We start from the raw sequence: 144,179 nt of genomic DNA on the forward strand, positions 1-144,179 counted from the left end.
ATTAAATTGTGTTCTGCTCGTGTACAGACTAAACAAACAACATAAAATGTGTTAAGCTTTGAGTTTTAGAGGTGCTGGCAGATGGATTTTGTTCCTCAGATAGAGCTAGGGTATCTGTTCCAGTTTCTGAGTGTGTTCCCGAAAACACACATTGATTGGAAAAAACTCAAGCTAATACAGAAACCAAAAGTTGACAACACATTTAACACAGAAAATACAGCACAGATATAGAAACACAGATTCATTAGACATTAAAGATGACCACGTTTCTGTGGGATTAAGAAAGTGAGATACCAATGAAGGATTTTGTATGTTTCATCCTACCATTGGATCAATCTTACTAAGTATCCTTCCACAGTTAGTAACAGTCTAGTATTCAAATTGTAATATCAGTAATCTCATCGTAATCTTTAGCATATATAATGAAAAGGCTAACACAGCATGTGCAATGTTAACTACATGTCTAGACAGCATTTTATTCCTTTGTCCTAGATGTCTCTGATTTGAACAGTTAAGCCTCTGTTTTATTTTTTCTATCTGATCAAACAGGCCATGTTATTTCTCACATTCTACCCGTTTTTATGCTTCATATTTCTTTTCTGTGCAAGTTGCTTCAAAATACAATACCTTATTGTTCGCCCGCAAGTTCTGCTAAAACACACGTGACCTACATTCACTGGCGTGCCTGAACGTTTCTCCATGAGCCACAAACCATGGCAACAGTTGCCTGACCTAGCAGTGTATTTCATTTTGCCGAATCCGTGTTGTCTAATTGGTGAACAGCTTCTTTTTTTTTACCTTTGCTGGTGTTTTTTCTATTTGCATGATTTTCTTTAGCTGAAGAGCATTACAAAGCTTTTGTAATACAGACATTCTTCACAATTAAAAATTGGTTTGGTATTTGTGGAATCAAGTCCTTTTATTTTTTAACTAAAGGGTGATGCTATGTGTTTGATCACAGAAGGGAAAAAAGGACAATTGTACTCAGTAGTTACAACAGGTTTTACTGTTACTTATTACAAATATTTCAAATATTTACACTTAGAAAATAATCATTTTCTGATGTATCCCACCTTGCCCCACATCTGTACAGCTGAACCCCATAATAAACCTAGAAACCTGAGACATTAAAATCAAATAATTACAGCAGAAACAGATTGAGAAAGCTTGCTACACAGTAGCAGTAATGATCAGTAGAAAACATATTGGACCCAATACTTCTTTTTAGTCAACCAATATCTGACTGTACCAGATTTACCACAAAATATACTAAATATATTATACGTCAAACCTGCAAAATATTGGCCAACTATGGCTGATCCTGTAGGCAACATAAAATGTTTAACATTTACGATGTGATGTCGACTGCTCATCAGAGGACACTGTGGAGTCGCAAATGATGTCAAACTGTGCCCACTCTTCTGTGGACTCCTCCTTCAAATCCTTTCACACGCTAAAAAAAACAACATCTTGCACTTACACGTGAACATAAAAGTACCCACTCATATTTCCATTCCTGTGTGCTTTTCACTGCAGCGTCCTTTTCAGCAGTCGATCATAAAGAGCCGCTAAACAGAACATTTGTGATGAACCATTTCTGTCCAGTGCATTTCTGCAGAGCCAGTTGGTAGCCAAACTCATTGTCAGTGCTCGCCACAAGCTCTAGGCATCTCTTTGATTTCCTGTTCTGAATGGATCCTCCCTGAAAAGATAAAAGCAGGATGGTTAAAATTGAGCTGTGCAGCAGGAACACAATTTGTGTGCTCAATAGAACTTTAAATAAACACTGCTGTGAACACGCGCAGATGTGAGCTGCTGAAAAGCTCTGAGCGTTTTGGCTGATTTTTACACTACCCTGTTGATAGCATCACCATGGCTTGAAGGTAAAAAACAAAACAAGGTAATTGCCAGTGAAGTCATTAGCAATCTCCCTAGCAAGGCTAAGGTTTTGAGAATATAATAAGTGAGAACAATCATAGAGAAAAATATGAAACATAAAACACACCAGAAAAAAACCATCTGGTTTTGTGGAGGAAGAGAGGCTGAAACAAAGGCATTAGGGACTGTAGAACTGCATCATTAGTTTCACAGCTATTGCGTTATTTTAAAAATAAATTATTAAATGTTTTAAGATGAGAGTTATGCCTGAAGGAAGAACAAATCCTTTAGCGCAAAAAGAAAGTTATGTCCAACAGCAGTTTCCCCATTCTGTTAAAAAGAGAGCGCATAAAAGCCCTCCCAAAAATTCTAGCACATCCTAAAGAAACGAGACAGGATTTTCTCATTACAGCGTCATGGTCGAGCAAGGGCAAGTGACTGAAGAGGAGGTCTTCAACAGTCAATACTGCGTGGAGACAGCTGTGAAGAGAGAGCTCTTTCCAAAGCTATAAGAGGAAAGCAGAGGGATGTGGGAGGAAAAGACCAAAGGATTGGACTGGTTGTACAGACCGTGAAATGAATTATTCTGTCTGTATTTACACAGTCGTTTGGTCCGTCTGTGAGGTCCAGGAGTCACTTTTTTTTATTGATAACAGATTGGTTATAACTACTGAAAGTGGACATTTATGGACCACCATTTACTGAGATCCTGAAACAGCCCATAAAAGCACTGAAGCTTATTTTTCCAGGTAAAAATAACAGATTATTACATTCCATGCAAAGGCAAGGCAGGTTTATTTATAGAGCACCATTCATACATAAAGCAATTCAAAGTGCTTTACAGAGTTAAAAGCAAAGCATTAATAACATTATGAGCTTTAAAAGACATGACATTGAGCAGATATAAGACACAATATAAGAAAAGTACAGAATAGAGTTCTGTCTCTTTTGGCAGGGAGAGGAAGCTTCTGTTTTATCAGTCCAGTTGTTTCTCAAACCAGAGGAAACTGTAGTCCTTTAGCCAAACACAATTAAAAGATAAAAATAGAATAAAGAATACAAACATGTGGGAAGTGATTCAAAGGCCTGGAACAAGGTCAAGTTTTAAACCTCAAGCCCCTCAACTCACCCAAGTTATCCTGCTGCTGCTTGTTAAAAAAAAGCCCCCGGGAGTCAGGATGATGAATGTATATGTGAACTTGTGGCATGTGGGATGCTATGTTAAATATTGGATTTACTATGCTATATACAGAACAATAGGTGTTTGTTCCTGGGAAATAAAAAGGAATCACCCACACACACTGACATAAAGGAACAATCAAAACAAAGTCATGCAGTCCCTCCTACTGATGTGCACTTGTTTTCTAATCATAGATATCAGCACCTGCCAACAAATGACTCATCTTTACATGCAAGCTCACATTTTAGATCTTCAACACATAAAGGAATAGCTAAGTCATTTTCAAGAGCATAGCAGGTTAATGCAACTTTCAAAACAATGAACAGTAATGCATGTTATCTCTTAAATGAACATATTGTGATACCTCTCGGCTCTGCTGATAGGTTCATCTTTGCTTGACAATTTGCATATGTGCATATTTCAGTCATGATATGCTCCAGTCCATCTGATATGTCCCTGTTCAACTTACTGAATTAACTAAAATGACCTCTCAAAGTTCAGTTTGAGGATACCTGACATGGACACACTGGCAGCAGCCATCCACAAGTGTCAGGAATATTGTTCTTGTTATAGAAAACATTTTGATTTTAATACATATTTGGCTGAACAAGAAGCAGAGTTTTTAATTACTGCTGCACTGACAGCAAAGCATACAATAATATGAGGCCTTTTGAGCCCAAATCAAAGCATGCAGTTAATCCAATTCAGCCGCTGTTATGGGCTGTTTTAAGGTTACTGCCTGTTCTGTTTAAAGACTCTGTGCAGCACGGAGCCGCTAATGAATAAAGACAATCATTAAGTTTCAATGAGTGTTCGTCACTAAATGATCTGCAAGATTGAGTGAAAATCCAGTCAAATAGTAAATTAAACCACTTGCATGATTAAAAAGCAGCCTCCACAGTTGTTATTTTCTCCTACCTCAAACCTCTCCTACAAACTACTCAGACTAAAGAATAGAAAACGTGTGTTCTTGAGCCTTGTGTTTCCTGACCATGTGTGGGGTGTGTGTCATTAGTTGTTACCTGAGAAAAGAGCCAGTGGAGCTTCATGCGTTTGGCTGCAGCATAGCTGCACTCAATGAGGCGCGGTCTGCTGTTCACATCCACCAGGCACTTGTTGTCGTCGTCGTCGACGGTGGGACTGAGGAGCCCAATGTGGAGCTGCTGAGTACTTGTGTAGTACACATTCTACAAGAAAGAACATCCAACTTCAAACAAACTGTGAAGTGCTTCGCTGTATCTTAAGACATGCGGGGAATGACATTTAATAACAACTATTCTAGAGCTTGTATTTAACCAAGTAAGTAATAAACTGTGCAGGAAATAGGCTTGCTCTTTGTTGTTTGGATATGATAAAATCTCTATATAAGTGTTATTCACATACATTAAACATGAGTAAAGCTATCCTGTTAAAATGAGAATGAGGAAAGACAAAAAAAATATATTAAAAGACAGTACTGATAATTAAATCAGGAATTGGGAGACAATGAGACTAATTGTGCCCTGGCTGATGAAATCCTGCCTAGATTGTGTTTCTTTTGCAGGCAGTTGTTTTTTTACATTAACCTCACAAAATCCCCAAATCATTTACAGCAGAGGCATGTTTTGTTTTTCAGAAAGGAAAGGCTTAGTGGTATAAACACAAGTTGGAAGAGAGAGAGCAAAAAAGACAATCTATTGAACACATTTACAGACAGACAAATGAAGCAGAAGTCAAAGTCTTCTGCTGTTAGTTTTGTGTAGTAAACATAGAAAATAAATACAAAGGAATGAATGCTCATATTGGATTACTCATTGGTGTAACTTACTAATGTGTAAGTACATTTATATCAGTGCTGCCCTTCAGTGCAGCTTTAAGGTTTATGTGCTCTACTTAAGTAAACTTGATTTGATTTGCTCTTTCAACACGCCTACATTTTGAATAGTTGAACCAATGACTGACTGATTGATGACAATCAATCATCAACTAGTGGCTCCCAAACTGTATGACCCGAGACGACTTGAAGAAAAAACTTTGTGCCTGAGCTTCAACTTGAGCAGCAGAAATTGTTTAAAAACGTGCGACAAGCAAGTTGCTTCAAACAAAATGGTTAAGACATCAGTGGTGAATGGGGGAGTTAAGATTCACATCAGAGTAAACATGTTTTGGAGCAGAACATCTAACATGTCTAATTCTGCACCACTATTTGCACTCCAAGATCATTTCTTCTTTCTAAATAAATCATCTTGGCCATGTTTGCGACTTCTGCAGCTTGTTCGCTTTTTACTCTTATCCAAAAAAGGCCTCCTGCCGCCTTCACAACAGAAATTAAACAGTGACTAGTGTGATTTTAAAAAATCTGTGCTGCTCACTTTTTGGAGCAGCTCAGACTGCCAGACGTTATGTAGCTCTGGTTTCTATTGTTACTGAGCTTAAGTCGGAATGTTTTATCATCGCTTGTGCTGAAATGCTGAATTGTACGGTAACTGACAACATGCTCTTGTAAAGTCAGACCTGTGCTGGATTGTAAACTTTGTATTTCTGACTCCTTTCATGCATGTGCACTGATGTAGCATTTATCACAACACCTGCAATACAAAGGATATCTCTGCCAAAGCAAAACAGTGAAACATATAGCTGGCACCTGCAAAACCTTGTTTTGACAGAAAACAGCAAACATTCAAACCCTTCTATTTCCATGTATTATTATAGAGGGAATAATTCCTCTCCATGACGTAACATGCAAACACTAAAATAGAGCAAACTGGATTTGTCTTGCAGATATCCCTAATCTCATTAGAAATGCTGGAGCTGCTCCAATCTGTTGTTTGATATGCCAGGATTAACAGAGAGCTATAGTGAATTACAGATTTATAATAAGAATGCTTTAGAGTTATTTAGGTCCCAGAAAGGGCTCTAGAAGTTTATCGTATGGGTTTTTAAAAAAGAAAAGGCGTTACAAGATTATACAGCTTTCTCCTGAATCAGTTTTAATTTGCGCTGTGGTGCAAATGTCAATAGAGGCGTAATAAGTGTGAAATGTCCAATAGATTCATTCAAATTGAGAGGGATAATGTGAGATCAAGTCTCACTCCATAAGACAAGTTTTCAGCTGCCACAGCAAGGTTAAACAATCTCTGAAAGCAGTCTGTTTAGACATAATGGGACGGAGAGATCGATAGGAGCTGAAAGAGCCAGGAGAAAGTAAGTGATAATCAGACTATGCTAACATTTGAAGACACTTGAAGGCCCAGTTACTGGGGCTGAAATATATCCTGGACAAGCAGTCCAAAGACATCACTTGAAGAGACTGAGTGAAAACATGTGACAGTAAAATAGAGGGGTATCACAGTGGATCTGAAATGGTTTTGCTCTTTAATCTTTTAATGTTCATGGAAAATAAGAAAGTAAACATTTAGAAGAAATCCGGAGACAGAGACAAATGTTCAGGCACAATATAACTTGTTGTTTTGTCAGTAACATGGCATTTTATTCTTGATGCCTAAGGAAAGGGCATGAAAAATAGGAGATGCGTTTTATATGTATTTAACAACATTGAGGTCTGTTTCTGTAAAGTGCAAAAAAGGAAACCTGATCCCGTTTTATGAGGAAAAGCTTGTGAGTTTGATCCAATGCGAAGGCAAAGGAAGGGGAGATTATTTTTCTTCCAGATGGAGCAGGTTTTATTGAGTCAGAAGAACCCAAGATGGAGATAAAATAGAGAGGTGATGTATTAAATCTGGCTTTATGCTACATGCTGCATGAAACAGTCTTGCAGAGAAAAAAGAAGAGAGAGAGAGAGAGAGAGAGAGAGAGAGAGACAGACAGACAGAGAGAGCGAGATGGTGCTGGTACCTGAGGTGTCATCCCATGACAGAGGTACAGGATGGGCACATTGTCGTTGTCAGGCCCCTGGTCCAGACACAGCTCGATCTTCAGAGAGTTTTTCAGCTGACATTAAGAGACACACACAATTAAAAAAAGAGCGTTGTACACATGACATTTTGAACCTCACTAAGTATTTATTCTATGCTACTCAGTGTGAATTTCAATTTCACAACAATATACATTACAATTAATCCCTTAATGTACAAACAAAGCAAATACATGAAAGGAAACAGAGGGAGGACTACACTCAAAGGATTTTCAGTCATCTTGCTTTGAAAATAAGACCAAAAGCATGGACTGCCAAAAGCCATAAACTGTAAATTGAGAATGTTGCTGCCTGGGTTTTAAGATGACTGCAATTAAAGGTCGTATATCTCCTGTTTATTACAACCACAATGATTCCCTGTGTGTTTTGGAATTGATTATGAAGTATTTTGTTAGTTTTGTTCGTTGCCTTATATTTTACATACTCATATAGTTATGATCCGCTACGAAAGGTAACATCCTCCAACACCGCTCCAATCAGAGGGAAGCTGATTTAATAAGCAATAACCTTTGTGTTGGAAAATTGATATTCAACCATTTCCTTGTTTGTAGGTAAAGAATAAAGATTTCAAACAATGGTTGTTATGATTTCTATGTTGTATATAAGGTCCTTTCTGTACATTATATTTCCAATGATGGTAATTCTTAAGATTCATTTTTCTGTTTTATACGTTTATGTAATAAGACAACTGAAAACAGCCATCCTGATTGGAGAAGGAAATTTGAAAGTGTTATGTGAGGGTAAGACACCTTTCTGTACTGGAAAGGTTTTGCTCCCTTCTTTTAAATAAATGTAGAAGTACATTATTTCTCTCTCAGGGGAAAGAAACTATTATCCAAGCATTAAGCACTGCTTGCTGCAGTGCTCACTGTGATTATATAAAAATGTATCTACAATTTTGTATGAGAGGACAGGCTATATGTTGGAAGGAAAATAAGCCATCTTCCATCATCATCACCTTGCCTCTGTTATTCTCAATAAACAGAATGTAAATATTAAATATACACAGAAAATACAGAAGACACTCGGCCTGAGCGGATTGAATCATCCAAGAACCTGAATCATACTTTACAACCGTCCATGATCCATTCATCTTTATAAAAATGTAAATAAGAAGCGTTAGGCTTGATGAACATTACTCAGACTGTGAAGCCGAGCCATAGGGTTATTCATGTGCATCATGACAAAGGTCTGCCTGATTGCAAGACACAAATCTGTACCGAAGGCAGCTGTGGAGATGCTGGTTTGTGTGGGGGGAGAATTAAGTTAAGATGTGAGATCAGGAGAACACAGCGAGAGATGATTCAGCTTCCCATTGGCTCAGGAGAAGTCGACTCATATCTGATAATCAGAAAATCCACAGGAACAACATGGTCCAGTGCCCTGTCTCAGGACCAAATTATTTCTACTGAAAGAAACACGAGACAACAGGGACCCACTGTGGGAAATAAACATGAGCTTAAAGTCAGAGTTAAACAGTATTAAGTGTCTTTAATGTGACATATCTATCTTGATTGTAGTGCTCTAACAAAGGTTTAGCCCTTTAAACACCGAGATTCACAGATGAAGCTACCCTCATTGACAAAGAGAAGGTGAGAATAAAATATAAAAAACACATTCTTCTGCAATGTAAACTCAATTTATCAGCCATTCTGGTGGCATCTATTGACTCCTCCAACCACTGACTCGCCCATCAAATGCATGTCGCAAACATAGAATAATGAGGTCGACTACCTTGCAGAAGTGAATGTAATGAGGCCGGCCTATTTCCTCGTGACATCCTTTCCCCATTCGTCAATTTGTACAAGAAAAAAAATTCAGCATCCAGACAACATAGAAAGCCGTGCCATTACACTGTGGTCTGTGTGTCAATGTGTGTTAGGGTGCAGCACAGTGACGTGAGGTGGGAGGACCATGGAAAGGAAGCTGTTTGAGAACAACAAGAACACTGCCAGCATGTGCAGTTTTTTCTTTTTGGCTTCTCTAACTGTAACAAAATGTTGCTGCAAAACTGTGGCAGGTTTAAATTGCATCCATATTTAAAGTCAATGAATGTATAACATCATCTATGTATCGAAATGTATTAAGATTGTGACAACCCCTGCTGTGTCAGTGCTCCTCCTGTAGCCTTGTATCTCTCTCCACTCAGGTTGCCTTCAGGTAGTAAAGGGCAGAGCCGGTAAATTGATGTCATGCACCTGGGTAAGGCTGGGCCTCAGTATTTAAGCTGGCTTCTCAGTCTTTCAGTCTCTCTCTCTTTCTCTCTCTAGTCAACACTAAATTTGGTCTGTGGTCTTTGTTTTGCCTTCATAGCACCACACACATTCACCATTGCATTCACCACTTATCTACAGCCTGCACATTCTTTTATGAGGATGTTTTTGCCTTATTTTTCCATGAACTATCGCTTAAATAACTTTAACACTGTGTGCTCTCCCTGTTTGTCCAACTCACTGAGCCCGGGTTTTGACAAGATGATTAATGAAACCCTGGAGAGGGCTGGTCTAGCTGCAGCATGTTGCAACTTGTTTTTTAACATATTTGTGTCTTTTGTTTTTTTTTAGCATTTTCACTTTAAAGTATCTAACTGCTTAAAGGCTTTTTACTCCAGAGGAGAGCCTTATTTTTTCCACCTTTCTTCAACAAAATAAATATGTTTAGTGCCTTCTGAGAAGAGAAAGAAAGAGCTCGAGTCTCTACAGCAAACCCTCCTCTTTGTGAACTGTTTGTGCTCTTGACAGCAGCCATCCGCATCCCAACACAGGGGATTACAATTATTTGCTAAGCCTTGTTGTCTTGACTTGTTTTTGGCTTTTTTTTTCTTTCCGGCGCTGAAATGAAACTGAGATGAAGATGGAGGATGAGGCTTACCACTCCGTAGGCGATGGTGTCGCTGTACATCCTCATCTCAGGGTAGATGTTGACCAGATACCATCGGAAAGTTTTACACCGCAGCCTCTTCCTCAGAGCCTTCCTCTCGCTGATATCGCCGATATCAATCCCAGAGTCCTGGGTCCAAGCAAACAGACACACACACAAAACCACACACACACACACACACACACACACACACACGCACACACACACACACACAGAGGAACACAGCGACAAACACAAAGCATAAAATTGATTAACCGTGGCTTGTGGAGAGGCAGATCAGATAATGGGCCATTGAGGAGCAGTGTGAAGCCATTTGTTGTGTATTTGAAAAGCTTCTACTGGGTTTGATTTTTGTCCAGTTCTGCCTTGGAAATCACTGTGCAGCTCCAGCTGCCACATCACACACACACATATGCACATGCACATGCATGCGCACACACGCACACAGATGTACTGTCCCTATTTGGGATGTTTTTTCAGGTTTTTATTTTTTACAAAACTTCCATTTTAATCTTGATTGAGAGACATGAGTACATGTACTACAGAGATACAATGCATTGTTTGTATTAAACCACAGCCCTCCAACATATTTATATAGAATTGTACAAGTAACCAATCATTAAAGCACCAAGTAAGGCAAGATTTGATGACTACAATAGAAAAATAGATTACATCTACAATAACCCCAATATTACTCATTTACCTGAGGGACTGTAATGGAATGCTTTCTGATGTGTTCAGAGGTTTAGTTACCTGACTCTTACTTGTCATGAACATCATCTCACTAGAAACGTGTACATTTTTATGTGTTACATGTTACAATTTCATGTGTTCATAGACCTGTAAAAGAGAATGTTTCCTGAGTGGATCTAATAAAAAGAAACTACAGAAATAACATTTTTTAGACCCTTAAAAGTAACAAAAGAACAGGTATACATGAAGATTAAAGATGTTTGTTGTAATGTTGTTGTATGTGGGGTTTTTCATTCAATTCTCTCTGTTCAACCATCATATGACCCCTCAGATTTATTTTGTGACCATTTGCAGGGTTAGAGCCATACATTGGAAACCACTGAACAAACAACCTTTACTGTAATTTACTGTAAAACATCTACAACAGTAACAGTGGCCTACAATGTGTCAGTAACAGTCTAATAACGTCTAGACAGTACCAGTTACAGGGATATTTTATTCATAATAAGACTTTGACTTGCTGATTATACTGTGCCTTTAAGTACTGCAGTATCTTTACGTTATGTTCATGTGATTTTTTTCTCATTGCATGTCATCATCTGGCTCATGTTGTCCTCAAACATCATTGACGCCTCTCTTTAATAACGCAAAAGCTCTGGAGGGTCGAAAAGTTGACAGGGCTCTCTGGTGCGCAAAAACATCAAAAAGTGAACTCAGATGGGTGCAGACATAAACAACAGTACTCGGTTTGTTTTACATCTTCAGATTAACACATATATATATATTTTGTTTTGTGGATAATTCATTGGGCTAAAGCTGCGGCTAAATTTCATGCTTCTTGAGTCCAGACTCTGTTAAATGCCTCATTATTGACTGAATGAATTGCCCGCAGATGTTCATCTATTCATAACGTGGATTTACATATTCAAACTGATTATGCAGGAGGAGAAAAAAAGCTTCAGTGAACAAACATTTGACTTCGCCTTTGAGGGGTGCTAGATTTAACATGAGACGACATAGTGCAATTATTTACTTTAATTTACTGAATCCCAAATGAAGATCAAATAAAAACATTTAATCCAAAGTAAAAACACTGGTTCAACTATTAAAATACAAGACAGCCGGCAGCATATACAGTTTGCATCATTTGGATTCACTGTGAATCTGCAAAGAGATATTTTGTGCTTTAACAGTTGTGGACACTGTGGATGTCTTCATTCAGTCTTTTAAATCATGGAGATATTTAAAAGACTAAATAGTTAGTATTTCTACATAATTAATACAACATTGAAATAATTGAATTATGTACCTTTTTTGTCTATGTTGTTTTTATATAAGTTATCGTTTGTTCCCAATATTTCAGCTGTAATACAGCTTGTTTCTTTTAAATGGTCCCTCTTTTCTGTTATTTCTTAACTGCTAACTTATGTTAATACTATTTGGATGATTCATATTTAGTATGTATTTATTCTGTTGCATGTATTTAATTCAGTCTATTATGTATGTGACGAGAAATCATTTCAACTGAGCTTTGTGGTGTGTCAGGAGCTGATTCAACCAAACATCTGCGATGAGACGAGCACAGTTGATAACAGATCACACTCAACGTTGTCACATTTAGATTAGGTGGATGCACAATGGAGCTGCCTGTTTGTCCTGTGTGTTTATCATGATGCTTTCTATATTCATGTTTGTGTGATTGTGCATGATTCTTTTCCACACCTGACTTGAGACGTCAGTATGAATGTTCCCCGGGGATTATAACATAAAGGTTGCAACGACAAATCCTCCAAACAGGAAACCCTTTGAAAAAGCTTCTTGATGACGTGTCTGCATTAGGGATGGGACAAATAATCAAGATTATAATATTCTGTGTTGTGCTATTACTGATACAGTGACACCTGTACTGTGTTATTCTGACTTGTGATACTAATGCAGAGGTGTTTTCTTCTCTTTTATCTTTATATGATGTCTCAACAGTATCTGTCAGTGCAGGCTGGAGCCAGCTTCTTAGCTGACATGTGACATTTGACGAATGAAACACCTTATTATATGTACTGATTTTTAAAGTATTCACAGTTTCATCTCAACGATACAACACATAGGAAGGAAGGAGCTTATGATCCGGCTCTGCATTACGGAAAACAGGCAAGCCTTTTCAGGGGTGTACGTCTTTTATCTTCTTCCGTTAAACAGCTTTAGGTTTTGACTAATTGACAAAGAAAAGGATTAGAACTGTTCATTGGGAATAAACCCATCTGGTAGAAGGTCAAATGCTAAAATCATGTATTTAAGATAATAATGTCAAATAAGCCCAAGAGAGGTCGATTTTCCTCAAAGTAATTACATTTAAATGAACACAAGAGTGACTGTTCTGCAAAGGCTAAGCCAATCCTAGATTTCTACCAGATTTTCATTTATTTCTTTGTTATTTTCTTTTTGATTATTTTCTGTTTTGTTTCATATTCCAACATGGCACAGAGAGTGAGTAATCTCTAATAAACAAACAATTACATCCTAGTATTGTTTACGACTTGAATGTATTGTGATGTCAGTGCAAAACATAGAATTTTGTATGAGCACTTTGTCTGGACATCCTTTGATTATTTAAAGCTGAAATGTGCTGTTTTTATCTATTGAATGTTTAATCTTTCATCTGAACAACAACTTAACAATTGTAGGTACCAATAAAGACACCTGAAATCTTATTATGATCGTTAATCACTGAAATATCTACTCTGCATGCTGAGATTCATCAACATGCCAAGTTCATTAAAGTATGATCTCAAAGTTTTGTTTATCAGAAAATATTGTAATGACATGATCATTCACCTCCATTGGAATATTCCAGGCCATGTACACGTGGCTCTTAAACTCATCCATCCAAACTTCTGCCACTCTGAGGGCGTTTCTCCTCACGTGAGTCGTCAGGTCCTCCGTGTAGGGTTTGTGAGCGCGCTCTATGTGGGCAATACGAGCACAAGGCAGGACCTCGACACTGCCGCCACACTGCCACACCTGCATTCCAACATTACAAACACAAAGAAAGGAGAAACATTTATACGTTATAGTACGAGCAGTGACTCTTCTTCATCTTATGAGTTGAAGTATTTCAGTTGTGGTCAAACCACAGGTCTAGAATCTCCTTATTTCTGTAAAAAACTGAAACCATTTCTGAAGTGGAAAGCGAAAAGTTTCAGAAAAGCCAAAGTCCCTGTGCGGCTAAGGTTCTACAAAAAGTATAAATGTGTAAATTTGTTCAGTCTTTTTTGTTCCTTCTTAAGTGCAGGTACCTCTGTTCTCATTATGCTGTTTCTCAGGTTAGAGAGAAGTTCAGAGGATTTCCTCACAGAAATGGGCAGTGACTGTTTCATTCTGGGCGGCTTGAAGCAGGACTGGGGCTACAGGCAGGGACTATTCATTACCTCTGCAGCCAACTGTGTCCTCAACTGTGAGGAGGGAGTCCCCGTGGTGGAAAACATTAATGTCCCAGTACACAGGAGGAGAAGCCCGATGAGTAAGAGCCAGTGGCACTAACTCCTCTCTGACATAATGAAGACCTCTGGGAGGCTCCAGACCCTGGTGAGGGGATCTGCGCAAACCGTGGGACCTCCATCCAGGAAATAGTGACAGGTAATGATAACGATAATAATGAGTTATTTAAAAAAAAAAAGTACAGTGAGTGTCATTTTACACTCCCTGCTAACCCACTTTATCACATAATTAGCCTGATGCAAATTTTTCTCCATACATTTATAATCAACATGCAGTCAAGGATTATAATTGTGATTATGCTAATTTATGTAAACCCACTTGATTTATTTTTCTGTTTACATTGCTTCCTGTATTATTTAACAGACTTAATTGACCCTATCAGTCAAATAAGGCAATCTGTTAAAAAATGTTCTTAATATCATTAAACACCAAAAGATGTGCATCGTTGAGTAATGAGTACTTTAAAAACATTGATGAGAGTTAAAGCTTTGAGGAAAATGTATAATACAAGGAATTAGGAAGTAAAATGGGAATGCAGAGTTTTGTCTGAATTATATGGTATAAATGCAAATCACAGAATCATAGAAATCAATGAAGATGGGTCATCAAAGGAGACATCACGCTAAGATTATGTGAAGATGCTCAGAAATCACATAAAGCTCAACATTAGTCCAGGACACAATGAGTTTCAGCATGAAAAAAAGCTGAAATCGTCCAACAGCACTGTCATTTGAGAACCAAATCACAGTGCCATGCCAATGTTAGTGCGGTTTTTCTTCTGCAGCAGCACACCCTGAACCTGTTTGAAGTCCCAAAAATAACTGTATACAACTTGTAATAAGTTGAGCATTTCGTACAAAATCATCATGATGTATCATTTTTATCCAACAAAAATAACCAAAACAGAAACTGGATGGTTGTTGAAGCCGCAGTGGTTTTCTGGCATCAAATTTAAACTTTCATGATATTCTTATTCATGTGCATTTATAAAAGATTTAGAGTGAGGTTGGCTTTAATGACTTTGGAGAGGAGAGAGAGAGAGTGGGGAATTACATGCAGGCAAGGAGCCACAGGTCGTACTTGAACCACGCCTGAGGACTACACCCTCCGCACATGGTGCGTATAAACAAACCACTAGGCACTGGTGCTCCATTCATGTGCATTTTAACAGAAAATATGTTGTTGAAGACACAACCAAACCCACCGTCCAATCAACAGTCCAGTCTTTGGACCAAGAAAACCAGTTAGTGCAAATGCTTTATGTTTTTGTACAATTGAGGTTATTTTTAAACAAAACGAACAAAAATATTGATGGCTCAAGCTTCTGTTCTTTTAATAATGTTTACTTTTGGTTTAAAAAGATTTTCATCTAACACATCTGATAAATGTAAATATAATTTATTTTAGTCAGTCTACAAAATTTTCCATTTCTTGAGGGGTGCTGCAAGCTTAGATAAAAAAATCAACAGATTCTCGGGCGCTGATTGCCTAGCAGTTCTGTCGCGCGCCCCACGTACAGAGGCTGTAGTTCTCTTCACAGCGGCCATGGGTTCCAATCCGACCTTGGCCCTTTGCTGCATGTCATCCCCGATTCTCTTCTCCCAACATTTCCTGTGTCTCTCTTCAGCTGCCCTATCCATTGAAAACAAATAGGCAAAAAAAAAAAAAAATCTAAAGATTTAATGAAATCTACAACAAAAATAATCAATTGCGTATTCACAAAACATCCAAAAACATGACTTGACTGAAAAAGCACAGGAGAACATCAAGAGATTTAAGCAAAGACTTTCATAAACTGTTTTAATTACAGCTCATAGGATCCCTCCCATTCTTCAGTGTCAGCTCTTCTTTAAGATAATGAAAATAATGCCTCTGCATTCAGCCCCTATGACGCCCACTGTAGGAAACCACTAATTATCTGCTGCTTTTTTTCCCAAATTAATCACAAGAAATGGGTCATTACTGTCAAGACAGAGGTCTGACTCCTCAATTAATCTGAGAACCTTCATTGTATTGTATTCAAAACACGACCTTTAAATACATTTGAGTGTTTCTAATGGCTCACTCCTCCTTGAATGATCAAACCCACCATGTAATTTGTATAGTGACTCATGAAATCTGTTTCGTCACACTGGAAATTTGCATTTACACAGATATGGTGGTGTGATCCTTTTCTCCAGCTCTGTGCTGTCAAAAAGCTGTTAAATATAAATAGCAATCAGATTTTAAAACCTTCTGTCACTTGGTCACTGTCATACAAAAATAATAGGTGTTATACTTTGGCCACACTGCCTCAAAACAAATCAAAGCAGCCACTAACTTTAGTCGATTTTTGAGTCCACTTTTTATTAAAAGTCAGGACCTCACTCCAGAAAGTCTCCCTGATTCAGCAGCGAGGGAACAATCTCAGTCAGGACGACACAACCACTCCCTTCAAACTTAAAACTCATCCCCTGCAGAAATATCTCACGTCCCACGCTCCCCCACTCGCCTCTCACTGCCACATCCGCCTGCAAATATGCTGCTGTCTGAATCTGAGCCTCCTCCCATCTCACTCTTTCTTTCTATAATTTTTTTTTTTTTATAGAACTTTTTTGGCAGAGAAGTCGTGTCATAATATAAAATTGTTTTCTCAGATCTATTATCAGGGCACCATCAGACAGAGTCTAAGCTAATTTTATTGCTGCCCTCATCATAATTAGCTTTGGATAAGAGCAAGAGCTAAATATCTTTAATGTAAATGTAATGTGAGTAGAAGTGCTTCATTCCTTTTTCTATGCACACTGGTGCCAGTTACACAAGCAGAGTGTCTCGTGGATTAAGTGGATTTTGATGGCAGTACTCACAAGGTTATTTCACCAAGGCTTTGAGGATTTAAAGCATTAACATGATAACAGTTTTGCGTTGCGTCAACATATCAAGTCAAAATACAGAAAATACAGTTTTTAAGCTTAATGATTGGATTGTCAGTGTGCTCTATAATCTTATGAACTTTTTGCAACCTCCAGTTTGTGTATGACGTGCTGCCTTCAAGTACAACAACCTATATCTATTTAATAGTGTTAAGCAGCAGTCACACCCTGCAGGCATGGAAACATTGTCTGTCACATGTTTGTGCTTTTCTTGTTCACAAAGAGCAGCAGCTTCCTGTTGTCACTCCCAAGATTCACAACCAAAATAGGATCAGGACATTTCTGAAATGTCTCAAACATCTCACATGTCTTAAACATTTCTCTGCTGCTCTTTTATGAACTCAGTCTCTTCTTTGCTGGATGCAAAACTTTTCTGGTACGCTATTTTTAAGTTCTTTATTTCCAAGAGAGGCAGTGAATTTACACATATTCAAATGTCATTATGATCAAAGATAGAAAAAAAGATGGAAGCAGCCCAAGATTAGCCTTTTAAATAAGCATACGCGTGAAGTATTAAGACACTCAATGTAGCATTAGTAGGCATTACAAAAAGACATGTGAAGACATACAGGTGGTAGCAACACTTGCCTTTACTTAGTCCATTGGTTTGAACCAATAAAGACTAAGGCTGACAGTCAGCTAAAGAAGCAACTTTTGTTCACTTCTGTTTTAAAAGGCTCAGTACTTAAAACTATTCACGATCCAAGTGGCAACTCTGTCCCCTTTATCGTTGTAAACTGCATGCTGTATATTGCATAGCATCAGTTACTAAAGGGATGGAACTCGACAAAAAAGCTATTCCTTCCACCTCATTCATATATAGCCTAAATAATAAGATACACTTTTTTCCTGTTGAATATTTTTGTCTATTATTTAACTGTTACAATGCAAAAGTCTATTGTATAAAGTTACATTGCGCCCCACCTCTATATTTACAAATGTTGTTACAACATAGTTATAACCTGTTATGCTATTATTATGATTTTATCACGCTATTTCAGTAGGTCTGTAAGTCATGCGTTTAAAATACAAATGAACTCCTGAAGTGTTGATGTTGTTATTGATAATGAACTAAAGTGGGAACAAGAGAGGGAAAGAGAGAGAGAGGGAGAGAGAGAGAGATAGAGAGAGAGAGAGAGGGAGAGAGAGAGAGATAGAGAGAGAGAGAGATAGAGAGAGAGAGAGAGACACAGAGAGAGAGAGAGAGAGAGAGAGAGAGAGAGACACAGAGACAGAGAGAGAGAGAGAGAGAGCGAGAGAGAGAGAGAGAGACACACACAGAGAGAGAGAGAGAGAGAGAGAGAGAGAGAGAGAGAGAGAGAGAGAGAGGGAGAGAGAGAGAGATAGACACAGAGAGAGAGAGAGAGAGAGAGGGAGAGAGAGAGAGACACAGAGAGAGAGAGAGAGAGAGAGAGAGGGAGGGAGAGAGAGAGAGATATAGAGAGAGAGAGAGAGAGAGAGAGAGAGAGAGAGGGAGAGAGAGAGAGATAGAGAGAGAGAGAGAGAGAGGGAGAGAGAGAGAGAGAGCGAGAGAGAGAGAGAGAGAGCGAGAGAGAGAGAGCGAGAGAGAGAGAGCGAGAGAGAGAGACAGATGAAATGTTCCATTTATGGAGCTGAGCAGACGGAGATCTGAAAAACCGTGAGTTCATGCATCAGTCATGCCATGAGTCATCACTGCAGGCTGGAGGTAGAGATATGATGGGGTAGGATGTATTTTCATGATAAACATCATGAATCTTAATAAAGGCTGACAAACATTTGAATAGCACTAGATGTGAGGGTATGACAAAAGCACAGCTTCTGTCTTCATGCAGGATACACCAGGAAATAAAGCTTTTCTAACACTGCTCTCCTCTCGGTCAGCACTTTTCTGGATGAGACAATGTTAAATAAACGAGATGTGAGGTATACAGAGTATACTTTCGGCTGAGCTCTAAGCAAGGCAAAAATTCTGATGAAATGTGTTTTGCAAACTGGAATCTAAAAAAGATTATGCATATGACAAAAATATCCGTTGTTCTTTAAACTTAGAATAGCTGACGTTACAAACATCCTGACAGTTTGTGATGTGATGTGCGGTGACACTTTGTCATTTAAAGCTGTCAAACTTATTAAAGAGATGCATCGGCAAAGGAAGCACCCATCTTTTATAACCTCCTGTCAAGATGAGATGCACCTCAGGAACTTTTAGACCGTATATTCCTCTGATTTATTATGCTGCTTTTGGAATTTCCTGTTTTTCGTGTCAGGGCATCTGAAGCAATCTTCTTTCATCTCTGTGCACTGTGCACCTCACCTCTCCCATCCTCCAGAAAACATAACTGGCTTTAAAAGACACCCTAATATTTCCACCACTGCATCCATTTCACATTTCCTCACTGTTTTGTGATAATAAAGCCCTTCACATCAAAGCACAGACTTTCTTTTAAGGTAAATCTGAGCGCCCTCTTTTGCTGCCCAGGGCACAGAGTCAGTGCAGACAATTGGCTTAGAGTGTCTACTATGTGAATCAACTCTGACAGTTTTCAGTCTGAAAAGTGGAGTATGTCTCCTTTCCTCTCTTACAGACTGTCCTGAAAACCAACATACATCTCCATCACTGTTCCTCTCAACTAAACCATGGATTCCTTTCAGGATTGACCACCCAACCCTCTTCTTTGAAACAAACTGTTAACTGTCTGCAGTAAAACAGACACCAGAATCATATGTTCAATCTAATAAATGAAGACTTTGATGAGAAAAATAATAGGAGGTGTTCAGGATTTATTAGCGTTCCTCTCGCTAAGTATGATCATTAATTATTCCTCAGGGATAAACAGTCATTCAACTGCAAAATAAGTTTTAAAATCCAATCACTCCCTCATTATTTTAACATCCTGCGCCTGTTCTGCGGTGGTGCCACCACTCCCTAGATAGCTCATGGTGCCGAAGCACAGTGACCCTATCAGTACAGCCCTGTCATGGTTAAATTGCTTTTATAGAGAAGTAACGCACCATAGACCTGTGTTTAAAAGCCTTAAAGACAACACAGTCTACAGTAGAGAGTAAAACTACTCAGCAACAATCTGACCGTCACTTGGCTCTGAATGCTGCCTTTGAACATAAATGGCTAATGAAGAATAAATGCATATAAATGAAATTTGAAGGAGACATTGCTGCAGCAATCCATGCAGACAGCATGTGACGAGTCGTGTCGTTGCATTATTAATGTACCTCTTTACCACCACATCCTGTCTAATGAAGAACATGGGTTTTTTTCTTTTTCTAGAAGGCAAGAGATGCTGAGGAGTTATTATCCAGGGACTGTTAATGTCTAACCCGCCTCATTCTGCTGGCTTCTTCGTCTTATTTTTCACATCATATCTATCGAAATCTGTTTCTGTAAGAGTTTTTAAATCACTGGCTACAACAGATGTGTCTAATTAAAGTCTTCCTTCTTGAGCATTTTTTGGCCTTGCTATATATTTGAGAGGATGAATATGCAAATCAAGGCGTTTTCAACTTTATATCACAGCACACTTGATTTAACAGGACAAAATGCACCCATGAATAATAGCTCAGGGAAAAAAGTGTTATATCACATTGCAATGTGCATTTTCTACCAGATCTGTCAAATCTGATCCGTCATCTCCATGTTAGAGCTTTTGTATTCACCCTGTGCTCGTGAATCTCTAATCTGGAGGGTATCTTAAAAAACTCTGCAACCACAACTCATCCTCTCTGCTGCAGCCTCCCAAAGTCCTCCGCTCCTACTGTGTATTACTGTCTTTGGATCAGGGCAACAAGAATGCACAGGAAGGAAGTCTTACTTTCCCGGATGAGGTTTGTTGTTGCTCCAGACGCCTCTAAGATTTCTTTAGCATTTTATACCCCAGTGGCAGTACGAACAGTTGAGCTCCCAACATCAGTCTCTGCTTGTTCAAAAATCAACCGCATCAAGAACTATGTTAAAACAAAAAAATGTGTTTTTGCCTTTTTAAGAACCAAAATAATGTCTTACATTTGTATGATGACATTATTTGTTAGTCATACTTTATAAATATATTTATCTGTGAAATAATGCTGCTGTTCAGAAGATATTCTGTTATTCTTTGGAGATTTCAGTAAGGTTAAAACAGCATTTAATACAATTAACTATGTAGATTTTATCTTTCATAAATCTGTGCTACATTTATTACGGCCCATATCACCTCTGTCAGACAGAAGTCATTCTCACTGATTGTCCTGTTGGTTTGAGATTATGTGGTGGGCTCCCATACGTTTTCAGCAGTACAGGGGTCATCAAACTCAATCAGAGCTGGACTAACAGGTACACACTGAATCATTATAGCAAAAAATACAAGATTCATCTAGTATATATTACAAAGAACTGTATGTATCATTGAAGTGATGGAGAAAGACAAATTAGCAATGACAAAACTGACTCATTAAAAACACATTTAAATGCAACTTTATGTTCAGTGCTCTCATGACAAGACATAAATAAAACAATGCCTGAGACTGTCAGCCATTTATTCATTGTTCCTGTAAAAGCAGAATCAATATGCTTTGTTTTGGCTTCATGTGCTTTCCAAAAAAAAAGGTAATTAAAAATAAGATACAGAATTTAAGACTTACAGCTAAAATTAAGTTGACATGTTCTATAAAGATTATAATATTAAATGTTGCATATTAAGCAAGTGGCAACCACTGAGGCTGAACTTTTCTTTGTTACCAAAAGTCCCAAACACTCCTGAATATCCTGGAAGGAAACTAGTGACCTGCTAAAAGCGAGTCCATTCCTACTCAGCCTTATATTTAAAGCTGAAATAAACATGTTAACAGCCTGATGCAGAAACTGTTTAGAGCTACAGCTCATTTCCCCAGTTCACAACAACTGTACAGGGATAGTATTTTTAAACTATCAATTAAAAATGATAATATTGCTCACATTTAAGCATTAATTAATTAAGGGCATTGCTGCTTTGACTGACAGATGGGGGTCGTTAGCTGTCTGCTAGCTGGGCTGATTCAGGGCAATGAACTTAGACTCTTGGTGATTCATTGTAAATGATGAATCAGAGATGGTAAACATCATTACATATACTTTCAATCTTATAAACGACATGCAGTTTATTCTCGTGTGCTGTGCTCTACATGTATGTGTTGTCTGTACTCTTCCCTTGTACTCTATGTGCTTTGCATTCCTTTTAATGTGATTCTTGTCTTTCAGCATTTAGAAAGGCGCTATAAAGATAAAATGTATTTCTTGCTTGCTTTAAACTTGCTTTTTAAAATGGACATAAAGATATGACAACACATTGTTTACTGAATATAAATTACCGCCTGCATTTTTGGCTGAACTCTAATGTGGTAATAGTTATTATGACAGTAATTTTGTTTTATTGACACTACCATAAATACTGTGCACAAAACCAGCCATAATTGTTTTTCATCAATGATCCTCATTTCTCAACACAACCTTCCTGGCACAGCCGAAGAGTGATGATGTCTGCTTTGTTCTCTCTGTGATACATGGCTGCAGGCTGGTTTCACTGGCATTGCACCCAGTATTCACAGGTGTTTTGGGAAATCATTTGTATTATTATTCAGTTTCAGAGCTGCATTCAATTTGCCACCGTCCAGTCAGACTTGAAGGATCACACCACAGAAAAAACAATATTTCAGGTCTGCTGCACATCTATAAAGCAACCCAAAAAACCAAATCAACACATTGTTACACCAAGCCTAAACAGTCAGCCAGTTTTGTGAGACAGATGTGAAAGGCCACAGCTTAGTAGCTCTAACTCTGTGTTTAGTGGACAAGGACTCACACTTTCAAGGTTTACCTCTCAATAATTTATTGCAAGACATAACAGATAGTAAGACCATAACTCACTTTGGATTAAAGCACAAGTCTAAAAGAGGAGAAGTAAAGTCAGTAAGAATGTTAGTCCTCCAGTTTGTAAAAGAACTTCCTGCTCAAACACTCGCCTAAAGACAAATCAACCAGCTGGTTTATGTGTGGAGGCTGCCAGCGTTACAGCAATGACAGACACAAACAAGGCCCAATAACTGACAATGATACAAGGATATTTGGGTCCATCATGGTTTACGAAACATGAGAATGCAAATGTTTTTGCGTCTCAGGTGACTAGTTTGAATCCTATTATGGCAAATGAGGGGACACTGTCTATTTTGTATGACCGCCACTGGCTATTTTTTCAGGAGTAATTAAACCCTGCCAGCACTTTCTGTTTACTTCCAACTAGTGCAATGACCAGCACACAAAGGCACTGATTTTAAAGATTACCTTCCACCCAAAATGCAGATTAGACAGTGGGCCATTTTTGGGATTCAACATTCACATTTTTCTTTTTTAAAACACACTTTGTGTTAAATTCTGTGAAAGGGCTTTACAAACAATGTCTGACTGATTGATTAATATTTAGTCCATGAAATATATAGAGAAACTAAACTGTGAATATTAGAAATACACCATATACTGCTTGGAAGACATATTTTAAAAGCTGCTTTAAATAATTGTATGATTGTTTTATTTAGTTTTTTTTTACCTATTTACTTTCAACTGTTTGCTCTATGTATGATATTTGTTTCACATACACATTTGAAATGCACCTGCAATAACTGCATTGCTTACTGAAACTGCCACTTGTATCTATGTTTTCCATTGCTGCATTTTAAGCATGGTAAAATGCATGAAACGTAAGTGCTATATAAGAAAAGATAATGTTAGACTCAAGATAAAAGTCTCTCCTTCAACACAAATTATTTTAAAGGAAATGGAATGCATTGTGTGCACAGACACATTCCTGCAGTTGCAGACACAGACACATAAAATACATATTTCATGTGTGTCATTATGCAGGATTAGGATGATAATCCTCATGCATCACCACACTATAGAATATAATAATATAGTTTGCAGCCACCTCCCAGTGACAGAATGTGACTGTGAAAGCAGCGGTTCATTTCTCCCTCACTCTGCACAGGACATCCCTTTCAAGCCTCAGCCAAAGCCTGGAGCTGCTGGCCTGGTTTGAGTGTGTCTCTGAGGATCCGTCAGTAGCCTGTCTGTGTGCTGGCAGGTGGTCCAGAGGCATGACCAATATGCTGCAGCCAGGCGGACAGACAGACAGACAGACAGACAGACAGACAGAAAGGCAGACAGACAGACAGAAAGGCAGGCAGACAGTCCCTACTTTGGCTCTATGGGACTGCTAATCTGGGGCCGAGCCAAGGTCCTGCAGTCCTGTATCTCTAGGCTCACTATGTCAACCTCTGTTTCAAAAGCTTTACTGAACTCCAGACTACATTAACCTCCAGGCAAGGGCGAGCACAGTCAGTCTTACACAAGCAACCGAGTAAACAAAATTGAGTGTAATGCTGGAGTCCAAACTAAGACACAGAGCAATGAACCTCAAAAGATTTATCAAACTGTTTATTTACAGAGAGAGGACCCAAGTTATGATAAGATCAGCAATGTGTCCAGCTATAAAGCAATCAGCAGGGCTATTATCAGACCCAGAGATTTTAAATGCATGCCACTTCTGCAGGAAAACGACTCACTCGACTGATCTCCTGTCAACATTAGCAAGGACAATTTTTTTCCTATTTGATGCCTTTTTGTAAGATTCTTTCACTACTCTCCAGCAGAGAAATCTTGTAAGAATAAGAGAGAAGAAGCTCTCACCTGCTTCTTCTTTGGTTTTGAACATGTTGATAGCTACATTAGGGACTTTGTACAGTAAATGTGTGCTATCATTAGCCTTCCCTATAGATGCTTTGTTCTTTCTCACACCCATCTGTTTGTAGTCGCTGCTGAACTGAATAAACGACAACCAATTTTCATCCAAGTGAGAGCTGGAGATGGTCTGAAAATTACTCCAGGTACAGCACAGTGAGAGGAACACAATACAGCTACAAACACTGTCGACATCTCTTAACACACCACTGCCAACAATAACAATGATTTTGAGTGCTGCAGCTCCCACATGTGCTTCAGAGAGATCCCAAGGAGTTTGAGGTGATCATTCAGTCTTAGGAATTAATCAGAGTATAAATATTTTGGCTTTGCCTTTACAAGTTGCTCTGGGTAGACTTGCTCCTGAATAATTACTCCACTGTGTTGACTTGTCCCTATCAAAGTGTGCAATCATCATCCTTACATAAGGTATAACATTTAAAGGATCAGGTTTTTAAATTCAACATTTTTACTGTAAACAAAACACACTAAGACACAAACCCCTACAATTAGAGTACAGTATTTGTGCTTCATGCCTGGAATAATATTATTTAATGCCGTAGATAACAAAAGAACAGCTGCAGTGCTAAATTAAGAACTGCAGCCAAACAGAGTTGAAAATTACATTTTTGAATGAACTGTGCCCACCTCTAGGGGCCCCGGTGCCTAGTGGTTAGTTTGCACGCCAAATGTTCAGAGGCTACAGTCCTCAAAGTGAGCAGCTTGGATTCAAATCCGACCTGTGGCTCCTTTGCCACGTGTCATTCCCCACTCTCTATCGCCCTGATTCCGACTCTATCTACTGTCCTATCTCTATAATAAAAGCCTAAACAGGCCTAAAAATAAATCTTAAAGCTGGTTCATGATGCATTTCCACTGCTTGGTACATACAGTTTTGCAGCGCTTAAACTCAGTTAAATATCAGTGCATTTTCAGAATCAAAGAGTTGTGGAGGGGGACTGAAAGACCTTGCATCACTACCCAATCACCTCCAACACCAAGCTCTCCCTCAGTTTGACAAAGCAAAACACAGACCCTTTACAGAAATAAAAAAACACACACTGGCCTGATATTCTGCATTCACCATAGCTCTCTCATCATTTAAGTAACTGCCCCTCCATCTCTTCATAATTATTTTTTACTTCAGCCAAGTGAGACTTTTCAACGAGTTTAGTATTTCATATAAAAACAAGACAATGAAGCCTTCTGTGACCTTGCTCTCAACAGCCATTAAGTGTCATTATCACAGTTAATTTTCCACACATTACCTGCATGAACAATGGCCCATGTCCCCAGGGGTGAAGATGTTATTACTCACCCTAATGCCCAGCTCTACATTTTCTCCGCCGTACACCTCCATCCCCTCATCCAGCAGACCAATCTCCTCGAAGTACAGCCTGTCCACCACGAAGCAGCCAATCAGGGCAGGGCTCCTGAGGGATTAGAGATGATGAAGATCAGTTTTGTTCCTCTGCACAGGTTATTTGTTAGTGTGGCACTGTTGCTATAGTAACAGCGGGGAAAAGACAAAAGACCTTGCACAAAGTATATTTGTCCATTAATGCTGCATGAATTCCCCTTTTAGCAGGGATGATATTTGTTTTACTTAATTTCACACATCAAATAATACTATAATGTTCTTTGATTCAGGTCTTAATGACACAGTAGTGTTCATTTACTGGATTGGTGCACTCTTGTTACTCTTGTGCCACCAGGTTTTGGGCGGGTTGAGGTAGCGACACCACAGCTCCCAGTCGAAGCCGTGGGCGGACAGTGGATACTCCTCAATCTCAAACGTGTCGTACTTGATGTTATCAAAGGATGGGGAGATTATTCGGGTTCTATCTTCTTTAATTCTCTGAAGAATGGGTTCAGCCCTTCACACATGGAAAAAAAAAGTGCTTTTATTGCGAGTATTCGTTTTCGACAAGCTCTTTCCATTGCCTTATTGATCAATGAGTCAAGTATGGGTCAATCATTTGAAAAAATAAAACAAAATGAGTTTAATCAAATGTATTACTATGACAAAGCCCTATTCAGTATAAGTGTTTTTTCCCCATAGGAGTATTCAGACATGAGATATTTTTACTATTTCCACCCCCTAGTCCTTGAACAATGACATGCTACTTAACATGCATCTTACATATGTCTTTGCAATGCAAAATTGATGACACACCGATGAAACATTTTACATTCTGCTGTAAGGATAAGAGTGGCTCAAATATAAATGCCAGCATACATACCCTTGCATGGCCTGACTAAAGACACTTCAATTTATGTCTTTAAGGCAGATGGCCTGTGATATCGATGGGTGGCTCTACCTAATGGTAGTGACCAAAAGAATAAGAATGCGTATACAAGGGACTGAAATGAGTTTCCTCTTGAGGGTGGCTGGGCTCAGCCTTAAAGATAGGGAGAGGAGCTTGGACATTCGGTGGGGAACTCAGAGTGGAGCAGCTATTACTTTGCATTGAAAGGAACCAGTTGAGGTGATTCGGGCATCTGATTAGGTTGCCTCCTGGATGTGTCTCTTTGGAGGTTTTCTGGGCACATCCAACTGAGAGGGGACCGCAGGGTAGACCCTGAGGGATTATATATCTTGTCCTGTCTGGGAATGCCTTTGAATTCCCCAGGAGGAGCGATAAAACATTGCTGGGTTGACTTACTGCGATTACTGCCACCGCGACCTGACCTTGCATAAGCACAAGAAAATGGATGGATGAAAAAATGGCTGTCTACCCTTATTCACATGGCTATTGACAATGTCTGGATTTAGATGGAGCTGAAAGAGCTGGCTTGTTTAACCCTCCCTCTATGGAGCCATTCCTGGCAGCTTATCTGGACACGTCTCCAGCCGATCCCGTCTGTCAGAGAGCAGAGTGTCCGTATTTTACTGCTGCCTCTCATAATTTTAATAGAGACACAAACTGCATTTCTGTTTGATCTTATAGGGCCGGATGGCGCCTATGATCGCTGGCTCTGGCTGTTAAACATACAAGCTTTTAAGCGCTGGACTGTCTCTCACTGGTTGTGAGATGGCCCAGCATACTCGTGTATGCTTTTCTCCTAGTGGAGATGATACTGCCTGTTTTGAAGAGGGTATGCCAACAGGGCATGTCCCTGATTCTGGTGGCCCTTAAGTGACCCAATCAGTCTGCTGGCAGTGAGCTTCCTCTTCACGAAATGCACTTCCATTTCAGAGATCAATTGTGGAAATTTGTACATTCCTTCAGGAATTGCTTGATAAGGGCAGCTATATCTGGCTGTCACGTTGGCTTTGATGGGATGACGCCATGTGCACACCCTCTGGCCATGTGTTTTTAAGGAGTTCACCGTCTGATGACTGTGGTCCCCTAATAGGATTTAGCTTTAGTGCTTGATGCTCTCTGTGGTTCCCCATTTGATCCTATTGAGTCTTTAGATATTACATTTTCCACATGCTTCTTGCTTTGACCTTCACAAAATGAGTTGGCAACCTTCATGCTTTATCTGTGCATCCTTCTTGCACCCAATTCACTTCAGATGGCTCCAAGTTTACATTACCCTGTTATGTTCATAGTTCCATGGCTTTTGAGCTCCCTTTGCATCTGAAGAGCAGAGGAGGTAACATGTGCGTGTGCCACATAGACCGCATTCAGAGTGCATGTCTACTGGACCAGCCTATCCAGCCAATGGCAAAGCTCTGTCTAAACAATGGCTTTCTCACTGGATGTGGAGGCTATTTCCACAATCAAGTGAAGTCCATGCAGGACCTCTTTGTTTAAAGGGGTATCTTTAAGTGGCATCTGATGTGCAGCAAGTTGGTCATCACCACCATTTTCTTTCGGTTTTAACGTCTAGATGTGACAGCTCCTTCAGTGGCGCATTCTGTTCTTTCTACTGGGTCTATGATGCACTAGAGTGCTGGAAGTTTTGACTCTGGTTCGGTTTGCTTGTATATATGTCCAATATGTGTTGTACTGAGTGAATCGACTGAAAGGGAACAAAATGTTATGACTATAACTTCTGTTCCCTGGAGGAGAGGAAAGAGGTACAACACTTGTTTGCCTTACAGCACAGCATGTGCTGAGTGAAGAGTGGCTTTCTAACTGAGGCTGAGACTACTTTGACGGATGTGTTTATTTGCAGGCGAAACCACACATATGTCATAACAGACCATCTGCTTATAGGCATGAATAGAGGTGTCTTCAATCAGACCCCGCGGGGGCATGGTATCCCATACTATATATGTTGTACCTTGTTCCTCTCCTTCAGGGAACAGAGGTTATAGTCATAACATTTCAATTTTCACAAATCAAATTGGAAAACCAGAAGAGCTGCATGGAAATTTACGGCATGCACTGTTGCAATTCCATAAGGTCATGGTGTTTTCAATATGTTTACTTGATCGAAATACAATAAAGGGCTCTACAAAAAAAGGATATAGTAAAGTTTCACAATATTTGTTTTCACTATACTATATCCATTTTCTCGCCCGATACTTTCAATGGATTAAAAATGTCCTGTTATTTCCCTTTAAATTCCTTGAATCCTCAAAGACCTCAGTGCCTGTAGATGTTGATTTAAAAGTATTGCTGTTGGGCTAATAGGCTGGCAACTAGAACCTAAAGCTGCCACGAGCAAGAGAGAGTAATCTCAATAATTTATGAAAATGAGTTAAGATTTTGTTATGCCGATATTCAAAGCTAAGCTTACTGGTCACAGTTTGTTATTTAATCCATAGATATGAGAATGGTGGCAGTCTTCTTATCGTACTTTTGACGGCATTAGTAAGAGAATTCCATAAATACCTCATAATTTTATAAATGGTTCATGATTTTATAAATGGTTCATGATTACATCAATAAGCAGGTAAATATTATTTATCTCAAGGATTTAAAACCATGTAAGCTCAGTGAGGATATAAGTTTGGATGTTTTTCAGTTCCTCATGACAGATTTGGGACGGAGCGCAGAGTTTCCGGGGGAGTTTGAGCACCCTGACAGTGATGGTTATGATCTTGTGAAGCATAGTCTCTGTGTTTTTGACAAAAAACACAGAGACTATGCTTCGATTACAAAACAAACAAACACATTGAAAAAAGTAATCATTTTTTACAAACATACTTTAATATGACTAAAGAACCATTCTCTTTGTGTAGAGCTGAGCTGACCTCACGCTCTACTTGTTGTGAGTGACTCACCAGCCAATATTGAATTCGACGTGGGCATCAAACAGGGCAACGACTGGGGCTGTAGCAGCCCTCCACCCGCTCACTCTGGACCGGATAAGCCCCTCCTGCTTGGAATGCCGCACCATCTTGATAAATCCTGGACTTCTGCTGTTAGTCTCAGACACGAAATCCTGCAGCTTCTCCTTAAGCTCATCTACAAATACAAACATTTTTTTGACCAATTTTTAATACATTTTTGCAGATCTCGTGTGAGACAGGTGAGAGAAGTGATACTTGTGAGAAAAATTCCACCCACAACACAAGACGCTGTCATATCCTCCTCCAGTCATGTCCTCCTACAGTCTGCAGAATTTCAATGGTAAGAGTCCAGACGCACTCATGCTTCACTGCTTTGATCACTGGACCAAACAGACAGCAGCTTGAGTTGCACAGCAGACCTCCATGTGGCTTTACCAGTTGTAAGGAGGTATTGCAATATTGAGGACTGTGCCAGCAATGCTTTCAAAACACTGCGGAAGGAGATGGAGGAAGTCCATCCGTTTTATTGTCTGGCTTCAAAGTTTACCTGCATTATTACCTGAGCTAAATCCTTCACTGTGAGTCACACAGCCTGCTGATAAATGAGTCAGAGGTACTTTTATAAGAAATAACCACAGTTTCCTTGACAAGTCATTAGTGGTAATAATATTCAAATGTTTAATTTCTCCAAATTATAATCAATTTTAGCCAAGATTCAACAATAGAAATTTCAAGAAGAGTGAGAAAAACTTGGGCTGATTAAAAGTTCTTTAAAGGACAATTGTTGGAGTCTTCTGATTAATGTCAGCAAATTTGTGAGTGTACATCACCACAGTAATAACCCAACTCTATACTGTTAAATCAAGTGAATAAAGCTGGACAAAGTTCAAAAGTTACATGTTCTGAGCATTTGTAAATAAAATAATCTTTGGCTGTTTGCACTATTTCACTTTTAGACAATGTGACCTTTTGATTTAATGAAAATAAGACACAGATTCAAGCAAATTTTTGGGTGCTTCAGAAGTAGGCTCCACTGTGTGATTTTCTAAACCTGCACAACTCGACAAGAGTTCCCTTAAAAAATGTTATATATCTGATTGTGAAGTTTATAGAGGCTTTGAAACAACACCCTTGACCTTCTTCTGATCAAAGACATCAAATATTTTCAAAGCAGCACATCGTCTTCTAACAAGTCACGATTCTGCAAAGACCCACCATATATCCAATTGCCCCAGAGTTGACTTATTTGAATAAAAACTGTTATTCATAAATATTTTGTATCTGCCTTATTTTCATATGGGCTGCTTTGCTTAATAATTGTTCTAAAGCTTGATCCAAAAGGCTGACAGGCTGATAATTGTTGGTATCTTTTAGTTAAAAACGCCTCACAGAATATCACTCTTCGACAGCCAGCCTTAAAAATAAAATGCAAAACCATAGAGGAATTAATTTACTTAATTTCTTAATTTCTCAGCAATCTTTTCTAAAGGTTGGAAGAGTAGTGGTCACGAGTTAAAAAAATATTGAAAATCTACCAAAAAAATTAACCTATGGCTTCTCATGTTTGTTGAAAGTTTTAGTTTGAGTATTAGTCATGGCCATACTTGCTCAATCCTGACACATTTTTTGTGAAATGGCTAAATCCCTTCAAAAGAAGACACCTCATCGACGATATGTGAGACTAGCACTGGGGTTGTTTTTATCGTTTCGATTATCCACAAGAGGTTTTAAAAAAATCATAGAAGGGGAGGTGTGCTGTTTGAAAACGGTGCAGGGGTATACACATAGGACTCTTAACACATTGATGATAAGGTAAGTAAGATAGTTTCCCATTGAGAAGAGCCAGCAGTGGCTGGTTCTCTATCCTTCCTGCATAATTGCAATCAGCCGACATCCCAGGTATAAATCTGCCCATGATTAGCTTTCAATACCGTAAAGCACAGAGACTAGGGAAATGTAGGGCTAAGAGACCCTCACTTTTATTAATTGATGTCTTTGCATTATGTGTAAAAATGTCTTCCCTATGGACTCTTAATTCTGGCTAAAGAAAAAGCTCCTGCAGTTACTCATAAGAGCAGCTGCTGGTTTCTCCAGATTACAATACCATTTTTAATCCATCAATAATGAAGTCATTGAGATGAGTCTGTGAATTGAAAATAAGAATGATGATGTACAATGCCTCATAACAAATCCTATTAAAGCATAGTTCATTTCAGCAGGAATGGCTGATGGCCAGCAGTCATCGCTCTTTAACGACTGATATCCTGCTGAAGCTCTGCTGGAAAGCAATGGGCTTTGGAATGTAGTTGGACTGAAACAACAAGTTAACAGGTTTCTAACATCACAGAGCAGCCAAGAATTAAATCCTGTTAAATATTCAAAATGTAACAAGAAAGCAGGTTTTTCTCAGAGGATGAAAAGCTAAAGGAGAGGCGTAAAATGGTGAATACACTATGAAGTTCCTCATCACACTTTAATCCTTAGTGTGACACAATAAAGCATTTAAAACATTTAAAATAAATATTTCTGTCCATATATGAATCCTGTTTTTCTGATCCACAAAAGACACTTTTTCATTTGTATTCGAACACGGCTTAAAAGTCCTCTTTTTCTGTCTTTTTATAGTATGAATACTTTTTGTTCCTGTCATTCATGTTAAAACTAACCACCATTTTTATCACCACACAAGCGTTATAACTTGCACAGCAGATGGCCAATCAGCATGAGACCAGGCTTCACAAGTGTTATGTAGCCTGCACTGCGCTATTTGGCAATTACACACTGATCTTAGACATTTCTGCAGTTGTGAACATAATGATCCACTGATTCTAACTCTTCCTCCACATCTTCATCAGTATTGTATCTAAATCCAGGGGCCAGAGTTTGGATATGAGACCATCAGTTTGTTTAAAACATTCTGAACAAATGTTACTAAAGTTCCAGCACAAATATGCACTGCTTGTATTTTATAGTTGGCAGTGAAAACTGTACACTCAACTATGTTGGTTTTTATGTGAGAATCATCCTAACTTTTGAGTACCCTCCAGCTTTCAACTGGCCCTTCTGCCACTGCTTGCTGGATGTCTACCTGCTTTCAAACAGTAGCTGGAACTTCTCTGGCCCCCTGAGCTGCTGTCTGGATCGTCAATACTCACAGAGATTCACAAACGTGTAGGGTGAGTAGAATCAGAGCGAGTTACAAAAATTGTTTTTGTGCATTGTCTGAATCCTGCACAATTCATCTCAATTACTGCAGAAACGTATTATTTAAAATGAAGGATCTTTTATGATTAGCAGATAAATAATGTGCAATCATTTGAGTAAACACTCATTTACTATAATGTTAATCATTGTATGAAAAAAAAATGGATTCTTCTACTCAAGTCTCAATAACTACTGTTACTTAGTATTCATTGTTTAGTAATCTGAATAACTCCAATTTTCAAGAAGGAAAACATAAAATAACTAGTGATTTTAGTTATCTGAATCTCTTTGATGGGCATCTGAAAGAGTGCCTTGGTTTCACAGACTCGATGAATCATATATATATATCACATATATATCTTATAGTTAGGGCTGGTGCTGGTGTAGACCAGCTCTTAGTTATTCTGCTATAGGCTTAGACTACCGGGGGAACTGGCACCTTGAGCTCCTCTCTCTCTCTCTCTCTCTCTCTTTCTCTCTCTCTCTCTCTCTCTCTCTCTGTGCATATACAGTACATCATATTACTGCATGTATCTATCTGTAAATCTCAATCAATAACCACCTACTTTCCTGGGAGCTCTTGAGCTCTCTTAGGCTCCTCAAGATCGTTGATTGACGGCCTGCCAGACCACCACCCCCCCCCCACCGGATTGTTGATGGACGGCCTGCCAGAACAACCCCCTCCCCACCGGATTGTTGATGGACGGCTTGCCTCCCCCCACCCCATTGCTCCCTATCCCTCTTCCTGCATCTTATCCCATCTCTCCCCCTATCCCTTTCCAAGCCCGGCGCAGTTTAGGCCTGTGAAGGCTGTTTCGTCATGATCCGGGGATCCGGCTGAAGATTTCTTCCTTTTAATAAGGCAGTTTTTTCTTACCACTGTAACTTTTGCTGCTTTGCTAAAGTGCTCATGATGGATAGGCCTTTGTAGGCTTTGTAATATAGCAATAAGTAAGGTCTTTTACCTGATTTTTGTAACATAACAATAAGTAAGGTCTTTTACCTGCTTTTTGTAACATAACAATAAGTAAGGTCTTTTTACCTGCTCTTTTGTAATGTTAACAGACAAAGAGTAAGGTATTTTACCTGCTTTTTGTAAAGTGTCTCGAGATAACACTTGTTATGAGTTGACACTATACAAATAAAAATTGATTGATTGATTGATTGATTGAATCAGACTGAAAAAAGTTCCTTAGAGCTAGTGATCTAGCAAGGGCACCATGGGAGACAGGGAGAGGTGTGAATAAATGACTTTATTGCGCTTGAATGTTGCTGCCTATCAAAAAATCCTTCAGTCCCACTTATGCACAAGACTCCTACTTGGTATCATTTAAGGTAAAGTATGGAATCATGTGTCCTCCAACAGCCTGTCTAATAAGTGCAAACCCCTCACAAAACCTCACTTTAACACAGAGAGCGTTTTCTCGGGCCACAACTTGGGACATTATCCAATTAAGGAGAAATCAGCTAGGTCAATTTGCCCTTCTCTCCCTTGATGGCTACACATTCTTCTGCATGCTAATGCCTCTCAGAGGGGATCTGTGACAGTGCTGGATGACTAATGTAAAGCCATGGGTGCCTGGGAGTTTCGCTGCGGACGATGACCCCTTCAACAATCTCAGCAGAATCACGGGTCAACAGGCTAACGACTTTTAGCACAGATAAGATTCACAGTCATGGTGATAATGATAACACCAGACCTATCAGACACAGTGTGACAGAGTGCTCAGGCAAAGCAGGGTGAAATGCCATCAGCAAAATGTCAATGCGTGACTTGGGTCCCAGACGGAGCCAAAGGCAACTGCTCCCTCGTTCTCAATTATGTGATATATGTGAAATATGAATTCATGAGGCCTGATGTTATAATCCAATGGTGCGCTAGGAGGAGTTGGAGAAACTTTTGGGTTTTCATCTTCTCATTTACTAATAGAAAACTTCTGATATATATTCAATCTTCTGATCAATAACAGCCTGAGAGAGAATGATTCTTTCTCAGTGTGTTTAAATAAGTTACACAGACGGTAGTCGATATTCTTTTCCAGCAGGCTACTAGCCATGCTACATGTTTTGCATTATTGACTTTGGTACACATATATTCTTCCCAATGTCAGTATTTCCCCTGTTGATTGCCCTTAATGGCTTCTCAGTCCTTGGTAAAGGGAGCCTAACCCATTTAAGTTTATATTACCTATAAATGACCTTGGCACAGTATTGTTGCCTTTTTATAGCCTGCTTCCTCCTCTTAACTGTATTTAAGTCTCACACAGAAAATAATAGGTCCACTTTTAACAAGTGACTTGAGGTCAATTTCTTATGCTTTGCATGGCAGATTAAAGCCACCTACTGTAGAAGTGATCGCACACATGAGTCATCTTTGTAATAACGAGCAAACAGAGCTCTGCAGCTACATCGTCAGCATAAACTTGATATCTTTTCAACCTGACTCTGTTTACACAACATCCATTGCATTCAGATGCAAGAATTAGGCTTGCAAATGCAGACAAGATATGTACAAACACTTCATCACCTTGCTGGGTTACTATCTGCCCCTGGGCACATTTCCTGGTGTTGCAGCTAATGAGTGTTATTCATCAATCGGTTAAATCCAGTGAACACGGCCCCTAATTAAAAAACCTGAAAGCAGTCTGGAGGCTATCGGAGCAGCAGTAAATATGGGAGCTGCCAAAGCCACCAAAAGCTAGTCACTTCCCCCATAGTTACCGTTTCTATACCTGGCAAGCACTCCTTTCTCTAGGTGTTTTCAAACATGGTCATTTTCAAGGATCATGAGAAAAGGCAGAAGTAACACCCCCTAACTCTTACTGTATTCACAATCTTGAAAGGGGACATTTTTTAAGTAAGCTGTGTCAGGACACATAATAACAGTTGCAAGAGTGATGGGGAACCAACAGACCTTCCAAACTGTAGCAAATACCTAAAAAGACAAACATAAAATCAACTTTGAGTTGCATACCATTACTTGAAATTGATCGTGGAACCTTGATTTCAAATTTTATCAGCACTCTGCTGCCGTGTCTTGGTTACAGAACCCTGCTTGTAAAACAGGATGGTAGGAGCGGGTGAAGTGTGGAGACTGAAGGGGAGAGGGGAGCTGAGGGATAAAGGAGGTGTTTCTGAAGAGAGCATTGTTTTGATCTGCAGGTCACATGGCAACTCTTTAAGTTTTGCAAATGCAGAGTAATTCGCTACTGCTTCCCCAAACACATCACTTTAGAATAGAAAGAAAAATAAGGCTTGATAGATTGATTGATGCTACAGGACGATTATTGATACAAAGAACTGTCAGACATAGTCTGAAATGTGTCTTGCATCACAGCGATGCAACATATAAATCAAATTTAAGATACAAACATTTGACAAAATATTCGAACAACAAAGGAGTATTCAGAGGATTTCCACACGCTTTGATCTTGGATTCAGCTCCATATTCAATTTTAGGATTGGCTGGTGTACTAAAGACTGTTTCAGTCTGACTTTATTAAAACCTGGGATTCTGTATCTCAGGTTTGATAGTAAAAGTTCAAATTCACTGTTCAGAGAGTGATTAGGGTCAGAGAGAATGCTGTTAGCCAGCCTTAACACGTGTAGCTTGCTGTATTATATAAGACAATGCTGCTTACTGTTATTGCTGTTGTCGTCCACCAGGATTATCTCTTTCAGAAGGTGGGAGGGTGTTCTGCTGATGGCCGAGTTGATGGACCTCAGGATGACGGACAAGGCTTCATTCACAAAAATGAACACGATGCTTACTTGAGGGAGGTTTAAATGATAGGTGATGTTTCTGCACCTGTGGAGGAAAAATTAAGCCTTTGTGAGGCAATGTTCATCTGCATCTTGCCAAAAGGACGTTTGACAATGATTCCTTAAAAGCAGGATTATGTCTGATTTCACGCCAACTGTTTTTTAAATACTATATATGGACCTTATTTTCATGAAATAAAGATATATATATATATATATATATATATAAATACATTAGCATCAGAAAATGGACGATGACTTAACTGTAATAGTGTTAAACCTGCTATGCACTTATAACAGGGATCAATTTAAAAGGAATAAACTATTGGTTTATTTTTCCATCAGTCAGGCTCCGCTTTTTTCCTTTAGAAATATTTTTTTCTGGAAGCGTCGGTTGTACAAGTGGTTTGCTCTGCTCTCCATGTACAGAGGCTGCAGTCCTCAAAGCATGTGTCTGGGGTTTGATTCCAGCCTCCTGGTATAAAAAAAGGTATAAAAGCCCCCCCCTGCCAAAAAACAAAAAAAATATACTGTCGTCTGGCACACACTTTGACATTTTAATTGTGATAAGAAGTCCAGCTTCTTCTCCTGAGAGTAATTTTAAATCAGTTTCTTTGGCGATGCAGAGAGATCAAATTGTAAAAAATATGGCTAAAAGAAGCAGGTGATATCACATTTATTTTTTATGATGTTTTCTTTGAAATGAAAATCGACTTAATACTGTGTTCTTTGAGTAATGACTGGACAATTATTTCTCTAATTGAAAAATATGGATTGTCAAACATTACCCATAATAACCCTTTTGAAAAATCCATGACCATACGAAGAGTACGTTTTTTTCAGGATTGTGTTATTTTCACCTTTTTTCCTGCTGTTAGCACATAATGATGTTCATTGGGGCTGAAAACCTGATTTGTTAACTGAATGCCATGGTTCGAGCACTTCTTTTGGCAATGTGTGTAAAACTTGTGTGATTAATGTAGGCTGTCCCTCCAGAACAGTTTTGGATGAGTGTACAGTATTAATGGTATTGGAGGTTCAGAAGAGATATTAGTGCAGTGGACAAAATGCCCTGAAGATCTTAGAGCTGTGTCAATTTTCAAACCAGAATGTGTGCTCCTGTAACCTTGGCAATGTGAATATGAGAGTGATGCTGAACAAGCGAATCCCAGCTAACCAGTGTTTAAGCTGGGATGTGAAGGACCTTTACATATATGAACGTTGGTTCCATTAAAGCCCTTGCTTAATCAATTCATTAAAAGCTGATTAAGCCTATCAACGGCATGTAAATCTCCATATGTTTCACATACCGGAGTTTTAATGCATCTCAGACCCTGTAATGATGTGTTTAATGTCAACCAGCAGTGATTGGTTTGCCTGAGCTTAACAGGGGATAAACTGTAGAGATGATGCTGGCTAGTATGGCATGACACATTGTGTAAAATTCTTAACGTCCAAGAAAAGAGCATAAAATTTAAACTCAGCATTCAAAGGGAGATTATAATAAAAAAACAACAACAGATAACCACTGTTTTAGCTTCTCCTTTGTTTGAGGAGAGAGGTCATGCGTTTTAGGCTTTAAAAGTGTTACTCTAATGACTATTGTGGCCAGGAGGGGGAGACAAAAGTTCCACACTGCCGGTTGAAAGATTGTCCCGTATTGAGTTTGGACGCTTTCCGTCTTTGACTTGCATTCAGTCAATATATACAAAAACAAGGCTGTTTTTAAAGATGACTTTTGTTCACACCTGTATTTGATAGTGATAGTGGAGAAAAACAGGAAGTCTGGGGAAAAAAAGACAAGACGAAAAACCAGTGGCAGCAGAATCTCATGAAGGTGCTTACTACTGTACTCAGAACATTTGTGCCCATGAGGTAAGAGCCATTTAAGTGCTAATTTTTTAAATGCATGTGTTGATTATTATTTTGCCTGTCCATGTGGTTTTGTATTTCCAAAGTAAGAGCCCTTAATCAAGCCTAAACAAACAAGAGTTTTCCTTTGCCTACGTATATGATTGTCTCAGCAGCAGGTAATTGTTCTGCATGCTTTAGGCAGACATTTTCCACAGTTGCATTCAGTTTAATGCAATCAAACATTCAAACCATGATTGGTAACAACAATGAGAATTTTCTGCAGGGAAAGTGCTTCATGAGTCCCTTGAAAAATACTCAAACGAGATTGGTCCTTTGCAAAGAGTTTGTTTGAAAGGGCTGAGCCAAATGAGAGCAGGCTAAAGATTTAATTATTAGCCAGTTCAATGTTTTACAGAAATAAACCCAGCAGTTATTTAGAAATGTTGTGTTTTTTTCATTTCAGTAAAGACAAATATAGAGTAATAATAGTAAACTCTTCCTTTTATTTTCTGTCAGATGGTAACGTGAAACAAGCATTTTGAACACAGCACATTTGGTGTATAATACTGGACATTTTATCATGTCACACTTTATGTGACAAATTTTGGGAAAGACTAAAAGCTTATTATCAGCAATTTAGTATTGCTGCTAGCTAGCAATAGCATTAAGCTCAAAGCATTGCCTCTAAAATCTTAAGACTTTTTTCATGAATGTGATCCAGTACCTTGATAGTTAAGGTTTTATTTTTTAACTTTTTAAAGGCAAAATTGCTACTGTAATATATCAGAGTGTATTAATAGCATTAGCTGTGATAAAAAGTATAAACCACAATTCCTACTTTTATATACGACCATCAACACCATCACCACCAAACAGCTGCTTTTGACACTGTTATATCGTACACCACCTATTATTGTGGCAGGTTGATATCCAAGAGATGGGAGAGGGAAGACAAATCTGTTAGCAGACAGTCAAAGTGCCACTTTTGCAGCACAAAATTGCATTGGGCACACTTTCTCAATCTGTAATTTTCATGTGTCAGAAAACAGAGAAATAAATAAATAACTCAGAAATGACTTACTAAGGGCATTATCAACAGCTTTCATCTGGTGCAGGCCAACAGATAAAAAGGACTATGTTTGAGCACCGTTCTACCTGCATTCTTACCCATCAGGCCTAAGGTCTGGGATCGGCCTGTCCAGAGGGAGACGATCACTGAGGTAGCCGTTGTATCCGTAGTACTGGAACATCTTCAGTGCCACTCGCCGGTTGTCTGGACTGAGCTCCTGACCCCAGTGAGCGAACAGAGATGAGTCGGAGAAGGATGAGTCTCCCTGACTGTCCTCTCCCCTCCCTGGAGTCTCTAGGAGGCACAGGAAGACAAATGGCATGAATATTTGTCTAGCAAGTGACATTGTGCATAAGGTGACATTTCAGGAGTGTGGGAAAAAAAATCACCCTGCTCATATAATCACTGTGATAAATGCTGTTGTTCTCTATGTTAGGAGGTGAAGGGTGGCCTTTTAGTTGAAGAGAATGATTGGCTGTCCTTCAGCAGAAAAAAAAGTATGAGGTCATATGCATAAAGAGGAGCTGCTGGTGTCCTTGAACAAAAGATTGGATTCCAGACGCTCCAGTGCTGTTCTGTAGCCGACATTGCTCTTTGACCTATTCAGAGAGGAGAAAATGAAACTAATGTCTCTGAAGCATCACCAGCATAACACACACATCCCTAATAATGAATGAAGTTGTACTGTGGGATCTTTTTTTTTGGCAGAAGTTGTGGGTATTCATGCAGTACAGAGTATTGTAGAAGGGCCACTTTTGTGTTTAAAGACAGGAAACTGAAGGGAGTGCAGTCGTGATTCATTTCATAGCTGAGCAGCACTGACAGCACTGAAAACTCACACTTACACACTGACAAACTGTTTATTACTGCTTGTGATGCTTGTTGATCAACTCAGTTCATGTCCAGACTCCATAAAAAAGACGTGACATCTGCTAAATTGTCTGTCCTGCCTTCGAGATGTTTTAATGTACTTTAGAAGCAAACTTCTGAGTGTACTTAAGAGTCAGGGAGCTTTACTCACAGGCATTGAGTTTAAATGCCAAACACCATTGCATACAGGGGAGATAGGGAATGAAGTGATATCAGCACGAAGAAAATGTAATAAAAGTTTCTGTCCCGGACTTGCATGAGTTAAGTCTGTAAGTCAGAAATCTCAGCAAATCCGTCTCCTTTTGCTCTATTTTCATGCTTCAAAATTAAAGAAATGTTAAAAGTGAAATAGCATTCTCAGGTTGTTATTAATAACAAGCATTTCATTATTCCTGTTGGGACATGTTGCAAGGATTTACTGGAGTGCAAAAGTAATGTTGCAGAGTGTTATTGAACAGCATAGAGATATTTATGATCTGTGAAAAAAACGGGTGTGAGAGCGAGAGTGTGGTGGTGAAACTGTGAAGTTGAGAAAAATCTTTTATGCGATCCGAAAATAAATACAAAGACTGGAGGCAGTGTGATAGTTTGCAAAAGTATAATATCAAGTAAGAAGCGTACATTTATGACTAGAAAAAGGGAGGTTTCTTTGAAAAAAATGATGTACTTCATGATCATTTATCTAATTGAAATGGACAGAGTAAAATTGACTTCATGTCAGGGATAATAATTTCATATTGTAAATTAAAATGTCTTAATCAACAGGAAATGAAATGTCATGAAAGTGGCTGCCGCTATCATCGGTTATAGAAATTATTTCATTAAAAGAGAAAGCATCAGTCCCCAGCAGCACACTGAGGTTATACAGCAATAACAATGGGACAGATTTCATTATAGAGCTTCACTATTTCAGGTTACTGCTGACAGACAAGGTTATCGGGAATAATTCACAACCTACCAGATATGAAAAAGAGTTTATTTATTTTCAGAGTAAAATAATCTGCAAGAGACAGAGATAAAAAGGATTTCTTCGTTAAATGAATCTAGTTCGTCATAGCAATGTTTGCTGCTGTTTTTATGGATGTTGTTTTTAGAATAAATAAATAGTGTTATAGATCAATAAGAAAACACAAACCCTTTTAAAATCTAAGACACAGAATTAGAAAGCAAAAATAATCAACATTTAGTTTAAACTACAGAAGCCTCAGAGACCCAAAAAAGGAGAAAATAGGCTGAGTCCTCAGTGACACTGCAAGCAAAAGACAAGGTTAAGTGTGTGCGTGTGTGCAGTATGCATGTGTTTAAAGCAGATTGGGGGAAGGTTAATATTCATGAGCAGATTGCTTTTATGTACAAGTGACAAACAATCAGCCAACCTAGAACTAGGACAACAATATGGGAGGAGGTGTGAAAGGATTACATTATGAAGAAAAATAAAATTTGCTTCTGAAGAGAATGAAGCTTAAGGTCTGTGGAAGGTGAAGAAAATAATTGTAGTGATACCTACAGAGTTAATATTCTGTTAAATTCTGAGTTCTACTTATAAAGAGGACATGTTATGTTTACCAAAACACTCTGACCTTTACAGCCTCCAAAACTCTCCATGTAGACTTTTGGTGGTACAAACTTTCACTTCTGCCTAATTTTTACACAAAATCTTTGACTAAAAAAGACAAACCTGTACACTCTGACCAAACTAAATGCAAATGCAGTTGTTGACTAGCTGAGAACTGCAGCCACATTTATCAATATAACCCTCAGAAAATTGTAGGGACCAAAAACAGAATCAATATTGGCTCTACATTATGACTCAATATGACTCGTAAACAAAAGGTAAGACACAACAAGAGCAATCGTTTTGAAGCCTTGATGTTAGCAATTTTGCTGCTGCCATCTTGTTTTTGAAATCAAATGTGATTGTGCAAAGCTGGATGCATGCGGCTACTATACCTCTTAAAACCACACTTTTAGATTGGGAAACAATGCAACCATAATATGAAACCATGCGCTGAAATGTTAACAATATACAACAAGCCCACTAAACCAGTAGACTCAAGCCGGAAAAAATGATAGAGAGGAAAAGGTATTAAAAAAATTCACTATTTTTTGCCCATCTTAGACTCCCGTGTCCCAACGTTGTTTTCCTTGGGATACAAACAGAAGGCAAGAAGTCAGAAACTTAATATTAAAAACCATTTCATCAAAAGTCGAACCAACTCATTGAAACTATGAGAATGAACCAAACCAGGCCTTGCTCAGCTTGCTTAAACCGCAGTTAAAAGTTTTGCACAACTATCAAAGGGTAAGGCCCTCATCCAGATGATGCCTCACATTTCAGTGCCCATACCGTTTTTTTTGTAAGATCTGGATGCTTCATGGTTTAGACATAACCTTGCTCTATTGTGTATTTGACTGTAAATAGGACCATGATTAACAAAACTATGCTAACACTATATTGACTAAAAACTGAAAGTATAGCAACTGAAACCATAAAGTCATCAGTAAAAGGGTTCCAGGTGAAATAAGTCTGGTAACAAAATGGGTTAATTTATTGTATAGCTTGTCATAATGGGACTTCTTTAAGCAGTTGAGGTGCACCCTGTCGACCACTATGATTAAAGCTCTTCCTTATTGGTTGAACTTTTGGGGACCAGAGTCCCCACCCCCTTTTCCATTCAGTCTTTGCCCTGAATGGATCCTAAACATATTTTCTGGTTATAACAACAGTCTGATAAGATCAAAAATCTCAGAAAGCCATGATGATGATATGTCAGTGTTGTACTCAAAAAGTGTTTATGCTACATACTGAGTATCATTTTTTCTCTCTAATTTCTACACTTAGTTAAGATAAGAGGTAGGAGAGGAATTTTAGAGGGGTTTGTGTGAATGTTTCAAGCTTATCAAGAGTGTTTGACAAAACACTCTTTGGTTCTTTCTACTGATAATGTTACTATGTCACAATTTAATTTTACAGACACTTTTGTCCAAAGCAACGTACCTCCGAGGAATGTTATTATTATTATTTAACTTCATTTAAGCTGGAGCCTTTTATATTCAGTCTACCATATGTGGTAGGATACAGAATTGTACCCACAGTCTTTTACTCCAAGACATGGATACATTATTCGTTAAAATTGCTCAATGAAATATTAACAAATCAAAAAGTCAGCTTACACTGAAGTTCAGAGAACAGTGCACAGCTCGAGCCTGAGGCAGAGAAAAGTTCAAATTTCACATTTAACACAGAGTTGTTGAAGTTTTACTGCTGTGAAGCTGAGGAAAAGTGTCTCGGCTCCTGAAAAGAGAACAATGTGATAAGACTTAGAGGAAGGCTAAAAATTCTTCAGGACTTCAATCCTGGCAGGCATCCCTGAAGCTCCGTTCATTTGTCTGCTTGTGGTGGAGATTAATTAACCCTACAGAGACCGTTTCCTCAGTGGTGGATCTGTGAGGCAGTACGGAGGAAGGTTGGTAATGTTTGGACCTTGGCAACATTGTCTTCTTTGTGTGCTGTTGCAGTGGGACACACACACTAGATGACTGACAAGCATGGCAGTACAAATAAATCACATAACTTGATTTTTTTTTTATTGAGCAGGTCATGTGACTGACTTTAACCTTGTGTTTTGAGAGCGGTTTCTTCTTGAGCACACAATCTGACGTCTCACCTTGGTGCTAACTCAAGTAAAGCAGAGCCAAATACCTGAGGCAATAACTAGAGTGTACCTACAGTATGTGTGTGTGAACAGTGTAGACAGGTGAAGTATTCCCAAAGCTTCCCAGCAGCACTCCAGGCATGTGTGGAGTGCAGCTCTAAGAGTGATTGAGCTTACATGAGCAAAGACACTGAGTTCTAGTTTTCACAGTCACATAAGGGAGCCAGGAGAAAAAATATATATACATATAATATGATCATACAACATTAAAAAACAAATTAGATTGTAAGCCATTAAACTTCGCCACCAAAAAGAAGTCATTGAAGGAACACAAGCAGGTCCTATACTGTCTCTCTTTTACAGGCACAGCAGCACATGTTGAATTATTTAATGTGATCCCATAAAAGATAGTTCACAGAGATAAAACTGTCCCACAGATTTTTATCAAATTATTTTTTTTCACCGCCTCCTGCCTGTGTAGCGGATGAATTATTTTAAATTTTGAATGCAAATCATTATCATTTTTGACACCTCAGAGATAAATCTCTTCCATGTGACGCCATCCTGCAGAGTTCAGATGCATGCTTCTGATAAAACAGCTCTTGGCTGGCCTTTTTTTATCCGCCTCTCCGTACTCCATTATACACTGGGACAGAAGTGGGAAGCATTTGGCTGTTGTAACAATTTTAATGGAAATCAATAGAAGTGTAAAATCTCAGCTGAAAGATCTGAAGTGCGGGTTACAGTCAAGTGGACAACCTGAGCCACTTTTCACTAAGAGTGGAGGTAACATCCTCTCTTACACTTCAATGCAAACCTCAGGTCTCACTACATTCAAGATATGTGTTTAATCATTTATCTGATCAATATCAAGCCTCGATCTCTGCCTGTACTTACACTTTAAACAATTATTTTGTGTCAGTATAATGGGGAAATACTTGTTTTGTCTTATTTTAGGGTCTGCAACTTATTTGTTTTAAATGCAAAATAATGGAATTTCAAACATGTGATTAAAGAAATGCAGTCAATCACGATTTAACTACTGAAATTTTGTGATTAATTGCGTTTAGATATTGGATAACTTTAGATCTCCAAGTCTTCATGTAACCCTTTTTTGGTACCTTAAGCTCAACTCAAGTGGACTGGTATGGTCGCTTTTTTTTTTTATACATGTCTGTGCAATGTAATGTAGAATAAATTGATAGCCTGAGTTTAGTCTGATCTGAAAAAAGCTGAAAATGTGTGAAAAAGCATTGCACCCTAAGTAGTTCCAATTGATGGGTTTTCTTCAAATACCAATCAGGTTCTGTGACTGGTTCCTTAGTTACATACCCAATCACAGAACCTGATGGGTATTTTTATATATTATATAGTATAGTATATTCCTAATCTGTGTTTTTGAGACTGGTAAAATACAATATTAACTTAATTAAAATACAACATTTTCAAAGAACTCTGTTTCAATTTTGTAATACTCAGGCACTGTTGATGGCTCATTTAGCCCCTGATATTTCATTTATTGAAGAATATTGAAAATATCCCAGGACACATAATTAGAAAACATTTTAATAAATATTTAGCCTGGAAGAATTAAATCTGACCTGACTTTCAGATTAATTATTTAAAGTTGATTTTCATAGACTGATTCCCATACAGGAACATGAATAATAAAGGACAGAAAGATGTGAGAGGTAATGATTAAAAGTCCTTAAGTTGACAAGCAATATTTTATTTTTGAAGTTATTCTGTTACATAAGAACGTAGAACAAGAACGTAGGTATCTGGACAATTTTAAGAGTTGATGTTTACAGATGCATAAAGTCTGAGTAGCTTTATTTTGAGCTTGCATGATTACATACTCTTGAGAAAGCCAAATCCACTTCACTTCTGTGTTGTGCTTCAATAATTTAGACAGCACTTGATTCCAGACTGCTCTCACAGAGATAAAGGGCAACACATTCCTCATTATTATGCTGAGAGAACGAGAGACTTTAGGACGCTACTTTAGAAGTCCTTAACTACAATGTAAAAAGTAAGAAGTGAATATTGTTTTAGTCCGATCCCTGTTCAACCTTTATACCAGCCAGCCGTTTAAAAAACAGTCTTTAGCTCTTTGTCTGTTTCACAGATTTCCCACTCTGCAAATACCCTCCAATTACAGCAGACAGCAATTTAGCCTCAGTCTTTGTGTCATTTTACATCCAAAATAATGAGAGCGGAGCATGAAGCCACAATATCAAACGATGTGGTGCAGTCAAAAATATTCATTGTATATACATCCTGACACCATCTGCGTAGGAGGAGAAGACCTTGACGTAGACTTGAGACTGTTTAAAGACAACAAAAATAACAGGCTTCATCATCAACATGAAACTTTCAAGACAAAGGTGTCTTGAAAGGTGTTGCTACAACTTGATATCAAAGAAGCCGCCGGCGAAAAGAGATCAAGGATTTTTTAAACTTTTCACATTCAAAGCAGTTTTGACAATAGTGCAGAAAATCCCCTGCAAGCTGCCACTGTCACATTTAGCAGTTTTCAAACGCGTTTCCTTCCAGATTATCTCAAGACGTTACATCTTTACAGCTGCTTCAGATGTCGATCCAGGAGCTGATTTTTCCACCCTGTCACTTTGGAGATACCCTTTCATTAGATTACTTGCTCACCCCTTAAATACATACACATTTTAAGACTTCCAGTATTATATTATCCTCAAGTAATGCAGATTTGTGTTAAAAAAAAACAAGGCTTAGTCCTTTGTAATATGTGGTCCAAGTGCTACAAAGTCCATTGAGCATTCACATAAAGTGCACAAAAAAAATAATGACTTAAGTTGAGTTAATTGCAGTCAACATATAGTGCATGTTTACAATAGCTAAAAAAAAAGAAATGTTTTCATTTTGTTAGAATAATTTCAGCCATAATGACAAGCCATGCACACACATCGTGACTGGTATACAACACATGGCCAAACAGTTCACTGATGACCATTAGACATGACCTTTTATTTAGGTCAAGATGCTCTAAAGCAGGGGTGTCCAAACTTTTCAGCTCACTACCCCTAAAATAAGGGTGCAAGAGACTAGGGACCCACACTGTCCCTGGAAGGTTAGAGCAGCAAACACCAACAGTGCTGCTGTCATGTGCAAACTTACATCGGGAGATTTTACCCCTACAAATGAATTCCACTATTCACTTAATAATGTGGTTTTAATTGAAAATGAACTACTTTTTGTATATATTTATACAATAACGGGTAAAATATGGAAGGCTTCTCCTACCCCCCTCTTGGTGCCTTGCAACACACTGGAAGACCGTCTGCCGCTTTGCCACCATCACTGAAAAACATCCATGCAAGCTGGAGCACCTTAAACTACTGAAACAATAAATGACTCAAAACCATCTTCTGGAACCTAAAAACACAGAAGATCTGATTTGACGCATTTGACCTCTGAACCCAAAGTAAGTTGAGGTTTTAACTGGGAAAGAGGCATAAATAATAATATGTCACCTAATCAATTTAAATATATAAAACAGATTGGGAATTTGATTTAAGAAAAACTTCAAAGGATGTTAACCATAATTGCATGCCTGCATGTATTCTATTGGTCATCACAGCACCTAACTGGAAATTTTCTATTGGGTGTTTTTTAGTTTCTGGACCTCTCTGAGTTAGCATTCGTCTCATTCAGTGAAGGCTCAGTCTGTGTTGGGAACAGATTTTTATAATCCTACAAATTTTAGCAGTGAGATGATTGCTGTTTTTTTATCCAACACCTACAGCTATTCACAGTTACATGGCTCCTCCTCACCATGCCGGAATCTTTTTACAGAACTAGATTAGAGAAGATCTCAGCATTTTTAACAGCATTCACAGCTTGACACAGATGGCTTGAGAACACTCTTCTTATTGTGTAGCTTCTCGTGTCGAAAGAAGCTTTCTCGATTATTTTATTCATACTTGCCATGTTAGCAGGTGAGTGCAGAAAATGCTGTTCCTATTTACAGCAACATAAGGTCAGCCCGGCTTTCATCTCTTTATGATTGAACCCCATCTGTTTCTGGCATTTCCATTTTAGTTGGAGGTTGTAGGAAATATTGCAGGCATTTTCATGGAGGCTTTTAAGTGACACAATCACATGACTGTTTTGTCAAACTTGCACTTTCTGTCTCTGAAGGTCTCAAATTAATTTTAAAATTGTAAATGATTACAGCCTGGATCCAAATCAGATCACAGGTCCCCAAATACGCTTTGAGTCTGAGATCTTCAGGAAACAACCTTGAGGATTGTTCACGGTATACAATAAAGACTTACAAGAACTGGCCTTGCTTTTTTCAAACAAAGACGTTTATATAACAGCTTGTTAAAAGTCTAGACTGAAATATTCCTATGAAACAAACAAAATCAATTTATTGTAGATTTGCTGTGAGCACATACGGATGCAAATATTGCTCAAATCAAATGTGTGTGAATAAAAAAAGAATGAAGGAGGCTTCCCTTCAGTCAGTCAACCAACACCTCAGTAATGAATTGATACTACCATTGGTTTAATGACAGTTACTAAATGTGGGGAGGTTTTTATTAAGTTCAGCAGTTGATTTTTGTTTGGGGAATTTTAACGGCGAAAAGACCATCAGAAGGTAAAAGGTAGAGAAAACAACACACAACGTTTGAATAAGGATGCAAAAGGTTTTTCACACATTTTGGTTTTGACAAGATACCAGTCAATTCGCTAAGATTTATCACCTGACGCTGCATTTCTTTTGATCTATACAGAGAAGTTTAGCATCTTTTAGCTCATTGTTTTGGTCTCTAGGCTGCAGATTCCCTCTTCTGTCTCACTACTTCTTTTCAGTCTCTGCAAGCAGATCATTACCTCATACACAACCTGCTTAAAACATATATAAAGTTAGCGACTAGCTGGTTTTGAAGGGTTTAATGAAGGAACAAAATAAAGAATCTTGAACATTGCTAATTGGTTTTGATCAAATAATTGTTTGAAGTACATGCTGATATTGCTCTGTATCTGTGTATTTATTTCAAAACAATTATATTTCGTTTTAAATAGAATAATGCAGAAAAATATTCACTATCATAAGAAAACAGCAGAAAAGACAAATAAGTAAAAGTAGCATAAGAAGCTTTGTTGTGTGTATGCTGGTATGTGTATCTTACATACTTTGCACATGAAATACGTGTGTATGTAATTGCAGAAGGAATAAATAGAGGATGGAGGCAAGAAAAGGGAGAATGGGAAAGTAGGGGGGAGATGAGGAGGGCTACTGATCTAGAGTATTGGCATCAAATTGGTTCGCAAAATATTTCAGAAATGGGTGCCAAGTTTTTTAAAATCTTTTCAATGATTCCTAAACCGTGCATCAGATTTTTCCTAGTTTAAGTACTGATATAACCTTGTCAATCAAGCACAAGTTAGATGGAGGAGCAGGCTAAGGTTAAGAATGCAACTGTTGAATATCCCACTGTTGCTATAGGAACAATCCCAAAAAGTTACAATCACAGGGTCTGGATCAACCTTCCTTATGGGATTGTATTGAAAATGTGTGCTCACATGTTTTTTCATGAAAACTGAACAAGATGATAGCATGCCCTGGCTCCAATAGACAAATAAATCAATGACAGCTGGTTGAAAAAAATGTTTTAATCAAAGGACAATAACCTGTGAGTCAGCTGTGTTATGTTGTTTTTAGTAATATAATTATTCAAAATTTGAAACCTAAAACTCTAACTCTTTAAAACCTTTGTATAAAGACAGATCTTACACTCACAGAACACAGCTCCTACCTACTGACAGTATAGCACAGAGTTTAAACTATCTTAGTCTCCCTGTCTCTGAGGAAGTCCCTCATTTCCTGACAGTAAATACACCTAATAACCAATTAGTGTGTTTACTGAGTGCAGCACTGTATAGGTGCTGTATGGGGGGGTGTTCTCTCATTAGGACACATCAGTAGCTGGCACGTCACTGACATTTCCTCTTTAAAGAGCAGAGTGGTGTGAGGCTTTGTCATTTCCTTTGTTTTTTCCCAAGAGGGGCTACACAAGTAGCAGAATTTAGGAGGAGGGTCATGTTTACTTGCAGCGGCCTTTGTCATCTCCACGTCTTTTGTTCATTTCTCCTCATTAAAGCGCTGAAATCACCCATGCCCTTCACAAGGGTACAAAGACTTTCTCTGTGCTTTTCATCATTTAGCAGCAGAATTCTCCTCTAGAAATTCAATGCCATTAAGGCCAACACATTTGGAGCAACTAGCTGCAATTCTCTTCTCCTTCTTTTGAACTGCAGCTGATATTACGAGACATTTGATTTTAAGCTCAGGACAGTTTTGTGCTAGAGCCACATTTATTATGCTCACTGTTCAACTTGAAAAGCAGTATTTTTTATCCCATCAAATTCCGTCATCTGAGCTGCCTTTATATAACCTCCTATCTGTTCTGGCTTTCTCAGCACTCAGATTGTAGGAAAAAAAAAAGCATCTATGCTATATCTCTTCACTTTTTATCTTGCAATTTTTATCTCTTCCCTGCACTTAACATCATTTGTCCCTTACAGTGGGGGATGTTTTCTTTATAAACTGGAGTCTGGTGTGTTGCCTCGTCTCAGAAAACCACTCATCAGTGTATGATATAAATCAAAAATATTTCACATCCACAAGAGAGCAGAAAAATAAACTGATGTGGCTTCAGGCTTTGAAAAACCCAGGGTAACGAATACAATCAATCTATCATGTATGGTATCTATCTTCCAGGCCAATACCTGCCATTTTTTGAGAAAGATGTTCTATCCTTGGCATGTCTTAAACCAACACCTATCATTTTCAATCAAGCTCATTTCATGCTTTTGGATCTAAATTTCACAGTGTTAATAAAAACAACAGGACTATCACATCCTAGCAAGTTATAGTAAGATTAAGAAACAATCTGAGACAATTTGATCTGGTCCATGTAGGGATCCCAGCTGAGAATTTTAATTATTAAAAAGAAAAAAACACCACAGGAAAAAAATTACTTTCTGAAAAATGCAGGAGCAGAAAACTGAGAACAAAGGTCTTAACTTATTTCAACATTTGCCATGAACTAAATTCAACAAAGTTGTTTAAACCATGAGTGCAGCTCGTCACAAATCCTCCACCTATAGGCCTAGTTTTTCTCATTTTATTTACCATTTTATTGAACAATCCACACAATTGATTACTTGACGTGATGTTTATTTGATAGGTAGTCTGAGGTCCACTCAAATAAACTGTCTTCTGAAAATGTCTCCCAAATTAGTTATGAGCAGGGGGAAAGTGCTTTTAAATTCTTGCAGGTATTACTACGGTGCCACAACCTTCATTGCTTCATATTGTTCACCTCTTCTTGACAACCATCCTATATGGCTAAAACCACATTTTATGTTTTTATTTGTTTGTCTGAAACTAAAGCGAGGAAAAAATCTTGTGTATTTTATTTGAATTTGACTAAGGAAGTGGATCATATTTCAATTCAGTAGGAAACAGTTACCCCTCTTCCTCCATGAAGAGCTGAGACATATATCATTTTTAAGACAGTCTTGGCCTCTAATCCATTTGATTAAAACAAGTATTTTTTAAAGAGCAGAAAGTCAAGTTCTGTCAGTGATTGGAATAGTTTTATGATTCAGTTCACCGTTGGTACTACAGAAGGGCAAGAGGTATTCAATTCAATATAGGGTCTGCTGAGAATCTCTTTAATATTTAAATTTTCAACGCCTTAGCAGTGTAAATAATTCCAGCATAGTTCAGCAGAAATGTTAACTTACAATAACTCTACGCCATACAGAGATCTTTTTAATGAATAGGAAAAGAGCCAAAGATGAGAGAGTGTTTCTGATGTTTAATATTTTACAGACGAGTAGTAAAAGAATCTTAAAAACGCTGTCGGGTTTGTTTTTTTATACCCTCTGCAATAGGAACAGAAATCTCTGATTTATATTAATGAAGCCTACATGAGTTTGGATAGCAGACATAGACATCCAGTATTTTGTTTTATCTCTGGTTTTGATCATGGCCTCTGTTGTTAGCTGGTATGGGGCAGATATCAATTATTCAGGTGGAGAGCTCCTTGATTTTCGGTCAGGGAGTTATGAAGGAAATAAGGCACAGGTCACTTTACAAGCAGAATGATTGTGAGAGGCTCTATTCAAACAGCTGCTTCTCCCCTGGGGTCTGTGCGGAGAATCTTGTTGTGACTTTGCCCACATAGAAAACTGACAAAGAGAATATACAAGAAGCTGTGAGGCGCCAGTGGCCTAGAGGTTAGCCTGCGCACCCCATGTACAGAGGCTATAGTCCTCAAAGTGGGCGGCCCGGTAACAAATCCAACCTGTGGCTCCTTTCCCACAGGTCATTCCCCACTCAAGTCATTTCAATTCACTTCAAATGAGCTTTACTGGCATGACAGATCAACAATCCATGTTGCCAAAGCAGCACAGAAAAGGGTCTCTATCTCTTTCTCTTCCTGATTTCTGGTTCTATCCACTCTTCTGTTTCTCTAATTAAGGCATAACCATCCCCAAAATAAATCTTAACAAACAAACAAAGAACCTGTGACAGCAGCAAGGCAAACTGCAACCTTGTTAAGTAAGCTCATAAAAATAATAAAACTGAGAATATCATCACATCCAACTGACACCATTTCCACTGATGAGAGTTGCCTTGATCGAGTCCAAAAATGTTGATACAGCGTTAATGTGCAAATAACTCCCAGAGAACCAATTTTTTTTCAGAGTAACCCCTCTTGATGCATAATTTATTAAAACATCAAATCCCCAATCTGATAAATATTAAAAAACTAAAAAAAAATGATTAAAAGCATATCTTTATTTGTGTTTGATTGTTGCCATACTCTGTAAATGAGCAGGACTTACTCCAGGATGTGCTTACTTGAATATTTAACCCCGAGGTGTGGACTTGAGTCACTTATATGCAGGCGGTTCCAGAGGGGATCAGGGGTGACCTTGACTACTATACCATTTTAAAAAATGAAGGCGAGCAAATATATAATTTCTCGATTTCCTGATCTGACAAAAGGATGAGTTCAAAAAAGACAAAACACCCACCCCCCATCGAAAAAATGTAAAAAGACAAAATACCCCCCACCCCGTCGAAAAAAAAAAAGAAAAGACAAAACACACTGTCGAAAAAATTGAAAAAGACCAAAGAAAACCCTTGTTGAAAAAAAACGAAAAAGACGAAACACCCCCTTCTGTTGAAAAAATTGAAAAAGTGTCATCTTCTGGCGACACCCTGCAATGAAATACATGGCGTGTTTACAGTGAAAACTAGGCACACCCCAAGGAAGAGTGGGGCTCTCTCTTTGCCTGGGAACTGCCTGGTAACTGGCTGAGAGCCAGTTGCCTGCTGACTGGCTACCGGCTTGGAGGGGAAATTCCTCATGGCTATGACTGTATATGCTCGCTAGGTTAAATCAGTGAGGGTGGAAACTATGAAGCATTAGCTTGCTGAAGTTAAGGGGAGAGTTAAGGGAAACCAAATTCTTTGCACTTTGTATGGCTGCCTTCCATCTGGATTCGGGTGACCATATTTCCAAACCTCAAAATGGGGACACTTTAATTTTACTGTAAACCCACAAGCATTATTCCACAGATTGGTGACCTGCACTGATCACACAAGGTGGAAGGCAAAGGATTCCTCCTGAGCAGCTATCTTAAGTTGGTTGTCACTGGCGTTTGTCACATGAAAGTAGAAGGAAACATTGCTTCTTCCAGCCTTGTCCACCATTTGGCTTGTTTTAATAAGGCTTTGTATGTCAGCATTTCCACTGAAGGTGACTGAAAATGGACACCTGCAGTGTGTGCAAAATGCAGCATGTTCATTGAATGAAGCTGTTACTCTTCTGGAGCTCTTTAGAAAACACTGACTCCCTTCAGTATACAGCTAGCCTATCTGTTGTTATGCAGCATGATAAGTTAGGCTAGCTAAGCAACAGCCATTTCGCTAAGATTGGTTGAAACATGCACTAACATATTATTTTTTAATTCGACACTGGTGCATAAGTATTGTTTTTTCTTTTGGTTAAAACAGAAACAGCCTAGACACAACATTGACTGAAATATTTACAAATCAGTGTTGCAAGCATGGTGTACTGTTTTAGTTGCTTAAAAACAGGACAGTGACTGTTCAAAACCGGGGCATATTATTGTTATATGGATATCTATATCGGGGGCAGTCCCCTCGCGGGATTAATAAAGTATAAATTAGTATTATTATCTGTGGGGACTCAGGACACAGAGCTTAAAAACAGGACAGTCTAGATTTGACCTGGATGTATGGTCACTCTAACCTTGATAATCATATCAGATAAAAGGCATTTCAGAATTTTAGTTTGTTTTCCACTGAAACATGGCCATTCAAAATCCAGGCAGCAGCTCCCATCAAAACATAATTGGGAAAGCATATTGGCTGTTTACCAACGTCTAAGATATTAAGCTGTTCATCCAATCAATTCAGGAGGCCCAATTCATGTCACTGGGGGAGTTCATGTTAAATTGAAGGCAATCTTTTGGAAAGAATTGTAAATTTGGGATAAATCTGATCACTTTAGCAACTTATAATAACACAAAGATTTAAAGCAAACACAGTACATGTTTACACAATGATCAATATTCTGCTGGTTAAAATAACTACATGCAAACTTTAACCATATAGTTCTTCCCCTTGCTTACACATTTGTTCTGTTCTATTCTAAAATACAATTATAATGTATTGCGAGCAACAAATCACATGTACTAACCAAACCCTGATGACACAGAAAACCTGCTGTTTGCAATTTTTTAAGTGAAGTAAGAAGAGTGGACATATATGAATCACTAATAAGTTGGGGTAGAATTAAATCTCTTGATGAATGAGAAGTGTTAGTTAATCATGTGTTTCCAAAGCAGCAGAGCTATTAAGGCTGGTTAGTGACCAGAAAGTGAAGTGAGAAAAAGTCAGACGTGGTAAGCAGGAAAGGTCTTGTGGGTTAGAATAGACTCAGACAAATGACGGTCCAGCTCTTAGGGGTGATAACAGACTATCTATTCTCATAATCTTCAAGTTTAGTAATGGCCTGGACAACGATATCAATCAAGATTTCTCTGTTTTTGTTCAGAAGAGAAAAAATGACCTGAGGGTCACACTGCATGACTGCCTTTGGAGGACAGATAACATCATTAAAAATGCTTAAAAAGATGTTGTCAAACTCTGGGATTGCAAAATTCAACCAAACAAATACCACAAAATATGGCTTCTACTCAATAGTTTTTGTTCTGCTCTAGTTGCACTGGACTGAATCTGTCACATTTTCCTGAGATCCTGCCTGAGTTTGCTTGTCACACTGCTGATAAATTACATGTGTCAACTTTGATTATAGAGAGAAACATTATCTAAGTCAAAACATCCAAATGAGGCCAATGTAGTCAGCTTTTCACTCCAACCAAACACTGCATCAACTTGAGCTGTCTTACGTAATTATGGACCTGTTTCAACAGGCATAAAGACACTGTAAATACACTGATGTTTAACTTCTTTGAGATCTTTGTTGGCCATTTTCAACATCTTAAATAAATACATTTGCATTAAGAAAAGGTCTGTTTCAGTGGTCATTTTGTAAAAAAAAAAAAAAAAGTAAAATGTCAGGCAGCAACCTTTTTGTTTGACAAAGACAAGAGGTTGATGAACTAAAAATAAGTCTTGGATAATACAAAATATGACAAGTATGTTTAATTTTCGTAAATAAGATGCTGCTGGACTAAAATGTTTTCTTTGATGCATTCTGTGAAGCACTTTTAAACCAAGTTTAGATAAGTGATTTATAAGTAAAGTTATTATTATTATCATTATATTATTATTATAATTATAATAAATGCTAGTGAGGGGCTGTGTAGTACACAAAATCCATGGTATTTTCCCTCACTGTGTCTAATCTGTCTACCAACATGAAAGATGAAACTGGATAACAATTTATAGACAAATGTTTCCGATGAACAGAAAGCTTTTCTAAAGTAATCATGCTAGTAGATGTAACTGAGCTCCAGTCAGCTAGTTTGTTCAATTAGTTTTGTGGCTAGTGATGCTATTTGCTGACACTGCCAGGTAGGGCAGCTCTGAGCAGAGGTGTCTGTACCTCAGCTTGGACTGAGTTTGAAGGAATGAATGTTGGGCCTTAGTCAGTGCCCACTTTCAGGGGCCATGTGTGGGTTTCTGCAGGGTTTGCCTTGAAAACTAATGCTTTACTGTATTTACTGTATTCAAACTAAGCTCTGTTTGTCTAGGGTGCTGCAGTCGCCCCTGACTTGCTGTGTCTCCCCGCAGTGCATTTGCTGTTCAAGTATTTGTTTAAACTTTCTGCAGCACACTTCTGCTATCATATTTGTTTGGGGCTTTTGTTTGAGTTTTGGAATTGGTGCCTTTTCTTAATTTCACAGATTTGTTTTCCTCACAAAAATCTCGGAGGCAGTGCGTTTCTCTCATCAGCCACTGTTTATAACACCCATTAACAGAATGTCTAACATGAAAAATGGGGACAATAAAATCAAAATTCGACCAAAACACATGCATTTTTACGAACATGGGTATTATTTGGTTCAGTCATATACAACCAGAGGCCAGATTCAAGTATGATCTGCTTTGCTAGTTCATGTGGAAAGAGAGAAAAAAATAACCTCAGGCTGTCTGCATTTGCAAAAGCAGCTGGCTTAATGTGTCACACCTTTCACATCAGGCGTTCAGGGTGAAAACGCAAGCTAAAGGCCAGTAATGAGCCTTAGCAAGCCTCTGGTGAAAGAAGGCTGAACGTGATAAACACCAGATATATCACTGCAGTATCAAAGTAAGAAACATTTTAATGTTAAAGTTAGACCAATATTCTCATTAATCTTACTCTTTTATTTGAAGAACAACAACGTTAAACTATGATAGTACTGCAGCTGATGTGCATATATGTATGTTCTAAAACTTTTTTTCAAATCTTCTCACCTGAGAGCTGCTGTTGTTGACATGCTCAAAACTTTAAAGCAACAATAAATTATCAGTGTAAAACCAAGTCAGTTAAACTGCAGGGATATTAATCTGTCCTTTTAGAAAGGCCAAGTGATTGTGAATCAATTTCATATGCTTTGAGGCAAAAGCAAGACAAGCACCAACAAGGGAATGATTTGCATGTGGTGGCCACAGACAATGTCTCTCTCCTTCCTGAATCATTCTTCTCTAGTTTTTTGTTTTGCTAGTGTCACTATTGATAGCATGCAGCAGTACCTGCAGTCCTATCAGGTTGCACAGGTGGTCCAGCCCCTCCAGGATGTCACATCCATATGTGCGTTTGGAAGGTTTGCTGTGTGTCTCAGTACAGTCTCAAGAGCATGGAGGAGATACCAGGAGAACGGCGGTTCCACAAGGAGAGCTGGACAGGGCCATAGAAGGGAATTAACCCAGCCGCAGGATTGGTATCTGCTCCTTTGTGTGAGGAGAAAACAGGAGGAGCACTGTCAGAGCCGCGAGGAGCCGTGAAACAGACTCTGTGAGGATGACATGAGGGCCCAACATCCTCTAGTGGGACCTGTGCACACAGTCCAACACCGTGCAGCTTCATTGGCATTCACTGGAGAACACCAGAATTGGCAGGTCCACCATGGCACCGTGTTCTCTTCCCACATGAGAAGGGTTCACACTAAGCACCTGAGGCGAATGTTATGCTGCCTGCAGCAACATCCAGCATCACTGGTTTGTAGATGGGTCAGAGGTGATCTGAGGAGTTATATCCTTAGAGGGTCCCACAGACCACCAGGTCATAGTCAATGGTACACTGAATGCTGTTAGGTATCAGGATGAAATCCTCAAAGTGATTGTCAGACCTTATGCTGGTGCAGTGGTCCCTGGGTTCCTCCTGGTGCAGGATAATGCCCGGCCACATGTGTATAGGCCGTTTCAGGATGACATGGCATTGATGACACTGTCTGGACCTTTCCTTTCCTTTGATATGTAGTAAAGGACAAAGTCCGAAGTACTTTTAACATTGTGAGTCTGCAACAGCACCGCAACAAAGCTGTGCCGTCATTATGCCTTTGTACTTTGACATTGTATGCACAACTGTGTAATATTGATATCCCAGTGTGGGAGTTTACATTGCACCAATGTGTTGCAAAAGCACAAGAGGAAACAGCAGGAGCCATCCACCTTGAAATGGCAGTGTAAAAAAGGCTAGAGAGTTAAATAACAGATGGAACTATGTGAAATGAAACAATGGCAATTCCCTGCTGTTTCAACACCTGTCTGTCTGTTGAAATGTCATTTATAGATTGAAAACTAACTCTCAATTTTGCAACAATCAGATATTCCTCTTTTGTATAGTACATGTTTAGTAAAAGGACAAACTTTACAAAAGTATACATGCTGTTTTTTGTTATTTCATCCTCAGGTTCACCAAAAACAGCAGGATGCCTCTAATATCTTATGAAAAAAGAAAAGGTAGCAAAATGTTCCAGCTGTGTGCTGCTCCAGGCAAGTTACCACAAGCTGTTTGTGAGCGAGTAACCCAAAATGAAACCTTCGACCAACAGAAAATATTCCGTTGCATTTCAGCCTGAAGAGGCTGAAGAGAAGGAACATGTGTTGAACCAGAGGCTGCAGATTAAGAGGCACTGGCTAGCAAGCTCTGAAAAACAGAACTATGAGGGGTACATTCTTTGTATATTAGTTCTTTAATCAGAGCGTGGCAGATGTGGTCACTTGTTTGAGTCCTGACTCGGCTCCAGGATGCAGCCTTTAGGTTAAGTGAGAATTTTTATCGAAAAGTTAATTTCTTCAACATTTCAATGAGATGTATAAAAAGCTGAAAACTCTGTGCTAGGTTGCAACAAGTTAAACAGCACTTTCCTTATCACCACACAGCAGAAGCCCCACAAAAGCACATGACAGGGGAGTTTTTTGCAACATGATGGGTTGCACCTCGAGCCAGGCATACTGAATGGCTGCTGGCTAGTCGCTGATGGCAGCCGCTGCCCTCTGTAGCACACTGACAAAGCAGCGCCTGACAGCTGTATCCGCCTATCAGGTTCTGTCAGGAGATCCAAAAAGCTTTCCAAAACCTTTTTAGGGTGCAGCCTTATGGAAAAAAGGGACTTTGATGCATATTTTAGTTTCAGTATGAACATTAACGTGACTTCAATCAGTATTTAAGAGCCTGTATTTTCATCATTAATTTCTGGTATTTTTAAAGCCTCTGTTAATAAAAAGGAGAGGCATAGTTTCTTCTTCATACTAATGTTACTAATATACAAGAGTTGACCTGTAACCACATACTGCAGGGCCCTCTCTACGCTCTGCACTGAGCATGAATGTATTTCATCGACAAAAGCAACACAACGTCCTTCAGAGGACAATAAATAGCAAGTGAATGTGTTGTAAAGAAATAATTGTAAATCTGTGATGCATCGCTGTTCTCCTCAGCGTACAATTCAGTCGAGACCTTCTGATGCAAATACAAACAAGGCTCCTCAGAATGGATTGGATGTACTTTTATGCTAAGCATTTGCATTAGATGCTTTTGTGAATATGTGCTTGTTTGCATTTACAAACAGACAGGAAGGGAGGAAGAAAACTCTATGCAGCATGTGTGCTCTGAGACTTTTTTCTATCTCTTTTTTTATTTTTTTAAACGGTATTTGTTAAGGCAAGTTTATTTATTTAAATAGCACATTTCAACAACAAGCTCAATTCAAACTGCTTCACCAAACTTCAAAAGAATTATGACAGAGGGAAAAAAAGAAATATTAAAATAGAAAATTAAAAAAATCAGTAAAACAAACAATTCAAAATCACAGAAGAACCATTCGGACATTCCTTGGTATTTTTACCACCTGCTGATATTCCAGATTTTGTTAAGGGAGTCGGTTTACTGTAACCAGGACCCTCTTTTATTAATCTTGAATATTCAGTTTATTTGTTAGAGCTGCAGCTTCGATTTAAGTTTTCACATGCTAGAGCCGTTTTCACATATGCACTCCGGAAAATATCTTGATAATTACCCCTTAATACTAACATGGATGGACAAACTCCGGGTGAAATCCCCAAAAACCTTTTCAGGAAATTTCTGCGTGTGAAAGCCCTATTAGTGGGTGAAAGTGTGTTTCTGAACACTAGTCATTTATTTCCTTGACAAACAATATCCATTATATAAAATGTATTTTACAATGTGCACATATGATTTATAGCAAAATAATGTAGAATTGTGAAGAGAGAAGTGGGACGACCAGTTTTATTTGGTTTATGTGACTGAGGTGTTTTACTGGGGAAATGTTTTTTTAAAGTTATTTAAAGGCTCAATTGTAAAAAAAAAAAAAAAAAAAAAAAAGTTTTATCGACTGTAAATCATACATCTATTCATAACAGCAAGCTAGTTGTTAAAAGGCAAAACAACAGGCTCCTCACATAACAGCCACATGTTATAGATATGGAGGCCAAATCATGTGGAAACTTTTATACTTCTTACTAGATACTAAGATTCTTTTTGACAGTGACTGCACTTTATCTTCTTTCAGGTTGAGTGGTTCCAGAACTTAGAAATAAAATACTTTTATGACCTCCTCAGTTCATGAACATGATCTTATCATTTTCTCAGTGTTTTAAAACTGAACAGAGAAATAAAACATAATGGTTCAAAAGGAGGAGGACCTCACGTAAGGACTTTCAGGGATGTTACAAGACTAATAGCAGACTAATTTACAAGACCTTTATTTTAATGAAAGGGTGTATGTTGTGTTTTCTTCCTTTTGTTTAACCTTTTATGTCTCTCTGAGATCTTTGTTGGCATGTTCCTGGAAACATTTCGAGAGCAGTTGTCTTTTATTGATTTGCTTTGGAAGGAGAAACCTTGAACTTTTAATGTTTGAACTATATAAAAACAGCTTCAGTTCAGCATGAGTTCAAGTAGCCCTTGAGTCAGACATTTCAACCTGAATATAAAAAAAAAAATCCATAAAGGCTCCTTTGTCTAAAAGACTTCACCCATTAACTATTTATGAATGCTGTTCCCTACAACAGAAATGTCAAAGTGGTCACTACGGACGTAGTTCATAAAGTATTTTAGTATATATATTACATTATGACGTACGATTCTTTATGACGTACAGTGTTTAATACATTTTTAATCATATTAAGGCCTATACACTATTTAATTTAATAACTTACAAAGTTTCCTATTTACTCATGCATAACACTGTACAGAAATAGATGTTGTGACCATTACGTTTTAAGCAGGGCAATCTTTGGATGGAAAGTAGAATAGCTATTTTAATTGTTACTATTTTAAATTATTGTAAAATATTCATCAAGCCACTCTAAAAGATGATAAGTGTGACAGGATTTAGTATTTGTAAAGGTAATTATTGTGGACCAAATGACAATGTAAATCCTTTGACTTCATGTGAAGTTCTAGAGAAATGAAGCCTGTTGTGGGGAATAGAGACCTCAATTTACATACATCAGTTCAAATGCTCAGTTTGAGTATTACAAAAAGAGGATGTTATGGTTGGCTGAGGTGGAAAAAGTCGGAGCATTGTCAAAATTTGATTTGGAGAGCTCTTAACGAAGTGCACTCTTTTGGATTTGAGAAATATATCTGGGGTAAAACGGGAGTAGAATGACTCTGAGTGCAGAGTCTGCTGGGGATTATTTGCTATAGTGAGCACTTTCCATGTGATGAAAGTATCAATGAGTGCTGGGAGGTCGGGATCAGGGAGCCCAATCATTCAAAACTATTTAAAAACAAGTGCAATGTAAACAGAGTTAGTGAATACATTTCGACACAATTAACACACGGGACTTGAACATCCCTTAAAGAGAGAAAGAAACATCACGTGTGTCGAGACAGGTGGTGGCTCTAACCTTCCACATAATAATACAATAATGTTATCGTTATTTTCTGCAGAAGAGCAACATTTTATGTGTAAAAAAAGCTAATTTCTGTGGACTGTAAATACTAGTGGAGTGGTTCAAACAATATTTTATATTTTGTAATGCATCTAGTTCATTTCCTCTGACCTCTTCTAATGACACAAATCCAGTGCAAACAGATCTTCAGCTTTTATGTCAAAGATTTACAGCAGGTTTTCACTGGATGAAGAACGCATACAACCTCTGCAATTATCACAAATCACAGGACGACCCAAAGTCATGCTCGTCCTGAGTGGAATGAGCTACATAGATTAAAAATAACACCGTGAGTGGTGATGCATTCAATGATACTTGGATATCTGAGGGTGTAAAAGTCCATCGACAGTGACTGCTAGTAGAAGAAATATCATATGCACGCCTGATTTCTTTTTTTTTTTTTTCTCTTCCTGGAGTTAAAATGCAATGCTTGGTGCAGTCCGAGTTTCTGTTGTATCAGCGATGTATTAATGATGAGTGAGGCATGGGAAAATGTCTTTTGATGGATCTACATTATAGATAGCTTTGATGAATCCCATCTCAAGGCCACGATAATTCTCCTCTGTCTCATCGAGTCTCGCCCTGTAATCCATCTCCACCCAGAAACAGATGATTCAATAAAGACAAATCGAATGCTGACAGATAAAGTCCACTGTCTTACAGATGGAAGGATCTGCTGAGGGAAAAAAACAGCTTCTATCTAATGCATGAAAAATGTTCTTTCTAGTCGTAGAAAGGTTTAATAAGTTATCTAGAATTGTATTGTTTTTATTGACATTTTTGGTCGAGGTATGAACAGATGGCTTGGTGTACTGACTGCACATTATCAATATGACATGCTGGATGGCTGCACACAGCACAACAGTCCATGAGGTTCATGGAGGCAAATCCAAGCAGCTGGCAGCTGGAAGACGTTGAGGGGACAGAATCTGCCAAACAGACTTTGAACACACCAGCAGCAGACCAGGGCCTGATTTCCCCAAAGCATCATAGGGCTGAGATGATCGTAGTATGAATTATGTCCAAAAGAGGTGTTTCCCTAAAATATTGTGAATGAGGACACTCGAGTTATGAGTGTGTCCTGTGGGAGGAAGGTATCTAAAAAAAAAAACTGGAGGAGGAATCAAAAACTATATGATATTTTAAAATGTCATTGTTTCTGTACATTTTTCATTGCCTCACTCTTGCTGCCAGATGTATTTATCTTGTGGCTGAAATAACACTATGATGGTGATACATTTTCTGGTTCGCATTTCACATTATTTATGGTGCCTGTGTTGATGTAACATGCTTGTACAACTGGTCTAATACAGAAATGATGACGGGTATATTGCATATTACCAATATAAAAAGGACAGCACGATTCCTTATTTTCACACAAAACTTTTATATAAAAACATTATTATAAAACATTTTCTGCCTTTACAACACATTTTTTTCAATAAAAGGCTTGGCTTAATTGACATTTCAATGGTTGAAATCACCAAAAGGGTATTCAGGATCGTCTTTAGCTCTTCAGAAATTTGCACTATGAAGCTTCAGTTCTGCTTGGGGAAACATTAAAAAACAGGTTCGTTTCAGCTATATAGCTCAAACTAAATAAAACCTGTGAACCATCACCTTGCTGTTGAACTGTAATCAAGTATATTTCTTAGAATACAAGGTTATCAAGTGTAGCATTTTCTGAATTAATGAACTCAGATATTCCTTTTTGGGCATTGAAATAAAAAATATCGAAAGAAAGAGGATTCAGTTAGAATTTACATGTTCCCCTGATCATCCAGAAAATAAAGGCTGTGCGTCTCTGACAAGATCCAAGCCGAAGAGTTGATATCAATGCATCACTTTGTGTGTTCTGTCACATAAGGCAGTGATTTCATTCATTAACCTGATTTCCCTCTGACTCAAATCAGTGAGGGACATGAGAACATTTACAAAAGTGAACTGATCTATTTAGTATAAAGAGTCAGAGGACGACCTTTGAATCGACACTCTTGTAAGAGGCTTTTACACGTCTAATTCATTCTCTTCATGAGGATTTTGCCCTCTGGAGTCAGAATAATTGTTTTCAACACCAAACATTATCCAGCACATTCATATCCATGTTTTTCAATAACTGTGCCATTTATTGGAATTACCACCCAGAATGTCCTTAAGTTTTATATCTCTGCTCCTGACACCAGACTCTCTCTCTAACACCAACTGCATCCTTGCCCACAGGCTGCAGACTGCTTGTGCTGACAGATGAATCAGACTTTTAAAGATCTACAGCAGAATGTTTACAGAGAGCATGGCTACAGTCATTTTGTATTTATCCAATATGAAGAACAGCTGAGCCTCTTTTATTTACTTTATTTCAACAGAGGCCAACAAAGCCAAGATTAGCTGGTCACACAAATATGCAGTCTTAAAATGCCAGTCATGTTCAAATAGCTTAAAACCTAAACTCTGTTTAGAATCGTTAGGGATGTTTATATGTACTGTTCTTATTCCAGATATGCACAGTAAAGACAAGGGAAACCCAACATTTATTGTAGTTGATTACATCTAAATGCTTTTTTGAATGCATTCACACCTATAGTTAAGGTTGTCCACTTTTGATAGGTGTAACCAAAAGGCCTCTGTGTGTGTGCGCACCACCTGCAGATCAGTGGATTGTGTGAAACAGCTGATGAGGAGGTGTTGAGTGTCACCTGAAATCCTGTGCAGTTGGTTTCTTTTGGCTTGAGACAAAAAGGGGAGTTGCTCATCAAAATAATGCTTTATAGCACTCTACATTGAAACTTTAAAATGGTCAGCACAGGGGACATTTGGCCTGCTAAACATTGACATATTAGCACTATTATTATGAACATGTAGCCAGCTACTGTTAAACATAATGCAGCACTGAGCCACAGCGTTGCCTCTGAAAGCTGTTAGCATGGCTGTCCATATTTGCAATCACGCACTGATTTTAAAGCAATGCTTCATTTCTGAAGGAGAAATATATAAAAAACATACACTCTCTGCTTCTTTATAAAGTACACCTTTACAATGTATTTGAATCTTTGAAATTGCCTATATGTACCTTTACAAATCTTACAATGCTATTAATAAACCCTTCCTGTCACTCTTCTGCCGTAAGAGCAGCCGTCCTCAGCTGTTCCTGCTATTCCCCTGATCATCACCTGCCAGCACACCTGCCCCTCGTTTACATTAATTAGCCACTCGGTATGGGCCCACTTACACTAGTCCTCTAAATGATGGCCACTATAGAAGTTAGAGCAAATTAATTAACGACTAGAAGGCATTCCTAATATCTTTTCTAGTATTGTTAAATATTCTCTGTCTACACAACACACCAACAGGCTTAATGATCATCAACAAAATTACAAAATAATCACCTACCATCATGTAGCACCAAGAGAAAAATAAATGTGCTAGTCTCAAATCGCTAAATGAATGTACAATGCAGAAAAAAAAATTAGCACTGCAGACAAACACTGTCGATCTCAGTGGAGATATTTCAGCCAAAAGCCAACATATACTAATTGCTTTGAAAACTTTACATTTCATTCATTTCAAATGCCTTCATGGCAGCTATTTAGAGATCCCATATTTCTAAACAAGCAGTGTCATATTTTCAATGGTAAAAAAGGAAGTATGAAGGTATATTTAGTTCCTAAGAAACAAGATTTCCTTCCCCTAAAACTGTTTCAAACAAGTCTTTAAACTGCTCTTTCTCCCCGAGGACAGAGAAATTTGAAAGAGCTGGAAGCATGTGTGAGTAAGTTGTACTTCCCTGAGCTGCATACAACGGCCTGCAAGCACAAGCATGCACACAAACACCTGCTCACATCCATGTGTATGCATGTGCTCCCACCTCTGCTATCGCTCTCCCCCACTCATTACTTCCGTTGCACTCATTGGAATATCAAGTCTGATAAAAAAGCCAAATATAACTGTCCTCTGAGCATCAACAGAAACGTTGATTTATACTGAGCTGCTCAATTGACTTGACGACTGGATTTTGCTTGGAGCCATCTTGGGAGCTGTCGCTATCATTTGCAGCTAAATCAGCGCCGTGTTAATGAGTAGCTCTCTAAGGACTTATGGCCATTCAGTCAAACTACGAGCTGCTAATTCACATCCTTGGAGGTCAGAGTAAGTCATGAATAATCAAACTGCCTCATCATAAACAACATCATGATAAAACTGTCTTTCACACATATATACATATTTCAGAATAAGGGCTGCAACTAATGATTATTGATAGACAACTATAGTCAGTGAATATTGAAATTATTCATCGACTTATCATGAAAGGTTTGCACAATAACTTAAGGGCTCTTGTACATTTCACATTACTTTTTCAAACTCAAAATAACGTAAGACATATGGGGTGCTGGTGGCCCAGTGGTTAGTGTGCGCACCCCATGTAGGCTGGAGTCCTCCAAGCGGGCGGCCCAGGTTCAAATCCAGCCTGTGGCTCCTTTCCTGCATGTCATTCCCCACTCTCTCTCTCCTTGATCTCTGACCCTATCCACTGTCCTGTCTCTCCATTAAAGGCCCAAAAAGCCCAAAAATAAATCTAAATAAAACCCAAAACAATGTAAGAAGGAGGATATTGTTTTGTAGGTTGCTTTAGTAATGTTGTAAAAGTTTGATCCACTGTTAGTGATAAGAATAGAGAAAGACAAGAGAGAAAAGATGAAGTGTCATAAGAGAAAGGTTTCAAGGTGAGGGACTGAAAATGTAAATGAGGAAAGAAATCCCTGTGTGGCTGTAACTTTGGACTGTTCAGTTGAATGTCATGGTTAATGGTAAGAAGACGTCCTATGTGCCTTCTCTTCAATTTAGTGGAGAAACGGATCACACCTGATCCATGATCACATGATCTGTGGATCAATAATCAAACTATCATCATGGTGCAAAACAAATGTACTGCCACTAAATCTCTGTGCAGAGTCTTAGTGAAAAGAATACAGCATTTAATTATTGCGTGAATGCATTGTGGAGATCTGCTGAACAAATAGAACGATAGGATTCTAAAATATGACTTCTTGTATGGACTTTCACACAGAGAGAGGTTGAAGTGTTTATATCATAGTGTGTATGGTTATTGTAGTGGCTATTTTCTGTCTTATAATAAATATAATGTTTCTTAAACTTACTTCTAGACCACACTAGAGTGATGACATGACAATGTTTTACACGTTGAATCACTTAGGTTTATCTAATTGCTTACTATTATTATTGGAATTATAAACCCTTCACTGAAAAATCAGTTTTGAAGCAAAACAAATCTGCTTTGAGTTGTATTCAATTCAGTTCTAGTGTAGCCGATATTAGCAGCCACATTTCACAACCTCTCTGCAGGACTCGGGAATGTGGATTAGCTCATCGCAGAGCTTCAAAATGCCAATAATCCTTCTGATGAAGAAGAGAAGGGAGATAGGGAGGAGGTAGGAAAGGCCCTTCAAGAGAAAGAAGACGAGTTGGAATCAATCGAAGATCAACTCGCGACAACCGTCGAAACAGACGTCGACGATGGTGTGATCGAAATCACACCTCCTGTAGTTGAACTGTTCCCTGATGGAAGCTAACCCTGACATCATGTTTTATCCGAGTATCAACCACTTCCCTCTCTTACCCCATTCGCAGTTAAACATTACTTCTGAGGGCATATGTGCCTTAAAGGTGTGGTGGAATCACCGGGAGCTAACTAATGGTTTCTCGTTATTCCCAACCTTCCGCACCCAGCTTATGTAGGCAGTGACCTACTCGTCAGGCTGAATGTACAAGTCGACAGAATTAACAAGATGTTGTGGTCCCTCAAGACTGTTGGTAACGACGCGGGCAGTAGCGGAGCGAGTGCGGGGGCAGAAGGTACGGCCGCCCCGGGCTCACTGTTGTCTCAAGGGGCCCACTTTGAGCCAAATTTAACATGCATTTTGTTATTTAGTTGAATTTTCGAATAAAGTTAGTTTGACTAGGTCTGAGTCTCTTTTCTTTTGCCGCAATCAAGACACACAATGTATTTTGTACAGCAGAGAGGGGCCCCCCTCCACTGTCAAGGGGTTTCTTAACTTCGGCAGCAAACAGCACCAGCAGGGTGCTGTGGCCTGTTTGTAATGTCATTGATTCCACCTCTTAGCACCCCCTTTGCTGGGCCCCCGCTGCTGTCTGGAGTTTTAAAAACCTAGTCATCTGTCTGCTTTATTTCTGTTTACCTCGCAGTTTTTCGTAACATTAAAAGTGTAAAAAACTAAATAAAAATTGTTTTCTCATTGACAACTCAACCCTCAACAACTCAACCTGGAAAGTCTCCTCCCGTTGCTAGCTCCACTAACGTAAACGCTTAGATGCTGGTCTTTCGTTCGTGGGTGCATGTGTTGTAGACCGCCGTGTCTGCTTGGTTATCGTACTGTATGAATGGCAGGCCATTGCTTGCACACTGTTTACAAAGTTTGTTGTCGTGCGTGGATTGATAATGTGTGGTTTTATTGTGTTGTCTGTTTGGCTGTGTGGCTGGATGAGCGTCCAACTTCACTGAATGTCAAACTGTAGTTGCCTTCTATCTTTGGTTTCCTGTCCGGCTAATTAAGTCTGCTTTACTTGTTTAATCGGTGGAATATGCACACAGACATATCAGCACTTGTTCTGCTTAAATATTAGCAGGTCACTCACTGATAAATCCCTGTCATTGTAATAGCACCCTTTGTAATCTGCAGCGGCATTTCTCTTCGTCCCGCCCCGTCTTGTATCTCCATACAGCCGATATTATACCATAAATGCTATACTATATTACTATATAGGCTACAGCATATGCTATATAGCCTATAGACAGTTTAAGGGCCCACTATTGGTCCTCGCCCCCTCTGCAATGAGCCAAAGGCTCCGCGCCTGGACGCGGGTCCAGACACTGAAGACCCAAAATCAGGACAATCCATTCCTGAGGCATGTCAGGTTGTCAATGAACTTAATGTGGCCATACCTGCCAACACGGCAGAGATGTACATAAGATTGAACATCCGATGAGGGCAACGTCGCCCTCACTCCCAGTTGATCTTTCAACCATCACTTCTCTTTTTTAATCTTGGGCTTTCCATTCAAGCCACTCCTGTGATGGATCTTCGCTCCAGATCCACATACCTGCTGGTACAAAACGAAACCAGGCAGGACATCCTGATCCCTAAATCCACCCCACTGGGCTGGTTGATCAGTACAGAATTCCATGACTTAGAGTTCAGAATTCCAGTGATAGGGGATATTCCTCTACAGCTGCTTTCAGGCAACAAAAATGTACATGTGGTGCATACAACACCATCAAAGATTATAACACTCTTTCCTGCTGCAACTCTAACCCAAGAAACGGTTCGTTGAGTCGATTTCACTGACTGCACACAAATGGTTCTGCAAACAGCCCATGTCATGTCAGCCAATTCATGCCCCGATCAAAATACACCATGCTTCAAGACAGAGCCCCCAAACTGAACTTCAAGCGCACCTGCAGCAGATCCTGCTGTCACTTTCTCGGACCCCATCTCAATCCAAGCAGGGGACCCTTTTATTCGTGCCATAACCTTGTTCCTTTCAGATCCTTCTAAACATCCAATTTCAGCTGAAGATCTTGCTGCTAGCACATCTTTACACTTCCTTTTCTGTGCTCGTGCCTCTCTTACGGTAGTCAAGGACCTCTTTGTACACGTCTCTGACCCACTTGCTGCACCTGCGTTTGTGGTGCCTCAGAGCAGCAGGGGGGTGATGCTAACTCAGGCCCATGACTCCCCTTGCACAGGACACAGAGACATTACGGCAACCCTGAAGTCTTTACAGGTAGTCCCCTTTTCATTGGGCCAGGCCCTATGTTATCACAGAGAAACTTTCCCCTGTGGTGTACCAGATCAAGGTCACCAAAGGACAGACAAAGCCTACCCTCAAATGGATACACCGCAACCAAATCAAGTTAGACAAAAACCCCATGGGACTAGCGGGGGACTCCAAGGTCCCACTTAGGTCATAAATCTAGTAAGTGTTAAAGAAAGTAAAGTTAGAATTGACTTTGTAGGATAGTTCAGAAAAAAACATAGATTTTATTTTTTTGCTCTTTCTCTCTCCATCTTTTGCCTCTCTCGTCTGCCATATTGTTTCAAATTGCAGACTGCCAGGTCTCTGTCCACCAACCAGACTTTAACATAATTTGGCTACCTACTATAGTAACCAACTGTGTTTCCTCTGTTAACTCGATCATTCTTTCCACTGTCGGACTCCACTTCGGTGACCTAGATTCGGAAAATTATGATATTTTGATCAAAATAAATGGACAACATCTGTTCCAAAATAATTAAACAACCATTAAAAGATACACTCTAAATAGTCAAAGTAGCTTAGCCTTAAATAAAAGTACTCAAAACCATCGAGTCACTTCTGTCGATTGTACAGGTTGATTACGCTCACACACAACTTGTAAACGCGAGATTGAATCATCAGTGAAGAGCTTACTATAGTTAATGTTTCACCATATCGCGTTCAAATTTTTTGTTTGTTTGTGAGAACTCATCACACCAATTAAGACAGACAACCACACACGTTTAATATAACACTAGGAACATCCAATTAGATATATGTATTACACGACCTCTCTCCAACACCTGCTACTGAGGCTGCTCTATCAACTTCACTTGGATTGGCCTGATTGACTCTCTCTTTTCAAAGAGCCAACATGCCAAACTGGGGATATGTAGCCGATATTAGCAGCCCCGTTTCACAACCCTTCTTTCTGCAGGACTCAGGAATCTGGATTAACATCTTGGTTACTTTTTACCAAGAAACAAAGGAACTGATCAATGATTTAAGTCTCCCTCTCAGACAGGCTCTGGAGGACAGGATATTATAAACTTTTACAGCGCCTTGAGTAAACAACCAAGCGGAAACAGAACACTCTGCTATCTACGAAATTGACCCCAAAGACATGAACTATGTCTCTGCAAAGTCGTAAATAGATAGATAGATAGATTAAACCACAGCGTTTAATTCTGCATCAAATTAACATTTATGTCTTTCTTCATCTAGATATTTGTAATTGTCACGTTGAATGTATTGTAATCATCTTTTTAAACTCAAAATCTGATGTTTAGAATATAAATAAGAGTTATTATAGTTTACTAGGAATTTGACGTGAAGCGCTATAGCCATCTAGTGTTAGAATTTCCATGAATACATACCCTTCATAATTATTCATTTAGACGTGTTATAAAGCATACTCTTTGATATTAGCTATAGAAGGTGTTATTTAAAGACACCAATTTCTTTTTCTACTTTATTAATATGTCTTATTAAGAATGCTGACTGTATAACATGGTTTTGTTCACCTACAGGCTGGGATTAACTGAGGATGTTCCCAGGTGGTGTGATTTTCATCTCAACATGAATCTGATTGAAATGCATGTCTAAATATATGACGTGAACCTACATCAGCGGGGATCTGATAGAAATAATATCAAAATGAATGTATGGTGATGTATACATGTTTAGATTCTTATTCTTAATCTAATTGAGTAAACTCGGTTTAATTTAAACAATTGTCCTCCGGTCAGAGTGGGAGTAACCCTTGGGCGGCTCCAACCTCTTGCAGCTGATAAAAGTTCAGACTCAGATCTCCAGTTAGGTTCTTGCTTCTTGCTCTTGCGCGAATCACTTTAAGACTTTTAAATTTGCGCCGTAGAGAGACAAATCTCTGCTGTACTTTTATTTTCAAAACACATTTTTGAAACATCAATTATTTTTGCTCAAACAAGGCTTTTGAACTTTCTTCTCCAAAGTCTTTGCTCTTCAATTTTGAACGCCAGTTTTTCATTTGGATTCATCGAGATGGCCATCAGGTTAATCTGAATTGGAAATCGACGTATCAAAAGACTCTTGAATATTTTTCCTGTTGGATCCACTTGGAGCTGATGACGACACAACCACGACGGCTGAACTGCCATTCCACCTGCATCCCAGCTGCATAATCCGACCAAGGTGCTAAGGCATCTAATCTGGCCCGTGGACCTCTCTGGGCCTGAAAAGAACCACTTGCCGGAGACTGAAACGTGGGACCAGTCGGCGGAGTTCAATTGAACACACCCCACAGTAAGAGCGTTGGTTCTGCAGTGGGTGTTGAGAGATTGAGGTCGTGTCTATTCAGAGCCCCCTTTAAATCCAAAAAGAATCCCAAAATTTGTTTATCAACTTTTTCCCTTTTTGATCATTTGCTGATTAAGTCATTCAAACAATACTGCGTCTTATCTCGTTACTAAATATATAATGTCACCATACATTATAATTGCATTATCCTGATCAAAAGAATCATATTCTTTATCTGTTTCATCTATACCTTATTGTTTACAATTTCTATATTAAATTTTACACATTTACACACTTTGTCTGTGTCTTTTCTGGTTTAAAGAGGTCATATTATGAACTTTTTGGGGTTCGTATATTTAATCTTTAATGTACCTAATTTAGCTATTGTGAAGTATGTTCACAATAGCTAAAGTTCGAAAAAAGTGTCTGTTTTCATGTACTGCCGCTCCATGCACCGGCTCGCTTCTGACTCTCTCTCTAAGGCTCTGAAGTGTCCACATTCAGAGTCCCCACGTGTGCCAAGTCTGATCTGATTGGTATTGGGAATGCAGCCACTTTAGCTCCAAGGAGAGCAAAAACATTAGCACCTTAGCACTACTGTGCTACCACAGGCTACGGCATATCGTGGGCGTGCTACAGAAGTTAATGGGCCTGCAATATGAGCTGCTGGGCTTGTCACATCGAGCCAATGGGCTTAGATCAGTGATATCACACTTTTTTCGAGGGGGGCTAGAACTGAGCGTTACATGCAGCTAATGCAGCAGCTAACAGGAGGACGTAGGAGAAGCTGCGTTTCCACGGACTTTGAATTTTTGCACATAGATGTGCCTAAACATGCACAGGATACATGGAAAACACACTAAATAGCATATTAAACCAGAAAAAGCATAATATGACCCCTTTAACATTTCTAGAACTTACTTCTTTCAAGATATGAAACTGACTGAATAATTTATTAACTTAAACAGTTAAAGTTAATTTCTTCCTGGAACAGGAAGTGGTGCCCCTTTCTGAATCCGAGGTTAAATAAAGATATAATAGCTTAATAAAGTAATTACGCTACAATATTTAGTAATTTCCTTTTTGATTAGTTGATCCATTTATGTTTCAAGACAAAAGCCTAATGTTCTTTAATTTGAAGTTCTAAAACTTTATCAGTTACAGTAAATAAATTGATCACATCTATCTTTTGGTAGATTATCAGACAACTAAACAAGCAAAAAGACGTTGAGGAGCTCTGCCAAGCTGCCTTTGTAACATTACATCTAGTGTCATTGAGATTGTGAAAAACAATTGTTATATGCAATATTATTCACTTAAATTCAATACTGCTTTGTTAATCCCTGCGAGGAAAACTTTGAGAAACAACTCAGCGCCAAGAGCAACAAACACACTCACAATATATAAAAGAAAAAAGACCTTTTATGAAAGCAATAAGAAACAAGACCAAGTGTGGAATACTAAAGCAATATAATTATCCCCCAGTGCAGGCAAAGACATAAAATAGTTGTACAAAATTTTAAAGTTGTCATCTTTTGCAAACTTATTACTTTTGTGAGCAACAGGTCTTTAGAGGTGGGAGTTCTCAGATCCTTCACTTTAGTACAATAGACAGAGTGTAAAAATAATTATTTATAAGAAAAGTTTAGTGGTATAAACTTCTCTTAAAAATATTGTGAGGAGCTTTAACTGGTTATGAAAAAGACTGAAATTCATACTGACGTGTCTTATAAAAAGCAAGCAAGAACATCAAGAATATGATTGATTCTTTCTTCACAGTGATCTTTCATGCCTTTGGCTCTGTGTCACACAGTAGTCCCTTTCACACATGCACTGCACTCCCGAAAATGTCCTGACATTTTCTGGTTGAGCTGCATGTGTGAACGCAAGCAAAGGAATTTTTCACCAAGACTTTACACCGACATTTTCCTGCCATCCCCCAGTAAACTTTCTGCAACAAGTCGATGTGAAAACGCAGAGAGGAAATACTCAGGGTAATTCACTGTGAGCAAAGGAAGGGGAGAGGATTTTAATAATACGTGACTGGTGCGAAACCAGTGGAATAATCATGTAGTTGCTTCTACCTCTTTTCTGCTTGGCCAGAGATTTACAGCATGAAAGTCTTTTTTTCTTTTTCTTTTTACAATTTTGATGGTGAGAGACATGATAGACTCTTTAAAGAAAGCAAGATAAAATTGCATTTACAGAAAACACTTTATGCAGGTACAGGAGAAGATCAGCAAAGGGATCAAATGTACCCCTTTCCTCCACAGTGGACACCAAAGTCATCTCACACTGAACCTTCCTCAGGGTAGTTGGTTAAACACAAAGAGCATATTGTTGTTGTAGTTTGTAATTTTTTGGTAAATATTAAAGACTTTGGTAAATATTGTAATGCATTATACCATGTTTTTTTAAAACCTACGAGAAAAAATGTAGTGAATTAAGTAGTAGAACCCCTTCAATGAAATGAAAGGAAGTGCAAGTAAGAACTTGTCCAATAACGAGCAGCTGCTAGATTTTTCCCTCATTTTTGTCTTCCATGCAGCAAACAGCCCTCATGGTGGGCGTGTGTGAACCTGCTCAGTGGGACTCGTCAATAAATCCTCCTCGTCTGACTGTACTTAATACAGAAAAAGGCTTTCTGTGCTGTTGCCACGCTGCCTTGTCCTAGTAACAGTCCACTTAACTTCATCACATAGTAAGAGAAGTGGAATAATACTTGTCTCATCCATGAGTGGGAAGCTGACACCAGAGACGCCTCTTCTGACCGTCCTCAGTGAGTCAGCTAAAGTAGATGTTTCATTTTGCATGCAGTAAGGCTTGGTGGTGTGGGAGCACTGCTGGTCTCACAGTGCACTGAAAGTAAGTGCGTTTGGATCTGAGTTAATGGCTAACCAGGACCTTCTAGATGTGCGAATCACGGTGCTGAATTAAAATATGCAAGAGTGAGGATGTACAATTCCTGGACTTAACTCATGATAAATGAAGAAAATGTATTTTTAGAGATGTCAAAAGTGCACTAATGACTCTCTGAATTCGCCTGGAGCTCGCTGAGTGTTGACGCCGGCGGCCACTTACAGGCTCAGATTATGGCTTTACATTTGCAGAGGATTCTTTCCCTGCAATTATCAGGGAAGGGCAGACAATATGGCTTGTACTTAAAGTGACAGGTCATTTTGTTGGAGCGTATTTTTATATATATATATTTTTTATTTTTTTTGTTAATGCAAATATGCACTGATATAGAGTGACACCATCAGTTGCCTCGAGCATTATCCCTATCAGACTCTGAGCAGCGCTCTCAAACTCTAAAAACGACAAGCACTGTTGGTATTCATGTGAGATCTGTCTTCATGCCCCTGCAGTTCATGTCAGGGGCCTCCAAACAGGTTTACTAATGAAGTGAGGACAAATACCCAAAGCAGATGATAATAATCATGCTGCCTGACTGTGCATGTGACAAGGAGTGAAAAAAGCTGTGAAAATGTGAGACTTTTTTGATAATAACCGGATGGCTGTCCTAGTTTTTAAATTGGCATGAAAAAAAAACAATGAGCCACAGATTTGGATGACACTTTAGGAAATAGCAAATATCTTTCTGACAGAGAGTTAGATGAGAAAGGTAATCTCACTCTCTCGTCATTATGGGGAAAATACAGCCCGCAAGTTAGCTTAGCTTAGCACAAAGACTGTAAAGAAATGTGAACAATTCGGGCCTGGCTCTGTAGAAAGGTTAAAAAAACTACCAGCACCTCTAAAGCTCAATAATGAACTAGTTATAGCTTGTTAGTTTTTTTTTTTTTTTCTAAATCAATGTGTGAAAACAAGAAGTTGTGTTTTTACGGCTGGCGTGGAACTATTTCTTGCCCGCAGATGAAGTGTGTTAATTAGTGAGATTTAAAGGTGCTGCAGGCTGAACTTTTTTCCCTTCTTATAAAACCAGGCTATCTTTATTTGTTTCAGCCGTTTCTGTTAAAACTTAATATTTAATGAACAACGATAAGAATGGTTCTGATCTTATCTAATTTTCTGAAAGAACAGCTAAAAGCTTGTTTGCCTGAAAATTGGTACATGTATTGGGATGTAAAATGTGTAGTCTGTATGTCATATACTAATTCAAATATACAGTGCTTGAAAAAAAGGGCACATTAGCTTATTTATTCTTAAGAAAATGGACAAATAAAAGTTTATATTTCAGCATTTATAGGGTAAAGAATATTTTGAGTAGGCTTTATGTGATGATCTTTGCTTTTTTTTGCTTTGGAAAATCCCTTCGAAAGAGTACCCAGTCATACCGATTTGTTCTTCTGCTCTACCATGAATGATCTTTTTGTGTTACAGTAACAGAAATAGTTGAAACATGACTTTGGGGTAAGGTCACCAGGGGCACCTGAACAAAGCTCCGCCCAGCAGACGCCTACGGGTGCCAGGCTGAAAGTGAGACCTGCCTCCAGGAGGAATGTTTACCCAAGCTTAGCACAGAGCCTTTATTGCTCACAGCAGCATGAGTTGAATCCTGTCTGCATTTCACTTCTTCTGTTCCAGCTCTGTTCCATTTCATACAAGGGCCTGCCCAAAATGAGACCCCCCCCCCACACACACACACACACACACACACACACACACTCTGATGACAAGAATAGCTCCTTTAAAGACACAGGGTGAGAGAGTGTAGGGAAATTAACCATGTGTGATCAAGTATAAAGGAACTGTACACCAGGAAAGGAGGGAAGGCTTAGAGGAATTTGAGCAAAAGGATTCCAGGAATTCCTACTAGAGACTCAGAGTTAAGTTATTTATAAAGAGCAGGGATTTAAACTGTTACCTTTTAACAATATTCATAATCAAATAGGATACAATAAGATGCTATTTAAGGATGGATTGACAGGAGGACTGGGAAATTTAAGTTAGAAAAATTACAATGCAGTGTAATATAACTGTGTTTCACGTCTCAGAGCTGAGTATTTTAATGGATTTAGAATGAAAAGCTTTGCATAATGTTGTGTCACCTTACATTTTCAGGTGGACTCCTGGTCAACATATGAGGAGTTACATGTATTGCACTTGTTAAAAGCTGCTTTAACATTTAACAGTTATACTAAATGAATTGTGATTTCTCACACGAGTCTGCAATTCTGCTTGTACTTCAGTAAGGATATGGAAGAAATATCAAATGTAATAGCCTATACGACTTAATTGTAGTTGTATTCATTTGGGGAGAAAATTGGCCTATAATAAGATATTTTATACAACAGCCTAGTTCTATTTAGCTCACTGCAGTGATATTCTCAGCTGTGGTTAAAGCTGCACTTTACTGATCATCTTCTTACAGTCCTTTGTGCTCTATCACACCCTGCATACAACCTGATCTTTAACACACAGGTGCTCCTACTGTATCTATTTCCAAAGACAATGCACACACGCAACAGAACCTTTCTCTCTCTGTCTCATATCTCTCGCACACGCGCGCACACACACACACACACACACACACACACACACACACACACACACACAAACACCCACGCACACACGCACACACACACACACACACACGCACACACACACACACACACACACACACACACCTTTCAGGCACTTAAAAGAAAAGCTTACAAAAACTTTATTTTCATGTAGCTCAGATGATGAGGGCGCAGGTAAAGTACTAGATACTGTATGAAGCCTTTAGGATGTTGTACCTTGTATGTGCTGGTTGACCACGTTCTCCAGCCGGTCGAGCCTCTCCATGATCCGGAATGTGTCTCCTCTTTTGTCCCCTTCTAACTTTCTCTCCGGTAGAGGCATGGGAACTTTGATATAAATGTTTGCGATGTAGTTAGTAACCCATCCGACATAGAGCAGGCACACTATGTTGGTCATGCCGCTCAGGATCACGCATGTGGACACCAAAGTTTTGGTTCTCCTGGTGCAAGCCATGCCGACATCCCTCCATACAGCCTGCAGGATCCCGTTTAACCGGAGCACAGGGCGACAGACGCCCGTAAAGAAAACGCAATTATGAAGTTATTTCCAGCGATTTTACAGATGTGCAGAATCCAAAGCGCAAAGCTTTTGCTCAAAAAAAGTGATGTGAATTGACGCAGGTTGCTGTCAAAAATCTACAGGTGAAGGTTTCCTCCCTCGCAACATTGCAAACCTCCGTCAGCTCCAGTTGCATGTGAAGATCAAGGAAACAGGCAGCATCCTGCAGCAGCCAATGGGAGGGATGGTGAGGACTGACAGCCGCCGCTGCTCCTGCACGCGCCTCGCTGCGCACTGATTTACAGTGGAAGTGGATCTGACCGGAGTATTTCCATAAACCCTGAGCACAAAGTGGGGTAACCTAATTCTACCCACCAAGACAACGACCACGCAGACACCAGTCTGCACATTTGATGTTTAATTCCCCCCTCGGTGAGACAAGTAGTGAGACAAATCAAGCTGAAGATCCGAGAGTTGATTATTATTTTGTCCCGTGCGCGAGCAGAAACACTTTAAGAGTTAGGCTACTGGGATTAGAGCTTTCCAAATTAACATGAATGATTGGATTTCTTGCTGCAGTACTCGATGAATCCACGAGATAGAGACAATGAGGGATGAAGGTGTGGTGGGGTCCATGTTATAGGTCTGGCTCTTGTCCGATTCAACCCTTTAGACATAGGTTTGCATGCAGAGAAGAGGATGTACTCGTGCGCATTTGGCTGTAATTAAACCTGTTTGAGCAAGGAAATATTGCATGACTGCTTATTTCATCAAATGGGCAAATACATCTAACAAACTGTATTGTTTGATTGTTGATAATGAAAGTAACCTTTAAAATATTCCACTTGCTAATTTATCTTTTAAAGGTCCCAAAATGTGTGGCACTTTGTATTCAGTGGATTACAGTTTGGAGGTGGCAAAACCTATTATGTCTATGCAGCACAGAATTGGAGAAAATGGTGAAATAAATGGTTAAATAAAAATAAGATAAAAAGCTTAAAAGGCATAATTTTTGAAGAGGCTTTGGCCTTGCACACACTCCATGCACTAATTATCGTGTCTGCAGGAATGTAATTCAAACTGTGAAGCAGAGCCAATGGATTTGTGTGTATAACAGCTGTTTGTCTCTTTTAATAAAAGCATTCTGCCCTGAAATTTATTTTAAGTCGTCCTCTTACTCTCATCAAATAATTTTGCTTGTTTGGAAAAATCCAGCATTTGTCTGTAACAAAAATGAACACTCAGTCAACATGATAACTGCAGAATGTGTGAGCATGTCCTGTTTTTGTATGTATTTTGACAAAGAATCTTGATTGTGTTTTGACAGTGTTTTCCAGGATCCTCCTCGACAGATGATTATTTGCTAATGACAGACTTTGTCATCCAATCTGTCTGACAGCTACAACACAGCAGGCTGCCAGAGTGAAAGTTTTGTTCTCTGTGATGAAAGATTTTTCACCAATACATGATTTGTTGAATAAACAGCTTTATTTTTATGCTTCATTTACTATATCCCATGATATCTTGATTCTGTAAGAAAACGACACAGACAGACAAATAACCTTAAATTTCAGTAATACTATCAGTTGCTGCCTCTCAGAGCAAAATTCAATAGACTCATGCTATTTGTTTCTGTCTACTATCATAAACCACTAGAACAGAACAAATACAGGAAAATAAAACTTTCAAACTGGTTATTTTAAACTCAAATACACATCTGATGACTTGAATTAAAAGCATGCTGTTGCATCAATTGTCTAAAACTTCTTGTGTCAGTCAAAGAGCATCAGTGTCATATAATCAAATGACAGCACTCGTCATTGCCCTGCCTGATCAGCAGCAGCCATTTATGGCAGCGAGATGATCAATGCAGGAGAATGCGGCCCATTTATCTCCTCTATTAGACCTGCCAGAGTGCAAAAGTTTGCTGTATGTGAAGGGTTTTCTATTATCCAGTTACATGGCGAAGAAGAAATGCTTTCTAGCTCTTTTTGCTCATTTGATCTAATCTTAACACACACGACTCTACTGAAAGTCAATAAAACTGTTTCACACTCCTATTTCAGTTCAAGGTACAACTCTGCACACAAACAATTACATTTTAAAGTTTGAAATACTGACAAGGGACTCATTTAAGTCTGCTGAGACTGAAATAATAAGTCAATTATTTAACAAGACATTAAGTATACTTGTGAAATAATTTCTTGTATAATTTCTTCAAAAACTATCAATTATCCAAATTATTAGCCCTTACTTTGTGTTCAGTGACTATGATTACCACAGATTGTTATGACATTTGATTGACAAAATGATCAGTCAAGAAAGTATTAATCAGATTAGGCCTAATTGAAAAATAAATGTATCAAAGTCCACATTTCAAGATATGTTACATCACATACATCAGATATTTAACCAGCAAAATATTTAACCTTGCAGCATTTTCCATGTACTTTTCAAGTCCACACAAGTCCTTGAGTACTTGCTTTCTACTTACACATCACCCAAAATATGCATTTTGTAATGTGAAAAAGATAAATATTTAATGGACATTTTAAAAAGGATTAATTATTTATTGTACTATTAGCACAATGGCTTAAAATGACTTCAAATGATCCACACGATGCTCAGACTGCAAACTGCACTCAAGTAGAGGGAGATGCTTCAAGAGATAAATATAATTCAAGTGAATGGAAATTAAAATGAGAATATTACATCTTGGCTTGATGACCAGTCAGTCAGTTCGAAGAAGCAGATTGAAAGATTCACTCTTTTCCAACATACTCATTAGTACATCACAACAGCGGTACTCAAGCCCCCCTTAAGGGTGAGCACCCCTCCCACAAGAAGTTTTGTGAATATATTTAGGCCTTTGGAATAATAACTGAAACACTGATCTGTTGTTGTTTACAGCGATGCAAGTGACAATGACGATGATTATGCTGTGTGAATTTATAGGAAAAAGCTAGCTAGCTATAGCCTAATTGTTTGTTGCTGTTTCCATGGTAACTTAAGATGAATCTTGTCTTGTTTCAGGTGTTCATTACCCATTCCTGAAGGAGTTGAAGTATCTCAGGGTCTTGTTCTCCAGTGAGAGTAAGATGGACCGTGAGATTGACGAGTGGATTGGCTCAGTGTCTGCGGTAATGCGGCCACTGTACCAAACCGTTGTGGTGGAAAGGGAGCTTAGGCTATAGACAAAGCTATCAATTTACCGATCCATCCTCGTTCACACCCTCAACTATGGTCATAAGCTATGGGAAGTGACTTACAGAATAAGATCGTGGATACAACCGGCCGAAATGAGTTCCCCCCATGGGGTTGCTGCACTCAACCTTAGAGGTAGGGTGAGGAGAAGAGCTTCTCCTTCTCATCGTAAGGAGCCAGTAGAGGTGGTTCGGGCATCTGATTAAAATGCCTCACAGACGCCTCCCTTTGGAGTTTTTTTGTGCATGCCGAACTGGGAGGAGACCCCGGGGTTGATTCAGAGTTCGCTTGAGGGATTATATATTCAGTCTTGCCTGGGAATCGTTGCTAGGGAGAGGTAAGTCTGGGTTGACTTACTTTGCCTGCTGCCACCGCGACCCAACCTCAGTTAAGTGGAATAAAATTGATGGCTTTTTTGTTGTTGTTTTTTTTTTCTTAAAGAAATATTGTCCTTGCGAGTGTAATCACTGAATTTAAGCCAGCCTCAGGACAGTCGGAGGTTGGTATCAGGGACCTTTGATCCTCCCTCTGAGTGATCTACCAAGCAAAGCAGCTGTCACATTTATCTAAACCAACAGTCTCCTTGCAGGCTGATTAATTACTGCGCGTAAGAGGTTATCCTAATCATCTGTGTGAGGTCTAAGAGACAAAGAGACTACACTGGAAGTTCCTCTGTAGTGGAGACAGCCAACATTAATCAACAAAACACACGTTAGACATAGTAGAATTAAGTCTGACGACACAGTAAAGATTAGTAAAAGAAAAAAAAAAACTTAGCTCAAAGCTCCTGTAGAGTCTTTTTTAATGACTTTAAATTTTGGTATTCATTGATCTTTTTTTAGGCTGATGTTTTAGAAAAGACACTAAATCCCTTCCAGATTCAAGAAGTGCTGTTCTGAGGCTGACCCTCTGATTGTCTCACAATCCTCCCATTTAACGGTAGAAATGGCTGACTCAAATCCAGCCCTCATGTGGTGTGGGAGGCTGACCCTTGCCTCTGAACTCTCAGTGTGCGGGGAAACCTGCTCGAAAAAGTAAATTTCCCTCGAGACGAAGGATCACTTTCAATTAACTCACGTTTAACTGGTGCACTCCACTGATTGTTGTACAAAAGACTGAAAAAGGCTGAAAAAGGCAATTATTTGTAGTCATGAGTCATTTACAACATTCAAACATATACAACAATAAGATGGTGCCAGTGGTAAAGCTACTTTTCTTATTAGATACTGTTATGTCAAAAACACAACCAATGACTTATGATTCATCCACACTTATAGATCCTAATACAAATAAACATGCTGACAGGCCAGCATTAATGCAACACTAATCTGCACGTACACACAGAAATGCACAATATACTTTTAGTATATAGTAGCACTTTTGACGCAGGCAGGAATAATATATTGTTAAAACTTGTCTAAGTGAAGGACATCTATATTTCTAATATCACAAGTACTCATACCAATGCTATTTTTAAATCCTTAGATCCTTATAATTTATCATCACGTATAAACATTTACACAAGAGCCAGTGAGAAGAAGTTTTCACTATAAAGATCACAGCTGTGGTTTCAGCCTCCATCTGACGTTTTATCACCTGCCACTTAAAAAAAACACACACTTGAGTGGATTGAAGTAATATTCCCAACAGGCTGATGAATGTTTGTGCTTTAAATCAGCTCATATATATCGAGGTAAGAAGCTGCGAAACTACATCTCCAGACGTGGACACAGGGGTTGAGGGATAAGAATCAAAAAAGCACATTTATTTATAGAGGCTTTCATCACGAGTGCCTCTCAGAGGACTTTACAAAGAGAAAGCGCGATCTGTCCTTGATCACTCTTATCCTAATCACTCACATGATAAAATGAAGTGCTGTAATACATGATGAAACAAGTGAAATGTAAGGCAAACAAAGCACATGACAAAGACAAGCTTCACACATTTCATATAACTATAAGAGGTGGACACTATATCAGGTGTATGATCTAAAAAAAAAATCTTAATCAACAGAGCTGCAAGAAATGCTTTTTTTTTTAATCTCACGGTATAATTGTTTTTTATGAAAAAGGGTGACAGAAGAGGCATGTCTGGTCATTTATATGTATATTAAATTGATTTATATGATATGAGTTCAGCTGCATGCAGGGTCCAAAAACAATAAACACGTAGTTTCATATTAATTTTAAAACAAGTCCCATTATTCCACATATTCCTGTATACTGTGTGTCTTTAAATTATGTTTTTGGACATGGTATGTTTAGGGATGATACTTCACCCTTTCTGCACTTTAACTTTAAACATTTTATTCATTCATTTATTTTTTCTTGCCCCTACTGACTAGATGTCCATGAGATAAGATATATTGCCCTCATGTGTTTAAATAAGGATATGAATATAGATATAAATATCTGTACTTATTGCATACTGGTCGATACATACAGATGCATAATATGTGTTACATAACAGACGATGTATTTTTCCCTTCAGGGTGACTGTCTGTCTGTTTCTATAGAAGTTGATGCTAATGTACACAAACAGAATTGTGCACACAGAGATCTAGACTTTTTTGCTAAATTCTGCTTTACATAAGGATCAACACAGCAACTGTTGCAGAACTGTTGTTCAAGACTGTGTTGGGCTGCAAAGGTTGCTCATTACTGGTGTCCACATTTTCTTTTCTACCCAACATTACTAACTGTGAACCTGCAGAGAGTTCACCCTGTGTCCATCGAGTGAAATCTTATTTGTAGTGTAGCATCTTTTCACCAAGATTAGTTTCTGTAATCTTCGCTCGCTGTGTATTATGAGGTCAGTCCTGATGGCATGTAGTGCTCTGCAGGCAGCTTGTGAAGTGCATCTTTAAAAAAAAAATAAAACCAGTAAAAATAAAAAGCGGGAGTTCTTAACACAGCTTTAAATTAGCTAGAACGCAAGACATGTGTGTCTTTATACATTTGGCAAGTACACACAAAGTAAATGAGCTCAGAAAAACGGATGAAAATTAAAGCTAAGTGCAGGGGGTGACCAATTAGAGGACTGGTTTCGACTCATTAAGGAGAACCTGTTCTGTTGGACGAAGGCATTTTACTCATAAAAATAAATGAACTGATGAATAGAGAAGGGAAGGTGAAAGGGCTGAAGCAGCAGCCAGGTAAAGCAGAATATTAAAAGAGAAATATTGGACTTACCTGGGCGTGAGGAGGAAATAGAGTTGAAAAGCTCAGTTTGGTGCTCTGAAAATGAAGTGGGGGGATTCCTTTATGGAAGAGGTATAGAGGTAAGTAAGGTTATCATCAGCTACGTGTGCCTAGGGAAGGAGACAAAAGTAAGCATAAGGGAAACGGCTGTTGTTTTTTTTTATCTTACAGTAATTGCTATCACAAATTTAGTGGTTCTTGCTGAAATTAAAACAGCAAAAAGAGAAAGATTAGAGAAAAGAAGAGGAAAGTGTCTGAATTAAAACAGTTCTACTGACATGATGGCAGGCCAATGTTGACAAGGATAAATCTCTAAACACATTACCTCTGCTCTTACACTCTATAAATATCTTATTGTTTGACAAAACAAAAAATAGTCTTGACTCAAAAATAAACTGTTTTTAAATTATGCTATGATGACTCAGCCATCATAAAAACATCAAGAACACTTTGTGACAGGGGTTATAGAGGACTGCTGCTAAAGAACAATGTTTTTGATTGAGATACATTTAAAAAAACAAGGCCCCAAAAAAACAAAAACAAAGATCTCTCCAAATTTATACAAACTTTTCTTCCAGTTTGAATATCTACAGTAAATCTAAGATGCCTGTGGTAGAACTTCAGCCAAATTGATAGTGTAGTAACCTTTCATTGTGTGCAAAACTAAAATGTGGAATGACATTTTTGTTTGAGTTACTCAACGTTTTGTGTCTTTTTCCCTCCCAGGGTGCTCATGCTAAAAGAGTCCCCAGGGTATCTGGGCACAGATTTAAAGGTTCCAGGGGATACCATTTGGTTAATGGTGATATTATTCCTTATTCCCCTGTTCAAGTTTTCTGTGATCAAAGTCTACTGGAGGCTCTATAAGGATTCAGGATTCTTCCAAACACTGGTGGCAGGACCATTAGCTGCTCATTGTTCACAGTAAGTTAACTTTATGTTTTAGCTGAGGGTGAAATAAACACCTATTAAGTCTGCATTTAACTTGCTCAAGCATCCAGCTTTTGAAGTCGTGCAGCTATAGCTGGAAGGACCTCCAAACACAGATTTGATCAGTCAGTTAGCTAGCTAAGCTTATGTTTGTTGCGAATTGGTTAAAAACACCATCGGTGGTTATTTGTCAGTGCTTTCACCAAATGGTTAAATGTGATGCAATGTTTAAAGATTGAGGCTAAAGCTAATAAATAAAGACTCTTATAAGCTGATGATTAGTGTATAAGACATGCAAATAAAGATGAAGTAATGCTCTTGTGTTAAACTATACAGCTAATCAGTCCTACTCATCTATTTTGGTTCAACATTATCTCTGCTATAAACATTGGCTGCTGAGTTTCTCATTTTCACATTATCAGGAGAAAGGCTTTTAGGAAGAAGAGTAACTGATGTATTTAGACAATGTAGGTTAACACAACTCTGGAGATGCTACAGTGTAAACCCCTAATCCAATGCAGAGCAGGCAGAGCTGTAACATTAGCCTCACTGATATGATCTGATGGCATCCCGTTTTCACACACTGGGGAAATACTTCACCATTGATGTGCTTGTTGGGTATATTTTTTTGCTTACAAATCCATATCCTGAGATTATGGCTGTTGTAAATAACCGCCCCCACTGCAATAAAAGTAGATAACATTTGGTTAAGTAGCTATTGTAGGAAATGAGCAAGTTAGCCAGTCATGCTATTGGTTGTAGCTTTCATTTGAACTCACAAAGTGCTCACGCTACTTATACAGTATGATATATTCAAAGTATTAACATTCATTACTTATATTTTCTGCATTTATATCTTAGGATTTTCACAGTTAGATGTATTTTGAACACACTGCATGATTTGCTCCTTTAAAGCCTCCAGAAAAGATTTTGAATATCTATTGGCCTTTTTCTGAGCGACTGAGGAGCAGATATGAACTCATCATCGCTGACCATTATAATAGAGACTCTAATGCCTCACATAAATCATATTTCTTTGCCCTACTTTTCCCACTTTAGCTTCAGATGCTTTTCATCTCTTATGCAGGAATGAAGTGAATTTTCCAAACTCAGCAGTTTGGCAGGGGAGAGAAATATCCAGTATTTGACATCATGCATAGATCTGTCACACAAAATGAGAGTCCTGAAGCCTATTCAGGAGATTTCTTTTTCTGTGGGTAAAGATGACTAAATCCTTTCAAGGCATTGTGTGGCTAGGATACATTTTAAGTCAATTAAGACCATTTGTGCTCCTACTCAGCCACCCTTAAATAAATATGCATTGTATATTTGCTTTTAATGGTTCAATATTGAGAAAACGTCCTTTTATCATTACACAGAAGATGAATAAAGTTAGTCTCTTCATCCCTAAACACTCTATTTCTAGTCAAATATGTGTGTCCTCTTTATATTCTTCTCACCCTTGAGTGTTTTAAATGTAATCCTGATAGAAAAAAATAATCTGTCTTAAACCCTTTTGTTTATAAGCCTTTAAGCCAGGAATGATTCACAATTCCTAACAAGCGAAACATTTCACACTGAACCTCAATTTGTCTGTGAAACTCTGAAATTAAGGCATAACGAGCAGAAAATCCACTCAAACAAGTTTGACAGATATTAAAGGTGATATCTCTTTGCTGTGGGTGACCGGCTTTAGTAATGAGTGCAGCACGAGAAAGTGTTTGAGCAGTTGTGACGCATCCTGTTCATGACTCTCTGTGTGTGTGTGTGTGTGTGTGTGTGTGTGTGTGTGTGTGTGTGTGGGTGCATTTCTGTGTATGTGTGTGTGCCTGCTTGCACACTAGTGTGTATCTCTATCTGCCTCATTGGTAGTCCTGCAGAAAAGAAACATGCTTTATCTCAAAGGTTACAATGTCATAACCTTTATATCTAAACAAATTAGGTCACAATGTAAGGAAATGTATGTTGATGGAGTTATATTATTGAACTAATATTTATCATCTATATATTGAGCTAAAATATTGAAAACAAAATCTAACTTCATATTAGTGCTGAATCGCTGTAAAAGTCTGCAGATATGAGAGTGATGAGTCTGTAAATTATCAAATGCAGGCGTAGCCTGCACATTCTGCTGACTGCACAGTTTTGAAAAATAAATCAAAGTCTTTCATACTGTGTAAACATGCAGTGGACTAATTCTGATGCATGTTAAACAGCTGCAGTGGTGCTGTAACAAAACCTACCAACCACAACCGATATAGATAGAACATACAAAAAATATCATTCATCTACACACTTTGATGATGACACAGGTAAAAATACATTACAATAAAGTACTTTATTGTCCCCCAGGGTGAAATTGGGTAAACATATGACTAACACAAGGAGAACACATAAACTGTAGCACATAACAGTTACCATAGCAGCCAATACTTCAAAGCTCTTTTTGTTACATGCCCTCTTCCAGCTCAGAGTCCTGTATCTTCAAACTGTTGGCATGGAAAAAAATATATTTAGCTAAATATTTGAAATCTCAAATAATAATGCCAACATCTTTTTTAAATCCATGTTTGGTTATTGTTTACTATCAGAAAGAATAAAAAATATCTGTGGGGAAATTTAAAATTCCCTTGTTTTCTTGTTTGTCTCAGTCTTTTTAAATGGCCTGTCTTTGTTTGCTTGACAGCAGCGAGCATGCTACCACAGTGCCAGTGTTAGAGTATGGAACAGGAGACCAAAGAGTTTACAAACTGCACCAAGTAACAGAGGGACAGCTGCTGTGTTATCAAAGGGCCACGCCAGTTTTCCTGCCGGACCCGTATGACATTTGTACGGTTTACATGCTGTTTAATTGCTGCAGCTAAATTCTAAATTCTTCTTCTAAGATTAATTCTAAATCTAGCCTGAAAACTAATGTTTCCAGGGCATGCTTTACCAGCTGGAAACCGCTCACCTATACGCACCTATAGACATTGGCAGTTACTGTTATTTGTTGCAGGCTGCAGTTTGCGTCAGTGTTACTGTCAACTCTGCCCATGATGTCTGACCTTACTGCTTTATGGAACTTTTAATTGGCTTTCTCAAGATACCATCTCCTTTCTGTTTACAGATACAGGGATATCTGATGCTATCAAACAGGGTTGTTTGGTCTAAATGAGGAAGTGTCCCGCTATTGTGTTATTGTTGACCATTGGATGTGGATATGAAAAATTATCATGTAGATAGTACAAACAAGAAACAGGAACACTGGGGAAGGACACACAGGTAGACTGTAACAGCAGAGCTGGTGCAGACAATTTACTAAGAAATGCCACAGAGCAATAAGGCGGGTGAGAAAACAAGACAAGAAGGCCAATGTAGACAAACTCGTGATTTTCTTCCTTTTCAGGACCAACAAAAAGGTTTGGGTATTAAAAACAGTGGGGAAGGCTTTGCGTAGCACATGGAACAAAGAAGAAGAGGCACAGACAAATAAATTGTCAAGTTGAGGCTAATCAGGCAGGTGAAACCAGAAACCAATCAGAGCGAGGCTGACTGTCACAAAGGCAGGAAACACACAAGTTAAGGAAGTGAAGAGGTTAAGTCAGAGTTTGAAAATAAAAAAAGACATTTATTTATAATGAGAAGAGAAAGAAAATAGAATTTTAAAAGCAAACAGTTTGGCAGCAGCAAGAATACAGCGCTCAGTATGGTTTGCCCTGATGTGAACACAAGCTAAATCATTATATGGACCACAAAGCTTATGAAACAGGAAAGCCTGCCCAAATGACTGTAAGACTCTATTAAAACTTCTTCCCTGCACGAGGAACACTGATGAGATAATCCAGGTGAAAGTCATTATCGCTTATTTTACGCATTTCTTTATTCAATCTAACACAAAAGGCAAGATGTAAATGAAATGAAGCAGAAGTCACAGGGTGCAGGATTACTGATGGGCTGAATTCAGAAGGATTAAGGTCAGAGTCAGGTAGACTTAATTTTTAGATTACAGCCTTGTTAAAATCTGCTTCTTTTCATTCACCTGTATGATCTATGTATTTAAACTCAAAAGCAAAAACACTGAATACACAAGGTGAGACAAAAAACGAAAAAAAAAAATCAAGTCAAACATTCAGAGGGAAGTAAGAGCACCACTGAAGGTACTCAGAGTTATTGAGTTTTGTCCATTAAATTAAAGGAAGGTCTGTCCATATGTAGCATCATCAGTTTTAATAACCAGGTCCTTTGGTAAGTGCTGTTACATATAATAGACACACACATGCATTGTTATCAGTCTAAAACGTTATTGACCTATAAACTGTTTGGTGTACAGACACACTTACATCTGGTTGCACCCTGCATGGCCTCAGAGCTGTAAAACGGTCTCTGGTGTGCAGTCTGCTCTTTACTTTCATACATCAGTAGAATCTGATTTACACTTCAAAGCAGCGCAGCCGGGGACACGAGGAAGAAGAGATGAAGCACGAGGTGGAGGCAGAGAGAGAAAGAAAGAGAGAAGGAGCGGCCTCTGGCTCAGTTCTGATTTGATTTTCATTAAGCCAGAGAACATAAAAGTAAAATGAATTAAAGTGTGAATCTTTGTTCCCTCTGGTCACTGCAGGTTAGCATGACTGTGGCATCAGGGTGAGAAGGGAAGAGCTCTCCACGCCCAGCTGCTGGAGATGGTTACAGATCCAGGCCAAACTTTGATTAGAGACTCCATCTTCAGCTTCCAATCACACCTCCCGCTTATTTTCTCCATTTCCTTTGTTGCTCGGGGGGGGGGGGGGATCTAACCTCTCCCTCTGGTAGAGCACTATAAAATTGAGAACATACTGCTTCCTTTTATTAGACGCAGCTATGAAGTCAGGACTGTGTTAATAGAAAACACAATAAAAGTAAGCTCAGCGATGAAAAGGTGCTGCTAAGCACTCCTAAAATAGCTCTGACCTCACTTTAATTGCTTAAAATAGCAAGCATAATTAACGTTGTATTAAAATGGATCATGAAAACCATCCAACACATACAAACAGGCTCACACCATGCAGCACAGTCTCTTGAGATTCAGTTTTTTCATGGTTACAGGGTAAAATCCACATGAATAATTTAATCCTCCATATTTTTTGTGCTTTTTTAACAATACACAGATGACTTAACTTATGAAAAAGAGTCTAATTATAAGCCTAAGCATCATTTCACTCCATAGCTAACCAAAAAGTTCCTCCCTTCAAAGAAGAGGCTGCAAAAAACAGCACCACAACAAAACTCACATACAGGCTCCTATAGAAGACCTTGGAGGAGGCTGTTTGGCTGGACACTCACTTCATCATCAGCCCGTGATATACAGTGAAGCACTCATGCCTGATGAACAATATGGGAGCATATGTTGCTCGACTCTTCAGCGTAAGCCAGGCACAGATGTTTGGTCTGCAGAAACGACTGGATGAGACAGACTCATTTGAAGTGAGTGTAATTTGGAGTGTTAGTTAACTGACCAAAGGTGTCCTTTAGACGTCAGATGGGAAGCTATTAGCAACTAAAAACAAAGGAGTAACCTTCCCAACAAATTTACAGCGCTCCATTAATTATAATTAACAATTTATGCTCAGACAGGTTTAAACACTTAGCCAACAGGATTATTAAATAACAAACCTTTTTACTCATTAATCTTCATAATGAGACACAAAGATAAATCTAACAGCCAAGTTATGTCTGGCCTGCTCTAGGATACATTAGTTTAGCTCAAACTTGGTGTTAAACACTTTTATCATCTCAATTTGGTCTCTATCATGATGGTATGAATTTATCAAACTCTAGAACAGGTCTGTCTTCATAAGCAAAATATTGTACTCCTGACCAGTGTGTGAAAGGGATAAAAAGTCCAAGAAGGACAGGGCTCGAGTGTTTGGTTGGTTCAGCAGAAAATCTACACTAGGATTGTAGGCCCTTTTTAAAAAAAACAAAACAAATCAAAGCCACTGCATTTTCACTACTAAGACATTTTTTACTTTTCAACAGTGATTTGTAACGTCAACCTGTCAGAGAAAAATTATGCTTAGCCACTACGCATTGTTTAAAAGGCATGGACTAACTAATTATGTTCTTTCATTTGGAGGACTTCTCTTACAATTCAGTCATGTTCAAGTCCACCTTCCTTAAACCAGCTATTTTGACGTGTTAGCAGGAAAAGCTAAGTGATGATTGATAAAATAAAATTCAATTTCGATGAACTGCATCCAAGGTCCTTTTGGTGTGTGTGCATGCTAACGGATTCCTTTGATTGAAGTGAGTCATTGTTGGTAAATGTCGTATCCCCTTTGCCTTTCCTGCCCTGACAAGTGAAAAATAGAGGTGAGAGATGTCTGTTAACAGTCTTTACATTTGCGTATGTATGAAACCCACCTATATAAAAACTCCTGTTGCCTCTTGTCTTCCTGTTTGGTCCCTCACACTCTTTTAACAGCATGCCAGGTTTGTGTAAATTATTTTTATATCCTGGTGTGACAAACAAGGCTTCTGTATCCTCCAGAAACATTCTTTCAAAGACATTTGAAGTCACGGTGACTCATTACTTTATGTAGTGCAGGTAAATCATCAGCAGTGTCAAAACAGCCTTATTTCTATCTAAGTTAAAAGAACAAAAGAAAAAAAAAACACATTTCCTGCTGACAACACCCTGCTGCTCTATTTCCAGGTTGTTATCTGCTGCTAATGTGTGCAGAGAGGTGTGAACTGCAAACATCTGTTCACCTAACAATCTTTTAGTGGTCACATAGTCAGTCAATGGCTCTTCTCGAGTAACAAATAACCCTATCTTCTGTTAATAAAATGTATAACTATCATTTATTTATTTGATGGAAAATTGAAAAACTGCCAAGAATTTGTTTAAATGCAGCTTTGAATTGTGTGGGTGTAAGTGTTATACAATGTTCTGGAGTCACGGGTGTACTAAGTGTAGGAGTAAGACTCAGAGATCTGTGTTGCATCCTGAGTCTTAAGTTGAAACAGTTCAATTAAGAAATGTTTGCTCTGACCTTAATTTAGTTCTGAGGCCTGGAGATAACCATGAAATAGTTAATTCATGCTATTGTCACATTGAGGGAACATTTTGCTTCGGAACATTTTGTTGCACAAATAGTCTACTGAAATACAAACAACATCAACTATTTGTTGGTGCTGTTTCTGAAACCTTAAAACTACATTTGATTAGAGTTTGGGGTTTAAATGCGTTTTGACCATTGCATGTCCTTTACAATATTATATTGAATTCTTCCATTAAATAAATGTCCATGAACACCTGCCCCTTTAATAATAATAATAAGAATTGCTTGGATTTATATAGCATCTTTCTATGGATCCAAATGTGCTTGACATTAAGGGAAAACAAGTAACACATACAAAAAAGAATAAATAAAGTAAAGCGTGAAAGCAATGTTTTCCAGGGATAACAGGATTTAACTGAGTCCATCAACAGAGTTGAGGTGGGTGGCTTGTCAGTTTTTGTTTTTAAGGTGTCTGAGGGTGTAGCGTTGTGATTTCTCCTGGGAGAGGATTCTGGAGGTTAGGGGCTGCCACTCTGAAGGATCTGCCCCTGAAAGACTGCAGGGTGATGCGGTGAGTTGTATTTTTATGTCGTTTTTTTAATTGATTTTTTAGTCTGGTCTGAATCAAACAAACATCCAGGTTTTGATTTGACATAATAGCCAATTACAGCAACACTGAAGAAACTAGAATCAACCAGCTTCCATGTGACTTGTGTTGGCAGCTCTCTCAACTCGCCTCTGAGGTGCTGAGAGAACAACAGCTGTGCGCTACACACCAGTTGCTACTTTTAACATTTGAGATGTGTATTGATAGGCTGTCTGTGTTTCCGTCCGCTAAAGCCAGCATCACTACTTGAATGGAACAGACAGTGACAATGGTTAAGTGTGCATGTTTGGTGCATTGTTTGTTGGGAGGAGCTTAGCAGAGTGATAAGAGGTTTTAGAAAGAGCAGGGGGAAAATCATCAACTGGAATAGTCATGTTGCGCTCTGCGACCTTAAGTGACAATATATCAACACGTTATTGTACAGCTATAGGTTTCCTGGTTCTGTGTGTTCCAGGTGACACTGATTGTCAACGAGGTTCACCTGGTGTTACACTTAACTCTTGACTTCAGGGAGGAGAGGGAGTTTTGCAGCTGCCACTTCTGTGTCGTTTGCCTCTCAGGCAGGGATTTTGTGTTGATGCATTTTATAAATTCAGTCTGTAGTTCATTTTTAATCTTTGTTTAATGACTAAGTTCTTTGTGTGTCGAGTAATCATAAAAAGTCCCATGGACTTGGTTGAGTCTGGGTCTTGTTGGTTTAGTTTGTGCCTCAGCTTTAATTGATTCACATTAAATTGTCTTAATTTTTAGATTTCATACATTAAATATGAGTACTATGCACAGGTCATAGTGAAGAGGTCAGGGTGATTGTCACACAAAGAAGGGTTATATTATGTCTTTACAAAAAAGAAAGACTTTTATTAAAGATTTTTGTCTCATCCTATTACTGTTAATATATAACTGCTTTTCCACAAGCTGCACCACAAAGTGCCTTGAATAAGACATTTAAATCCAGGAGGGGTTGTGTAGCTCTATCTATTTTATCTATATTTCTGATCTAAAGTCAATCCCTGACTGAGAATTGAATCATGTGGATTATTAAAGTTTCATTTTACAACAGTCAATCCAAGAAAGGTCTGTCTCGTAGGAACGGCTGTATACAAAGAAAAAGGCTTTGAAATCATTAACATGGCTGCAATATCAGATTTTCCCATTATCACATGTCAGATATCGGTGGCTCATCATGGATAAAGAAAATCTAATAGAGGAAATAAAACTAAATATATTATAATCATTAGCACAATATAAGAGCAGCACAAGGGCATTCATGTAGAGTATGTAACTATCAGATGTCGTCCTTGAGGCATACAGAGCAGTAAAATTAAATTGGCTTCCTCAAACAACAGCATCTAATCTAAGTGTCTATGTTTGCAAATGGGCTGTAATGGAGCCTGCTTGGTTTTCACGCTGGGCTCCCTGCTGGGTCACTACGGGTGTTTCACAAAGCTGCAGAACATTGAGTAGCATCATCAATGAAACCCACAGGCTGCTCTGCTTAGAAGCCTCAGCCTTGATAAAGACTGTCCGTTTTAACTCCCTCTGATCACAGAGCTAATGGCCTCTGCAGGAAGGAGTCGGAGGGTTTTTTGCTGCGATGAGAGGATCTTCTTACTTTCCGGTGACCGATCAATGAAATGTGTACAACTGCTGGTGTCTCTTTTAAACTGAAGGAATCAGCGGTGATCTCAGGGGACAGATTCATTTTAGGTGTAAATAAAATCCTGTTTCCTGGTGCACGAAGTGGGGAAAGTATATAGGGTCTTCTAAGTGGATTCAGCAATTGAAGAACAACTTCTTGGAACAGATGGAGAGGAGGGCCTATTGTGTTTCACGGAGGGACATATAAAAGCTAAAATCACAACCATGCACAACAAAAGTCATCAGAACGCTGGTTATTATGTGTAATTTTCTGGGGATATTTTTTTCTTAAAACAACAATTATAAATGTTTTAAGAATCACACTAGATCACATGTCTACTTGTGCATGAAAGGAGTTGCTCATTAAATTGAAACTACAAGGAATTATCAGCCAATTTTGAAGTTTGACTCATTACGAATTACAATTCACATGTGACGTCAAAATGTCACACAAGCGTCTAAAGTAGGAATAAGTTGTAGTCCTCTGCTATAATATATTTCATAGGCTTGAAAACTTTCCCCGATGGATGCAGCAGCGTTGATTCCTCTCCAGGTTCTCAAATAACAAAAAAAATTTGTGCCTGCACAATATTGCTGACCGTAAACTCACTTGACATTTAAGGCCTCTTAATTTGCTATCTTCTTCTATTTTGGACTCATTACTGTGTTTTAAATACACCTTCAGATTTGATATCATACATAAATAAGATAAAAAGTTTCGGTGTTCCAGGAGGCGCAATTTTTTAAGTCAGTAAGTTAAGTACAATTATGTGAAAAACTCCTGCACTCGTCTTAGAAAACCTTACAAGCATTTATAAATGAAACTGAAACATAATACTTAAGGATGACACACAATGGATTTGTCAGTTTTAAGTGTTTGAAAGATGTATTATTCAGATTAACAGTCTTCGAGCAGATGTAAGGGAAGCACTGGACAGTGACCTTGAGGAGAGCATCTTATCAACCTCATTAATTCTTTACTGTTCCTCCGAGTCCCATAAATCAACATGTCACTCTATAACAGGCGGCAGATGGAGAGGACATTAGAAGATCTATCATGTTCATGTATAATTGCTGATACTGAACACCATCATGTTGTTATGGATGAGAGCACACACAGGCCTGATAAGCAGAAGGATTTTGAGCTTCTTTCAGCAACTTAATTAGCTGACAGGTGATTGTACACTGATTTACACGGCTGCCTAAAAATCTAATATAAAATTGTTTTTCATCAAAACTTAACCTTAGGGGATTTGCTTAAACCAGTTGAACTTGTTATAAAAAAAAGACTTATAGTCACAAATGTACCACACACATATAAAAGCAATATTTACAATATATTTCAACCCATGTATTATATCAGTATCGTGACATATAACTGTTACCAATGAAGATCGCAATCAGAGAGTCACACAACATTTGCTGTCTATTTAGTTTTTTAAATTTTGTTGCATCTACTTTTCATTTTTCATTTTTTATTTCTTTAAACTATCTAAAAAAAACAATTATATTTCATGACAGCATAACTTCATGTAGTTAGAATAAAACTATTATTATTTGGTAAACACCTATGTGTAAGTATTGTACAAAAAAAATATTTTACAACTACAACATAAACAAAGATGTTACTATTATTCCTATAAAAACCTATGATTCATTACACGTGTGAAAGTTAAAAGGTTTTTTAACTGCACCAGAATGAAAACAAATGAGCATATGTCAATGTGTGCATGTAGAAAAGTCACAAAAAAGAAAGACAAACAAAATGTATGAGAATTTCTATTGACGTCTAACTGAGCGTATGCTGTGTGCAAATGGTTTGTGTCCATTGTATGTTCCATGTTATAAGACCGAGGTGTTCAGTCATGTTGAATGAGATGAAATTAAAAAAAGGAAAATACGATGATGTTTATTAGTATATCGTTACCTGTTTTTATCTGAATAGAGTTACCTTTATCTGTCATATAAGCGCACACTGTGCACTTATTATCATTAATAAATGTAAAAATGGCTCTTTGAGTGTCATAGTATTCTACTTGAAGGAAAAACAACCTCAATTTAGAACAAACCACATGGCAGTCTTTGAACTGTTTTCCGTCTCAAACATCATCTGAGTAGCTCATGTGTAACCAACCTTACTTCTGCAGGCCTGTTCATGCAGCGTGTTACCGCCCAGTACCCTGTGTCTGACCCAACACTGTTTTGTTCAGGTGTGGACCTCTCTGACCCGCACGGTCTCACTTACCTGACTACACACACATACACACTCTCTAATCCTCTAAATAGGGTATTAGAGCTCAGCATGCTGACAAAGGATGTCCTTAAAGCTTTGTGCTGAATGTCTGTGTTCAGGATGTGTTTTCCAAAAAGTAAAGGTTATCAGAAAAGTCTCATTTTACATTAGTGGCAAAACAAAGATCTGACTTTCACCATACACAGACCAGAGGGGGAAAGACCTGTGGGATCCTTTTTAAATTATTGCCTTTTGCCATACTTCAATTTCTGGGGCGTATCCTCCTTTGTACCGCTCTCCTAAAAGCCATGTTTGATCCTTCTTAAACTGATCCCCGCACAGCTCTGACAGTCACATGTACACGTTTTCACTTCAAGACTCATTCGAAGATGTTTTAATGCTTAGAGGGAATCAAACTTTGCAAACTATTATTTCTAAATTACAATAAGGAAGGAAATCTAGAAGAGAAAATGAAGAAGTCAAATCATCCTCTATTTCCTGACAACATCTGTCTTACAACAACAGTCTCACTGAGCAAAACAGTGTGATATTAAAATGTTCCACGCATGGCACGGCTCTGTTCTACAAATATCATCAATCAGCACGTACATCTGCTTCTCCGCTTGAGATGTGTCATCTGCTAAGTGAGGAAGAAAGAAAGATGGATTAATGATGATGAGCAGCGGTGACAGCCGCAGATGAAAACCTGACATGGCTGGTTGCTCGTTGTGATTTCCTAACAACTCTGTTAAGAGGATTTAAAAGTTGTGCCTGGACTTTTTAAATGATTTTTTGTAAGTACTGATAAAAATATTTTAACCAATCAATATTTCTTTTCACTTACTGTTCAAGCTTCTCTCAAAATAAAGATTCAAACTCAACAATCCACACAGTTATTCGATGTAACCCTGACTTTGAAATATTTATATTTTTTTTTTAAGTGATCAGGACTGTCAGAAAAGTATGATGTAAGTCAAGCAGAAAAAAAATTAAATTGCCATTCACTTTTAGCTTACTCAGTATTGGGAAACCAAATAACCAAACAACTCGCTTGTAGCAGCACATTCAACATTACAGTCATGTTGCTCATTATAGTGATTTATTCTTGTCATACAGCTACAAAAACAAACACAGATAAAAAAAATAATGAAGGTATACACATGTGCAATTGTTGTTCTCCATTAAAGCTAAGGGAAAGGTTCATAGACCATATTCACACTTTGGTCATTTTACATTGGCGACATTCTCGGATTGGGAAGATGGAGCAGTGTCCAGTGAAATGAAAATGGCTAAATGGACAAGAAGTCTTACTTTAGTACCTGCACGTTCATTTGAAAATGTGAAAAAAGGCAAATTAATTTACCTCCAAACAGTAAAAAAAAGGATTCAGCAGCTTGATTGAGGCTTGTTTATAATCAGGTAAAACCCTCGTATTTTTGTCAAACATCAAACAGTTAGACATTAACAGTTGCATCAGTTTTGAGCGCTACTGAATTAGTCAGCTAATAAAATAATCGATTTGCTGGTGTAAACATAACACAAACTAATCCAGTTGTTTCACAATGCTGCATCAAAGATACAGTAACATTTAAACAACAGTGAGTCTCAAAGGCACAGCTTCAAGTGTCAATACATCCATCCATCTCAGCCTAATATAAATTTGATTGAGAGTGCAATTTAGTCATGGTCACTTTGATTTGTAGAGAAAACAAACAAGAGCCAAAGTGCTACGTAGGTGAGAGGATATAAAACAATACAAGTACATAAATACATGTATAGATAGGTATAAGGATGCAAACACACACACACACACACACACACACACACACATACAAAGACATCTGTGCAGATATTCAGTCATCACAGGGGGAGGCAAGGGAGTTAAGAGACTCAGCTGTTCTTATATTCTGAAGTAAACTATTGCTGAGTCGTGGAGCAGCTACAGAGAAGGACCTTTTCTGAAAAGTTTTCAGAGCATTAAGAGGCCATGCTGTATTTCCAGAGGTGAGAAGTTTTGTAATGTAAGTCAGGGTGAGACTGCCCGGTTTTAAATATCAAAAGGAGAATTTTGTAACGAATAGGAATGTGCAAGGATATTACTCAAGGTTTTATACCATCCTATCTTTTTTTTGTCTGTAGTGCAGATGCAGAATCTTGTACTACAGTAGGTGTATGTATAGTAGATGCTTGGTTATTCCAAAAACAAGGAGTTTCAAAGATGTAGTGGTGAGGATGTTAGATCATGGATGAAGGGATTCAACTAAGTAACGTTGTTTTTTGTTTTGGAACATTTGGTCTTGACTTTCTCCAATTATATCAGGGTGTGGGTCATGGCCATTACTCTTTTAGCATCTCAGATAATGTAAATATCTTTTTTATTCAACATACAAAATGCATCTGTGATAACTTCCATTTTCTTTGGGTAGTTATAATAAAAAGTAAATTAATTATCATCCACATCACTGACAGGCTGCTGATAATACTGTGTCTTTAATGTACTGGGCTTTGTGTTTATAATTAAGAAACGTTTCAATGCAGCATCAAATCTTAAGAGCCTCACTAATTAACCACAACGCAATATGACAACTATTTCATGTCTTAATCTAGTGATTGCTTATTCTACCAGGATTTTACATTCCAGGAACGGTTCAATTAACATGCAAGATTGAAACTTAAATTGGTTGCCTTGCATCAAATCGAGTATTTGTAGATGGAGGTGGAGACACATTGAGTGGAAAAGCAAAAACGAAAAAGCACAAGGGTGAGTATTTGATCATGTGGAACATCTTGTGAAATCCATTTGTGCACAGATTGTTGCTGTCATGAGAGGAAAACACAGTAGCACTGAGTGGAGAAGCTGTTTTTAAAACCCTGCACACTGACTTACAACTCCAGCATGAAAATGAAGGATGAAATTCTGCTCATTTTTTGGACAGTGAGAGCTTCCAGCACAGAGGAATGAAAGGCTTTACCTTATCACAACACCAAAGTTCTTCTTCCCTGCTTGAACGAGAGGAAGTACTGAGGCAGGACATTTCTTTTTCATTGCAGAGACTTCTAATTCTTTTGCTTAATTGCATTCTGGGATTCCATTGTTCAGTTTTTATCTGCCAGCTTTTTCCCCTTCCAAACCATTTCCCATTCACCCAGGGATCCCTGGCAGGCACCACACAGAGTGTGAGGCCAGGCAGTTTACCTCAATAAAGATAATTAATTTGGGGAAACAAATGGCTGGGTGAGAAATAGTGGATAAATTGGCAGGATTTGCAGTCATCTGGAAAAACCCATTTGACTTTAATGTGGGACTTCAGAAAGGTTTAAGTGATGCACTAAAAACCAATCTGTATGCATTACAGGCAAATTGAAGTTAAAACGGTTATGTATATTGTTATTCTGTGCATTCTCATGGTTTAAAAACGGTGTTTGTGTTTCCTTTTAATCTTTGCTTTTGATTAAATGTTAATATTGCATTTACTTTTAAATTTGCAGATATTGAAATAAGTTAAGTTAAGTTATGTTCAAAAAGTGTTTTATTTCAATTAGTAAGAGTTGACATCGTGCACAAGTTGCTAATTTCATCTTTAAAGATGCACTAATTAATATCTTTTTCAGACATTACAGCTGCTCTGGCTCTGGAAATATCAGTCTGCCTGTTCATCACTTTGGTCCAGCTTGATACATGATCTTTTCCCCCAAAACAGAATCTTGCTGACGTTCATGATCCACTCACTCATCAGAGTGATTAAAATATTCAACTGTCATGTAAGATTTTATCAATAATTGATTAAATGTTTTGCACATATGTAGTACCTTTCCAGTATTTAACCACCTCTAGTGCCAAACACTAAATGGCTTTTAAAAACTAAGTTCATACTCTCATTCATTAACTAACTTATTCACCATGTTGGGCTCAGTATCTTGGCCAGTTCACAGACTGGAAAGCCTGGGATCAAACAGCAAATCTTTAATGTTTGGGCCTCACACTTTCTGCTCCACAGCTGCAGCATAAAATGTTGGACAAACATTCCAAGTTCCTTAAGGCTCACTTTCACTGATACCTGGAGGGTGGCTTCATTTGAAGGACCCAGCCTACGTAGTTTACGTAGTCCAATCTGGCCACACTTTAATGTAACGGTGTGGTCAACAGTGGATTCTACATTTGCATCCCCAGCTTTCCCTTCCTTTACTAATACATTTCTAACAACGCCCCTGTCACATAGGAACCTCAATAACTGCACCATAAAGAAAAGAACAGAAGAGTGGAAAGAAATCGAGAATGCCACGCAAAGCTTCAATGAAGCAGACGTACACCGCAGCAAGCCACCAATGGGGCACAGGTGTGTCTTAGATGGATTAACATTGCTTAACGATAAAGATAGTATAACAAATTGTTGTGTTTGTTATATGTACTGTATATCTCATTCGCTTTTAGAGTGAGGTGTCCCTAGAGAGTTACCGTAGCTGCCATAAAGCAGTTGTTGTTGTTGTTGTTATCCTGTTCGCGGTACACAGGTGTGTGTGTAATAAAGTGGAAGCCGTGGATCAAGAAGCTCCCTGCCTATGTGCCGTTTATTGTTTTCTTATTAAGTGTATCAGGTCCGACAATCCCAGAAAGCACGGTTACAATAATTTCAAGGCCCTTTTGTTTTTTTACATTAGTATTGGTAGCTAATTGATTGATTTGAAGTCAATTAATTCTTGCGCTGAGTAAAGTGTTTCACTCAGCGCATTGAGAGTCTCCCAACTAAATGTTGGGCCACCAAGGTTGCACTGGATGGATCGTTCTTTGGCTGAGAGACGCATTTGTCAGCTGCATTTGAAGTAGTCTTTCGAAATGGGACAGACTTTGACGAGCCATTGTAACATAATCAGTCTGGAATTGCACCCTCAGGATGCAACCCATTAATTGAGACATAAGGTTTGTCCTGTTCAATCAACAATAGATGGCTGCTTGTAGTTTAAAAGTAGAGAATCATTCTGCAGCTTCCCTTTGTTTATGGGGCATTTTAGTGGCTAATATTGTTTTGTTTTTGGGTGACCTAGCCAAAAAAGTTCTGGAGGCTGTGAAAACATTAATATCATTCATAACAATATGTGAACCGCCTGAGTTGGTAGGAAAACAAAAATAAGTTTTATCCTGGCTCACACCTTACTTGTGATAAGTTTAGGAAAGTGTTGAATTTTCCCTGTAAAGCCAACGGCACACTCAAACCAATTCCACCTTTTCTGACCCACTGTGTTCATCATGCAGGAAGAGAAGAGAGGAGAAGAGAAGTTGGTGTTTACTTCTTGGTCTGAGCCGAGCAGCCTGCAGTAGAGAAAGATATCCAGATGGATAGTTCAGTACACACTCCTGGGAGTCACCTCCTTTGACTCTTTTTTGGGTGACACTGAGCTGTTTTTATCAAAACCTGCATACTGACTTTATACTGACTCACACCTGCTCAGCAGTCTTTGCCGGTGTTGGGACTGTAACAGAAGCAGGGCTTGACATTAACACCCGCTAACCCGGCATATGCGGGTTCAGCGGTGGGGTGTAACACAGTCACTCCAACTAGCCACTTTGACAGGATTGAATTTCATATATATTTCTCAATAAGTCTATCGAACACTGTGGCTCCCAGGACCACAGTGTTCCAAACACTCCCGCAGTGTTCCAAACCTGCCAGCACCTGCACAAATTCTGAAAAGTTGCATTAAACCTTCAGAATAACAAACACTGCGTTTAGTTAAAGGAATAATATGAATGTGTTCACGGTTTATCACCACACAATCTTTTATGCATTGAGACAATGCTTCCTTCCTGAATGGACAACTTAAAGAAAAAGCAACACTCTCATCATGAGTAACAGCTCCAGACCGTCTCCACACATGTGGAGAAGTGTAGGGCCGTTGACAGCCCTGGAATGATTTGACCTCTGGGTGTTTCAATAAGAGTAAATTAATATTTATGTGCAGACAATTTATTTTGAAGTCATGTAGAGGGGTGATGTTTACTGATCACTGGAAAGTTTGCATGTGACATCTCTTGTAAACACTGTGGCGCAGTCACCACCAGCTGCAGACGGTAATGTTTTCACTGTGTATGGCTGTTAACCCCATTGTTTTTCAATTAGATGTTTTTTGCCATTATTTGCATATAATGTGGGCAGTTTTCCCCCCAAATGACTGCATAATGGTTCAACCTCGCTGTGCACTGGAAGGGGTGCAATAAACCCTTTTGTGTGTTTTGTGAATCAGACTTTCTGATTCAATTATGCTGGTTTAGCAGGCGCAAAAGCCACGCAATCCTTCTGTGAATCAGGCCCTCAGCTTTTTAAAAATCATCACATACTGTTTGGCTGTAGCATAGCTAATAGACACTCTGTTCAACTCTATTCAAACATATGTTGTATTTTTGACAAATAGCAAGAACATCTGAACCCTCTCAGCTGAGTGTCTCTGCAGCAAAGTGTGACATGTTTCTTTGTAGTGTGTTGTTAAATATGTGCAGGAAGAGGAGCTTTTTGAAGGAGAGCTTACTTTGGTTAGGGAGAACGGGGCATGTGTTTCTTCTCATCCTAGACGTGCCAGATTTGTGCCTGTTCTATATTAGAACTTTTTCACATTTATTGCAGCAAAAAAAGTCAATTTCTTATCCATTGTTGTCAGTTAATTTCTCATTTTAAATGAGAAATTTATCAAAATGTCAGACTTGACTTGCTTTGTCTTTGTGTTGTAAATACTGTACCAACTATAATCTTCCTAGCCATGTCATTTATTAATTCCATAATTTTAAGTACATGCCATCCGGGACCATCTGGGACCCGGAGTGATATTTTGAACTTTTTTTCTTCTTAGCTATGTGGTGGCACAAAAAAGGTGTGACAAAACCCAGAGAGCAGACATCATACAAGAGAAAACCTAGTGATCAAATTAAAAATGAAGAGGAGACAAAAGAAAAGACTGTTCAAAGAAATGTGGAGGTCAGGTCAGGATTTGAGTGTGTACAGTGGTCATTTACATTTAAGTAATCTAGTTTAAGTACATTTTAGCATGCCATTGTCAACTTTAATCATATCAAATGTTATTTTCCAAAAACAAACTTGTGGCTAATGAAAATCCTGTGTGTCTTGTAACTTTGGAAAACCATAGCCAATGTGGCTGGTGAGAAAAGTTAATATCAATGAGGAACAGAAGCATGATAAAGTCACAGCAGAGACTTTTTGAATTTTGCTCAAGATATGTGATTACTTTGTGAGAATGAACAAGGCTGGAATACAGACAGAGATATTAAACTGTACCAAAACATACACAGGTTTGATAGACATTACGAAGCATGAGTGACAGGTGGATTTGTAAAGCTGACCTGGTATTCACTTGCACACTTTTTTTTAAGATTCATGTCTTGAAATCTTAAACAGCTTTTGTATGCTTCATTTTTTTTGTTGGAAAAATACAAAGACAAAACAGTGCCACAGTAGGATATTGCATATACAGGTTTAATAAATGAGTACGCCAACACAGTGTATTTGTTATATTTCTGGATATAAACTTTGACGTTAAAGTCGTTCGAATTAAAAAAACAGGACAGACTAATGTCCTACAAGGCCAAAACCCGTATCATTTATTGTTATATCCCTGTGCAGCTATAAATGTAGATGATGCTCTCAGGGTAAAGCTGCAGGGGAAGCTGCTTCACAGGAATCAAATGGTTTCATTCCCACTGAGACCTCCAAGTTTCAACAAATGTTTTTCTGTGACCTGAAAATGATGCCAGAGGAAACTAAACAATGAAGTGTCAAAAAAAGGTCATGATATTGTATTTTGTTTTTTTTTGCATGGATTTCGAGAGCCTGTGAACACTTTAGCGTGACAGCACTAGTTGTCAGTGGTAATTCGAGAGGTCAAAAAGTCATGAACGGCCCTAAGAATTTCAATGTTAGTTCAGCCAGTAGTTTAAGAAAGTGTGAAACTATTCTATTCAAGGTCAAGGGTCAGCAAAGTTAATAACATTTTTTGAACCATAGACGTAACCAGAGATCTTGAGAAATGTACAGTAGTTATCAGCAACTCTATCACTTGGTCAAAATCCTTTTAGGTTGATGACAACATCTAAAAAACAAAAACTATTTTAAAACTTATTTTATTATGTACTGCATTCCTCAAGGGCAACTGAAAAAATGTTAGTGTGAAGGCATTTAATTCTCATCACATGACATTCATGCACTACAGAGCACATTGAATGGTATAAAAACAGAGCCAGAGGAGCCTGAAATGTGATTGTAGTTTGTTTTGCTTTGCCTACAATAAGGACTTGTAGGAACAATTGTCTTTTTCTTCATCATGTTCATGTTCAATCTGTGCCAAAAGCAGAACCTACAGACACTTAATGCTCATTAGGACGAACAGAAAAAAACACTCATTATCCCTCTGGAATTTAGAGAGTTGTGTGTGTGCTTGTGGTTATTTGCATTGTGGGAGTAAGTAAGAGGGAAGAAAACATCATCACAGTCTAGACAATCAGGCACTGAAACTGCCTTATCAGCTCAAGAACGACACAGCTACATGGTGAAAGAGTGTTTATAATCAGGAAAATGAAACAAGCAATCAAAAACCAAACAGTTTTATCAGATGTTCAGTCAGAAGTTGAATACTGAGAGACTTCATGACTCAGTGGTCTGGTCCTTGTTCTACACAGTAAGCACAGTGTTCACCTGCTGATGTAAAAACTTATCATGTTCAGACTCTTAGATCATTATCAGCCATGGACATGCCTAAAATCCTGGAGGAGGAGTACAAAAACCTCACTTTTAATACTTATTTCTTTGAACTGTATAGAAAAAAGGTGTTTGACGGAGAAATAGGAGGAATATATTTACACAACTCCAGTGGCGCAATTCTGCTTTTGAGTTGTATAGCTTTGAAATCCAATGTCAAAGCCCTGGAGCATCCCAGTTATTATGAAGGCAGCAAAGAAAGGAGTCAGGTGACATTTTGAAGAGACACAAAAGCTGCACGCATGTTGGGGTGTCTTGATTGGACTACAAAGCGTTTCACTTCATCCTCGTTTTTTTCCCCCCTTTCCAACTGAGGGTCAGCATTGTTTTTCTTTTCTTTTTTTAAACTGCCACAAGCCAATTAGAACTTCTCAGAATACTACCAATGCACAGGGTTTCTTCAGTGGTTCACAGGCTCAACACCATTGTGTTAACTTATGTGTTAAAAATGTTGTTAACAAGAACTAACTAAAGCCGAACATTGGTTTTCTTAAACCAATGTTTTTACCTTGGCTGTCCAACAGGGGGTTGTTTAGATATATTATTTTCTAGATGTGGCGAACCTGGGGCACTTACTTATCCAGGGATGTCATGGAGTATGTGTGCAAATTGTGCATACGTTTTTTTTATTATTTAAAAAGGCAACATACAAAACTTCCATTCTTGATTCCTAAAAGACTCCAATATCCCCCGAATTCCTCTGACGGAAAAGATAGCCAATACTATGAGATATGAGAGTGGCCAAAATGTTTAGCTCTGATTTTTGTCAACAACGGAAAATACGCTTTTTTTCAGCTCAACGCGAGCCGTTTATCGACGAGCCTCTGTGTTGATATTTGAGTCCACCTTCAGTACAAAAGCACTGGATGGTATTCTCTTTGCAAGGGGGGATACTGACATTTACAGAGCAGAGAATTCAATATTTAACGGATTTAGTGTGGACAGGACGACGCCACATATGACGCTCGCGTGCTGTTAGGACACAGTGTTAGGGGCCCGCCTCAGCTCCAACTCTTTGCCAGTTGACTAAAAGTTTGGCAGAGTCAGAATGTACAATATGCCAACCGTTTCCAAACAGCCCCTCAGAAATGACCCCCCCCCCCCCCCCCCCCCCCCCTCATTTAACAAAAAAATATCTTTAAACCCTAGAAAATGAAATACTTTAGAAACCTCTGTTTGTTTTTCGGAGAGCTTGTCTCTGATATTTCAGCAAGTCATTATCTGGTAGATGCTCAGTAATCTGCATGCAATCTGTGCGATGTAATGTCAATTCAGAGAGACAGGATCTGTCTGCCCCAATTAATTAGTTTACTTTCAGTTTGTAATTTCTGGCAGGTTGAGAGAAGCAGTTTCCGTATTAGCATTAATTGAAGGGCTGCAGAAATTAGCCACGCTGCTGAAGTTTCCATATGGCTCTCACATTATCTGCCAAAATATCGATGTATTTACTTACCTTTAAATAATAAGTATGTTATTGCAAGCTTCATCCTCTGCATGCTAATGATGCCCATTTCCGTCCAAGCTTAATTTGTTATTAAGGTCCTGCTAGCGTGAAAGTGTCCCAGGAGAAACTGCTTCCTCCATGCAAGAAGTGCAGCCATACTGTTCAAGACAAGACACCTAAAATGGGCTGCTGTGACACCTCGGGATTATGTAGGAGGAGGCCTTACTATTCTGTCCTCTTTCCCTGCTAAATATGCTGCTGAAATATGGACATGGATCAAGAGAAAAAATCTTCAATTTCACTGCAGGCAATCTGAGGCATAAGCTTGGAGAGCAGCAAGCTGTCAGTGCAGTCGAAAGCTGTCCGTGCTCATAACCGCCACGACGCCATGCACCAATATGTTATGACAAACTTAAGCTTAAGAGACATAATTAGAAGAAGGCAAGAACAGCCAGTTATGGGTCTGAGGGAGAGCAGATTGACAGCTAAGGAGAAGCAAAGCAGCATGAGAGATCAGCTCTGTCAGAAGGACGGGGACACAGCTCTGTCATCTCTCCAGAGCCCTCACTTTATGCTTTTCATTTCCAGGTCAGCACTGCATGTCGGCGAGGAGCCAAAGTGCCTTAAAAGGGGCCAACTTAAGACAGCAGGTCCTGTTCCATTTCATCCCAGGCTCAGGGAGAAGAAAGAGCAGAAGGACTTTGAGCACAAGCCTTCACAGATGCACAACTTGAATAAAGAGCAACAAATCCCCTCAGTATAGCCCGAGACATGAAGGGAAAAACATCATCTAGCTTTGAAGTTTTATTCTTGAATTAAATTGACTTTATAGAGTGTTTTTTTGTCAGTCTGCGCTCTTTCACTGCAATGCAAAAATTGTATACATGAATAGCCCACTTCCCTCTTACAGGCTCTTAAACTGTGTGTTACTAGTGATCCTTTGGGTCTAAAAAAATCATGGTTACTATCAGTGTCAAAGTTTGGTTTGTGAATATGAGAAATGTTTGGTCATTCACATAGAAACAGCACAAAACTATGTGGATATGTACTAAATCTGTCAATCAAGTTGCAGTACCATTTCACTCCAATTCATTCCTTGGTAGTTACCTGTACTTTGAATGGCCCACCTGTGTCAGATAAGAGCACATGTGATACCCCCCACAAGGCTTATCTGATCTGCATCATGTTTCTACACCTGAACTGGGCGAGATTAGAGCAGAGCAGATGTATCTCACGTGTCTCGGGCATTCTGCAATGTTAATGAGGACAGAGTATGGGCCTGTGTGAAATGATAAAGACACAGAGACACCTTTGTGTGCTAAAGAAGTTGAGCTGGAGGTCAGTGGGATATTTCAACTTGTATCTCTACTCCATTGTTTATTGTGATGACTGTAGAGGTGGATCCCCTGTCACAGGAGGAGCTATTGATGAAGCAAACACACAACAGCTTGGACTTAAATTCTTAAGTTTTATATGACTTGGAGTGGAAGGAAAATGCAAAAGGATTTAAAATAATGTTTTTTTCTTCAGCACAAAGGTATCATTGTCTGATGACTTTGGACTGTGAAATAGTAAATACATTTCCAAAAAAATGTATCACGTTGTACCATTTCTGGTCTTGCGATTAAATGCAACTCTGATGAATGTTTATTCATTGCTTTGGTGTATCCTGTTAAAAGACTTCCCGTCTATTTAAATCTTTCCACAGGCGTCACATTGGGCTTATTTATGTACATAAACCACAAGCTGTTAAATTTTAATTTGCACCCACGGTTTGTAAACATTTACATAGAGCACATATGAGTGTAAGTAAGGGCTATGAAAGATGAAAGAGCTTTTTATTCCTAATCACGTCAACTTTGCACTGGAGTAGCTACATGAAGAAGCTCAGAAGAAAATACATTTTTGGTGGGTGGGAACTTCTGGGATAAGATGTGACATTAAGATTTTGTTTTTTTTCTCATGAAGCAGGATTAGTGGGAAAACTAAAGTTGGGCTTAGCCTGGGCTTTTCTCTCTCACGACAACAACTCAGTTTGAAGCTAAGCTAACCTGCTCACGGCCATGAACTGCGGGAGAAATGGGCCTCAGTATCACTGGAGTCTGAATGAAGGAACTTGAGATCTCTTTGGTACAGACATAAATGCTTTTTCAAAGTACAAAGGAGGAGTACAAATGCACTTTTTGCATATTTAGACTGCTGAATTTCTTCATCTGATTCTAGAGAGTAACTGAATGAGCTCATCTTCACATCAATGCAGCCTTCGGGGACACAGAGCAAAGCAAAGCTTTGTGAAAATCTTGCCACTGCCCCAGTGTGAAGACATCAGACTGTATTAATAAAAAATCCCCACAGTGCTGTAATGACCTGGCAGTGATAAGCCTATTTACTTACACATGCAGTTTTCCTCCAGCTATCTGTTTTTGAGCTTGGCAGAAGCCGCTTTTACACTTTTGCTGGTGTTGCTCATATTTATTCATTATGATCATTATTTGTTCTTCTTTGCAGACATTGCCGTGTTTCTGATCCACGTCTCTCCCATGTGTCCCACTTTAACTGCCTGCTTAACACATTTTAGAAGGCTACTATCACAGAAATAGCCTTACTTTGTTCTTTTTTCTTGAGATGGTCCGTAATGTTTATCTGTTCACCTCTATGAAGCAGATGCGTATCATTTCAGAACAATTATATTGAGCTGTTATAGCAATTGCCTCTTTTTGCCTCTCTTCTACTCCTGTGCAAGACAGAAAAGCATTTATTGAATCCATCTAGCAGTAAATCCTCTCGTTTTTCGTATCCATAATACTTTGTTGCCTGGATCCATTGGACAGCATACAGTAAAACACCTGAATTCATCTCATCATAAACTCATATTTTCTGCAGGTTTCTATTTTGCAGCTTCTTGTAATATGCATTTTCTGACTCCCTTTGATTTATTTTGATCTCCCATTGAGAACAATTGGGGTTTTCAATCAAACATTTGAAAAGGTTCTGCAGTCTTTTGCTTGAGGGATGTATCATTTGATATGCTGCACTGTGTTTTAAAGGTAATAACCATGTTGTTGTTGGGATCCTCGTTATATTATTTTGTGTCAGATCTTTGACATGTAATATTGTTGTCAATGTCTGCATAGTGGTTTTCATTTCTCAGAGGCTTTTTGCTTATTTCATCAAATCCTGATGTTGTTGTACACGAAAGGGGTCCAATGGCTATATTAAATAGATGACACATTGCAGTTTAATAACCCAGAGCCACACAGTTGCAAATCATACTGCATCTATTTTCAGGCAGGTTCACCAGAGTTATTACATCAGTATTGTTTGTGTGACATTCTGTATTTCTATAAGCCTTTAACTAAATGAATATATAGAAAACTAAAAACCAGTAAGTATATTTGTTCTTTGGGATTACATAACTCCTGTACTGTACATATACTCTCCGAGTTGCAAATGTAACAGCTAAATAACAAAAGTCTCATGAATATATATATCCTCATAAACCTTTTATTTAACCTTTTCTCTTTTGTCTTTTCTCTTTAATTCTCCCTTTTGTGGGCTTTTGTCCCTTGTACTTTGTGTTTTGTATGTGTTTACATACAGTAAGAACGATGTAATATCCTTTGCTGCTAGAGAACATACTGTACATGTAAGAACAGCAACAACATCACTGAAAGATGTATCACTCTCTAGATGAAATACAAACAACCACTGTGTTGCCTAGCAGTGTAATATTGGATACTTGTTCTACTCCTGAGTGGTAGGTAGATGGTTGGAAAGCTCAGAAGATATAAATTATTACAACAATGCAGTAAAGATGAGCTTGGTAGTATCTGGAAAAGTCAGAGTGGATTTGGAACAACAAGGGACCTTGGGAATGAAGTCAGGAACCTCAGGCAGATCCCCTGAAGGCTGTACAGGGCAGAGCAGGCAGATGGCATTCTTGCAGGGCAGAGGTAGAGCAAGAACCCTTTGGAAGATGACCTAAAGACAATGTGAGGAAGAGAAGAAATTCTATGGCTGATTGGAAGGAGCTAGCTCTGGAGGTCTGGGGAGCTGGCTATGCAGACTGCAACCTACTGGTGGCTGACGTGGCAACTGGGGAGTTGGCCATAGGTCAAGCCAGAGTAGAGGATGGAGGAGCAGAGAAGGACTGAGCAAGAACTGCTCAGGATTGGGAATCTAGAAGCTCAGGAAATTCTTGACATCTGCAGGAAAAGGACATTGCAACAGTTCTGCCCTGCCAGTGACTGATGCCTGCATGTGAGTCGGGAGAGAGAGCCAGTAGCATTCAAGGATGTGTGTTGGCAGGGACAGCTGACAGGGGGTTAGGCAAGGTCTCAGTGGGGATAGATTGAGGCTGCCTCGGGCAGTGTTTCAGCTTGAACACTGTAAGAGGTGCTGTATCATGTGTTGGTTGAACTGCAGACTGGAAGCCAGAAAAAGTGTCCTCCGGTCACCGACTGGAAACAAAGAACAAGGATGCGTTGGCCTAACTATCATAGGAACCAGAGGACATGTGTCAGCCATGCTGCTGATCGAAGAACCAAGCAGGTCTGGTAAAGTTATTTTGTGCTGGGCAGAGGAGACTCTGATTGATGGGCATTTGCATTTACTCAGATAGAAGTGAAAAGTAGGTCAATCATATGTACTCTGAGTACACAAGTACTTTTATTGTAGTTAACTCTTCTTGATCTCCTCCCATCCCCACATCTCAGTCACCTGAGGGAGGGTTTAATCCTTTCTATGAATATATCTTTATATATCTGTGAATAATGTTTTACTATAGTCACTTTATAAGGTTCAGAAAGTATTATTTGTTCGTGCAGTGGGCACCTTTACTTCAAAATCAAGTTAGATTTCCCTTTAAAGAGCCTCAGTAATGTGTAAATCATTGCAAGCGCTCACCAGCCTATTTATCTGACCTCTCCTTCCCCTCATGTCCAGAGGGGATCTAATTTTTCTTGCTGTCTCAAGAAATCAAGAAGAAAAATAAGGAGGCACTGAGCATTTTCTTGCCAAGCTCCATAAATCTGGAGCCAACTTCCTCCAGCTAACTGAAAAATCTTCAAAACCCTAAACTCGAAGGCAATCTATTTTCCCTGTCATATAACCAACCTTATCCCTGACACACACAGAGCATTAATACAACCTCTGACTGTTGGGAAGCCAGTTTATGACTGTATCATTACACTCAATGCCTGTGTGCTGTCAGTGTGTTGTTTACATTAGGTTTCTTTGACCATGTTGGATCTGCTTAGTGTAGAAGTATGTGTTCTGTTTGTCTTTCCTTTCTTGGAAGTTATTTGCAGAATTTTACTGATTTAGTGAGGCAGTGGACACCTAATGTGGCTAAAAGTGTCACCTTCACCCCGTTGGTAAAGATGTAGCTTCTTAACCACTTGGCTTTTAACAATCAGGGTCAGAGTTTAAAAACTGTTGGGGCTACCAACTATTATTACCAACTAGGGCTATTATTTTGTAACTGTTTCAAACCACATATTTTAAGAAAAAAATGACAGTGTAATGGTTATGTGTGTGTGATTGTTTAAACTTGACACACGTTTCTGTGGATTTGTTAATTGAAAAGTGATGACTCAAAAAAAGTTCACTAGCCATGATTGCTCTTTACTATAATCATTACAAACCACAAGGTCCCAATTAAGCTTGAGGAGTTTTCAGCTAGTAATGAACTGACTGGATTTAATATTGAAGACCCAATATGACCTACAAAAGTAAACAACCCCATCAGTGATTAGATCGATCATTTCTTTAAAGTCCTTTTTAATGATTGTAACCTGCCACCGGTAAGGTGTCAGACAAAGTTATTTACAGCCTTTCCTTAATATTTCAACAGCACAGATTCTTAGCTGTGTTACATTTAACTGTAGTAATACTGAGATTTATTATCAGAAAGCAAAACTTAAAAATGTGTAGGAAAAGATCAGCAAAGACACATCACAAGAGATACTGCTTTGTCCACATGGGTCGCCAAAATCAATGGAAACAGACAAGCTTATTTAAGGCACCTGGAGGTCTTTTGTAGGCCTCTTACTACTGCCTGGCATGTTGCATTTGTGTTTGGTGTTGCTGCTGGTATACAACCTCAATCTGACTTGTAACTTGCTTGTTTAAGTGTTTATTAAGCATCTTATTTGGTTGTATCTCTGATCTCATTGTTGGCCATGATTCCTCGCACTCGAGCTACCCTTTATAAAACCCTTATGGTGCTGAGTAGGGTGGATCGATTTTTAGCAGTATAAGTTGCAGTACTGATTCATTTTATTAAAGTTTTCATTTTAGATTGAATGCTTCAACTTTTTTGCTCTTTGCCTTCCGTTGTACCCATTTCATAATCTCCTTTGATTTTGTGTTAATAGTTGGTTAAGTTGAGTTATTTTGCCCTCAAACCAACTGGGGTTTGCTTGTGTTTATTTTGTTTGGTTTTTAATTATTTTTGTGTTTTCTTTCAGCCGCTAAGCCACCCAGGTCAAAGCAGTAAAGTCAGACTGAAAGCTCATGCTAGTCTTGGCCTCAAACCCACAGAGCAAAACATGAACAATTGTAGCTCTATGAAGCTGGAGTTTTTGGCCCTCAAATGGGCCATGACTGAAAATTTCAGAGACTACTGGCTTGGTCAGAAATGCATGTTAAATAACCAGAATGCAGACGCCCTATCAGGACAAAATCTAGTCGGTTCAGATGCATCAGATTGTGGAGTCTCTGGTGTTGGAGTTTCAGAGCAGGCTATTGCAGCTAACCAGGTAACCCAGGCTACTCAGGCCTCCATCTCATCTTTCTGACCTACATGTATTGCAGGAAGCAGATCCCATCATCAGGGGATTTCGTAAGTTTTGGACCAAGAGAAAGGGCCCTGATGTAGCAGAATGGCAGTCTAACCTTCAGATTAAGCCAAATGAACAGGTAAATGTGTTGCACTCCTGAGTTCTTGCCCCATGTGTGTCATGTCTTTACTTGCAACCTTTATTTGTTTTCCCTCTATTGTGAATGTGTGCTCCACCCTTATTGTTTCACCCGTATCCCGTTTCATCTGTGCCTGATTACAGCATGTGTATTTGGTCTCTGGTTGTTTCTGAAATCACAAACTCATTCACTGCTCCCTACTCCCTACATAGTGGACTATACTGTATAGTGCACTCGTCGACACAATATAAACATTTCAAACACTACTCTGGCTGCTGATATTGATGTCATTGATGTCGCACAAGTAAATGCTGGATGCATGCCGGTGAATTATACAGAAAAACAAAAATAATAGTATATTAAAAGTATATAACTAAAAAACAATAAAACAAAAAACAATATTACATAAAAGTATGAGCTACACCATTGTCAAATATGGATATTCATCATATCATCTGTTACACACCTTGTCAAGCTAACTTAAGTCACATATTTGTCTCAGTGAAACTTGTGTCTCTAGCTGTTTCTGAATTCAGGGACTGAATCCTTTGCAGGGTGCATTATAAGACCGATTGCGTCACAGCAGCCTTACCTGTGTATTTCCCCCTGGTTGTTTATATATATATATATATATATATATATATATATGTATATATATATATATATATATATATATATACATATATATATACCCTGTATGTCTTACATCTTGTTACCAGTTTGTTGTGTGTTCCTTCAATCACTGTGTCTGTGTATTAAACATGTTCTGTTTTCAGAATCTGTACTCCCCTTTGGATTGTAATTGATTTGATCTGATTTTTGTGACCCAACCTTGTGCCAGGCATTAAACTTTGTCACTTTGCAATTTGTTGCCTTGTGTGAGTCTTGCGAACAAGTCCGTCGTCTCTCATTCCATTGAATGTAAAAAGAGTTGTTTTTATAACCAGACATGAGAGGTCCAACCTTTAAATTTGAGTGTGTCTTTATTTCCGTGAGCCACCATTTCCAAAGTATGTGATGCTCTACTGTGCTCATTAACAGGGAACCCTGTAAGGAAAAACTGGAAATAGATTCACAATATTAATGAGCAGTTTGACAGGCATTATATATGGGTGTGTTGTACCTGCACACACAGCACTTTCAGTCCAGTTAAGGCTGTCATCTTCCTTCAGCAGGATAAATGACAGTCTCTGATTAGGTTTTATACTGTCGATGTGATGTAAAAGAGGAAGGTCTTGCCTGGGATTAAGAATGAGCAATGAGGCCATTTAAAGCTTCACGGGGCACACATAAGTTATTTAGAATTATTGGTGTTTGAATCCGTTGGAATTTACACAGAAGCCTAGTTGTGGCTTAGCACCTTGAGGTTTGTGGTAGGCTACTTTTCTGCCTCCAGTTACGTTCAATAAAGAAATTACTCATCATAAAGCTGAGCATAAAACGTGACACTAAGATTGAGGTTGAGGGTAAATCGGATGTTGTTGTTTACAGTTTTTCTTCATGACCTGTGTTTTTACTGATGTACTTGTGTTAATCTAACAGAGATAGACTTAGATTTTTTTTCAGTGTAAATGAAAACAACACACCGCCATAGCAGAAGCACCAAGTGCATAATTAAAAGCACAACTAAAGATGTTTTAACAATGCCAATTGATGTTATATCAATGTCGGCCCCTCATAGCCTGGAATGAAAGAAGCACCAGATGGATCCTTTGTTGGTTGAGGCTTCGAAGCACCACTGTGGAGTAAGCAGCCTTCAGAGGTGCCCTCCTAAGGATGCAGCCCATAAATTGGGACATAGACAGGCTCTAACATGTTTTATACATGTTTTTGTTTTTATTTTTACTTGAACCCCTTCCTCTCTAACACTAAGCCCTGCCACCATGTGGGGGAAGAGAGAGTGCCCGCTGACTCATGGCCACTGTTTCTAGGGGCATAGTGACGGAGTTTCGTCGCAAGAGTACAACTGATGGAGAACCAACAGCCTTTCTAAACTGAAAAAAAATATTTTCTGTTCTCTCAACAAGGTATGTTCCCTACTAAGGATTTACATAGTGGAATCAGAATTTGCCTATTTTCATCGGATCTTTGAATGTCTTTTTTTCTGTGTTTATTGATCCATAATTTTATTTGCAACATAATTAAACTATTTGTATTCTAGACTTAGATAGATTGCTAAAGTCAAAGTTTTGTGTAAGTGTCTTTGAATACTGTGTTAAATTAACTTTAAAGAAAAATTCCTTGACCTTTTTCTTTTTATGTCTTTAACTGTCTCTTTTTCACCCTCTCTCTGACCTCTGACTACAGTGACACCCTTGAATAATTCCAATCAATGGAAATGCTCTCAGGGCTATTTCTAATTACTGTTCTGCTGCTCTGCTCTGATGATGTTTGTGGTGAGTTCCTCTGGGCTTTACCTCCCGTAAATAAGAACATCAACCACTGTCTGAAGCCCCGCTCTCATTTATCTGGATTGTTTGGCTCAAACATATTCTGTCGTGTCCATCCCCCAGTGAGAACAACTTGTTTGCAGGTAGCAGCTCGACCCTGAGGCATCACTTATCTGTGTGAAATCTCTGCTGTCTTCCACACAGCACAATTACACTGTTCTTCTGGGATTATGCTTACCATCAGATTTCTGTGTTCGACCCAGTTTTTCATAATCTCTATTGCATCTTTGTTTTATCATCCACATCGCGAGGCACATTATTCAACACGAGGGGCTGAAACTCAGCAAGCGTGCACTCTGGTTTATCATGATCATGATGCTCAGAGCCTCCGTCAGTACTTTTAACCGTATAAATTTGAACCCAATGAATTTCATTTAACATAGTTGAATTAAAAATATAAGTATCAAACCCTCCCTTATATTTTCTCATTTGTGGCTAAGAAAACTGTGACTGAGAAATATAAAGGACCATGAGCTTCCTGAAATAAATTGTTTTGACACATTGGAGACCTTGGATTTGTGTTGCATGTCATCTTTTCTTTCAAAAATAGAAACCTATTGTTACTTTTCTTGCCAAAGTTCTGAAGGTAAAATGAGGATTGTGAACAGTTTCTATTAGAATGAAAATAAGAGTGATTTAGTATTTGCTGCAGATACAATGCTAAATCCTTGAAGGGTGCTCCAAGGTTTTAGAGAGAAGGTACACTGTTAGCTCCTCTGTGGTTTTTATTATTGAAATGCTAGTTAAGTTTAATGCTGCTATAGTGTTTAAAGAATGGGGAAGGAAATAACTTTCCCCAGAGCCTTCTGAATGATAACCCTGACCAGTAATGTTTGTGTAATGTCTTAAAAAACAAATGTTCTGTTTTGACAAAGTAATCTGAACTCAAAGTCCACTAATGAGCTTTTCCAAAAGCTTACAATCCCACTTCTAATTATTTCTTTAGCAGCGAGAGGAGTTTTTTTAACGAGACAAGACACAAGATGACAATAGAACAAAATCTCAGAAAGTAAGAAATGATTGAAATTGCTGAAACTTTGGGGGGGAAAGCCAGGTGATCAGACATGATCCTGTATGTTTATACTCATTATAAGAAGCTGGTTTGGGCTGTTTAAGTGCTTAAGAATAAAGGGACATAAATGCAATTCTAATGATAAACCTCCATGCAGCTGTTGTGAAGATCTCAAGGTCTTTAGTAATCGAAACTTTCAGTCACAAAGGAAATATCTAGGATCAAGACCCCAAACAAACAAAGTGTTTTCATATGCCAAATTATTTTTTTGGACATAATGGGTTATCTTGAATGTGGCATATTTTCATCACTCGTCATTATTGTCCTGTTTGTCATTGTGTCTGTACTCTGTACTCAAACTCTGTAAAGGCAGTCACAGCAGCAGATAATCATGAAGTCATCTCAAACAACGGGTTGATTACTGAACCATAGTGTGACGTTTGACTAAATACAGATGATACAAACACCCAGCAATTTTTTTCTTTGGAGAGAAATCATCTTTCCGCTGCAAAGAGTCCTTTTGATTCAAACACACTTTTTTCAGCCAGAGCAAAAGGCCTGGGTACACATGGCAACCCGTGAGACCCCCAGTTTTGACCTCACTTGTCTTCTCCAAAGCAGAAAGATGAAGGATGTGTGTTTCGTTCGTTCGTGTGTGTGTGTGTGTGTGTGTGTGTGTGTGTGTGTGTGTGTGTGTGTGTGTGTGTGTGTGTGTTTCTGCCTGCGGCTGTGTTTTTCACACAGAACAGTTGACAACACAAGGGTTATTATTCTAGCTGTGATATGTTGAAAGTAGCTAAATAAGTGGTCATTGTTATACTTTACTTAGACAGCACCATTATCTTTTCACATCAGGGGGCAAATGGAACAAAAGGTAGACCTGTGGAGTTTAGTCCAACTTAAATAAATAATCATATATTTTATCAAAAGAAGAATTAACTTAAATATAAAACATCCAAAATGCTCTTTTCCTCTCAGCTATCTGGAGGGTTCTGTCTGTTGTTGATTTACAGCTCCATAGCACCAGTGTAAGACCCCAGGGAACATAATAACTCTGTATCATGTACATATCACAGAGAGATAAGTACTGAAGAGTTAAAACCACATCAGCATTGCACTGGATAGAAGCGACAATTAGCTAATTAGCTCTCCATCCTAAGAAACGGATATACTAGCTGAGCTGTTTTCGCCGATGGATGTTTGTTTAGTTGTTCATCTATGTAAACAAATGTCTAACTGCCTAATTTATGCAAAAATATAAACTTAAAATTTCCCTCTTTTGGGTTCTGTTTTTCTCCAAGGATAACACAGGAAACGTGATTTACAGAGCATATGTATGCATGCTATAGAGAAAAAAACAAGGTCAATTTAATTTTATTACATTAACCAAGAGCTCTGACAGCATCATCAAAAAGGCAACCCAGAGCTCTGATGCTCTACTGAATGATCCAAGTGTTTACATTATTGCTCTCCATCAGTACATTTAAGCAGCAGCTACACACAGCACATGGGAAGAGCCATCCATGAATAGGAGCATACCTGATTCTAAGCGTGTGTGAAGGGCTTTTCAGATAGGAAGTGGTGTGCGCTGTGCTCACCGCAGAGTAAAGGGCGCAGAGAAGAAGGGGAGTGCACATGAGCAAAAAGCAACGGCGCACATTGCAGGGTGACCAAACACTTGTTAGGATAATAGATACTTTTGGATACACAGTATGCTTGTATCTGTCCACTATTGAGTAACAAGCCCTGATCTTTCTACTGCCGAGGAGTAGGAGACGAGCAGCAAGGAAGGAGAGAGTGTGTGTTCATGAAATCCTAACTACAAACAGCAACCATTTGACACATTGAGTACATACAGTCATATATAACTTTGCTATTGAAGGTATTGATTATAAAGGTTTGTTTTTCTATTTGTCTCATTGAGGTTTATTGTGCCTTGTTGTGCACAGTGTCTGAAATATCTTGGATATAGGTTTCTCATTAGTTTTTCTGAAGGCTTCATCTCTTCATACATCAGTGAAAAATAAATCCATCTTTTCATTTGCACACTTGGGATGCTTCATGTGTTGCTTTTTAGGAGAAATTTTATGCAGGAGTCAAAGTCAAACAACCATTATGATGGACACTAAAGTCAGTGTTATTAATTGCTATGCTCTAATACACCTTTAGGTTCTTTAGTATGACAGGGTTCTGTCCCGTCAGATGAATACCTGTCGTTGCTCTGCATAATTTTTCTTTTATGAGGTAGAAATAATGAATTTCATCAAGAGAGACAAAGATCAGTGAGAAGAGTGTCAGAGATTCCCAGCATGGAATACATAATAAGTTATTCCCAGTTTGTTGAGCTATAGTTTGAATATGAATTGTGTTGTTTTGCATGTACACTAATATGCATAAACTAATGTGAAACTAATTAACTAACTGTAAGCACTGTCCATTTTGGGAATTAAGACAATAATGTTTCGTGTCATTGTAAGATTAGTTGGTCTTGAGCAGTTGTGGACTTCCATTATGTATGCAGGTCTGTATCTATTTCCTGCCTATGTTTCTCTTGCTCAAATCTTTCATGATAGGCAGGGGGATGCACACATACTATAAGGGCAGTTGTGGCTCAGTTGGTAGAGTCAACATCTCTCAACCTGAAGATCAAGGGTTCAATCCCCAGCTTCTACAGAAACATGTCCAATGTGTCCCTTGGCAAGACACTTACAGCCAGATGCGTGTTCAGTCTGTTACAGCAATGGAGCTGATAGGTTTTCAATTTATTAAATGTGTGTGCTTCCGCTGCGTCTCAGCTCCATCTCAGCTCCGGCAGTCCGGAGCCCTCTGTAGCAGATACGCAAAACCTCTATTTTTGCCGAATGCTGGAGCAAGGCTCATCAATTTACCACAGAAAAGAACAAGCGGGACAGGAAGTCAGACACCGAAACAACATTAAAACATTCCGGTTTATTTTCAGAGTTAAACACTCAGTTTTGACGGTTCAGAACAATGACCGTATGTTTGTTTGTTCATGTGTTTTAAATGGTTTTATACGGTTTCTACCACATACACCGTATTATCCTGCGCTGTCACAATTAATCTGTAAACTACCGTGGTAATTCCTTTGTCTTGGCACTCCAGCTGTCCAGCTGTGCTTCGCACGGAGAATGCAGCCTATTGGTCTTGGCGGACGAGGGTGCACGGAGCCGTAGCGAACCGAGGCGGACACGCAATGCACACGTATCTGGTGGAAATTCTGGGTTAATCCCAAATTGCTCCCGCTGCTTCGTTGGCGGCGTATGAATGCGTATGAATGGGATTAGTTACTTCTGATGGTTCTGATGGTCTCACTACATACTGTAGCAACCAATGCCATCACTGTGTGAATGGCGGTGTAAAAGCGCTTCGAGTAGTTAGAAGACTAGAAAGCGCTATACAAGCTCAAGTCCATTTTCCATTCCTTTTGCCATCGTGCTTTTAGATGCTGTCTGCCAGTTTGGGCAGGCACATCAGAAAAGAAGCATCGTGGCTCTGCTCTCACTGTGCAAGTGTGTGCAGTCATACAACCAAAATTCCAAACATCCCAGCAATTCATCCACCCAGTCCTCCAGTAATCTGCGCGACTAACAACGTGTGATGGGGCTAAAATTCAGCTCAACCTCAAAATTGTTCATGTGACTCGAAAATTGGGTTTGATCCAGCCTGAAATTGCATAGTATATCCCCAGCTTAAATGTAGCTTTGCAAAACAAATAAGCAATTATTGGTTCTTTGTCAAAACTAGACTTTAAAAATATCTGCAAGTAACTCGAACCAAATGAGTCAAGTCAACATGTGTCAGTGGAGTTTTTGAGTAAATCTGTTTTTAATAGCTGTACTACAGATGTAACCATCCTACGGTAACCTTGTCTAAATTTCACATCATATCTTTGATTTATGTTTTATATTACTTTTACAAAAACTTGGTTAGATTTGTGCTAAATCGGTGGACTGTATTTCTTGAAGGGCTGGACTTACAAACTGTAACAACATTATGAGAAGTAATCAAATACAAGCTGCTTTTCCAAAAAGTGTTCAAAGAAGCATGAAGGAGAACACCATCAGGTTGTTTATCCATTTTCTTCACGTTCCTTGTTAAAAGATAAAACATGTCACATAATTACAGGATAAAGAACTAAATTATAAGTTAGTATCATGACATGAACATACTGTATCTGGTTGTAGGTTGAAACTGTTTGTCATTTCATGTTCTCACTTTAGAAAATCCCTCTTTTTTTTTTTTTTTTACCTCAACAGCAATACCCTTCTGTGGGAAACAGTGCTGTGAGGACTTTGTATAGCTCTTGTTTTTCATTTTCTTCAGCAGACATCACCTTTGAACAAAACTTTAAATCCTGTCTTTGTTGGCTTCAGACCCTGAGGAAAGTTGAGGCCTAAGCTCAGATACCTGTGAGGAGAAAGGTGTTCACTGATAGCAGTGTGTGTGTGTGTGTGTGTGTGTGTGTGTGCGTGTGTGTGTGTGTGTGTGCGTGCGTGCGTATGTGTGTGGGGTGGAGGCTGCAGCACTTGGTGCATGCAAGTGTCTCAAATTTAATATTCTTTTGGAGCTGTAGGGAGCCTAATCTCAAAAGCCAGGGCTCCCGCCACAGAAAATTATTCACTTACACTCTTTAAAGATTAAAAACCTGTAAAGACACGCATATAGGAATTTATTTTATAGTCCTAGTGTGTGATTTTCAAAGCATAGACTGTGACAAATTAGAGGGTCTCAGCTGATAGCATGTTGGTTCAAGCCATGTGTATTTGATGTATCTAATGCTGTGAGAGCTAAGTGAATGACAGGTTATGGAGTATTTATGGTAACAGGTCTTGGTGATAGAACAATTGTATGACCAGAATACATTTTCTAGTTTCTGAGAGACATTTTGTCTCCAATTGCTATGGTATTATGTTGATTTAAATAATTATTCACGACTAACTTGAACTCTTATTATGCAGCGATAAGCCATAGTGCAGTGCTGGAATCCTCTAACAGAATAAATACACATGGAAATGGTTGTAGAGTTACAGAGGTAGCAGAGTAAGTATTGCATCTGACAGTGAACTTGTGCAAAAGGCAAGGAACTTACTTTGGACACACAGACACACACACACACACACACACACACACACACACACACACACACACACACACAGACATCGTGTTGAGAAAAGCCAGGTAATGGTTTAATCACCTCAGACAGCTCTCTGGGGGGTCTTAAACACTTTCCACTCTGATGCTTTAGAAAGCAACTGGTCTGAGAACTGCTCGGAGTCGGACAGAGAGTGGTGCACTCAGCTGAGAGACTGAAGGATCTTCTTTCTCCACTCTGCTGGATTTATACAGCAGCAGGTGCAAAACCGGAGCTAGTGGGATTATGATGCTCACCAGCCCAGCAGTAGAATCTGAAAGCTTCTATGTTCAGGCAAATGTTGCTTGGGAGTCAAATCAGGTGGACTTTTCCCCTCATATGTAACCTGATCACATTGTATGGTCAGCCTTGCTGTCTTTTTCTTGACCTATTGTAATTTAAACATTTACATTTTGCATGGATGCATGTTAAAACTTTTGGCTTATACATATCTAGGACATGTTTAACTTGTTTTATTTGGGGGTGAAAATGCACCTTAGCTACATGCAGCATCAAGCCAAAAGACACTGAAGCATCCAAACTCTTATATTTTATTTATTATATATACAAACATGTTGTGTCCCTGCACTGAAAACATCTGCAATGTTTTACAGTTTTATGTTTTGCTGTGTTGATTTTTCAGAGACACGTTGAAGGCATTTCTTATATTTGACACAAATTTGCATTTCAACTTAAAGATGTGCCATATTTTACATATACCATCCCTCATATGGTAGCTCATAAAAGGCCTGTAGGGAGGAATTTGTCACAAATTTGACACAAACATCCTCCAGGCATCTGTGATGAATTGATTCCAATACACAAGTCAGGGTCACTGGGACCTCATGTCCAGTACATTCTCTTAAAAGCAATAAGTCAGCGAAACCTGCTGAAAAGAAATTCATTACATCTGGTTTGTTTTTTATTATCATCTGTCTGAGAGAGTGAAGCTGTCAGTGATCGATCAGTGGACCATCTCCTCAACATACAATACTCTACAGGAAAACAGAAATACAGGAGAGATCCTCTTGTAAAATGCCCTACTGTAAACGACTGTAGTTCTACCTCTCCTGTTGAATGCAGGCCTACATATGCTGTTTAAAATCCTCTGAATCTTGAATTTATGTTTCACACTCAGTCCCTTAGACGAAAATCGAAGCGCATTGCATTTGAGACTAAAGTAAAGATCCTTATGGAGGCCACGTTGTTTTCCAATATGCCCCATATGCAGTAAAATGCTCTGATTGGTGGAAAGAGATAACAAAGACAAGACTGTGATTCTTCTTGGTGAAGCTCTATTATATTCTCTCTGTGTGTAATCCTCTGACCATTGTTTACCCCTCTAACGCTTTGTTCAGACCATAATCCACCCAAATAATTTCATACAGACAATTTGTATTTATAGCCTAACAAAATGTGGGAAAGTTCAAACGTTACAGCAGGCTAATATTTGTCGTTTCCAGGTGGGAGGCTATAATTTATTTTCTGTAATGGCTGTTCAATTTGTTACACTAAGAAGGCTAAAAATATATCTTTAAATATCTTGACTGTTGGGATTAATAATTTATTCAGTATTGAACTAATATTTCAAGTATTGGAAACCATGCTATTTTCTGTCAGGTAAAAACAAACTCTGACACATCTTACTTAAAAATATTTTTTTGCATCAGGCAGAGTGGCATTATCTCTAGAGGACTGCAGCTGAGACATTTCATATTTTCATCCAAAGTGATGTAAGTCTTCAGAGCAGCGTCTGTGCTCTGACTGCTGGGGACAGTTTGCTGGTAAGCTCTGCGCTTTATTCTAGTTGACAGCTCTGCAATTTCTCTCAGCCCCAGCCCTCATCTCTGTCACCTGAGCCAGTCGGCAGGTTGGGAATCAGTACTTGTTATAGCACTGCCAGCTTTTTTTTTTTTTTGCAAGGCTCTCAGACATAAACCACTAATAACCTGCTATTACTCTTCATTTTAGCTTCACCTATAAAAAAAAAAGAGCAAACCATAAACCCCTGCAGCTGCACTGACCAGCACTGTCAGAGGTCCAGTGAGCGCCTGATAAGCTGCCCACTTTCCCTCCAATACAGACAAATGGTCCTTTAGTGGTACTTGACAACACAAAACTATACTAAAAACATAGTTTTGGATAATGGTAAGGGCATTTGAAAATAATCAGACATATTATTGTCAGTGTTACGCAAATAAATCAACATAGACAGAACAAAATAAGTGTGCACTACTGTTTTTATATCTAGAAATCCTCAAAGAAAATGGTGTTGTTAGTTTTATAAACCCTTTTTCAGTCACTCGTAGAAATTGAAACAAGTAATTGTGATTGATGTCTTGTATTCTTGCACATAAATGTGTCTAATGTTAGTTACTATACCCAGGCAAGCAGTTCTTTCCAGCATACATGGATAAATGTTTTGAGGCAATAATGTCACAATTGGAAAGGGAAATTCAGATCAGTTCTGACTTTTTACAAAAATAAATACCAGGTTGCAAAGCACAATTGGGAAATGTCTTTTGAAGTGAGTGTTCAGCACAGACGGACCTTATAATGTCATGGTTTTGGCTCATATTTCATCATATACAACAACCCATCACAATCATTTCAAATGCAAATGCAAGACATATAGGGGCCTATACTTTTTTACCACACACAGTTTTGAGAAGTATTATGAGACTCTGAACCAGCATATGCATTTCTTAAATTGGCATACTAGCCTGATGCCGTTTTATTTTCCTCTTCCTGTTTTGTACAGTGTTGCAGTTTAGCGGTCAGACTGGGTGAGCTCAGCAGTCATCGTAACAAATTGGTTTTTCAAACTCAAGCGTGTGAGCTGTGCTTTTCTGTTTGAGTTAATAATTAAACAGGGATGAAACAAGATGTTTCCAGAAGGAAAACAAGACGTGAACTAAATGCATCTCACAGTGTATAGCTTCCAGAATAATTTAGATGTTGTTTTCGTTAAAGTGAAACCTCATCGTTTCTTCATAGATCATTATCAGAGACCACATTGGAGAATGGCCTGCTGCACAAAGAGCCTCGGTTTGCCTGAGCAGCTCTAAAATAGGCTCATGTTTATCCTACAAAGACCTTGAGAAGGTTATCCATCCATGCATCTCATCTTGTCTGCAATCCTCGCTCCCTCTGCTCGGCCAAAGCTGCCTCTGCAGAGCTCTGAGATAACTCCAAAATAAATGAGACAAGAATTGTTGCCTCTCCTCTCTGGCTGCATTTTACTTTTAGAGTTGTATTCTGTCCTGTTTTATTTTGACCATTTTTCAGAGCACTGTGTGCTCAATCTTCTTTCCTTGATCCTAAATTTCTCTTTCCCTTACCCCCCTTTGTAGTCTTATATTTTTATTCATACTGTAATTAATTGCTTGACTCCTGCTTTAATTGCCTTGTGTTTCATGCTTTGCAGGCTATTTAGTCTTCTATTTATACCCTGTGGAACAGTTTGACTTTACAAAGTAAGTGTAACTTTGACAAACTGTTTATGAAGGGTTACAGGAAGAATGCTTTTATTTTTAGATATAAGAGAGGTGTTGAGTGGTGAGATGCACCGAATCACACATTTTAATGAAGGATCATTAGGCAAGGCAAGATTGTTTCTATCTCACCTATCAACAACAAGACAGTTACAATGCTATTTAAAGGAATTCACAAGAAACATTGAGAGTAGACACACATGGCAAATAAAAAAGCAGCAAAAAAATCTGTCTCTCACCAGTTCTTCGCAGAATGAGTACATCAGACCAGGATACAGACACTTAAATAAGAAATGACTAGCAGTTATATGAAATAATTTAAAAAGTTAGAAAAAAAAATATTTAAAATGTATTATATTTATATTTGAAGAAGATTGTATAAGGGAGAAAGGGGTTTCATAAACATATGGAGTCACTCATAGACACTTAAAACATATAAGGTAAGACATACACACACACACACATACCATAACACACAATGGGAACAACAAAAATGGACTTAAGTTTATTGCCTCATGGCTCAAAGGAGTTGAGCGCATTTATCCAATATGCTTCTCTTTTCAATAACTGTTATATGATATTGCTAACCCTCAGGGTAAGGAGGGTTAGCAATATCCCTCCTGAAAACTTGAAGTGGTGTCTTTTCTTGAAATGCTTCACAACAGCTCTGTTTCTTCATTTGCTAAAGCAGCCTTATTTTCAGCCATTCTTTACTTTATATTTCATTTTGTTTTAAATACATGTAAGCATGTAATGGACACTTCAGCACAAAGATGCTCTCTTCTTGTAAAATCATTGGATCACCACTGCTACAGGTAAAGGACATTTACACCACCCGCTGCAAGAGGAAGGCATTACCTGTCATATAGCATACCCATCCAGCACACAGTATGTTTTCTCACCTTCTTAAAAGGGGCTATATGTAACTTTCAAAAATATTGCGTTTGTAGCGACAGCACATGGCTGTTAGGCGAACTGTGCCAGTAACCTGTTGCTCGATCTCCCTCGCGTGCTCTTCATACCTGCTCATACGTACACAAACGAGCATGATCATCGGCCGCGAAACACTGGATATTTACCGACACAATGTTTACAGAGGAGGTAAGTGGTCATGTGAAAGTCTGTGAAGGAGTCTGTGTGTCTGTATTCATTCTCCATCCTACGACAGTCTCAGCAGGCACTGGCTGAGAGCAGGAGTGTGTGATGAGTTTGTCCGCCTTTGGGAGCCTATAGCGGATAGAAGTGTGTGGAAGTCGGCCTCTGGCTGTGGAGGTGAAGACCGGGAGTGTGTGATGAGTTTGTACTGTTGATCTCTGTAAGCGGAGTGGAGTGAAGAGGACGTTGAGAACGTGCATAAAATGTCACTTCCTGGAGTTACAGAGGCTGTAACAAAGCAGATTTTACATTCATTAGACCGTCTCGAACCACGATCATAAACCTGAACTTTAGCACCATTCAATCTTCTCACACTAATAGACAAATACCAAGTAACAAAACCGTTTTAAGCAGAAGTGGAGACACAGCAGAGTAGAGAGAGGCTAACCACAACAATGTCAGCCGTTTGCAGAGTCCAATAATGCTCCGAGTCTGTAAAAAGCTGATCTGGACCCCGAAAACATATCTGAGGGTGGTTAACGCTGCTATACCTGTAACCGCTTTAGGTGAAAGTTGATGAATAGTTTAGTACTGCTCCAAGTTAGAAAAAATAGCATTACTTAGCATGTTAGCCGAGGCTTACAGTTCAGCTACAGACAACCTTCACAGAACTAATGTACCCGTAGCAGCTAAAAAGTTGTTTTCAAACAAATAAAAAAGACAATAAATGAAGAAGCATCAGAATCTCCATAGTAGCCAAAGAGAGTAGGAGCTGAAATCTCTTTGCAAGTCCATTTTTTGCTCAAGCTAACGTGCATTAGCACCTTAGCACTACTATGCTACCGCAGGCGGTGGCATATTGTGGGTGTGCCACAGAAGTTTAATGGGCGTGCAACATGAGCTGCTGGGCTTGCCACAACGAGCCAATGGGCTTAGATCACTGACATCACACTGACAAGACGTCACACTGGCAAATTTTGTTCAAGGGGGGCTAGAACCGAGCGTTACATGCAGCTAATGCTACAGCTAACAGAAGGACGTAGGAGAAGGACTTTCCGCGGACTTTGAATTTTTGCAAATAGAAGTGCCTAAACATGCACAGGACACTTGGAAAACACACTAAATAGCATATGAACCCAGAAAAAGCATAATATGATCCCTTTAATGGGCGACAAAAAAAAAATTATGTAAAAAGTTACATATAGCCCCTTTAAGGAAACATTGCCAAACATCAGAATAACAAACCATAGCCTTAACGTCAGTCTTTATGCCCAGACAAAAAGACGAATGAACAGTAACACTATCAGAGTGACTCTGATATATATTTAGAATGTTTTTATTTGTTTTCCTTTATTCTTATGGTGTCTTTTGTTAAGCTTATTTTTTGTATGTATGATGATGGTTTTGAGGGATTTCACGACACTGACTGTACACTGTACGTTATATGAATAATACATTACATTGATTTTAATTCAAATTATGTATAGGGAACAAAAAATTGATTTGTACTTAATGTCATACGTGTTCTTTTCATCAAGTGAAGATTAAGTAGCCTAACTGTCAAAAAATCTTCTGTATTTCCAGCTTAGAATCACACCTAGAAAGCTTGTGTGATGTTTCTCATGTACATTACTTACTTACTGTACATTCTCACTAAACCTTATGTGGTAATTGTTTGAATGGTATGACGTGAAAGCAGCTTAAGGCCCCAGCATACAGTAAATGGTATATTACTCGTTTCAGCCAGATTGCTGAGGAGGATATTTGAATAAAATTGAGCTTCTGCAGGCGCTAAAGCTTATAGACTTTTAATTATAAAGTCATAATAGGAATTGTTGGGATGATATTTTGAGCTACTTTCAATACGAGTCATGCTGTTGCACCTGATGTGAGCATCTGCCAAACTTTTGTCTAACTCTTAATGTGTTATTCGGCCATTGTTAAGTTGTGGTGTGTTTAACTAAATTAATCCTTCCAGTGTCTGCATAAGGGGCAGTGTGCTAAAGAAACTGAAATAAAGACACTGATGCTGACTACACTTTCATTATTTCTTATTAGAAGATAGCAGAGTAAAGTAACAGCAAAAAGTGAGAGACTTCCATTTTAACTTTTGAGAAAATAATACGTTTGGACATTAGGACACAACAGTTGCAGATTCTGTAGAAAGAAATACAAAAATCTACAAATCTAAAACAGATTTGATTTCAAACTCTTAACATAAATATGCAGATGAATCTTCTCTTTCTTCTTTCTCTCCCTACGTTGTGATTGTTCCTTTTTAGTATTCACAGCCTGATATTTTCCTCTCACAGTAGCAACAGAAAGTCCCCAAAGACACCCTGGGTCCAACATGTTTTTGACTGGTATGCACATCTTATTATTAAAGCAACCTTTTTCTGCAATAAATATTTATTGCCCACAAACAAGTTTGATTACCAAATTAAAACGAATGTGTCAGGACTTTTTTGCACACAAAAAACACAGCAGATACAAGTTGCTTTTGGAGAAATTACAAATAAATATAAGTCAGGCATGTCCCACAAGCCATTTGAAGAAGTGAGTAGGTTTGTTTATTAAAGCTGTAAACGCACTGAGAGTATCAAAAGTGTGCACTTTCAAATTCATTAATGTTCAAATGATCCAAAGCTCAAGGCTTCAAATGATGAATAAAACGCTGCTTGCTGTGCTCTCAGTTTTGTTCAGTGTAGTAGAGTAAACAGGGAGTAGAGCCAACATAACATTCCAAAACAGAGGTGCTTAAAATAAAACACAAATAGCAGATATTAAATGAATTATTTGCTTTTATACCTGAATACAGGCACTGTGCCAGCTGCTGATTTAGAGACAAAGAAGGGGTTTTAGGACTCAGTTTTTATTTTGGTGTTTATGAGACTTCAAGATTGTAATCGTGGTTTTATAGAAGATTGGGAAATGTTACAGAGCATGAGAGGATAGAAAATCAATCACTCTCTAAATTGTTTTCTAACACTAAACACACTGGGCACAAATAATTACAGACATGCTACAGTAACTTCAATGAATTTTTGGACCATGCTCCAATCTTTGTAAATATATTTGAGACTAAATCAATATATATGTCATAGAACACCAGAAATAACAGACGTGAGGGTTTTATTTTAAACAAATCCAAAGCTTTAGTTGTTGTTTTTGTGTGTTGTACAATTAGACCAGGGAAACACATTAAAAGAGTCTAGAGGTATTAATATGTAAGATGCTCAATAAGTCAACTTGCTAAAGTTACCTGTGCAGAGTGCACAAATGATCCAATAATTAATTAACATGCATTACCAACTCTGCAGCCAAAATAATTTGTCCCCCGACAACCAACCTTACAGCACTGAATAAAGGCCATTACATGAATTGCAACCACAATAGAACAGGACACCACACACCCACTAAATCAGCACCTTCTTTTGTCCTTTGGGAGAAGATACAGAGGTGCAGGAATGCTCATTTTGGGAAAAGCCTGATTCCTGCAGCAAGAACTGCTCTTAACAGCAGGATGAACCACCCGTGTGTTTTTTTTTTTTGTGCACTGTGAAATGTCAACTGTCAGTTTTCCTTTTTTTGCTGTGTGGGACTATGTGTTTATGTGATTGTTGTTGTGTACAATGCTGTGAGGTAAAATTCCCCCTTGGGGACAATAAAGTCTACTGTAAGTCAATAACAATCACGGTATGGTTACTGTACATGCTCTTTGTATTTCATAACGTGGCTCATTTAGCTACCTTATTGTTTAACCCTGTTTCGAGACTCTAAGCCGAGCTAAATTGCTGCTTAAGCAAGCTGTGAAGCATTTCAGTAGATTCTCTGTAAATACATTTGTTTATTTTCAATTAAGAAGAGGTCATGGTTCTGCAGAGTGATGAGGTTAAGCTGTGTTTCTTCCCATTTTATAAACCAAAAAGTCAATATTGTTTTTCTTTAACCATGATCACAGTCCTTAACCTTGTGTTTAATACAGTAACCGTGATAACTTTGACAAGGTTCAGGGCATTATTTTGTTGTTTGGCCTGCTTTTCAGTGTCTTGGTTTACCCTTATGAGTAAGTGATGTAAAGTAGCTGTTTTTAATTCAAAACTCCCCCCAACAAAAGAACTCGCTGGTACTCACTGGGCAGCACAAAACAGAAGACAGACATACAGTATTGACTTTCAAGTCCACAAAGCAGAGCATTTAGCAGCCCTTCAAGAGTTTGTACACACTGAATACGAAGGTAAAAGGATAGTGCATATAAAGCTAACATTCACTCAATAACTGATGATTGGTGAGTGTTGAGTTCGCATCTTGTTTCCAATGAATAAAAGTTTCCAGATAATGTTTTTAGTTCATAAGTTAATAAATGCAATAGCCCATAAAGACAGGGGAGTGAAGATTATTGATGATTCTTCAACCTGAAGGACATTATGACATAATTTGGAGAGTGCTTATGATTGTGCAGCACATTTCCATACATTTATGACATGTATTTCTACCTGCCATCTTCTGTTAATCATTCTAGACCATGATCAGCTCACCATCGTTGATCTTTGACTCAATCTGTAGCTCGCTGACTGCTTCACATACAGTAGAGAGTCTCCAGCAGACCTATGAGTGAGATCTTTATCCCGCATTTCACAAACCTTAGGAGGGAAGTAAGTAAGTGACTTATCGAACCATCTTCCTGTATTTTATTTTGAACCCTCAATTGCCAAAGGTACTCTTGTTAATGAGTTGGTTCTCAGAAATTTTAGTAACAGAAATATTGATAAATTCATTGACAGACTGTCTGCAGTCAGTTGGTCTGTGGTTGAAGATGAACATGACACTCAACTTGGGTATAACATCTTCCATGCTATATTTTTTAAGATGTTTGATGAGACTTTTCCATTTCAAAGAAGAAAAAAGTCCACCAACCCAAGCAAAACCTGGTTAACAAACAGCTTAAAGCGTTCTATTGCCAAGAAGAATAAACTGTATCGGGACTACCGTACTAAACCCTCACCCCTGTTTTTGAAACGTTACAAAACATACAGAAATAGATTTAATCACTTACTGCGTTCATCTAAACGTAAGTTCTACGAAAATACATTTTGTGATTATCAGAAAGAAAACTACATGGAAGATCATTAATGAAATTATTAATAAAAATACTGTAAATGCTAATTTTCAAAGTGAATTCAAAGGGGATGACAAAATTATTACTGATTCTTTTGAAAAAGCCAATTAATTTAATATTCTTTTTGTGAATATTGGTCCTTCGCTTGCAGACAAAATGTCACAGATTTCATTATCTATCTCTGGTAATAAGAGACCCTCCTCTTCCTTTGTATTATCTCCCATCACTGAGTCTGAGCTTGTGGATGTCGTTAACAAACTCAAATCAACTGCTCCAGGTCATGATGAGCTGAAATCTTCAATCTTTAAAAAATGCATTCCATACATAACCAAACCAATCCTTCATATTTTTAATCTTTCTCTTGAAACTGGTGTATTTCTGGATCAATTAAAATGGGCTAAAGTCATTCCCCTCTTCAAAGCAGATGATCCATCCATGTTTTCCAATTACAGACCAATGTCTATCCTTTCGTGCTTTTCTAAAGTTCTGGAAAAACTAGTCTACATCCGCTTGTTTAAATATTTTAATGACAATAATATTCTTTATACGCATCAGTATGAATTCAGAGAAAAACATTCAACTTCAATGGCCCTGACCCAACTCTTTGACAACATTACTAAATCTCTTGACAATAAGGAAATCACTCTCGGTGTGTTCATTGACTTATCAAAAGCATTTGATACAGTCAACCATGATTTTCTAATGCAGAAACTTTCTCATTATGGTTTAAGTGGTATAGATCTGTTATGATTCAAAAGTTACTTGTCAGTAAGAAAGCAATTTGTAACCTGGAATAATATTTCATCTGATTAAAGTTTAATTTCTTGTGGGGTGCCACAAGGGTCGATCCTTGGTCCTTTACTCTTTCTTATTTATATTAATGATTTGTATTTGATCTCAAAGAAAGCATTTTTCATCTTGTTTGCTGATGATTCCAATATTTTTCTATCTGGTAGTGATGGGCAAAGATTGGTGTCCGAAATGAACAGTGAATTAAGTAAAGTTGACACCTGGTTTAAGGCAAACAAATTATCACTCAATACAAAAAAAAGCTCATACATGTTATTTATACCCAGAAACCTACAGACCAAATTTACTTTTCCCAATGTATATATTGCCAATAATATCTTAGAAAGGGTAACCGTGACTAAATTTCTTGGAATTCTCATAGATGAAAATCTCACCTGGAAAAATCATATAACACTTATCTCAGGCAAAATAGCAAAGAATATTGGAGTCATCAGAAGAATAATGCATCTGTTATCAAGAAAAATCCTTCTTAATTTATATTACACTATGATCTATCCATACATCTCATACTGTAACATTGTTTGGGCTAGAAACTTTTAAAAGCAACCTCAACTGCATTTTTTCTCTGCAAAAGCGGTTCATCAAAATGATCACTTTCTCCAACAGATTTAGCAGCTCTACTACTTTGTTCCAGTCCCTACGAATTCTCCCCATCTTCCACATAAACCAGTTTCAGTTATGTATTTTTGTTTTCCAATCAGTCAACAACTTACTGTTTTCAAGATATATTTCAATTCAATTCTCAAATCCATCATTACAACACAAGGTCAGCCAGCTTACGTCATTCTGCATTTTTCAGGACATCATTTTCTCAATTCTCTATCAGATTCAGAGGACCTCATTGTTGGAACAATTAACCCAATCATATTAGAAATAGCACCAGCCTCAACTTATTTGAAAAACAAACCATTTATTTCCTGCTTGGCCAATTAACCAATGCGCCGTCATAATCTTTCTCTGCCATAAGAGCTTATTTTCCTTTTTCCCCTCTTCTTTAATTTGTCTCTTTCTTGTTTGGCTTTCTTTTACACCTTATTGAGTATGTGTTCTTGTTAGCTTTATTGTTTTTGCTTGGACTACATTAATAATATGTCTCTGTGTTACATGTTTCGCTTTCGGAGGGCCACTCAAAAAGCCCCTCTGGGTTTCATTTGGCTCCTCCAGCACATTTCTTTCAAAATGTATAGTTTGTTAATTAACTAATCATTATGTACTGTCTGTTTTTCCATTTCCATTAAATCAATTTAAAAAAAAAAAAAAAAAAAAAAGCTGTTTTTTTTTCCCGCACTGTTGTGGCTCAGTTTGTGTCAGTCTACATTATCATTGTAGGCAGCAGTTAGGTGGCACACATCCAAACACAAATATGAGGAGCCTGTCTGGAAAATGGCAGCTGTCAGAGCACCTTTGAGCTGAGTGAAATTATTATCTACATCAAGACTCAACTACTTGCAGTATGAAATAGCACAATGTTATAACATTCGGGTTAAGTGTCATTTATGAATGAAGTTAATTATATATAACATCCATAAAGATAATTTAATATGATTCCAGACGAAGTGATTCAATAAGATAAACTGCATTCCTATTCCTACAGGAAAAAGTCGATTTTGTTTATTCTGCATGTTTTCAAAGTCCTGTTGAAATGACAGAGTACGTCAGTGTCATCCTTAAAGGACTAGTCAGGGGAAACTGGCAGAAAAAGAATAGAGTATTCACAGGTATGGTTTGTCATAGAGTCGAATCACCTGAAAATAAGAATGGTTGTGTTTTTGCTACCTCAGAATGAGTTTCTTATTTGTACGGATGAAGCGTGTCTTTTCCAAAGACTGCCACAATGCTTTGCCATGTTTCTACAGAAGCCCAGAAAGAACAAACCAAACACTGGCTCTGGAGAGGACCTTTCATGTAGCTTGCAAGTTTCCCTTCATTCTCCTGAAAGCTTGGAAGTGTAGGATGAGCGTAGTGCTTGTCAGTTGGTTCCCACAAACTTCTCCCTTGAAGGCCTTCTTTTTATTCAAACCAACTCTGTTTTTGGAGACAAACAAAGTGCTACTATTTTCATATTTCTGTTGTCTTTTCTCATATTTATCCAATAAAAAAAATTTGTTCCTAAGGCATGAAAATAATCCTTAACGCCTTTCTTTCCAGCAAATGAATTCCAGTGTGTCTGAATGTATAACAAAGCACGCCACAGTGTTCAGCATCACTTGGGAATTCAGCGAAGCAGCAGCCGAATAATACAAGGTACCATAAAGAACAAAATACGAAACAAATATGAAGAAAAATGTGAGCAGCAAAACACAGTGAGACAAGCAATACAAGACTGCATATTATACAACAAACAATTTGACAGATTTAGTTAAATGTACTGTGGTTTGAAGACATCACTCATCCTTTTATTAAACTAAATAAAGTTACTCTAATGTTAATTAAATGTATTCTGAAACCTTTAAAGCATCTTTCATAACAATCCTCATGGGACCTGAGTGCTAACTTTTCACTGGGTATGTAGATCTGCTGGAGAGGCCCAGCAGGAGGTGTTTTATCACTTGATCTAAAAATGGATGCCACAGTAATACTGTCAAGTTTTCTACTTTCTGTTTAATGTCCTGACTATGCTGCTGTGTAACCTACATGAGTCACACAACTGAACCTGTTGTTAATCCTGTCCTCCTGGCCTTATATCACATGCCACCACAAGGCAACTGTTTATAGTTTATTTGATTTTTTTTTAAATAACACTGTTGGTAGCTTAGTTTGGCTTTTACAAGTTATTTATTAAGAAGAGACAGATTGGGGCGCTGGTGGCACAGTGGTTGGTGCGCACGTCCCATGTATGGAGGCTGTAGTCCTCAACCCGGGCGGCCCGGGTTCGAATCCAGCCTGTGGCTCCTTTCTCGCATGTCAATCCCCTCTCCCTCTCTCCCTGATTTCCGCCTCCATCCACTGTCCTATCTCTCCATTAAATGCACAAGAGCCCAAAAATAAATCCTTAAAAAAGAAAAAGAAGAGACAGATTAATCTGGCAGTTTTACTAGGGGTGGGAGAAAATCTTGATATGGCAATATATTGATTTGTGTGACAATCATCAAAATTACTGGTGCAATTTAACCGTATTTTAATTAAATAAAATGATGACACTCTTAACAGATTTCGCTGGCAGTTCAACTCACTCACTACTTCATGACTCCACACTGTGACACATGACATGAATGAGGGTAAACTGAACAGAAGTCAATCGGCAGAAGAAGAAACTGACAGCAGGAGAAAAGGAGAAGATAACAGAGACAGCAGAATAATATTGGACATCAGAGAAAAGAAGTTGAAAGGTGAGGCATGATCAGAGGTGAAACTGACACCAAATTGCAGTAGATCTTCACTTTTTAGATGCAGTTTATTCCTTAATTAATCAAATATCATGATGTTTGATTAAATAAGTGTCTTGCAATATATAAATGATTGCAGAATTGCTGTGTCATGATATTAACGTCATCATTAGCAACATATTGGATTGTATCATGAATTACCAATTCCCACCCCTACTTAATACTGATTCTTTAGAGCAAATGTAAAGCCTTAGATTTGAAGTGCATATATTCTCCATCACAATGTTCAAACTCTGAATGTACTTTGTCCTATTTGCCATTGTGCAATAATCCCTTGATACTTGCAGCCAGTGTCTGATTTATTGTCAGAGAAAAATGTTAGTGTTGGTCTTTTGATCCTTCCTACTTTTTCTCCATCTGTATATCTGTCATCTATATTTAATCAGAAAAAATGCAAAAACCACAGGCGTGGAAGCAGCTGGCATGGATCTCAATCAATAATCTTGGAGAAAGTTTAAGTTTAATATTATAATATAATACTGACGCCATGTTTCTTCTTACGTGAAGGTAGTCTCTGGTGAGAAAAAACCCACAATGAAGATATGCCCAGTGTTAAAAAATGAATAAGAGAGTCTGTCTGAAAAAGTGAACACAGGTTGCAGAAGTCTGAACTCTGGCTGCACTGTGACCTATAAAGAGAGAATGTCTACTTTTATTAAATGTATCTGAATCAGGGTTTGTGCCAGATTCAGCTTTGAGCTCATTTCCATCCTAAGTCCCTGGGCTGGTGAATCCCTGACATCATTGTAAGAAGTAATTATAATGCATGAGTAAGTGCAGGCTGACAAACGTATCAGTAGCTCTTGATCTTTAATCCCATGAGTTGTGCAATGAATTCACCTTATTCTTTGATATTATGAATTGTGGATCAGTCATCAGTGCTGTAATATTAGGTGTATCATTTAGCGTTGCACAGCAATAGAACATTTAGAGGACTTTGTGTAATATTTAGAATCCGATTTCTGCTCTCTATGAACAGGCTGTCTCAGAAATGTTTTTAACTGCATCTCATCAAATTGTCTGCAAAAATACATCATGGGCCCTGAAAACTACATCAATAAGTCACTTCCAAAAAACAGGAATCTGGACAATCCATGTTTTGGCAATTTCAATCTAATATCAAATTTCTTAGTGAATAGTATAAAAATATTAAACTAATTTCTAACTCAAAGTAAATTGCCTTGACTGTCTTTGTGTCCTTAATTAAGACAAAGTTATTTTGATTGGGTTGTGAGTTTTTCAAAAGCATGCTGTCTTATTTAAAAGTTCTACTGAATTAAAAAAGACACAACTGCTCCTAATGTATTTGTGCAAGTCATATATAGCACTTACAAAGATTTGGAATAACAGCCATGAAACAATCAAAAAGAAGGCATGCTAAACTAAAATAATTTAAGATGAACTCATTGTTTTCTTTTTATTTCATATATTTCTTACAAACCAGCAAAAAATTCCATAGATGCCTTTACTTAATGATTAATTTTTAGAGCATGGATGGATTAAATTACCCTTGACTGTGTGAAAGGAATAAGTGGCCGTGGATGACAGGGTTCTCATAGGCCATGATTTTAATTTATTTTCTTTCTTTTTTTTAAATAATTTTTTGTGGGGGGTTTTTTCCTTTATTGTAAAAGGAGAGGACAGTGGATGGAGTCAGAAACTGGGATGAGAGAGTGGAGAATGACATGCAGCAAAGTGTCAAAGGTTGGAATATAACCTGGACCACAGCCTCTCTACATTGGGCGTGCAGTATAACCATCTTTTTATCTGGCGTGCCCAATGATGGACTTAGATGTCTAAGTCTGGACTGTCATTCTCAGTTTCTGCCCCTGCTTTTATTGAAATTGCACTGTCAGACTATAGAGCCTTCTGCTTTTATTATTGTATCATCCCTTACTGTGTTTTCATACAGCTCTGGATCGCTTCATCTCTTTTTAATCCCCTGTCAAAGTGCAGAGTGTAAAGTTTTGTTCCAGACTTATCGATCCCAGAAGTCTTTACAACAAAGAAGTTAAAGAACAACTGGACTGCTTTGCTTAAGTGTTGGATCACAGGGACCTCTTGTGGATGAAATGTTAAATTATTATGTAGAGTTGTAGTAATAAAGGCAATTCAGCACATCTCAGAAGGAAAAAACATAAAAAAACACAACAAAATGTCAAAGACTGATAATGGTGTCACATCTCAAACACTGTTACAAATCTTTGTACCAAGCAGAAACTCCCTCTGAATGTTGCTCTTTCTCTGATACATATTTACCTTTGCGTCAATATCTTTTCAACATGAATGCTTTGGTTTCCGTACTCTCCACAGATTGCCTAACTTCTGCCAACTATATTAATTTCCTGAACTATGACAATGGCAGTGTAAAATGTATTTTTTTACCAACATCAAAGCTATTTAGAGTAATATTCCACTAATGTAACATTGACTTCCTACAACATTACACTCAGGATGGTCCTTCATAAAACTGGATCAAATGTTGCAGCTGGACCTGAGATTTCATTTTTATTATTCCATTTATTATTTGTACTTGTAAAAACATGGCAACTATATTACCCAAAATAACTCAATCAAAATCAATGTGCTTTGGCTGTCTCAAGTGACATCACTTGAGGTAATACACCATCCTTGACCTTGATAAAAGGAGCGTTAAATTGAGTAACTCTGACACTAGTATGAATTAATAACTAATTATTGACATCAAGATGTCTCTATAGAGTAAATGTAGTGAATTATAATGTTAATAATGTTTTTTATTGTTTTTATTGACAAATCAGCCCTGTCTTAGTGGCCTTTTTCTTTGTATTTTGTGGACTCAGTGCAACAGTAAACAGATACACATCATAAACTTGACACCAACACCTGTGCCGGGTAGTCAGATAGACACTGCAATAAGTGATGTGATGGATTGATGTGAGTCTGGGCATACAGATACAATGACACCGACCGGACTGGCACATCCCTGCAGACCTATTTCATGGAGGAATAAAAAACATTTGGTTTGGCAAACAAAGCGTTGAGTCGCTCCAAGAAGACTTGGATGTGAAAACTTCTGAATGATTTATTGCTGCTCTGGATTCTTCCTCCTTCATAAGCAATAAATTGTTTTTCTAACAGCATGATTTAGATATGTGCTCTATGTGTTTGTTTGGTTTCTCAGGGCAAAGGAGGGATGATGTCGACAGTCTAAATATATCCTGTCTCGTTACACGATATCTTCGAGTGAGGTGACCTCATTTTATGAAAAAAGTAACTCCATTTGTAGATTTCTGGGAAAGCATAGTCCTGGTGTACTACTGTTTAAACACACGATATAAAGTAAGACAAATGAATCTGCTGCTTGCTGGATATAGAAATGACTATACACGCTCAGAAATAAACATCTCACTATTTTGATAAATGGTATTCAACTGAATATGAAATGTTTTCTTATCACTATTAATTTAAACTAGACACTGCAAATTATTAGTGTAATGTGGTTAATAAAGTTGATCTTCATCCTTCAAGTGTTGCTGGAGCTTTTCGAATTCTTTGGACAAAACTCTAAAAAAAAGGAGGTATGGTGAATCCAACTGTCTGAAAATTAGTTATGGTACTTTCAAGACCCTAATATGTTCCTCGGCAGCCTATTTACAGCCCAAACACTTATATATAGTTCAAAGGCATGAGTCATTTTTACGTGCATTACTTTCTTTGTGACACGGGGATGACCTTACTTAATGATTTGCATGCAATTCTTCCCATCAATCCCTGTCAAGCTCTACTGCACACCAGCAACATACCATAGCTGAGATGGCTCGCATTGTGAACACATGAAGTAATGAGAACGACTCTGTTGAGTACACTACACATGTACCAAACATCTAGCCTAGTTGAAAGCACAGGTGGTGTTGAGTGCTGTTTACATGCATGATGGAGGAGATGATAAAGACACAGGTCAGCATCGGTTAAAAAGCCCTACATGTACTCTGCTTTTTTGTTTCCTAGAGGGGGGCCCTCCTGAGTCAGGTGTACATGTCTTTTACAACAACCTTAGACCCTTATATGGATTTCTGTGGAAGATCACATGAGTATTTCTCAGGAGATGATATAATTTACTTTTAAACCATTAATGAATTAAGGCTATATGACACAACTTCTGGCTCTGCATGAAACCAATCAAAATAAGAAATGTGACAAATAGGTGAAAAATTGGGGACTGATACATTTTTCAATTAAAGATTCATTGTAATATAGAATCAAAGCCCCCCTACCAAAAAAAATATTTAATACAACTTTAGAAGTGCAAAAATGTAAAAGAACACTTTAAACAGCAAGCATATTGTGCAGGGAACCTTAATGACAGTAAGATATAGGTCCTTCTGTGGCACCTATTCCTTCAGTCACAGCATAGCCGTGCCTCTGCCACATTTAGAAAATGTCTCTCGGGGTTACCTAATGCACCTTGTGACACCCTGACAAGGTTATATACAACCCATTCATCAACCAACAGCAGTGTTATATGTTTTAAAAGTTATGTGTGGTAGTCAAAGCACTTTTTTCTCCAATTATTTGTTGATGTGTTGTAGAAAAAACATTCTTACTGATATTATGCTTGAAACTACAGATAAGGCCGCTCATACTTGAAGTTCAAACACAGGTGTGCATCATACAGTTGTTTTGTATTAGAACATAACAAATATATAGTTTCAAATATAGCCTTATTGTATAAAAAAGTGAGTGTTTTTAATTTAAAAGTGAACTATCAGTTCTTCTCTATATTCAGTTACGACCAGAGGCCTCTGACATCTCCCCAGCTGATGCAAGATGTAGTCACTGACAGGCTCCGCTGTGGGATTTGGACACTGACAGATCATTTGTTTAAAGTGCATGAAACTCTGCATGACAAGAGCATAGACACAGAGCAGGTGCAGTCTCCTGACAATATGATCATCCTGCTCTCAATGGCTATCTGTCTGAGGTCCTTTCTGCTTGAGAATGAGTATCAGTCTGCTCTGGACTGCTCTCTTTGCTTTATCCCCTTCAGGCTGGCCAAGTTGCACCTCTTCATGACCTTTAGATGCTTGCATGAGGTGAACCATAAAATAAATTGCATTGGTAATAAATAAAACTTGACAGTCATTGCCTTTTCAGAGAGTATATGTTTTCACTGCAGTCCATCTGCATGAGACATGTCTAATTGTGTCCATTTATTTCACATAATATGCACATATGCATCCTGACTAAAGTATTATTATTCAGCACAAAGTGTGAAAAGTTCACAAACAGTTTGAGGGGCGCGCTGCAGAGGTGTTGAAAGTAGAGTTAGCAGGAGGTGGTGTCATGCAGATGCCTGGGCCCATCGATGCATTGGAAAAGTGACATCAGCATCAACAGTGAAAATGGCTCATTGATGACCAGGGGAGGGCTACGTCGTATATAAAGGAGAGAACCGTCCTCACACCAAAGCCTGATCAACAAGTTTGTCTTCCTAGCCGATACTGAACAAAATCTGCCATACCTTTTCTTGGATTAGGGACTTGAAAAAACATGGTAAGAAAGGCATGAGAGTGGGTCAAATTTTGAAATAAATCATTGTACTATTGGAAATATATTTTTTTTAATTGTTGGATAATATTACAATGGGAATGAAAGTTCACACTTTTTACAATTTGTTTCAGTTACTCAACATGTCCTCACTAAGGCAAGTGGAAACGTTTTTGATTGTCTTACTTTTCTTCGCCAGTTTATACACAGAAGCTAAACCCATCAGGTAAATCTGTTATTATTTTTGTCATATTTGAAATGTCATGTTTGGAGCAAAAATAAATAATTCATAATAAATGACCATAACACATGTTTAATTATTGATTGAAGTCTCCCATGAGTAAACAGTCATATTTTATAATTCTACAGAAAGAGAACCATCAGCGAAGTTCAGCTCATGCACAACGTCCGGGAACACAAACAAGTGGGGGACAGACAGGACTGGCTTCAGGAAAAGTTAAAGGACATCATAGTTGCCAGCGTTAAACCACAACAAGGACAATCAGGAAATATTAAAAATGTTTTGCCCAAGTGATGTTCCTAGATGAAATATCTGAAAAAGGTTTATTTCAACTAATTTGCTTTCCGTTATTTTGCAAGAAAGAAATTGCTTTTCTACCTGTAATTGTTTTTAATGTTTGTTGTATTTTTTAATTTATCTATCTATATATTTCTTTTCTTTTGTTTCTAATAAGTTAAATACTTTAAGAAGCTTTCATTGTTTTACTTACCTTTGAAACATCTAGCAATAAGATAACAGGTATTAAAGTCATTTTAGTGGGTCATTTTATGGAAGGAGAGTAGATTTAAAATATATCATAAAGGTGTCAAAATTCACTATTTACTTTTCACTATTCTATTTTGTTTACAGTTTATTGTCATGAACAAAGAAGGACCAAGTGGCTAGTCTTATGTACTTTAAGTACTGTTTCACTTGCATAGTACCTTTTATAGAAATACTGATAGGAGCAGAAATTACTATTTGTATTATTTTTATATTCCCGTTTTTTTAAGCATGATCAACTTTCTGCTCCTTATCATTCTATAAAACTCTTTCAAATAAACCTCTGTTGTGTCCCTTTATGAGCTGGAACCTACAAAAATGTATCTCATGCTTGTTGATGCTGGCAGTTCTGGTTGGTTCTTATTACATTATTAGATTACATTATTTATTTCTTGCATTTGCATTGCAAAGCAATAATTTGAACTCAGGTTAAGCTTTCTCCTACGACTCTCAAACAAACTCTCAAACACCAATAGGCAGCTTATTTAATTCCTTCTTGTCAGCTTGACTTGCAAAAAACTCCTGCAGCATGACTTTTAAAGACCACACAGTGCAGTTAAATGTAGGCCTACTGTAACTTGGTTACGAAAGGTACAATTTCTTTAGCTTATACTTAGTCAAAGGATGGTTCATGCAAATTGTTATTTTGCTCTTAGCATAAATGGAACAAAATGATGCCCATTTTTATAAAACAATTATATACAAACCTGATTGAAATTGTCTTTAAAATGATCTTATCTATGTGCTGATGGCACACTCACTGATCTGAACTCAAAACAGCTCAAGACTGACCACAAAAAGGGTTTGAAAGTTTTATTAGTGGACTTAACGTTATTATGCACACTTGAAATAATTCTACATCTATTTTGGTTTGTTTTCCTGCACAAAGATTTTCAGAAGATGAAATAGGCCTAATACTAGCTATTTCATAAGCTTTATGATGGGTCATTTCGAATACTACTTTTTCAAATTTAAAGAACAGCAAAAGAAAAGAGAAACCTTGTGGATGTAACTTTAATATAGAATTGTATCTTA

At 38.4% G+C, this 144,179-nt stretch overlaps 1 protein-coding gene and 1 long non-coding RNA gene across 2 annotated transcripts; one reads left to right on the forward strand and one right to left on the reverse strand.

The window, feature by feature from the left end:
• Nucleotides 1-984: 984 nt before the first annotated feature.
• Nucleotides 985-79,015, reverse strand: galnt18b (UDP-N-acetyl-alpha-D-galactosamine:polypeptide N-acetylgalactosaminyltransferase 18b). Its single transcript, XM_020661052.3, has 11 exons — nucleotides 78,073-79,015; nucleotides 39,874-40,069; nucleotides 36,732-36,898; nucleotides 29,878-30,061; nucleotides 26,375-26,572; nucleotides 26,014-26,128; nucleotides 13,377-13,562; nucleotides 9,843-9,980; nucleotides 6,893-6,988; nucleotides 4,081-4,245; nucleotides 985-1,702 (listed from the first exon to the last, which is right to left on the reverse strand). The coding sequence occupies exons 1-11, from the start codon at nucleotides 78,308-78,310 to the stop codon at nucleotides 1,556-1,558; spliced, it is 1,830 nt and encodes a 609-aa protein (XP_020516708.1). The 5' UTR covers nucleotides 78,311-79,015; the 3' UTR covers nucleotides 985-1,555.
• Nucleotides 79,016-142,266: 63,251 nt separating this feature from the next.
• Nucleotides 142,267-142,867, forward strand: LOC136178502 (uncharacterized). Its single transcript, XR_010665903.1, has 3 exons — nucleotides 142,267-142,366; nucleotides 142,495-142,586; nucleotides 142,730-142,867. It is a non-coding gene; the product is annotated as an uncharacterized lncRNA (long non-coding RNA).
• The last annotated feature ends 1,312 nt before the right edge of the window (nucleotides 142,868-144,179 follow it).

This window comes from Labrus bergylta, chromosome 3, assembly GCF_963930695.1.
Source record: "Labrus bergylta chromosome 3, fLabBer1.1, whole genome shotgun sequence".
NCBI lineage: Eukaryota > Metazoa > Chordata > Actinopteri > Labriformes > Labridae > Labrus > Labrus bergylta.

Coding starts and splice junctions, on each gene's coding strand:
- galnt18b (XM_020661052.3), bottom strand. CDS start 78,310: ATGGCTTGCACCAGGAGAACCAAAACTTTGGTGTCCACATGCGTGATC. Junction 26,129..26,374: donor AACAAGAGTGCACCAATCCA/GTAAATGAACAC, acceptor CTAATCCCTCAG/GAGCCCTGCCCTGATTGGCT. Junction 6,989..9,842: donor ACACCATCGCCTACGGAGTG/GTAAGCCTCATC, acceptor TCTTAATGTCAG/CTGAAAAACTCTCTGAAGAT.